General features: G+C 41.3%; 4 protein-coding genes across 6 annotated transcripts; 2 read left to right on the top strand and 2 right to left on the bottom strand.

Annotated features, from left to right (window-relative positions):
* Window positions 1-30,664: 30,664 nt before the first annotated feature.
* On the top strand, window positions 30,665-72,166 carry LOC139462142 (importin-11-like). Its single transcript, XM_071246966.1, has 27 exons — window positions 30,665-30,746; window positions 32,356-32,546; window positions 33,143-33,243; window positions 34,615-34,687; window positions 34,943-35,146; window positions 35,861-35,990; window positions 40,055-40,162; window positions 41,398-41,468; window positions 43,125-43,218; window positions 44,069-44,167; window positions 44,808-44,963; window positions 47,132-47,172; window positions 48,293-48,431; window positions 49,385-49,490; window positions 51,070-51,233; window positions 52,442-52,482; window positions 53,683-53,748; window positions 54,452-54,616; window positions 55,458-55,650; window positions 64,002-64,081; window positions 64,300-64,380; window positions 64,673-64,768; window positions 64,919-65,032; window positions 66,025-66,146; window positions 66,655-66,750; window positions 67,657-67,747; window positions 71,162-72,166. Exons 2-27 carry the CDS (start codon window positions 32,409-32,411, stop codon window positions 71,318-71,320), a joined length of 2,928 nt encoding a protein of 975 aa, XP_071103067.1. The 5' UTR covers window positions 30,665-30,746; window positions 32,356-32,408; the 3' UTR covers window positions 71,321-72,166.
* Window positions 72,167-73,894: 1,728 nt separating this feature from the next.
* LOC139466341 (N6-Methyl-AMP deaminase-like) lies at window positions 73,895-83,007 on the bottom strand. Its single transcript, XM_071248164.1, has 8 exons — window positions 82,881-83,007; window positions 81,035-81,171; window positions 80,279-80,339; window positions 79,189-79,485; window positions 77,474-77,554; window positions 77,110-77,248; window positions 75,807-75,907; window positions 73,895-74,756 (listed from the first exon to the last, which is right to left on the bottom strand). The coding sequence occupies exons 1-8, from the start codon at window positions 82,926-82,928 to the stop codon at window positions 74,556-74,558; spliced, it is 1,065 nt and encodes a 354-aa protein (XP_071104265.1). The 5' UTR covers window positions 82,929-83,007; the 3' UTR covers window positions 73,895-74,555.
* Window positions 83,008-83,293: 286 nt separating this feature from the next.
* Window positions 83,294-102,414, top strand: LOC139441159 (mitochondrial outer membrane protein SLC25A46-like). Its single transcript, XM_071237160.1, has 11 exons — window positions 83,294-83,462; window positions 85,746-85,788; window positions 87,275-87,332; window positions 91,617-91,694; window positions 93,347-93,447; window positions 93,742-93,798; window positions 95,074-95,131; window positions 96,281-96,496; window positions 97,453-97,852; window positions 99,256-99,306; window positions 102,392-102,414. Exons 1-11 carry the CDS (start codon window positions 83,330-83,332, stop codon window positions 102,412-102,414), a joined length of 1,218 nt encoding a protein of 405 aa, XP_071093261.1. The 5' UTR covers window positions 83,294-83,329.
* Window positions 102,415-111,462: 9,048 nt separating this feature from the next.
* On the bottom strand, window positions 111,463-128,721 carry LOC139466304 (uncharacterized). 3 transcript variants are annotated; one of them, XM_071248163.1, is made up of 14 exons: window positions 128,458-128,721; window positions 125,446-125,622; window positions 123,915-123,964; window positions 122,152-122,251; window positions 120,210-120,298; window positions 119,575-119,689; window positions 119,044-119,175; window positions 116,838-117,059; window positions 116,422-116,577; window positions 116,011-116,099; window positions 114,955-115,013; window positions 114,141-114,232; window positions 113,680-113,734; window positions 111,463-112,588 (listed from the first exon to the last, which is right to left on the bottom strand). In XM_071248163.1, exons 2-14 carry the CDS (start codon window positions 125,569-125,571, stop codon window positions 111,870-111,872), a joined length of 2,004 nt encoding a protein of 667 aa, XP_071104264.1. In that variant the 5' UTR covers window positions 125,572-125,622; window positions 128,458-128,721; the 3' UTR covers window positions 111,463-111,869. The 3 variants fall into 3 exon arrangements, with proteins under 3 accessions (XP_071104264.1, XP_071104262.1, XP_071104263.1); XM_071248161.1 differs by having other exon boundaries at window positions 128,526-128,721; XM_071248162.1 differs by lacking the exon at window positions 128,458-128,721 and adding an exon at window positions 128,177-128,375.
* Window positions 128,722-144,179: the final 15,458 nt, after the last annotated feature.

Here is a 144,179-nt window from a genome sequence, read left to right as displayed (position 1 = left end):
AGTCAAAGTCGATATAATAAATCCCAAAGCGGTTAAAATACTAGCAATTGTTATTCCCTGTTCTCTGAACAATGTTTTAATTTTATCGGCCAGTGTAGTATCATCGTTTAGGACTTGATCGATAGTTTCTCGAATACGACTGATTTGCGAACGAAGTGCCTTTCTATTACTGGAAGCCGCTTCGAGGCGGGCCAATCTTTCCTCTTCTAGGTTACGCAATCTTTCAGCAACGCGGCGTCTACTGAATTCATCGCCCGCCTGTTCGAGTTTTGTTTTCTCTTGAGCTATGTGTTTGTCGATTTCGGATAGCTTGGCTATATTATTGATGAGTTCTCCCCGCATAGTTTGCATTGCCTTGTCAAGACCTCGTAATTACCTAATACTGAACTCCGAATGCGTTGAATTATCGTAATAGGTATCTAAGATTTCTCCGAGTCCGTCCGAGGCCACCATCGAGGCTGCTTCCAAATCATCTGTATTAACGAGTTCTTTCCTCATAGTCTGAAGAGCCTTAGTAGTCTTCGCGGAAAGTCGTCGGTAGTCTACAAAACCTAATTCATCACGAACAAAGCCGATGCCTTTTTTAGCGGCTATCGTAGACAAGGCTAGGGGCTTACGAGTACGAGAATGCATAAGATCAATATCCGGAGCGCCACGCAGTCGCAATATTCCTTTACTATCTATCTCAAACTTTGAATATTCACGACCTATTGGAGTAACATAATTTTTATCATCTTTTAATGCATCGTAATAATCATCAACGGCTGGTTTTAAAAGTTCATCATTTACGGTTGGGATCATAAAGCTGGTTTCATCAGTACCCTCTTCGATTGTACTAGTATCAGTTATGTTATCTAGATCAAAGTCATTATGTTCAAAATCAGTCATTTTTATATTAAACATAGGGTACATGTTTTCAATATAACAATGTCTTCGCAATACGGACGCAAGTTAAACCCACAACGCAGACTTCGAGATCCATTAGGGGTCAAAGCAATTCGTCAGTCTGTTACTATAACTAATAATCCTAGTACCATCGATCAGAATCAAACGCTTCTGGTTCGCTTTCCTAATCTCGGCGCACACGATGTGTTAGTTCCGGGAACTGTCCGACTAGCATTTACGATTGTTTTGAATTCTACCGACGTTAACAGGGAGCCGGTTCAGAACTTAGGTCGTGCTATCGTTAAGAAAATCGCTATTAAAATTAGCGGTAATGAGGTTTTGAGTATCGACGATAGCGATGTATACTATTGTTACATGGATCTCTGGAGAACGGATAAAGAGCGGGAAAACTTACAGTACCAAGGTATTTGTAATAAGAACACATTGAGACTGCGCGTAGATGCTTCTAGTGGTGATGGTACCATCGTAAAAGATCAGGCCGTTGCCGACGCATTAGGTAACAGATTCTATATTCCCCTAGACTTTGAATTACTAGATTCCCACATGCCCTTTTATCAAGCATCCCTAGGCGATAGGTTAGAATACGAACTCACTTTTAACGACTACGGTAGAGTAATCAGATCCGCTAATGTAGATGCTAGCTATTCCATTGACAATATCTCGCTCGAGTACGATATGATAACGGATCCCGAATTAGCCAGACAAATTCGTAACCAGTATTCGGGAAGTTTAGCCATTTTGTACGATCGCGTGCTGCGACACCGAAAGATCACGATGGACAAAAAAGATACGTTGTGGAATATCAATCTAAACGTCCCCACGAGGTCGTTGAAGGGTATTTTAATGTTGTTCGAGGACCCCTCCGATGCGTTTAAAAGAAATACAGAGAAGTTCTACAATCCCAAGATTACAAAAGTAGAATTGACTATCGAGGGCGTTCCTAATCAACTATATAGCCAAGGAATGCTATCGCATCAACAATGGGATGAGATTAAAAAACTTCCTTCTATAAAACGCTCTCCGGAAGTTAACGCGGTCGTGAAAGATCTGTCTCTAGGGAGTGTATCGATGGGTGAATACCTCACCTCGAAGTACGCGCTATGGCTCGACATGCGAACAACGGACGATGACCAATTACACGGCAGTGGGAGGAGAATGGAAAATGCTAGCGAGGGTGCCACCATACAGATAACGAAGCTCCTCGAAGCGGCTGGTAAATTAAACATATATTTGTACGTGATTATGGATGCGCAACTTAATATACAAAATGGGAGATTCGTGCAAGCAATCTATTAATAATCTTTTACCTAAAGATCCGCACTGCGCTATCATATGCGGGCAAACGGACTGCGGAAAAACAGCCTTTATTCTAGATATTTTAGAAAGTCATTATCGGGACGTTTTCGATCATATTATTATTCTGTGCCCGACTATAAGCGTTAATAAAACATACTTATCGAGAGATTGGGTAATGAATGACGACGGAATACACAGAGTCGATCCGGGCGATCGTTTACAAGACTGTCTCCGAGTATGTCACGAAAAATACAAAGGAGAATCAACCCTTTTCGTAATAGATGACTGCAGCGCGAGTAAAGAACTCACAAAAAAGAAAGATATGCTTTCGTATTTAGCATTCTCCGGTCGGCATACTCAACATAGCGTTTGGGTACTTACTCAAAAATACAACTCTGTCCTGAAAGATCTCAGAGAGCAGACCAAATGGGTAGCGCTGTTTCATTGCAAAGATCGAGATTCATTCGAGGAATGTTTACGCGAAAATGATGTTATTTATACCAAGAATGAACGTGACAAAGTCAGAAAAGTGTTAGCAGCAACGAAGCACTGTAAACTCGTATTAAAAACCGATCAACCAGCTGCTTATGCAATTGCTTAGCAAAATGTAGCAACTGCTTAGCAAATTATAGCAAAATTATAGCAAAATGTAGCAAAATTGTAGCAAAATTATAGCAAATTGAACATTAGCGGTTAATATTACATAAAATGTGGTTCGAAATCATCATTCTTTCGCAACAGTTCATTATTACCGGATGTATTGGATACGTCATATTATATTATGTTAGACTTAAATATCTCCTTAGGTATTACATTATGGAATGCGACGAACTCATCGAACAAATTCTCAAAGAATCTGATCCTGATCAACATGCAGATAAACATAGAGAAAGACTCGCGGCTTTGGTAGCCGGTGGAAAATGTTCCCAATATTTGGGAGAAAATTATACAATCGAAAAAATTGATAACATGACCGACGAAGAGATTAAAAAACTGTACGCGCGTTACGAGTCTAGACTGGGAGCTACCATGACTAAAACTATAGGGTCGTCTATATTACAACTATACACAGTCGTAGCTAGTACGTTTCTCCCTATCCCGGCAGAACATCGCATGTATTTATGCGAATCTCTAGAGAAAGACCCATTCATCGAACACGCTATAAGCTCAGTGAGCTGTGAGTTTTATCATAGATTCGGAATGTTCTGAGCTCCGCTCACCACAGCTTTAATAACGGCTAGGTATTGTCAATTTAAACATACGTGCCCACTTAATAATATAAATGGAGACTCAACAGATTGCGGAAACACAACAGGTGACACCACAACAGATTGCGCAACCACAACAGATTGCGGAAACGGAACCACAAGTGAATGAGGAACCACCACAAGTGAATGAGGAACCACCAGTGAATGAGAAAACACAAAAACAAGCTAGAGTTACTAAGAACCCCAAAAAAATAGCCGCAGGAAGGAAGGGAGGGCTGGCGCGCAAAGCAAAATTAATAAATAATTCAAATCCGATTAAAACATGGGCACTAGTAGGAGTTGCTGGTATAGCGGCTGTATGGTTCTTTTATAAGACCGGAGAAGAGAAAACGTCACCCCCGCCGCAACAACAAGTTCAATTAGAGGTTAGTCCTCATATAATGCTATAAGAAGCATGACTACTCCAGTTACAGACGGTAAAATGTTGGTAAACGCGACGTATCATTCAGCGGTGGTCACCGGCTTGGCCATTGGCTATGCCCGTATGGCTAAAATGCTTACTAAAGCCACACCTCCCAAGCTAGATTTTAATGGATATGATATAGGTATGATGATTCTGGATATTGGATTAGCAATGGCAACGAAGGATATGCTCATCAAACAAGGACTTATCCCGGAAGACATAATGAAGTAATTAAACATTTGAATATTTATATTCATATAAACATTTGAATATTTTATATGGCATCAATTGCGATGATGGTCGGTGGAGCTGTTGTTAATGCTCTAGCTTTTTCGGGGAGTAATTATTTATTTTCCAGTATGAGGGAATCAAACGCTAAAGAAGTTGAAGAGGAGCGTAAACGACATAATAAAGCATTAGAACAATACCAAGCAGCTCAGTTACAATATACGCAGCAGAGAATGAAGAGATTAGACTTTATTCATGAAAAACTGATTAAGGAAGGACATTCAATTCAAACGTTTAAGGATGTCGAATCTGCCATGCACGAATACTACCTCGTTTATGGGAAAAAACTCGACCCAATACCTAGACCAACAATGAGTCAGTTTTATACACCGTCAGAGTCTCAGAAAGACCGAGAGGTCGCATTTGTTATTATTGGGTTATCCGCAGTATTGATTTTCAGCTATTCCCTAGTGTAGATGTGATTTGCATTTAGACAAATGATGTGATAGATGTATATACCATGAATAACTGCAAGTTTACACTCATGGGGAAGACGACTCTATGTAACCGCCGCTGTGTTGATGTTTACTGCGGTATACACAATTATTACATCAAGCGTGGACACATAAACTATAAGTGTTCTGAATGCGGGATAGGGGTCAAAGGTCATTATTGTTTATGTAAGAAACACGGTGCTGATAGGGTCAGGAATCAGATTATTTATGCTAGGAAGAGAGATTACATCAATGAGAGGAATAGGTTGGGGAGGATACGTATTTAGATATATGAAAACAACCAATTAGACAAATGAATCATTTTGCATATACCATTCAACCACAATGGTTTTTGTCAGAGAGTTAAAAGCTATGGCAAAGCAACGTGGTCTACGTGGATATTCTCGAATGAGAAAAGCTGAATTGATTACCTTACTCGGTTTGGAACCACCACAGACTGTTAGAGAACTCAGAGTTCGAGCGAGAAACAGTGGGCTGAGAGGTTATTCTCGAATGAGAAGAGCTGAATTGATTGCTTTACTAGATGATAATGATAATGTGGATGATATTCAACATAATAATGATGATAATGATAATGTTAATCAACAACAAGAATTAATATTTGTACCCACATCCGCCGGCGTTGGTAAATATCTAAGAGGTTGGAAGATGGATATTAATTCCAACATGGATGTTAACGATATTAAGCCCATCATATCGAGTAAAATTAACGAGGAATTAGATGATTTACAAAGTATAAAATACCAGCTGACGATTAAAATGACATTGAGTAAAAGTAACGCAGACGATAGCGTCGAATATACCGAACCATATTTCCGTAGCAATCAAGAAGTTATAACTGAATCCGATACTATAAACGCATCATTAGATACATCAATTCAGAGGATACAGGAATCTTTAGAACGCTGGACTAATAGAGGTTCGGGTTGGGGTGTGGATAGAATCGATAGTTTATATTTAGATATAGCGAATTATATGCCCTTCAAAGGTGGATCTTATATAGATTTACCCCCGTATTATAAGAAGAAAAAAGCCATAATTAACGTAAAAAATAAATCCGATGATTGTTTAAGAATGATGATAAGATCTGCATTGTTCCCGTAGACAAAAATGCAGACAGACCTTCTAGCTATCCCCAAAACGATGGACTCAACTTCGATGGTATAGACGAACCTACACCAATATCACAAATTGATAAGGTGGAAAAGCAAAATAATTTAGCTATAAATGTTTTCGGACATTCTAAAGGAATTGTTGTACACAGGATAAGCTCCGCTCCGGAACATATTCCCAGAATCAATTTATTTTTGATCGAAAAAGATGGTAAATATCATTATACGTGGATAAAGAGTTTAAACAGGGTGCTATACGATCAAACTAAATATAAGGGAAAGAAATGCGAAAGATGCCTGCATGGGTACAGCAGACAAGATCTATTAGAATCGCATAAAGAAGACTGTAGAGGTGTTGGACAGACAGCTATCAGGATCGATATGCCTAAAGAGGGAAAAAATATATTAAAATTTGAACATTATTGTAATCAAATGCCAGTACCGTACGTAATTTATGCCGACTTCGAAGCGCTTATCAAGCCCATAGAAAATACCAACCATAATAATCAAGAGAGTAGTTTTACCTACAAAACTCAAGAACATATTCCTTGTGGGTTTGGATATATAGTTGTAAGGTATGATGGGAAAACAAACACTCCCGTGATTTACAGAGGTCCCGATGCAGCTGGAAAGTTCCTAGAATATCTACAAAATGAAGAGAGAATAATCAGGGAAGAATTATCGTGTAAGAAACCCATCCGTTTGACGATAGATGATTGGAGGGCCCACAAGAAGTCAACGAGTTGTCACGTTTGTAATAAACCCCTGGATGTGGATTCCGTAAGAGATCATTGTCACGTCACTGGTAATTATCGGGGAGCCGCTCATAACGAGTGTAACTTGAAACTAAAAATGAATGCTCAAACAATACCCATCCCCGTTGTGTTTCATAACCTTAGAGGATACGATTCACATCTCATTATGCAAGCTATCTCAAAGACCGACGGCGGTTTAACGTGCATTCCTAACAATATGGAAAAATACATATCGTTCTCGTTGACTAAACCTATACATTATAGGGACAATGATGGGAAATCTAGAATAAAGCAAAGTAATGGGCTTAGATTCATAGACTCCGTACAGTTTCTGTTATCTTCCCTGGACAATTTAGCTAAAGCGAACAATCCTGATGACTTCGCTATAACAAATCAATATACAGATAAGATAACTCGTCATTTGCTGCTGAGAAAAGGTGTATATCCTTACGAATATATGGATGATTGGTCTAGATTCGAAGAAACTGAATTACCACCCCTCGAATCATTCTATAGTAACTTAACGGAATCTAGAATAACAGATGCCGATTATGAACACGCTCTGACGGTCTGGGATAAATTAGGTTGTAAGAATTTAGGTGATTATCACGATCTGTACTTAAAAACCGATGTACTGTTACTCGCCGATATATTCGAGATATTTAGAAAGACGTGTTTAAAACAATACGGCTTGGACCCGGCATGGTACTATTCCAGTCCCGGACTATCGTGGGATGCATTGTTGAAGAAGACCGGCGTAGAACTAAAACTACTCACAGATTACGATATGCACTTGTTTATTGAGAAAGGATTAAGAGGGGGTATATCGATGGCGGCCAAAAGGTATTCCAAGGCTAATAATAAATTAGTGGAAGGATATGATCCGAGTAAACCCGACACGCACATATTATATCTCGACGCTAACAATTTGTACGGATGGGCTATGAGTCAACCTTTACCCACGGGTGGTTTTGAGTGGGTCAATGTGAATGATATCAATGTGAATGATGAGAATAAAGGGTACATACTAGAAGTTGACTTGGAATATCCGAGTTCCTTACATAAAGACCATAACAGTTATCCGCTAGCTCCCGAAAGATTAATGGTTAATAAAGACTGGATGTCGGAATATCAACGTTCATTGATGGGTAATAATAGGTTAGCTAACGTAGAAAAACTCGTACCAAATTTGATGGTTAAGACAAAATATATAGTTCACTACAGAAATCTCCAGTTGTATCTATCGTTAGGTATGAAACTAAAGAAAATACACAGAGTTCTTAAGTTCGATCAAAGCCCTTGGATGGAGCCCTATATAAGGTTGAACACAGATTTAAGAAAGATAGCCACCAGCAATTTCGAAAAGAAACTGTATAAGCTCATGAATAACTCGGTATTCGGTAAAACTATGGAGAATCTAAGGAAGCGTGTTGATGTTAAATTAGTCAGATCTAATGAGGAAGAAAGACTCAGGAAACTTATAGCCAGTCCGGCTTTTAACAGAAGCAAGATATTCGATAACGACTTAGCCGTGTTGCATATGCAGAAGAGTAATATAAAATTCAACAGACCGGTGTACGTCGGTATGAGTATTCTCGACTTGTCAAAACACTTAATGTATGACTTTTATTACAACGAACTTAAGAAGCAATACGGCGATAGATGCGAGGTTTTATATACCGACACAGATTCTTTGTTGATGGAAATACAAACCGAGGATGTGTATAAAGATATGGCAGAAAAAATAGATATGTACGACACGAGCGATTACCCAAAAGATAATCCACTGCACAGCGTAGTAAATAAAAAGGTGTTAGGTAAGATGAAGGATGAATGTGCTGGGATCCCTATAGCGGAGTATGTAGGATTAAGACCTAAGATGTATTCTATAAAAAAGTCTGATAATGGAGAGATAAGAAAAGCCAAGGGTGTTAAGAAGTATGTTGTAAAAAAGCATATCAAACACGAACAGTATAAAGAATCATTATTCAATGGTAGAACGTTCAAACACGAGATGAACTCTTTAAGAAGTTACGATCATAGGATATATGGATTAAGAATGAACAAGACATCATTATCCCCCTTAGATACAAAGAGATGGATTGATAATGATGGTGTAACTACCTATGCTTATGGTTATGGTGGTAATACCGTACCGTCGGGAACTATGAACAACTCTTCTCGTACAAATGCCCTGCCCGGTCCATCTTGAAGATAATAAAGAATAGGCTCTCCTTCTTTCGTAACTAATCGACTAATGTTATACGTCTTAAGGGACCATATGGGATCGGTTGCGCGACGTAGGCCTCCTTCGAGTTCACCGGGCTGGTATAAATATCTTACCCTTACTCTATCCGGAAGTTTTTGTTCTTTGCCTCTCCTCGGTGCTGAAGATTCGGAAGTCACGGATTTCATTTTAATCGCATCGGATGGTTTCTTCCCTATTAATCTCGTTACTTCATTATTCAGCGCTGATACAACGGCTGATAATCGTGTCACCCATTCGGTTGATCTCAATCGCTCGGATTTCATTTCGATCCCATACTGATAGCCAAACAAACGTTCCGCTAGAGTCCGGTTAAATCTTTCAACAATGGCTTGACTGCGGTGGGCCTCTCTTTCACCACGGACGATTTTGACGTTGTGCTTTGTTAAAAGTTTAGTTACCGATCCCATAAACTCTCGACCGGGATCTACTTGAAATAGCTTAGGCCATTTTAGCGGTCCGCGTTTATATATGCGACTCAGTGCATTAGCTACTTCTGTTGAATCTTTCGAGGTTAATGGCTCAGCCTCTTTGTATCGACTAGCCACATCCACTACTGTTAAAGCGTATTTATACGTTTTGCGTTTTACCTTATCGTGAGGAAGAAACAAGAGGTCAGCCTGATGAACTTCATTCGTCGTAGAAATATCAAACTTCTTCCTCGGTATATAACGCGGTGCCGGTAAATATATTTGCCACATCGCTTGTTTCTTTAACCAATCCTTGGCCACATCTTTAGATACCTTAGCAGCGGTGGCTAATTTTTTTATTGCTCCTACACCTTTCCAATATCCTCGTGGGCTATAGTAAATTTTATTCATTATTAATTAATATGGATGTTTCGTTTAATACAAATCATGACTATCGTTGAATCGCATAATCATTTTGGCATAAAAAATGCCACCTGTAGTTGCAGTATAGGTATATAAATCCGGTTCCAGTGGAAGTGAGCCAGAACCCCTATTACCTATACTACTCCGTGTGGTGATCGGGGTTTTCAATTGTAATTTGTTGTCAAAAGAGCCTGCGTTGCACACATAAATTCAGCCTAAATAGTACTTCATTCACTGTATCATTTCTCCACGAATTTTAAAAATTGTATGATATACTGCATGTCGAATGCAGAGCGGGCACTGTGTTTGTATTTCTTGCAAGCTCGGATCAGAAGCGCTGATGTAACAATTGTATTGTTATTGTTGCTTATGCTAGCCGGGGACGTGCATCCAAATCCTGGACCACCGAACCGTGACAACGCTGACCAGTCACTGTCTATATTTCACCTAAATGCTAGAAGTATATGTAACAAGCTCTCTTTTTTGAGTGAATACCTTTCAGATTACAGTGTCGTTTGTTTTACCGAGACACATCTAGATGACAGTATTAAAAATGAAGACAGAAAGTGCACGACATCCCGCTAGGTAGTGACCACTTCCCCATAAACATAACCATAGGAAATACAAACGTACCAATCCAAACAGAAAACCAAGAACCAAAATTCCATTACAATAAAGCTAACTGGGACCAATTCCAAGATATCTGCAACGAAGCTAACTTAAACGAAATAGAAAATAATGATCCAGAAACCTATTGTAAAAACCTAACAGACTATATAATAAACGCAGCCAAAACCTCCATCCCCTTCAAAACATATAAGACAGGCAAACCGACGGTACCGTGGTGGAATGAGGAAATAGAACAGACTAGACGAAAACGTAAATCAGCCTTCAATAAAGCAAAACGCGACTACAAATATTTAAACATAGCCCACGAACTAAACCACCAGGTTCAAAAACTAGTCCAAATAGCCAAAAGTAGAGACTGGAAAAAATTCTGCAAAGGTATGAATAACCGTACAGATGCCAGAATGGTCTGGCGCAAAATCCACGCCATCAGAGGCTTAAAACGACATAAAAAAAACCCCTAACATTGACAACTCAACCAACCCCGCCCAAAAAGCAAATAATCTCGCCAACCACTTTTCAGCCGTTAGCAGTAACACCAACTTCAGTAAAAAAATCCAAGATAAACTTAAAACAGAAAACAAACCCACAAAAGAACCAAACAATAACAATCTAGAAATATATCAACCCTAAACAATGGAGGAGCTCCTCTACGTAATCCAAAACGGGAAAAAGGGCACAGCCCCAGGATTAGACCTAACTCCTTACCAAATAATTAAAAAACTCCCCCTAAAACTACTCCAGGCACTACTCAAACTATACAATCTCATCTACCTGAACGGACAGGTTCCTACTTCCTGGAAACAGACCCTAGTCATACCAATCCCTAAACCTAATAAACCAGCTAATCAAGCTAACTCATTTAGACCAATATCCCTCACTTCAAACTTATGTAAAGTAATGGAATCAATGGCTAAAAATAGATTACAACATTACTTAACCCAAAATAAACCCAGATCAAAGCGGTTTCACTCCTGGTCGCTCAACCCTAGATAACCTCGCCCGACTAGAACAAGATATTAAGACAAGACAACTAAATAAACAATATACCACAGGCATCTTCTTAGACTTCTTTAAAGCTTTCGACATGGTATGGCACGATGGGCTTATACAAAAACTTAAAAAAATAGGACTCAAAGGCCAGATAATAAACTACATCCAGGACTTCCTAAACAATCGTAAAATAACCGTGGGTATAGACCAAACTCTATCGGACCAATGTCCCCTAGAAAATGGCACTCCACAGGGCAGTATCCTCAGCCCCACCCTCTTCAATATAATGATAAACGATCTATTCGAGGGCCTATCCCCTAAAGTAAACACATCCAAATTCGCGGATGATGGAGCCATCTGGATCTTCACTAAAAGCATGAAAATGGTCCAAAATTTACTCCAAAAATCTCTTAATAAAATACAACAATGGGCTGACAAATGGGGCTTCTCCCTTAACTCAGAAAAAACAACAGGAATAGTATTCAAACATAAAAACATGAAACCCGCCTCCCCAATCCTCCAGCTAAACAATCAAACAATCAAATTTCAAAAACAAACCAAATTCTTAGGACTTATTTTCGATGAACGTCTCACCTGGGATGCTCACATCCAAAACCTAACAACTAAATGCAGTAAAGACCTAAACACCCTAAGATGCCTAACTGGCTCTAACTGGGGAGCCTCCAAAGATACCCTCCTCTCTCTCTACATATCACTAATAAGATCAAAACTAGACTACGGCTGGGCCATATACAACACCCTAAACAACACTATCTAAAAAAACTTGACTCAGTACAATATCAGGCTCTCAAACTAATTACACGCACCCAACATGGCACCTCCTACACCTCACTTCAGGCCTTAACAGGAGAAATGCCACTAAGTCTACGCAGGGAACAGCTAAGCTTAAACTTCTGGGTCGCGTCCCAATCAAACCCTCTCATCCAAAACTTAATAAACCAAAACATCAGCCCCCAAAACCAAGCTCTAGCTCGTAAACACCCCTTACTTACCACAATATCCCACAGAATAACAAACTACCTAAATGAACACCAAATTAAAATTTAAAAAAAAACTGCAAACAATCAAATATCTTCACCCCTAAACTTAAAATACCCAAAATAGACACAACACTAGCTAACCAAATAAATAAACAAACCGACCCAAACATAGCTAAAACCACCACACTAGCATACATACACGAAAATTGGCCAAATTGGTGTCACATTTACACGGACGGATCCTCAGATCCGACCTCCAAACACACAGGTTTCGGAGTCCATATCACACAACCAACTAAAACCACACAATCCTTCCGACTCCCAAACAACCAATCAATATTCACGGCAGAACTAATGGGCATGGCCTCATCCCTCCATAATCAAGAATCCAAAAACCACAAAAAAAAATCCTAATACTTACCGACTCCCTAAGTGGACTGCAAGCCCTCCAAAACAAAAATACCAAAAACCGACCTAAATTAATAAATCAAATACTTAAAAGCTCCAACGACCTAACTAAGGCAGGCAAACAAATAACCTTCTTGTGGATACCCGCCCACGTAGGAATATACGGTAATAAAAACGCCGATAAAGCAGCTAAACTATCCCTCAAAATCCCAGAAATAAGCTTAAACTTACCCACCTCAAAATCAGAAATTAAAAGTGTAAACAAGCAAAAAATCACAAAAATGGCATAACCTATATCTAAACTCAAATATCCAAATTAAAAAAGTGCTCAGCAAACCATTAACCAAACCAAAAATTCTCCATCCATAAAAAAAAATCGACAGAGTAATCACTAAACTCCAAACAGGACACACCAACCTAAATAACCACCTAAAAAAATTTTAAAAACACACTACAGGTAGCTGCCCACACTGCAAACAACCAGAAACCCCAGAACACGCACTCATCCACTGCACACACTACCTAACACATCGAACCGCATTACAAACGACCTTCAATCTAAATAAGGCTCTCACTCTAGAAGCAATACTAAACCCACAAAATAAACTAGAAAACTTCAAGGCCTTAGGCGTTTTCTTAATAAAAACGGAACTAATAAAACGCATCTAAAAACACAATAACCTACCAAATCAAAATCACATAAACAAACAAACATCCACCATACCCAGCTCCCTTAGTTCTCCTCCACAACCCCATCAGCATCTATTCCAAATCTCAAAATTCGCAAATTCTATATAAGCAACCCCTAAAGCCCCCTCTTGGGTTGCACAGACCACTTTCGCCCCTTTTGGAAACACATTAAATGGCCTGGCCGGGTCCGTGTGCGAAAGCTATCACTGAATTATGTTCGGGTCTGAAGACAGTGTACAATAAAATTGAGCTTTGAGGTAAGCATATTTGAATCCATATCGATTCGTCATGTATGTTTTCTAATTCATGTCTTCTTTTAAAAGATAACAGCTCATTTACATATATCATAACACCACCTCCGAACAAGGATAACACCTTGGCTGAGAAAAATCCTCCAAACGGCAGGACCATTCAGCTACAGTCTCATTGTCACCTTGCATTCTTGTCCACGTGCATAGCCACTCTGGCCGCCTTGCCGCAAAGTGAGCGCCTGACTGCTTCCAGGACAATGTCCGTGGAGTAATGGGAACACATGTATACTCGTGTATCCACTGATCAAAGTCAGCATCTCCCTTCCTGTCACCTGAGAAGTATGGTAGCTGTGGACTCATAGCTAAGGTGACGGTAGTGGGTAGAGAAAGAAGAAACCAACTGATCCATCTCCTCCTGCGACATATTTTGTGTTGCCATACTGAAGTATGAGAAGCAAAATTTCCGAGTGAATAGAGAATTTCTACCAGTGAATACACCGGGTTAATGTGGAAAAATGAAGCGCCAAAGACAAAATGGTACCTTGTTAAAAAAAACAAGGGAAAATAAATTCTCACATGGAGAACTGTAGTGTGGGAGGCTTAATAACTGAGACTGTACTGTTGATTAATATACTATACAGTATACAAATGATATACGAGCTGGACGTACCTAGCCCAAGAGAGGTATAATGCACACATTCATGTGCACTAGGCACGTGGACAAGAATGCTCCACTGGATGTCCTCATCAACAGGCTGGATAGTGTATTTGGCAATATACACACAGAGCTCAACATCATGGCGCAGTTCTCCACGGCTATGCAAGGTGACAATGAGACTGTAGCTGAATGGTCCTGCCGTTTGGAGGATTTTTCTCAGCCAAGGAGTTATCCTTGGTAAGGTTCAACCTAGCGACACGGAACAGATTCTTCGGGATACCTTGTGGACTGGCCTTCGTGTCGATTTGAAGGATCTAACTAGCCATAAAGCAGACCAGGATGAGCCGTATGAGAACTTCCTCGGGTACCTCCGACAAGTTGAAGATGACCTGCTGCAGAGGAAATCAACACTCAAGAAGACTTGCACCATCAACAAGACCGCTGTCACTCCAGACAACTCGGAACTCAAGGAGATCAAAGGCCTGCTGATATCTGCCTGCAGAGATAGCGACCCCCAGTGCACAAGTAGGTAGGACTGACAGGCCAGGGTGACCCAAATTCAGTAACTATCAGATTGTATATATATATTAGATTCTATGTTGTATTTGCTTGTGTTGTTATTTCATTGTTTCAGGCTGTCGTACGTGCGTAAGTCCATGCGTCAATACAAACATAAATACACGTCATCATCCCCCCCCCCCCCCCCCCCCCACACACACACACACAACTGTGATTATTTGGCTAGTAGATCACCTACTCTACCATGTCTACTATCCGCCAACTTATTTTGTTTGTTTGTTGTTTAACGCCGCACTCAGCAATATTCCAGATTTATTGAGGAAAGTGGGCTATGTTGGAAGAATGATAAAGACGCAACGGGGGATTTAATGGCCGAAGGTGTGGAGCTTCTAAAGGGCTATCCCAATTTAGAAATGGGATAATACTATCATAGGCCTATATCGCATGAGGTGGCACGGGTGGCCCAGTCGTCTAAGGCGCCGTGATTCGCTGTGCAGAGTTGCGTCCCTTCGGCACGCCAGAAACCTATGAGTTTGGGTTCGAATTCCGGGTTTGTCATCACCATACCCGTGCTCGTAGGATTCACCGAAGAGGTAAACGTCTGAGACCTGCATCACTTCGGGCTTACCTCCCACATTAAGCTGACACGCTGTGATATAACTGGAATAATGTAAAAAAGCGGCGTTAAACCCAACTCACTCACTCACTAAATGGCATGACCACGCTAAGCCAAATAGAGCTGTGTGCCGACTCGTGTCGCCAAACATAATTGTTAATAGATAATTAATGCTAAGCCCCAAATGACGGAAACGTCGCTACCAGACCAACGCTGTGGGTCTAAATGGGAACGAACGCCACCAGGCCCATTTATGTGGCAAATTGCGTGGCCAAATATAATTGTTATTAGATTCCCGAGTGAAAACCCGGGAAAGACTGGGTTCCACGTGGTAAGAAGGTAACCCCATCTGTAACCCCATTTGTGTGGCATAGGGTCGTAGTCAATGGCACACCATAACTGTTCTCTGTTCATGTTATTTAGTTTACAAATACATTATGTGTCTGGTCGACTTCTAGAAGAGCAGGCTCCTGAGAGAGTACTCTTGCGTTGAGTGTACTGGTGAGGGCCGTCTTAAATTATACTTTATACCAGATGGCCTTGAAAGTACACTAATACTTGAGACCATGGCTCTTTATCGGTTAAAACACTTCCATCTTCATGAGTGACTCTCAGTTGGACATGCAAGCAAGCACGTTTCAGATCTGTATAATCACTTCCACCGTTAGAGATAAGAAATTCCACAGGACTGGAGTCGGTGATAGCGGACAGGGGTCATACGTTCACTTAGAACTGTTGCGAGATACTTGTTTGATAAGGGGGCATTTCGAAAAGGTCTAAACTCGATGGTAACGCTTCGGTAAAATCCTTCTCTGTCAAAACGGACATGGTTAGTCAATAGATATATCCTTCTTTACAGTGGTGGGTAGTGTTCTTGAACTGGATAGTCTTCTTACCCTCAAGCCGAACTGTCTTATTTGTGAAAATTTTGTCACCAGCTTTTCGTTTTATAGTTTTGTCTCGCTTCTGAGAGGCATCAGCCCTTTCATCCATCATCCTGGTTTTGTGACGTCCTTTCTATTTTAGGAGATCCTCGAATGGTTGTTGCTGCCGCGCGTTCTAGAGTAGATAAGATGGGAATCTTGGTGGATCGAGGACGACCTGTCTGTCACTACAGGTTTGATAGGAGCTTTAGATCTGCGTTCAAAGAACTGTATCCACCGTTGTGTACCAGGAATATACAGACGGCTCTCCATAATGTCGGAGGAGAAGTGACACGTTAACGTCTTCGTTCAGAACTAAATGTGAACCATGTGAACAGTCAGAGCCATCTTTCCGTATTACTGGCATAAACCACATGTGTTCAAATTGGTAATTGGGTACATCTCTTAATTCGACACCACCAGGCCCATTTATGTGGCTTAAACTCTTCCATGCATGTAGATACACACATTGCACAACACGTCTATATAAAGGTTATTGATATTTGTCAGATCCAGTTTATCAAACCTTAATTCAGCCAGGGCAACCATCCACACAACTTCGAAACGTAGACGATGTTACAATTTGACATGGAAGCGGTTATCTTTAAAAATAGACTTTGGAATCAAACCTGTTAAAGACCACATACCTGTGCATAATGACAACCAATGCTTTGCAGTTGACTTTTTTCTACCCACGAATCAAAACTGGACCGCCATTCTTTCCAACACACCAAGTAAAGCTCTTTCGCCTTTTTTATCGCTTTTGTTTCAACACCTTTTCATATTCCATACCTGTCTTTGCTTACGTTTTGAAGCTCTTGCTCATAAAAACGACCTTTTAAGATCTCGTCATGGAAATCATTCAATGTGTTTGAATAATTCTTCAGTCCAGCGTAAGTTGTGTTCCTCACTGAAAGCTTTCCTCAAATGATTGATACATACAATATATCCCACTATATACTCTAATTTATGGAATGGCTTCTTGCTTTTAACATGTATCAGCATTGGTCTAATGTGCAAGTGCTTCCAAAGTTTGAGTTCATTTTTCTTTCTCACATCAGCAGGAGCCCAATGTCCAAGGCTTCTATGTACACTATGATTGTAGTTCTACCTTAAATCTGTTAACACATCAACACATTTTTCAGTGTTGTTGTGTGTCAGATATCTAGATATGAGTGTTTTCTAATTACTCTCTCGGCCTAATGAGCCTTTATGTCTTCGTTTTGAGTTCACTTATCATATTCTTATTTTCTTGACTTTATACTTGTTTTTTCTCTGTTTCTGTAATGCTCGTTGAAATTTTACTGGACCATAGAAGGCGATTGTACAACACATATTTCCATGTGCAGAAAATGTCTCTTTCATCTGTCACCCATCCATAGATAAAACAACGTATTTAGTTATGAGAACACCTCTGACTTCCATAAATATTTTCCCCAGTAAAATCTCTCCTCGGAGGAAATACAATGTTCAGGTCATGTAGTGATAGTCCAACACCCTAACGTTTATCATAAGGTCTAGCCTCTAAGGGAATTCTAGTATAATAGTTGATCAGAATATCTTTTAAGTAAGCAGACTGGCGATATTTTACAAGGGTGGTTTTCGCACCAGATCACAGCTTACACTGTCCCACTTCCATTTGTTAAACTGTCTAACACGTTTACCCTGTCGTTTCTACTCTGCAGGTGATGAACATTTTAAAATCTTTTCGGCTGTGTCCCAATCTCCAAATCTTTAACATCGATATGAATGACAGAAGCCTAGTGTTGACTGAATGGAGAGGACTTGGAATAAAACAGTACGAACCTTTCTGCTATCATTGTTGCCGTCATGAGACGTTCACACACACGCGCACGCACTCACGCCTGCACACACACACAAACACACACACGCACACACGTTTCCACAACCTCGACTCAGCAGTTGCAAATGGAAAGACAAACGAATGTGCGCATGCATTTTATCTAGAAATAAGTTTTAAATTCAATGGCTGTTCAAAGGGAAAAGTAAGCTGATTGGTTAGATAACCTATTGGCATCGTGTCTATATTTAAGTAGAGGGGAATGTCCGAGTTAATCTCTGGCCCCGCACGGGGCGAGGCCCATTATTTGTAAGGAATCGAGAGTTTCGAGGATATTCCCCTACTTAAAACTCATCCCTACTTTAACACTTTGACAAAATATTCTGTTGTTGGAAAATATTTGAAAAATAAAACAGAACTCTTTGTTGTCTGTATTTATACTGTGTGAGTGATGCACGAAGAGTGCGTTCTCTGCCGCTGTTGCACGTGCGCCAAGATTCGTCGCGAGCTGACATTTACAATGCATGGTACACCGCTTTTCATAATTTTGTTGGGTCCTAAACTAGTATTTATCAGTTGCTTGCATATTGTCAATACATGCTGATGGGAATAATAGGAAATATTGAGGGATGTGGCCACACATGTTTTCGGAAAGAAATAGGTATTTACTTGTCAATAAATGTAAAAAATAGTTCCGTCTGTTCTAAGTGGAAATTAATTTGAATGTTGATCCAAGATAATGTATAGTTGACAAAAAACTCTCCATTCCTGAAAAGTTATGGAGCGTTCAAACAATAGAATGACGTCACAGATGTGTTTTAACATTTAAAATGACCGGTTCTGTTTGATTATAGGCAGACAGACAGACAGATAATTTATAATTTAAGGTTAAGAGAGATAGGCTAGCCTTAACAGAGAAGGACATTAACACTGAAGATTCCAAAAGAATTCCTCGGCTGAGGCATTTTAACAAAGGTCGGATTCTTCACATTCTTAAAATTAAGATTCTTTATACATATGAATAGGAATTTCTGTTCGGATTGGCAAAGTCCAAACAAGGGAATTTGGCCAAGAAGTCTAACTTAAGCTTCAAGTATATCGATGATTTGATATAGTTCAATAACAATAAGATAGACAATTCCCTCCCACTTGTTTACCCACCCCAACTTGAAAAAAGTTGTTTGATAAAGGTTACAACATTCAAGGCCTCAGTAAAAATCTGATGGTAGACATCTGGGGGACATTTCCAAATTTGACGCATCACTGACAAAATGATGTTCGATGCAATTCCCTATTTTGATTTGTAAGATATGTCCCCGTGTTTTTTTCCAGGTGAACAATTGAGTTGACTTTGCGTGTATTCGGGACGGGTTCCCCCTGTGGGCCAGGATACACTCACGATGACCTGGTATCATAACGATCTGATAGTCATTCTTAAACACATACTCATGATATATCCGGAATTGAACAATCGAATCTGCTTTATGGAGATATTTCTATTGGATATGGAAAGGATTTTGTTGCTTAATATGACTTATACCATATGTTCCTGTGCCTTTTTCACGTAAATGACCTGAAATGTGGCAAGGTGCCACTGTGGGACATGATGCTCCCGATCACCTGCTATAGTCGTATTTTGTTTGTAACACATGAACATATGCTTGTTAAAACTAGGTTCTGTCAAATTTAAATATAGTTCCAAGGGGGTATCTAAATGTAACGCATTGAATGTAAGGTGGTGTTTCAATACATATATCTACGGAGAAAGGTGTTATAAACATGATGACATCAATGAATGAAATGGTATAAAAGCCGAATAGATCAGCAGAAAGTCAGGTACTCTACAAGGGAAAAGACATCTTTAAACGTTCGTTATACCAGCAACTTGAAATAGACGAATCAAATATCGTAATTTTGGGTGCAGAGAAAGTGGGGAAGTCTGCCATCGCTCAACAGTTTCCAGAACCTTCCCCGGTATACATCGCAAGACAAAGGAGGACTAGTACACAACCACAGCCAATCTGCCTGGTGAGACATGTTATAGAATGAGTGAGTGAGTGAGTGAGTGAGTTGGGTTTAACCCTGCTGTTTTAAACATTATTCCAGTTATATCACAGCGTGTCAGCTTAATGTGGTTGGAAAGCCCGAAGTGATGCAGGTCTCAGACGTTTACCACTTCGGTGAAGCCAACGAGCACGGGTATGGTGCTGACAAACCTAGAAACATAATCGGGGCGAACCGGGATTCGAACCCACAATCAAAGGTTTCTGGCGTGCCGAAGGGACACAACTCTGCACAGCGAATCGCGGCGGCTTAGACGACTGTATTCTGCTTATCTATCCATGTATTATATATCGGTTTTGGACATGACTGTTTCGAGAATATTGAAGATTATTGAAATTATTGAGATTATTGAAATAAATTAGTCAATGGCAATGACGTTAAACATTATAAACCTTTGATTGTCAGGTAGCGTCATTCTAATACCACACAACCATACCAATCCTGTTATTGATTGTAAATCAGTTATTTAAAATGTTTCCTCGCTTTGATCAGGATCTGGGACGGAGAAACGACAGCGTATGCGAGAGTATCGCACCCGACACGCGGATGGCTATGTCGTAGTGTATGCTGTTGATGATGCAAAATCCTTCGCAAGAGCCCTCAAAATATGCCTTCGGATAGAAATGATTCGTGGTGAGTTTTCATAGGAATGTTAGGTGATGAGATTGGATGTGAACAGGTTTTTTTTATTGAGTTTTCGATAATCTGCCCTTTTTGCCAAAACGTATTTGATGTTACGATGTTATATCTCAAACTTCATTCCATGATAATACTTCCTTATAATGGCATTTACTATTACGTTACGTTTGTTGAATTCATCTCGTTATATCTTAAACGTTCTTCTTTCACATTTCAGGTTCTGGCAGACCTCCAATAGTTCTGGTCGGGAACAAGTCTGACAGTAACAGAGTGGTCCCCACTCACACAGCATGCAAGGTGGCCACAGACACTCTCCATTGTAGCCACGTGGAGTGGAGTGCCATGAACATTGAAGACGTTGATCATATTTTGGGACTTTATTGATGGCCATGAACAATCGGAGGAAACAGCGTTTAGACAGCACCGGTTCTGAGTGTTAGATCATGATTACATTCTTCTTATTTTGTTTCAATAAACTTGTTATAGTTAGTTTCATTGTCTTATTGGTATGTTCATACACGAAAGAAGAAAAGTAATTCATCAATAAGAAAGTGCTTATGTTTCTTTAAAATGTTTGCAAAATGGTATGTCAACTTGAATTGAGGATGGAAACCTAAAATGACACATAACATGGACGTTCGTTTGACAATGGTATATAATCATAAAATATTTTTGGGTAAAATCCATTGTACAATTCCAATTACATCATAAGCATGTTATATTAATCACAAATCCATGTAAAAAAACAAGCACGGTAACATATGGTAGGTCTGTTCAGGGAATTGGACATTTTGGAAATGCCCTAAACATGACAGAACTGAACTGAATTGTGTGAAAGTGAATTAGAAATGTGCCAGTTTCTTCAATGGATTGAATACCTAATCAACTCCCTCCAACTGTAAAACCTCAACCTCACTCAACCTCACTCAACACCTAACACAATCAAACACAATCACAATTCATGACAATCTACATACATCTTCAATGCATCTAAACAATCAATAGGTATACGTGTAGAATCGCAAATAAAATACTTTTGTGAACAGCAGCAATTAATCATTGCAACAATATAATATCAAACGTCAACGCCAGGTATATTCAGTATCAAGTATCTGCCAAGACAAATTCCAATAGGCGTAAAAGGCAACATAGTTGTGAGAGTTATCTGAATGGATCACTGAAGATCAACTATACAGAGAGTGCAAAACAAAAAGTACCATGTAAGATCATGATTTTGTATGGAATCCTGGGAGGAACATTTCCACGTTGCCGCATTGTCGCCCTTACAAAAACAACCAAAACGTATCAAAATTAAGTGAAGCCCAAAACTGTAACATTGCGACACTTTGACCTTTATAATGCGTGACAACATGAAAATGTCCCTTCTAGGATTCCATAAATGTGTCCTCCTGTAGTGTGTTCTTGTCTCCATGTCCAGTTTGCGTCATCTTCCTGACCATGGATAATCTTCGAGGGACGCTTAAACTAAACTCTCATTTGAAGGACAGTCATGAAATGATTGGCATCATTTCCCATCAGTTTCAGTATTCGTTCATGCCCTTCCTGTGTTAAAGACTTTATGACTGCCTTTCAATCAGCTTTCTGAAATCCATTATGGAGACAAGCCTGTATTATATGGTAATCTATGTTGTATGTATTATTTGAAGTATTTCCTTAGCATATAATCAACATATGCCCGACTACCAAATACCCTAAACTCTTCTACGACCACTGTGGAAGTTGCAGGACTTTATTAGAACCACACCTGGCTTGTCTTATGTCAGAACTGTGTCATCGGAACATTTGGGAAAAGGAAAATATTCTTAAAGAATTTTGTCAAAGTTTAATTTTCAGATATAAGGAAAACAGTGAAATACACCAGACATTCCCAAACCTAAGAAATAGTATCATGTAGAAAATGTTTGCTACCAATGCCAAGAACAAATTACACAATAAAACAATATAGAAAAATCATGTCGTTTCATGAAATATTTTCTCTATCGTTCTCTATTACAAAATGTTTTGATGAAAATATTCTGCCTGTTGCTTATTTTCGATAAATAAATATCCTGCTTCATTCGTATCATACCATAACCAACTTGACTTCAATATATAGGAAACGGATTAAAGGTTCTCCTTCGCGATCTAATTAAACAAAGAAAACGCAATTGTGAATAGAATGCAACGAATCAAAGGACCGGAGATGGGGAAGAAAAAAACACTTGAATGGTTATATGATATAACCGGAAGGTCAGTAATTATTCAGTCGCCGATGTAGAATCGGCTTTTCTCGTCTCTTTTTTAAAAATACATCATAGGTCAGATCTGACAGACATTGAAATATACTATTTTTAAAATTAAGTCATTCGAATCTGGTTTTCTGGTTTGGCGAAGAAGCAATATTCGTTGTCTCTCGTTTTGAGCATTTTTGGTAACTAGACGAAAATTGTGCAATATGTCACCTCCAGAAGGAATTAGTGGGGAAGATTTACGAGAACGATCCGAGGTTAATCGACAGTTTTCTTATGAACGTGGACGATGTTGTCGTCTCAAACGATGATAGCAATCATCATTTTTGACTATCGTTAATGCAGTTACTTTTCCTAACCCGGAACTAGATAATGAAATCAGCCATACTGATCAACCAACCCTCAGTCTGCTGTCTATCAAGGCTTCACAGTGCTCGAACACACAATTTGTCTTGTCCTTTCTACGTGAGCTGTTGTTTGCCTTTGTGAACATCACACTGTACCTGACATGAGACAGTTTAAATGCGAAACCAACAATAAAAGGCAAAACACTTTTTCAAGACGAATTGAAAATGATACTTCGACTGAAACCTTTCATCCATGCACAAATCAGGACAATGAATGAACGAATAATGAATGACCCAAGCGAAACTTCATCAATCAGAACCAATCAGTTTAAATGTTAATATTAAAAGATTAAAAGTCCCGTTTGCTGCTCCTGGCAAGTCAGTTCCCACTCGAAACGTGATTTAAATATGTAGGTTATGCAATGAATTTAATGAGGGTGTCCAACACATTGTCAGTGGATGTCCCAGCTTTGGCATAAACACAGTATCTTGAGCGACATGATGGCGTGTCTCTATCGTTTTGTTACCGTCTTTGCTATGCTTGTGGTTTTAACACAGAGGTCCATCCATGGTACGACCCAGAATATATAGATGGCTTCATGGAGAATGGTAAAAGGAAAAATCTTTTGAATAGGCCCATATACAATCTGAGGCCTATCCAGGCAGACAAACCTGATCTTTTTGATAAATCAAATGAAATCATTTATATTATGGAATTTTCTGTCCCTTTTGAAACAAATGTGATTGGCAATATTCTGGAACAAAAAACATGGCAAATATGCAGACCTAGCTTTCGAAATGTCATGCTTGCATCCCAAGTGACAAACGGTTCGATACCACATAGTTTTCGGTTCCTCCCATTCAGTCTGACATTAGGAGAACACCGGGAATACAGAAGGCTGTTGTGTTGGGGAGTCTTCACGTTCCCCTAAACATATTAATAAAAGTAAACTGTACATAATACACTGAGATTAACTATACCTACTGTTGAAAATAATATCAGGATGCAAATATACACATACAAATACCGGTACCTTACCAAACCGGTGCATCCATGCACATATGCATACATGTATATATGTATTACCTACTAGGCCACGAGACAACAGTGTATTGTTTCCATCATTCGTGTCGTAAACATAGTATGTCATGAATAATCATATAATATCCTGTGTATACGCCTGTACACATATACCTCTACATACCAGGATATCAAACATGCAAACAACTATTAGATTGATGGACCGCCTCTAGTGGTAGAGCGTGCGCCCGGAGAGGGGAAGGTCCGGGGTTCGATCCCCGACCGCGTCATACCAAAAGACGTTAAAAGCTGGTACTTGTTGTTACCCTGTCTGGCGCTCGGCCTTAAGGGGCTAAAACAAGGACTGGTTGGCTCGGAGTCAGTATACTGTGTCTGTGGGGTATTCATGTTAAACTGCGGCATGGTATCTCAGTGAGCTAGCATTATAAATCGGCATCAGTCCGGACTAGTACAAGCAGCCACACAAACACACACACGTACATGCACGTCGCTGAAATGAAGGCTGCATCACAGGCTCGAGTGAGCACAGCAAACCTTACTGTCTCGACGGGGGTCTTCACGAGCAGCACACGACCATCACGGGCCACCCAGGTGGAAGTCACACTCACACGCGGCCAGGCCCTCACAGGGAAGTCCACACACGTTCCCTCTCCATGGACGTTGACATGATACCATCAGTGGTCGGATAGAAAATGTTTGGTAAAATCAGCTTGCTGGAGACGCACCTCGCCATCAGAATGGTACACAGACCTAAACACGCCCAAAGGACACGGTACAGAAAACTTCCCGGGTTTTCAGGCGTGCCTGGAATCCTCTCTCTACATCTCGAAAAAATGCAGAAATAAGCTGTGGACAGGCATCTGGTTGGTGGAAAGACTGAATCAACTGACTTGGCAGATGATGTTTAGGCTTCCAGGTGCAGTCCTCTATTGAGTACCCCTGCCATTGCACAAGATAGAGTACACCCTGAAAAAAATATATAGACTATTGAACATGTCAATGACTTACATTGATGCCTACCCGTAGTACCTTTTAAGAGGTATTTTAATATTACGTTTGCTAACTAATAACTTGAGAGTCCGAGAGCTGTAGACATAAAAAGCACAAATTCACTTTAAGTTGACCTACCTTTTGAGTTTTCCTAATTGGTATTAGCCGCTCCACGCAGAACACTCCTGGAAGGGTAAGAGTATTGGTAAATCTGGAAGGTTCCCTCCCATAACGTAGACCTCCAAAATGCAGACCTCCCAAAAAGCAGTTAAAATTAGCTCACTAATTAATTGGGCCGGTCACACCTACTTAATTAATGAATGGACCGGTCAACGCCATAAGGAAGAGGGCCAGGGAAGAGATAACACCTATGCAGCAAATCTACAACGACCTCATCAGCCAACAGGAGGACGACTTGGTGCCGCATCAGCCGTCCTTCCCGAGTGTGAGTAGTGCCATGTGTCGCCACAGACGACAGAACATCCCTCCATTGCCGAGGTCAAGAGCTGAGGTGGACCTTCCAGATCAGTGGACAGCGACATAAGATGGAAGAAGATTCCTGTTGTTTGCTGACGGAGAGGACGACAAGATCTCCTCCGACAAGGCTCTTGAAGCACTGCGGTCCGCAGATAAAATCTTCATGGATGGAACATTCTCTACCTGCCCTCCTCTGTGGAACCAAGTATACATTATTCACGCGATGTCAGGTTCCACCATGTACCCTCTGGTCTACACACTCCTTCCAGATCGCCAGAGAGCTACATACACCAAGACCAAGGTTCAGCAGACCCTCGGCCGACCCCTAGCTCCATCTGTCATCCAAACAGACTTCGAACTTGCTGCTATTCAAGCTGCCGAGACTGTATTTCCCCAGTCTGATGTAAAAGGCTGTCTATTCCATTTCTGTCAGGCAATATGGCGCAAAACACAAGAACTAGGACTTGCAGTTGCATACAAAGAAGATGTGGAGGTTCGCAAGTGGATACGACGAGCTGCGGGCCTGCCATTGCTGCCCCTTCTCGAGGTCCAAGATGCCTGGCTTGAAGCCATGAACCCCTTCAGTACCCAGTAATCATAAATGACAATGAAATAACATTTGAATACAAAATTGTGAAATCTACCCAGCTTTCTTTCTTGTTACATGGGTGATACCATTTTACTTAATCAAGGGTACAGGGTACTAATTACTGATGCAACCAGCCATAACGAGTGTTGTTTTAACGGGTCTGCGTTTTGGCAGGTCTACGTTTTGGGAAGATACCATCTGGAAGATCGGTCGCAGCTCAGTGGTTCTCCTTCATGTAGTTTCTTCCAGTCTGTGTGAGTGCGTGCCCTCAGCCTGACTGATATAGAAGATTTAACGTGCGCTTTCCGACTGTAGCGTATTTCGCACACGGGTCTGGCCGGACCATTTAGTGTATTCCGAAAAGGGTGAAAGTGGTGTTTGCAAGCCAAGAGTGGGCTTTTAGGGGTTGCTTATATCGAATTTTTGCCCTCAAATCCATTCTCACTTATATATCGTATCGGCAGTAATTGCTAAGATAACAAGACGATTACCAAAGTGGTCGATTGCGTACGCTCCAGGCACATGCATGTTTTTTTATGCATCGCTCTTGCTTTTATACATACCTTTGACACTCTGAGGTGAAAGTTCATATTGACAGCAATCTCTCAAATACGTACAACAAACCATGCCTTGAAATTTAAATCTTAACGTCATGTGACGAGTGTAGCATTCTTTATTTTCTGTTTAAAAGGAAGTCAACTGTAAACATGTTTATCATAACTACCTAATCAATCAGTGTACTTCAACCTTATATGTTATATAAACATCTATCTGTTACGTACGAGGTGTGTTCATTAAAGATTTCCCCTGACCCACTTCCGATGGACCCAGTGGAATGAATCTTGTCATAGGTATTAGTCTTTCTCCACATGGAAACCACCAAGAGTTACACACTTCTCCCATCGTTTTATACAACTATGGAGACATCGCTTGTAAAAGCCCTCATTTTGCGTCTCAAACCAGGACTTGACTTCAGAAATCAGTTTTTCATCATCTGTGAAACGTTTTCCCTTCAAAAATGACTTCATGGTTGGAAAGAGGTGGAAGTCAGATGGTGCAAGGTCAGGAGAGTAAGGAGGATGTGGAAGGATTTCATAGCCACAGGATCGCGCTTCTGTCTGGGCAACATGAGAGTAGTGTACTGGAGCATTGTCTTGCAGGAGACGGACACCCTTGGTCAGCATGCCATGCCTCTTAAGCTTGATAGTGTCCCGCAATTTCCGCAGCAGTGAAGCATAATAAGCTCCTGTAATTGTGGTACCCTTTGCCAAGAAATCCATCATCACTACTCCGTGCTGGTCCCAAAACACAGTGAGCATGACCTTGCCTGCAGAGGGTTGGACACGTGCCTTCTTTGGGGGTGGTGACTCCACATGCTTCCATTGCATCGACTGAACTTTAGTCTCAGGATCATAGTGATGGACCCATGTTTCATCCTGTCTGATAAGTCTGTCAAAAAAGTTTGCCTGTTTTTTTTGGCACATGTCCAAAAGATCCTTTGAGCAATTGACTCGTTCCTGCTTTTGGAAAGGTGAGAGCAACCTGGGAATCCATCGTACAGACACCTTATGCATGTTCAAATTGTCATCGATGATTTTTTCCACAGACTCTACACTGATCTTGACATCTTGTGCTAACTGGCGAACAGATATACGTCGTTCTGCCAAAATGGCGGTCTCCACTTGATGGATAGTGTCCTCAACAATGGCTGAATGGGGGCGACCAGGAATGGCAGCTGTTTCCACAGATGTCCGACCACACTTGAACTGGCGATGCCAGTGTTTAAGAACGTCATATGATGGGGCATCTTCCCCATAAGTTGCTTTCATTTCATCGAAAGTTTCTTTTGGCGTGCGACCTTTCAAATATAAAAACCTAATCACTGCTCGGTATTCTACTGGCTCCATTGTCACACCCTACTCGATCATAACACCTGTAAAAGTGGTAAGATTAATTGTTCGGTGCTGCAAATTCAGACATAACCCATGGATACATGTATCATTACACATGTGAAATTTCAACCAAATATGATAACCCTAAGTGGTTTAGGGGAAATCTTTAATGAACACCCCTCGTATATATATCATGCTCATACCTAGTTTGTACATCATTCGCTTGATAACGGTGTTAGAATCTCCACCGAAACTTCGCCCAATTGTAATAAAGAAGTTGCTCATCCATAACAATTTTGTCTTAGTAGTCACACTGTGTTCCTTTCTATGTATTACACACGAGGGACAGGACGACGCCTCCTGCCAAATATAGGAAGTGTTGTTAACAATAAGAAAATGTTAAGAAAGGCAAACAAAAATAATTACAAATTTTGCCAGTTAAATAACATAGATTGACTTAAATTCCAAGGCAGCTACGGAAAACACTTTCGATATTTCCTCAACCCGATCTAATGTTATCTAACACAAATCCCTTCATTGATGTCCGGTCTTTGACATTGAGCTTAACGGTGTAACGCCTGTTACATTGGGGAAACAAAAGATAAGGCATGTAAATGAAAGAGTCACACTACACGTGTGATTACAGGACGTTTCTCCCTCTCTTATCTGCTCAAATCGCTTAATTAAATTGCATTAGTTTATCAAAACAATGTAATTAAAGAAAATCCGATAGTTTTTAAGTCAAAATATAATTTGTTTCGTAATAGAAACTAATTTAGATGGCGGTTTCTGGCAGATTAAGAATTTTATATAATCCAAAAGATTCTTTGAAATATAAACCAGAACAATTGCTCCTTCTTTGTCAATGCATTCAATTCTTGATGAAGCCAATGTAACATGGTATATTGATAATATCATTACAACATGTTGTTATTCAATAAGTAAACTAGGGAATTTTCAATAGAATTGCGCCATAACGACAAATAATTAAACACAGAGAGTACACTCATGATACGAAGCACCAAAGGACAGACATATAGATATATATGACCCTTATTGACGGCTGGTGCCCAGGTCTAAGGGAGCTAATCAGCCGGTACAATAACTAACTGGAAAATATAGCAATCTCGATAAATGTGTGTCATCTTTAGCTTTTGTGGAAGAAAGTAAGCATCGATATTTTTTGCTACGTTTTGGAATAGTATCTGAGAAAGATTTGATGAATAAGTAGATATGCGCGGAGTATATCTATGTATTATACTTAACAAGTTATACAGTGTCAAACTTGGTGATAAATCTGACAATTCTTCTTTCATTATGGTAACCGCAAAGCATAACAACCCTCTGCATTCGTGTCAAGATGGATGCCCTTTACGTCCAAGTTAAAAATATATAGAAAATTCCTTCAGAAAGCTTACGGTAAGTAGAATACATATATAGGCGGGGAGATACTGTAACTTCTGTCTATTCTATTTTAAAAATTAAAAAAGAACCTCGTCCTTCTTTGCTATCATATAATGCAAGCTCCAGGAGGCACAGCAGGCGACAGGCTTCCAATTCATGCACATGTCACCATTTAAAAAAATTAGGGCTGTATGTAATTTTTTTTCCAGCTATATGTTATTTTGTATAATTAATACAAGAACACAATTTTATAGAATACACTTTATTATTTAGTTTCATTCTCCCGGGCGCTCTCACCAGATGCTCCCCGACGCTGCCCGGACGCTATAGTACCGGACGTTTTACACTCAAGCATGGGGCCACTCATGAAATTTTGAAAACGTCTGTCTTTCAGTATTACTTATGGAATAGTATACAGAATATGACACTATAAAAGAAAATTATTTTTGTTCCATAACAAAATTTACATTGTATCCTTCAAAGCCTACGTTACGAATACCTCGTCAGTTCGAACAAAATAAAATCGTATTTGCTTCGCAGATTCACCATTTAAAAAGAATAGGGGTGTATGTAATTTTTTTCCAGCTATATGTTATTTTGTATAATCAATACAAGAACACAATTATATAGACTACACTTTATTATTTAGTATCATTCTCCCGGGCGCCCCCGGGCGTTATTTAGTATAACAGACATGTTGTAAAATTTCTGTTCAACGAAGAAAAACAGTGAAATCTAGCACACTCTTATTTGCCATTAATAGACTCAATATAGGTATCATCGCCCAATGGTGAAATGTAAATTAACAAACAAATGCCACGTTTGAGTTCATTCTAACAGTGACTCCGAGTAAATTCTAATCCGTTTTCATCTGCTCTGTTTTATAAACAACCAACATGGCCGCGCCCAGTGTTTAGAGCATGGAATGAAGGCATGAATTCAGTAGATTTCACGTAAAGGTTTAACAGTAAATCTGTGATTAATGTATGTATACCACATAGAAACAGTAATGTATGTTGTTATTTTTTTGTTTGGCGTATATGTCACCCAATATACAATGTGAAAAATAACTAATTTGAAGTTAAAAGAACAGATGAAATGTTCGCAAAGAACACGACTCGCACATTGCTCATGCTCATGTAGGCCCTTTTATGTAGTCTTTCAACGGCTTTTGCTTTTACAAGACTTTGACTACTTGCTCGTGTGTATTACTGTATGAAAATATCACATTTAATTCCCAAATACGAATGTAGCCCGGTTTTGTTCATTCGTTATATGCAAGCCAGGAAATCACTAACTGACGAAATATAGGCCTAACCCTAATTACGCTGAAGGGGTCGTTGTCGGCACAGGTACTACAGAAACGAACCCTATCCAAAATCAGAATACAGAAAGGTACCCAGTATCTGCTACGCTAAGCGACGGACGATTTCATACTCCTCAACCCGAAACCGGTTCATGTTGTTCTGGGTCGCCTGATGACGAGTGCATGCTGGATAATACTGTGCATCATGGAATATTTGAGTAGTGTACATATGTCACTGTCTTTGATCGTTTTTTTATATAGAAGACTGGAATGCATCTCATACAACAGTATGACAGTTCCGATCCATTTATGAAAAGGAAATACCGAGAGAAAAATATACATTTTGAATTTAACCATGGTTTTGGCATCTTACATAAGTAAACGTTCAAGGAACCATTTAAGTGCATTGGCAATACAGCCTGCAGTGTAATAGACTCATCCTAGGGTACATTTCTGCATTCTGATTTTTCCTAGGGTACTTTTAGGTATACAGAAACTTACCTGGGGTACTTATCTGTAGTACCTGTGTCAACAACGATCCCTTCAGCCCTGATAACATTAACAGTGTTGTAGGCTGTCATTACATGTTTAATTGTTTACATTTTTGCCGGACAGTGAAGATTTAGAAAACTTCTAAATCATGTAATCTCAAAGTGAAAGTGATATGTTTATTTTACACTTGTTCATTTCAACTATTTATTTATCAATGTTCATCAAGTTTCCTTCAAGTTTTGCTTCTGGGTTATTTCACACTGACTGTACAAGCTACACTCACAAGATAAAAACTGAACTCAAGAAAATAAGTAAACTATTTGTTGTAGCTGTGACATTTCAACGCAGATCAAATAATAATAATAATCATAATAAAAGCGATTTTATCTAGGCATTACTCAGATGCCGATATTCATTGGCCCAGATCTACAGTATACAATGGTATAATTTCACAAATTGGACAAAGGTTGGAATTAAAATGTTTGTGATGTTTGAGCTTTGCAAAGGTATCTTGCATTTCATTTAAGACAGGGCCAATAAATAGAAAGGATTTTCATACTTAATTTAATAATATGGGTTTGGATACAAGGTAAGTATACTTTTAAATTCAAGAAAAAAAGTATCACAAATCTGATCAGTGCTGATTATGACGTTATATAATTCAGTAATAAGTATTATTGTGGACATGATAGGTATCAGTTCTTGCAACAGGCAAACACAATGTTGAAATTATTTTAGGATGACAGCATCAATTCAGCAACAGTCCTGTGCTGTAGGATTAGTGACTGCTTTCAGATTCGACTACCTGATTACCATGTGAGAAGAGTAGAGTGGTCCGGTGCGGTACTATGGACATGGAAACAGCAGGGCCGGTGGTGCTGGACACATTGTCCAGGGCGTGCAGCCAGGACGCCAGTGTACTGAAGCCTGCAGAGCATCAACTACAGCAGTGGGAGACACAGCCAGGATTCTACTCCATCGTTGCTGTACGCTGTGTTACATTCCTCTATGCTGCTGTGGGGTGTCTGGGTTAGAATTGATATCCCCAGCAACCTATGCTGGTCATAAGAGGTGACCAAGTGGATGGGTTGGTCATGATGGCATGGATCATTGTTCATTGTATCAATCAATGGATTGTCTGGCCCAGACTCGATTAGTTATAAGCTGACATATAGCTGGAATACAGCTGAGCGCAGCGTCAAGCAACAAACACTCACTCACATTCATTTACTTTTCTCAGATCTATGATATAAAAATAATTATGCTGGTTGGTGATTGTCTGAGACTGCTAATTAATATTATCACAGTGTTTTGCTGACACCCCCAACCCCACCCCCCTCTCACCGTATATGTACCATTCACCCACTGCAACCCCCTCTCTCCCAACACATGGAACAGTAACTTAGAGGATGTAATATGCTTGTAATGCTTCTGATCTGTCACTGTTCTTAAGTTTTCGATAGTTTTCGTTTTCGAGCTACTATGATCTTAACCATGTTTACACATCTTCTTAACCACGTCTAAGGTTGTTTTGTGGAACAGAGCCTTTTTCTGAAATATGATTATGTTTTGTGTGTTTCAGAGTATATTTAGCAACCATGATATCGACACCAACGTGCGGTGGTTGGCGGTGCTGTACTGTAAGAATGGCATTGACAGGTACTGGAGGAAGACGGCTCCACAGTGAGTACCTGTCTGTCTCTCAGTGCCGACTAACATGGGTACTGAATAGCTACAATGGCGTAGAGATGGTTGACAAGTGAACACTGTCTCTACTCCCCATGGGGACCCAGACAGGGTTTGCTCTAGGCTCTTAAAACTGGGAGTCATTATGACAGCCTAGCTTTGCTACAGGGAGTCATAGGTCTTTTGTACATTAATGATGTAAGAGGTCATTTTTACAAAATATCAAAATTGCAAATTTTCCAATATTTATTTTATTTGTTGATAACAGAGTAATATAAACTAAGTAAGCATCAGTTGAACCTTGTGTTGAACTCGGATGTGTCAAACTCACATTCTGGTCCCTGTGGATTCCTTCTATGTTTATCACTGTTGATGATCAGATCTGTCCAACTGGGTCTGTTGAATACCCAGTAGTCTCGAGCTCATTTTGGAGTCTCAAGTATCCAAATTAAGCATGCACATTCTCCTGATGACATGAACACTTCACAATATGAACCAATGTCTACACATCAACTTTCACCAAAATTTGAAGTGTCAACTCACGTCGCACATTTGGCTGACTTCACTGCACTTGCAGCAATTGCATCAAAGGAAGGATACCTTCTAACAACATGCTGGTATCCAATTAACCCTAATTAACAAGCGCACGTTACATGAATGGTGCAAGCCGATTAATGTGTCCACATCGGCAGCAAGTTTCTGAAGTGTTCTCATGGCACTGCCATTGACACTTGAAAATTGAGAAATCAGTAAAACAGATTATGATTATGTTAATGAATCGATTCAAGCTATGCCTTATACAACAATGCCAATCCAGACAGCGACTATCAGATCAATGACACACATGGGGTCTGCTCCCACGTTTTGAGTGTTGCTTGCCATGCCCAATGCAAAACAGACTGTTAAGCCTAATATTTTTCCCAGTGGAAAGTCCCCAGCACTTCATTGTGAAGAAATCCGTATTTGGAGTGGATATTACCATTCCATCTTTTGAAGCCTCTCTATGTCTCTCTATGTAGACCTCTGATAGAACAGTCCCCAGCACTCCATTGCTTGTCTCTCCTTGCAGACCCCGGATATAACAGTCCCCAGCACTCCATCGCTTGTCTCTCTATGTAGACCTCTGATAGAACAGTCCCCAGCACTCCATTGCTTGTCTCTCTACGTAGAATAGCTTTTTATGATTGGAACACCTTTGACCTCAGGGCTATAAGAATCACCGTGGTAGAACAGTGCCAGATAGTTTCCAGTGACTGTGGGTTGGAGGATAACATGTACGCAGCTAGTGCAGAGTGGGAGGTGCTGTCTCAGTCATCGTGTGTCTGTTGTGTTGAGTTAATGTTTTGACTCTCCCCTTCAATACTTCAGTGCGCTGGCAGAAACAGAGAAGGATCTCATCCGTAAACAACTCATCTCCAACTTCAATGAACCAGTTCCACAGGTAGGGAATTGACTGAGTAATGCTTTCACATTTCAATGTATTCCAGCATCAAGAACATTGTTTATTAAAACTCCATTTTACCTGTCTGACTGTGTGCTAGTTCAGGCGTCATGATGGTATTCTGGCAGCATTTTTACTATTTCCTCAAAGTTGTAAAGTTCTTTTGTCCATCTATTGACTCAATTTATGCCGAGTAAAGTCGGGTACTTCACTTGGATCAATTATCACAAGTTACCTCCCCTATTTTTGTTCCAGGTAGCGACTCAAGTATCAGTGTTGACGGCAAAGGTCGCTCGTCTCGACTGCCCCCGGGGATGGCCGGAGCTTATTCCTACAGTTCTACAAGCTGTGCGATGTAACGACCAGTTGGTCCAGGAGAGGGCGCTGCTTACGCTGCATCATGTGACCAAAATGCTGGCATCTAAACGACTAGCAGCAGATAGGAAAATGTTTGAAGATGTAAGTTTGTAGCTGTGTAAACGTTTTATTGATTAAGAAAAATGGTGTTTGGCACACTTAAACTTAACACTGTTTAAAGTCAAGGACTGGTTTGAAGCTGTAGGTGCATGCTTAGTAATGTCTCTCCAAGATTCAGCAGGTTTTATATTTCTCCTGAAACTGGAATGTTCCAAAGATGGCCACTGAACCATGTGATCATGTGTGTGACATTGGTCTCAATACATTTAAGCATGTTAAGCCGGTCTAGAACTTGTTCCTATGTTGTTTTGATGCCACTGTCTGCATTATTCCATCTGTGTCATGGCAGCCTGTAAATAAGCGAGTCTGGGCCAGACATACCAGCAGTGGATCTTTTGTAAAAGGTTGATAGTTTTGTGAGGTGACTTGTACAGTGATTCCTCGATATACCGCTGTCATCGGGGTCCAACATCTGATCAGTTTATTTGTCACTTTATTTGCATTAACACGCATTTAAGAGAAATTCTTCATGCATCTTGGGGAGTCAAGGTTTACCCCACGCTGCATCCGGAGTAGCGGTGCATCGAGGAATGTTATGTTGATAAATCACTGTATTTTTTTGACATGTAACAGATCAAATTAAGGCTTTCTTCCTCATGACAAGCCCCACTTGTCTCAATGAATATGTGTGAAGTATTTTGTTTTTGGTTTGAGCAAATTTCTAAGTTCTTTAACTATACTGTCCATTTGTGTCAGGTGACAAAGGAAATCTTCGGCTATGTGCTGAGTCTGTGGAACGGCCACCTGTCCCACTTCCTGCAGCTGGCAGGCAGCCATGATGAGGGCATGATGGTGGCGGTAGACCGCTGCATACTCACGCTCAAAAGTAAGTAAGATCCTGTTGTCCGGAAACCTTCAACACAATACCCCTAGTGTTAAATGCTGTGGCAACTGTTGAGTGCTGTGGCTATTGTTGAGTGTAACAAATGTTATATTTGGGATAACACTTTCTTAGTAAAGTACAGATTCTTGTATTTTTTGGGGTAGAGTCCCATCTGGGATTCAAACCCACACTCCCAGACTGAGGTATTGCCAGCCCACAAAATCAGTGATCTAACCCACTCAGCCACCGAGGCTTCCACAAAAATGAATGTCCAACAACTGGCAGTCCAGATCACATACTTTGTGTATCCCTGACATGTGTGGCATGGCTCCCACAGCTGAAAGCTATGAAACACAATGCCATTTAGAAAGTGGTCAAATGAAACAAATGTTATATTTGGGATCATATGTTTCATTTTTGTTGAAGCCTCGGTGGCAGAGTGGGTTAGATCGATTACGTGCCTCACTCTGGGAGTTGGGGTTTGAATCCTTGATGGAATTGAACCCCAAAAAGTAATAGAATCTGTACTTTAATAAGAGAGTGTTATCCCAAATATGGCTTTTGTTTCACAGTGTTGAGTGCTGTGGCTAGTGTTGAGTGCTCAATCTACTTGTGAGTGCTGTGGCTAGTGTTGAGTACTCCATCTAGTGGTGAGTGCTGTGGCTAGTGTTGAGTGCTCCATCTAGTGGTGAGTGCTGTGGCTAGTGTTGAGTGCTCCCATCTAGTGGTGAGTGCTGTGGCTAGTGTTGAGTGCTCCATCTAGTGGTGAGTGCTGTGGCTAGTGTTGTGTGCTCCATCTAGTGGTGAGTGCTGTGGCTAGTGTTGAGTGCTCCATCTAGTGTTGAGTGCTGTGGCTAGTGTTGAGTACTCCATCTAGTGGTGAGTGCTGTGGCTAGTGTTGAGTACTCCATCTAGTGGTGAGTGCTGTGGCTAGTGTTGAGTGCTCCATCTAGTGGTGAGTGCTGTGACTAGTGTTGAGTGCTCCATCTAGTGGTGAGTGCTGTGACTAGTGTTGAGTACTCCATCTAGTGGTGAGTGCTGTGGCTAGTGTTGAGTGCTCCATCTAGTGGTGAGTGCTGTGACTAGTGTTGAGTGCTCCATCTAGTGGTGAGTGCTGTGGCTAGTGTTGAGTGCTCCATCTAGTGGTGAGTGTTGTGGCTAGTGTTGAGTACTCCATCTAGTGGTGAGTGCTGTGGCTAGTGTTGAGTACTCCATCTAGTGGTGAGTGATGTGACTAGTGTTGAGTGCTCCATCTAGTGGTGAGTGCTGTGGCTAGTGTTGAGTGCTCCATCTAGTGGTGAGTGCTGTGGCTAGTGTTGTGTGCTCCATCTAGTGGTGAGTGCTGTGACTAGTGTTGAGTGCTCCATCTAGTGGTGAGTGCTGTGGCTAGTGTTGAGTACTCCATCTAGTGGTGAGTGCTGTGGCTAGTGTTGAGTACTCCATCTAGTGGTGAGTGCTGTGGCTAGTGTTGAGTGCTCCATCTAGTGGTGAGTGCTGTGGCTAGTGTTGAGTGCTCCATCTAGTGGTGAGTGCTGTGGCTAGTGTTGAGTGCTGTGGCTAGTGGTGAGTGCTGTGGCTAGTGTTGAGTACTCCATCTAGTGGTGAGTGCTGTGACTAGTGTTGAGTGCTCCATCTAGTGGTGAGTGCTGTGGCTAGTGTTGAGTACTCCATCTAGTGGTGAGTGCTGTGACTAATGTTGAGTGCTCCATCTAGTGGTGAGTGCTGTGGCTAGTGTTGAGTACTCCATCTAGTGGTGAGTGCTGTGGCTAGTGTTGAGTGCTCCATCTAGTGGTGAGTGCTGTGGCTAGTGTTGAGTACTGTGGCTAGTGTTGAGTGCTGTGGCTAGTGTTGAGTACTCTATCTAGTGTTGAGTGCTGTGGCTAGTGTTGAGTGCTCCATCTAGTGGTGAGTGCTGTGGCTAGTGTTGAGTGCTCCATCTAGTGGTGAGTGCTGTGGCTAGTGTTGAGTACTCCATCTAGTGGTGAGTGCTGTGGCTAGTGTTGAGTGCTCCATCTAGTGGTGAGTGCTGTGGCTAGTGTTGAGTGCTCCATCTAGTGGTGAGTGCTGTGGCTAGTGTTGAGTGCTCCATCTAGTGGTGAGTGCTGTGGCTAGTGTTGAGTACTCCATCTAGTGGTGAGTGCTGTGGCTAGTGTTGAGTGCTCCATCTAGTGGTGAGTGCTGTGGCTAGTGTTGAGTGCTCCATCTAGTGGTGAGTGCTGTGGCTAGTGTTGAGTGCTCCATCTAGTCTTGAGTGCTGTAGCTAGTGGTGAGTAGTGCGGCTTGTGTTGAGTACTGTGGCCAGTGTTGAGTACTATAGCTAGTGTTGAGTGCTCCATCTAGTGTTGAGTACTATAGCTAGTGTTGAGTGCTCCATCTAGTGGTGAGTGCTGTGGCTAGTGTTGAGTGCTCCATCTAGTGGTGAGTGCTGTGGCTAGTGTTGAGTGCTCCATCTAGTGGTGAGTGCTGTGGCTAGTGTTGAGTGCTCCATCTAGTGGTGAGTGCTGTGGCTAGCATTGAGTACTCCATCTAGTGGTGAGTGCTGTGGCTAGTGTTGAGTGCTCCATCTAGTGGTGAGTGCTGTGGCTAGCATTGAGTACTCCATCTAGTGGTGAGTGCTGTGGCTAGCATTGAGTACTCCATCTAGTGGTGAGTGCTGTGGCTAGTGTTGAGAGCTGAGAGTGTTAATACCTGACACTACATAGTTACCTGCTGTAGGTCTGAAGAGTTAGGTACAAAATGTCCGATTGGGACTTGTTTTACTGGAGCTCTGTCAAAAACTATTTAGATGCACATATAGGACAACCTAATCGTTCATACACTGAAGTTGATTGAAGCTTTAAACATGTAAAAGTCAGAAGGAATGCATGCAAAGTCAGAAAGAAATGCAAACATTAGCGTCTGGTCATGTAACTGTGGAGTATAGTTTTTGTTATCCAACATTATATCATGTGACTAACCTCAGGTCGAGGTTCTCCTCAGGTACCCAGATCCTACTTAGGACCCACCTAACCTGAGGACCTGAGTTACCCGTTCCAGCCCTACTAGTCACCCTAAAGTATGCACTAGGGCTGATACAATTCACTCGCGTATTCGGTGAATCGAACTGTATCCATTCATGAATTGAATTCGTTATTCGTGGTCACTAGAATCGAATATTTACGAATATGCAGTCATGTGAATCTACATACCCTGTACCTAAAAATATCCATAAGAACATATTATATGCCAGTGTTCCCGTTTACCGGTAATTACTAGTTTTTTACCGGTAAAATTAGGCTTGGACCGGTAATTCATGTTACTGCCAGTCCCTGTGGACAGGCAAATATAGCATCTTATAAATCTTTGTTGTTGAACGAAACATTGACAATATTCATATAAGTATATATTTCAATCAAAGTCAACGTGTCAGTTGACTTCTTGATTCCCCTTGTCTGTTTTTAGTGGTATTAAATAACATTTCGCTTTGCTTCACGGTTAAATATATATATGCAGTGATTTAGTCTTGAAATATTATAAAAAGAGAGAGTTGAAAGAATTAAAACCAGGTAATTTTCATACGTTTTTTCATTTGTTGAAAGTTGGGACTGGCAAAAATTAGGGGGGATTAGAGTTGCCAGTCATGGTGGACTGGCAGTTTCAAAAGCCAGCGGGGACACTGTATGCAGAGATTTCTTTAAAGACAACGCTCATATATATAATTTGACAGTATTGTGGTCACTGGTCATTGTCGTATTTGAGCAGATACTAAGACTAAGAACCTGGATAAATGCAGTATGTAAATGTATAATATATTAATAATTATCCAACCATGTCAAATAATTTATGTTGTTATTTTTCACTGAATAAAATAAATTATACATCAACTGCTGACATGTTATTGTATTCGTGACTAAATATTCCTATTCGTTACCCTATATTCGTGATATGAATCATATTCGCCTCATAGTGTATTCGTTGCAGCCCTAGTATGTACACTGAAACCTTGTTTGGCTGGACCCTGTTAATGTGGAAGCCTTGTGTGTGATCCACCTCACCACAAAACCTGACACATGTGTTTCACTCTCTAGTTTTAAGGAAGCAGACAGCATTTGGATTCCGTGAACTTCACACAAACCCAGAATCAGTTAACTTCCTTGGCTCCATCTTCCCCCACCTGGAGGCCATGTTGGACTGTCGTAAGTACCTGTACGACCGGATGATTAATGCCATGTTGGACTGTCGTAAGTACCTGTACGACCGGATCATTAATGCCATGATGGACTGTCGTAAGTACCTGTACGACCGGATGATTAATGCCATGATGGACTGTCATAAGTACCTGTACGACCGGATCATTGATGCCATGCTGGACTGGTGTAAGTACCTGTATGACCAGATCATTAATGCCATGTTGGACTGTCATAAGTACCTGTACGACCGGATCATTAATGCCATGTTGGACTGTCGTAAGTAGCTGTACGACCAGATCATTAATGCCATGTTGGACTGTCTTAAGTACCTGTACGACCAGATCATTAATGCTATGTTGGACTGTCGTAAGTACCTGTACGACCAGATCATTAATGCCATGTTGGACTGTCTTAAGTACCTGTACGACCAGATCATTAATGCTATGTTGGACTGTCATAAGTACCTGTACGACCGGATCATTAATGCCATGTTGGACTGTCGTAAGTACCTGTACGACCAGATCATTAATGCCATGTTGGACTGTCTTAAGTACCTGTACGACCAGATCATTAATGCTATGTTGGACTGTCATAAGTACCTGTACGACCGGATCATTAATGCCATTTTGGACAGTCGTAAGTACCTGTATGACTGGATCATTAATGCCATTCTTGACAGTCATAAGTACCTGTACGACCGGATCATTAATGCCATGCTGGACTGTCGTAAGTACCTGTACGACCGGATCATTAATGCCATGCTAGACTGTCATAAGTACCTGTACGACCAGATCATTAATGCCATGTTGGACTGTCGTAAGTACCTGTACAACCAGATCATTAATGTCATAATGGACTGGTGTAAGTACCTTCATTAGCGGGTCATTGATATCTCACGATTCGTGAAGGTCAGGGTTAGAATAGGCCTTCAGCAACCCACAGGATCGGGTGGTCAGGCTCGCTGACTTGCTTGATGCATGTCAGGGTATCCCAGTTGTGTTTATCGATGGTCATATTATCAATCACTGTATTGTCTGGTCCAGATTGATTATTTACAGACTGCCATCATATAGGAATGCTGCTGAGTGTGGCGTTAATCAACAAACAAACAAACATTAATATCACGCTAAACTAATATCCTGTGTAACTGTTGTTGTTTGTTGTTTAACATCTTAGCACCTGACATACCTTGAACTGCACTGTCATGATGTTATCTACAGTTTTCATCATCTTGGTTTCAGGGCGGAGTCTGTGGGGTCACCATAATGTTGTGGAGAAGTGTGAGCGGGTCATTGTCACCTTGACCAAGATAGTAAGTCTATCACCTGTAACCATGGCAACAGTATATTTAAGTTTAGATCACAATATCTCTAAATTGAATAGGTATTTTCCCCTGAAACTGTGAACACACAAAGACCAGCTTGTCAGCTGGTGCCTATATCTATTTAGGGATTTTTACAATTTGTATTCTTTTCATTTCAGTGGTAATAAATTTGACTTTGACTCTTTATATTGGTGTGTACTTGACATGGAAAAACAAAGTTCCGAATCCAAGTTCCATAGTGTTATTTTGATAATTTAGTAATTACTCTTGTATATAGACAGACAGATTAGACAGATATTCTCCTATCAAGATGGACTATCAAGTCAGATGATTAGTTATTTCAAATTTGTAGGTGCCGGGGGAATTTGTCACCTTCTGATGACTGTTGGTTTGAGGGCCCTTGCAGGCAATATTAGAGTCCTGTAAAGTAATGAAATGGTTTTGTGAGTCACACTCTCCCTGTGCGAGTCATGTCCTCCCTCAATCATGTCCTCCCTGTCTGAGTCATGTCCTCCCTGTCTGAGTCATGTCCTCCCTCTCTGTCCTCCCTGTCTGAGTCATGTTCTCCCTGTCTGAGTCATGTCCTCCCTCTCTGTCCTCCCAATCAGAGTCATGTCCTCTCAGTCTGACTCATGTTCATGTTCTACCTGTCTGAGTCATGTCCCCCTCTCTGTCCTCCCAGTCTGAGTCATGTCCTCCCTCTCTGTCCTCCCAATCCGAGTCATGTCCTCCCTGTCTGAGTCATGGCCTCCCAATCCGAGTCATGTTCTCCCAGTCTGAGTCATGTCCTCCCAATCTGAGTCATGTCCTCCCTCTCTGTCCTCCCTGTCTGAGTCATGTCCTCCCAATCTGTGTCATGTCCCCCCTCTCTGTCTCCACTGTCTGAGTCATGTTCCCCCTCTCTGTCCTCCCTGTCTGAGTCATGTCCTCCCAGTCTGAGTCATGTCCTCCTAATCCGAGTCATGTCCTCCCTCTCTGTCCTCCCTGTCTGAGTCATGTCCCCCCTCTCTGTCCTCCCTGTCTGAGTCATGTCCTCCCAGTCTGAGTCATGTCCTCCCAATCCGAGTCATGTCCTCCCTGTCTGAGTCATGTCCTCCCAGTCCGAGTCATGTCCTCCCAATCTGAGTCATGTCCTCCCTCTCTGTCCTCTTTGTCTGAGTCATGTCCTCCCTGTCTGAGTCATGTCCTCCCTGTCTGTCCTCTTTGTCTGAGTCAGGTCCCCCTCTCTGTCCACCCAATCCGAGTCATGTTCTCCCAATCTGAGTCATGTCCTCCCTCTCTGTCCTCTCTGTCTGAGTCATGTCCTCCCTGTCTGTCCTCCTTGTCTGAGTCAGGTCCCCCTCTCTGTCCACCCAATCCGAGTCATGTTCTCCCAATCTGAGTCATGTCCTCCCTCTCTGTCCTCTCTGTCTGAGTCATGTCCTCCCAGTCTGAGTCATGTCCTCCCTGTCTGTCCTTGTCTGAGTCATGTCCTCCCTCTCTGTCCTCCCTGTCTGAGTGATGTCCTCCCAATCCGAGTCATTTCCTCCCTGTCTGAGTGATGTCCTCCCAGTCCGAGTCATGTCCTCCCTGTCTGAGTCATGTCCTCCCTGTCTGAGTCATGTCCTCCCTGTCTGAGTCATGTTCTTCCTCTCTGTATTGCAGCTTCTAGATGTCCTCACCATGCATCCCAACTCGTTCCTCGGCTACATCAAAACTACGCTGCAGTTTGTGGTCAAATACAACTTCACAGAGAAAGGTATGATTGCACAGATACAACCTCACAGAAAGGTATGCTTGTACAGATACAACCTCACAGGAGAAGGTATGCTTGTACAGATACAACCGCACAGAAAGGTATGCTTGTACAGATACAACCACACAGAAAGGTATGCTTGTACAGATACAAGCTCACAGAAGAAGGTATGCTTGTACAGATACAAGCTCACAGAGGAAGGTATGCTTGTACAGATACAATATCACAGAAAGGTATGCTTGTACAGATACAACCGCACAGAAAGGTATGCTTGTACAGATACAACCGCACAGAAAGGTATGCTTGTACAGATACAACCGCACAGAAAGGTATGCTTGTACAGATACAACCACACAGAAAGGTATGCTTGTACAGATACAACCACACAGAAAGGTATGCTTGTACAGATACAACCGCACAGAAAGGTATGCTTGTACAGATACATCCTCACAGATGAAGGTATGCTTGTACAGATACAACCTCACAGAGGAAGGTATGCTTGTACAGATACAACCTCACAGATGAAGGTATGCTTGTACAGATACAACCTCACAGAGAAAGGTATGCTTGTACTGTATGTTCTTCAGTGACAAAGATACTCACTCCTGGTGCCTCTGTGTCATGCACATGTCTTGTGGCTGAAGGGCAGTGGCTATGAAAACCTGTTGTTGATTGACCTGTTTTCATTTAAGATAGAACTCTGTGTATGTGCTGGGTGTAGCAGGAATACACCAAGTTGTGCTGTAGTGCCAGTGTCTCAAAACAAAGAAACCTTTACTTTCTTATGTTTAAAGCCGTGATGAATACTGAATCATAATTATGCTTTTGCACTTTTCCGTCTTTCTTCAATAAGGTCTTCTGTTTGAACGATTTGCCGTCAACTGCTTCAATCTGATGAAAGGGATCCTGTTCAGTGAAACCTACAAGCCCCGTAAATCTGTTCAAGAACAGGGTAACAATCACGCTCTAAATAAATTTTTAAAAATATTGTAAAAGTTTATCTTTTGCCTCAGGTTCAATCTCATTAAAATGAGATGTTAGTTCTTGCTATAATTAAACAAATCTCTGAGAACCTCACATTACAAGTCACGCCAGAATGCTGATAGATCATCCTTTAGGTCCAGTTAGGACTTCGTTAGTAAGAGCAATGTGCTCTTAGTTTATAGAATTAGTATATAGAAGAAACATAATACCGTTTTCGATGTAATAAGCCCCAGGGCGCTCTCAAAATTAGAAATAGGGGGCTCTTATTAGAGTATAAGTTTGGTGAGAAAAAAAAGAGAGTTGAAAGATCGTAAATTTCGTGGTTTATGTTGACAGCCTGAAATGATACAGAAGAAAAGTCTGTGCGTATTATACACGACAGATTATATTTTCCAGAATTTAATTGCCCATAATTAAGGGTGCACATAACACACGAGTGTGTTTTATACACGAATAAATAAGTCTTGTGTACAGTGATCAATATTAGCAAATATCGCCGTGGCTATTGGGACGGGGCGCTTATTACGTCGAATACGGTACTCTGATTCTGTTATTTTTTCATTGGTACTGCCCTTGGAATAACAGTGATTCTAATTGTTTTCCTGCAGAAACAGTGAGTCAGATTAGTATGGAAGCTCATCTGATGGTGAAGGAGTTCTTTACGTTCCACATGTTGGCGGAGATATGTCGTCGCCTGGTGCTCCAGTACTTCCTGTTGACTACAGATGACCTGACCACCTGGGACGCAGATGCCGAGGAGTTCTGTGAGTTCTACCGAGTCAGTGTATTGTGTAGAGAGAATTATTGCTGATTCAGTGTATCGTTTAATGAGCATTATTACTAAGTCAGTGTATTGTGTAGAAAGCATTAATGTTAATTCAGGATATTGTTTATTGAGCATTATTGCTGAGTCAGTGAATTGTGTAGAGAGAATCTTTACGTATTCAGCATATTTGTCTGTGAGCATTAATGCTGAGTCAGTGTGTTATGTAGTGGGCATACAATGAGTTTGGATACTTGATTCTTAATCACAATGACAACCTCAAATCATGATGACTGACACCATTTATTTCATGTTTGACCGCAGTACCCTTGGAGAATCTGTTATCAGGGATGTGAAATCTCCACGGAAACACGGAAAATCTCGTTTTTTAAAACAGTAGTTCTAGGAAAAAATCATCTTCCGCGTAAAAATGTAATCAAAGATGTATAAAAAAACACTCTGGAAAATATAATCGAAAACCAGACAACCGTTGCGGATCGTCCTGTTTTCAAACAGAGCTTTCAGCAGCATAGGTTTTTGGACAGCATACGTTTTCTATCACAAATACTTGCAGTATAACGTGGGGTGTGGCATCACACAGAAATTGTAAATACTCAGAGTCAGATGATGGCTTGTTTTTAAGATAAATTTGTCTTTTAGCCTATAAGTGAATGAGATGTTTTACAGTTGTTCATGTGATTAGCGAGAAAACTATGAATGTTTCTTCAGCGTCTGAAAACCCATAACATGGGGATATATGTTGTATTAATGTCTTATGTTTGCAATGAAGTTGTTGTTTTTTCAACAAAAGGTAAGTAAGTACAAGGTAAGTTTTTTTCAATATGCTTCAACATGGTGAAAGGGTCAGACATTGCTCGCTTGTGACAGTTGTCCTTGTGTCTGGGGGATGGGGGTTGAAGTTTATGGCAGCATTGCTGCGAGTAGCTGGGTGCACGGAAGCTATGCCCGATTTTTTAAAAGTACTGATTTAACTTCGAAATTTTACTGCATCTGCCATCTTTGTTTATTTGACTTATTGACTTTTGATTTATTACATTTCTTGGTGTGAATGTTGTCCAAACTGTGTGAAATTGCTTAAAATGTAATCAAATGTTTGAAAAATAGACCCCCCTAGACTTTTCCTCTTTTTGGGGGGGAAAACCTGCTCACATCCCTGTGTTATTCAAAATTCTACAGTTGCAATAACATTTTCAAAGGTTATAGAATATGGGGTTACAGTCACTATTCAAAGTATATGTGTCAATACCATTTGTGCAGGAAACAATACACATTAGACTGTAACAAAGATTTGTGAGAACTTTCAATTTGGTACTTCTCTGACATAATGATAGTTATGAGGTTTACACAACAAACTTTGCAAGGTTCACCTCATGTCATTGAGGGTTGATCACTTTATTGTTGCTGATGTAGTAGCTGTGCATCACACTTCCATTCACAAACCGTGATGATACTGATACTGATACTGTTTGCAGCAATTGGAATGCCAGCAGATGTGTTGACGAAATTGCCAGTCCAAGATTAAATTATCCTTATGGCAGCCTTCTAAAGGCAGACCCTGTTTGGGTCTGGAAGTGCTGTCCATTCATAGTTTTAGTGGAAATAATAATTAAGTATTTACAATAAATCTGCTTTCCGAACTGAAGTGTCTAATGATCATGTGATATCAGTATGACATTCAAAAATATTCTGGAAAGAAATATCAACCAACCAGCAGGATATAAGCAAAATAGGTAAAGAAGTAGGTCAAGTTGTGGTCCATTTCATCACAGCATGACTGGGGGGGCAAGTGTGGTTCATTTGTTTAAGGCGCTTTGATTCACTGTGCAGAGTTGCGTCCCTTGGGCACGCCAGAAACCGATGATTGTTGGTTCGAATCCTGGTTCGCCCTATTATGTTTCTAGGTTTGTCAGCTCGTGGGTTTCACCGGAGTGGTAAACGTCTGAGACCTGCATCACTTCAGACTTTCCTCCCAAATTAAGCTGACACACCATGAAATAACTCAAATACTGCTAACCCTCAAAAGTAAATACGTACAAATACAAACTGGCCATTCCTTCAAGAGGATGTATTACCTGGTCTAAGATATAGACTGTAGCACCTCTCGGACCCACTGACAAGGTGTGAACAGCCTGTGTGTTTTTCTTTCAGGTCAGGAAGAAGGAGGGGACTCATTCAAATATTCTCTACGGGTGAGTCTTTTAATTACAGAATAACCTATGAGCTATGAGGAATTTTAGGTGATCTTTCCATTTCTTAATTTTAATTAATTTTTAGTTTTAATATTCCTTCATGAGGGACAGATATGCTGAAATGCTTAGTTGCGAGTATGTTACATGTTTAATTTTGATCCATTCCCTGTTGAATTGTTGTATGATGGGGCCTGGTGAGTTGTATGATGGGGTGTGGTGAGTTGTATGATGGGGCCTTGTGAGGTGCCTGGTGAGTTGTATGATGGGGTGTGGTGAGTTGTATGATGAGGCCTGGTGAGTTGTATGATGTGGCCTGGTGAGTTGTATGATGGGGCCTGGTGAGTTGTGTGATGTGGCCTGGTGAGTTGTATGATGGGGTGTGGTGAGTTGTATGATGGGGTGTGGTGAGTTGTATGATGGGGCCTGGTGAGTTGTATGATGTGGCCTGGTGAGTTGTATGATGGGGCCTGGTGAGTTGTATGATGTGGCCTGGTGAGTTGTGTGATGTGGCCTGGTGAGTTGTATGATGTTGCCTGGTGAGTTGTATGATGGGGCCTGGTGAGTTGTGTGATGTGGCCTGGTGAGTTGTATGATGGGGCCTGGTGAGTTGTATGATGGGGCCTGGTGAGTTGTATGATGGGGCCTGGTGAGTTGTGTCATGGGACCTGGTGAGTCGTGTCATGGGACCTGGTGAGTTGTATGATGGGGCCTGGTGAGTTGTATGATGTGGCCTGGTGAGTTGTGTCATGGGACCTGGTGAGTTATGTCATGGGACCAGGTGAGTTGTATGATGGGGCCTGGTGAGTTGTATGATGGGGCCTGGTGAGTTGTGTCATGGGGCCTGGTGAGTTGTATGATGGGGCCTGGTGAGTTGTGTCATGGGGCCTGGTGAGTTGTATGATGGGGCCTGGTGAGTTGTATGATAGGGCCTGGTGAGTTCTATGAATGGGCCTGGTGAGTTGTATGATGTGGCCTGATGAGTTGTATGATGTGGCCTGGTGAGTTGTATGATGGGGCCTGATAAGTTGTATGATGGAGCCTGATAAGTTGTATGATGGGGCCTGGTGTGTTGTATTAAGAGACGTGGGTGTATGTTTGATTGGGGTCTGGTGTCTTGCAGCCATGCACAGAGGTGCTGTTCCTGACAATCTTCAAGGAGTTCCGACTCTCACTTACCCCCATACTCATGGAAATGGTACAGTCCATTCACGGACCATGTGACCCTGATAGTCTGGAGGCCATTTTGAAAAAAGACGCAAGTAAGTAGTTTATTGCTTATTTTCTCAGTGAAGAGGTTGGTATGTAACATAACACCCGGGCATACGTGCAGCAAACCCAGTGGGGATTCCTGAGTAGAGGACTTGTGATGATTCCGGCTAGAATAGGTCTTCAGCAACCCATGCTTGTCGTAAGAGGCGACTATGCTTGTCCTAAGAGGCGACTGCCGGGATGGGATGGTCAGGCTCGCTGACTTGGTTGATGCAGGTCATCAAATCTCAATTGCGTGGATCGATGCTCATGATGTCAATCACTGGATTGTCTGGTCCAGGCTTGATTATTCACAGAATATTGCTGAGTGTGGCGTTAAACAACAAGCAAACAAACAAACATATCCTGACTAGAGTAGGTTCCCAGGCCTTGCTTATCATAAGAGACTACTTTCATATCTCAGGGGCAGAGTCTGGGCAAGGAGTTTTAAACCTTTTTCGATGAGAGTTGATGTAATTGATATCAAAAGGCTCAAGCTTGAGATTTTATTGATCATCTGTTTACCAACTTTTTCAGTTTGTAAACAGTAACAAGTGTCCTTAGTGTAAAAAGTATTGCTAGCCAGCTTCAGTAGCTGAGAGATTATTGATGTCATTTGATTGTGTCTTCATGGATACCGATGATGTCACAATGATCTGCAAGGCCTCGGAGATTGATTGATCTCACCCAAGCGATATGTGGGAGCCAGTTTTAGATGATACATTGCTGATTGTGGCATAAAACAGCATTCACTCACTCACATGTACATCATTTAAACATATTGTGTCAAATCCTCAAGTATTGCTAAAACTATTACATTTGTTCTAATTTCAAGGATGCTTTACCGTTTCTCATTTATATCAAGGTGGTATCTGACTTCCAGTGATATATATGACTGTCCTTGGGTCTGAAGTGTAGAATGTGCTCACTTCTCACTGATGTAATGTGTATACCTGTTTTTCAGTTTACAATGCTGTTGGTCTGGCGTCCTATGATCTCTATGACGACATAGACTTTGACAACTGGTTTTCATCTACCCTCTTGGCAGAACTGCGAGTTAAGAATGACAGGTGAGAATTATTCAAACTGTCTACAAAGTTATTTTAGGGATACTCTAAGACGTAAAAAAACTGTGATTGCATGTAATGTTTTTCACACTATGAATGTCTAGGAACACGTTTCTCTTTGTCAAGTGCACTGTTGTGGAATTGTGTCGACCATTGACTCATTTTTTAAGTGGCGTTTTAAGTTTTATTGTTTTATTAAGAGTAACATTTTGTTAAAATTCCGGGGGTACAGGTGGACCAGTCATTTAAGGGCCGCAATTCGTTGTGCGGAGTTGCGTACCTTAGGCACACCAGAAACCTATGATTGTGGGTTTGAATCCCGGTTCACCCTTATTATGTTTCTAGGTTTGTCAGCACCATACCCATGCTCTTGGGTTTCACCGAAGTGGTAAACGTCTAAGATCTGCATCACTTTGAGCTTTCCTCACATATTAAGCTGATACGCTGTGATATAACTGGAATACTGAAAAGTGGCGTTAAATATAACTCACTCATTGTTCAAATTCCAAATTCAAGTTCAGCATAGGAAGGTATGGTGATGTGTGCTTATTCCCACTCCTTACCAGGGATAGAGACTAACATAGTCCTTATAATGATAATGTATAGCCATACCCTTATAAATGGCCAGTTTCTACTAGTCATTTTACCCTAACTATTTGGCAGTTTGGCAAGGACTACAGGACTAGTGCCAATTTCTAACGCTGCTTACTAGAGATGTGCAACAGTTTAAGAAGGAGGGAACATTGTTTGTGAAGTTGTCATGTCTTATAGATCTTATCGATCTATCAATCAATTTTCATTCAAGCACTAAAGAGGCCACAGGCCTGAAGCACATAACACACAGTTATTGACCACAATTTTAACAATTCTTTTACAAATTTCAGTGCATTGCATATATACAGGGAATCTTTTTTCTATTGTTATTTATCTAGACTGTTTTTTGTAATTGAAGTAGTATACAGGAATATGTTTTTTCCTCCCAGGGGAGTAGAATGGACAAACAAACTAAAAGTGATATTCATCCTCGATATCTTGGACTTTTCACATTTTGTGATTATTCTGACCTCGGAGTTTTGGTATATTGCCCACTCCCAATTCATAGATCTTGGGATTAACATCAAAATCTTAGCAATGAATGACAATATTTTTCATAAATATATCAAACAGACACTTATCAGTATATCTATGAGTTTTCAACTAAGATAAAAGTGTGTTGGATAATGTCAACAAAAGACCACAATTGCAGGTGTATATCTTTAAGTCTTTGTTGAAAAGAATTGAAAAGAATGGATGTTATCATCATGCAGAGAGCAGAAGGTTGGTGGCTTAATTCCCTGGCTGCGTGATACCAAAGACATGAAAAGATCGCACTTGCTGTTGGTATCTCAGTGAGCTAGTGCAATGAATCAGGCCTATGTCCAGCCTCGTACAAGGAGCCACACACACACACACACACAAACATGCACGTTGCAACATCAGTAAAGGAATCTTCAACACGATGATGGAGCCCATGTCACCTCACCTTCGGAGTGTACTGCTAATGTTGCTATGTGGCGCCCCTAAAATCTGGCCGTCCTTTCAGCTACCGGATCGTGAGGAAGCGTGTCATCTGGTTGATTGGTCAGTGGGTGAGTGTGAAGCTGTCGGTGAAGCTGCGGCCGACGCTGTATGAAGCCATCCTGTCAGTGTTGCGGACAGAGGAGGATCTGGCTGTCAGACTGGAGGCCGCCGCAACACTGAGGAGTGATATCCTTGGCTGTGTCTTACATTCCCTGTAGCCCAGTGAATACAGTAATAATATGTTATGTTATAAAAGGTCCCCCCCCTCAGTAACTTGTCAGAGGTGACCTTAAATATGTCATTTGTGATACAGTATATGACCTTGTTCAACGTATCAACCATATGAACTATTTACAGGCCACTCTTCAGCCACTCTTCAGCTTGAATGTTGCTATGTGGTGTTAGGCATCAAATAAACAATAACTTTCTCATGAACTGGCTCATCTGTGCAGTGTGACAGTTCAGGCTGTACGATGTAACTGGTGTTCTATACAGGTAGTACGATGTAACTGGTGTTCTATACAGGTAGTACGATGTATCTTGTGTTCTTTTCAAGTAGTACAATGTAACTTGTGTCCTATACAGGTAGTACGATGTAACTGGTGTTCGATACAGGTAGTACAAGGTATCTTGTCTTCTTTTCAAGTAGTACAATGTAACTTGTGTCTTATACAGGTATTAAGATGTATCTTGTGTTCTATACAAGTAGTACGATGTAACTGGTGTTCTATACAAGTAGTACGATGTAACTGGTGTTCTATACAGGTAGTACGATGTATCTTGTGTTCTTTTCAAGTAGTACAGTGTAACTAGTGTTCTATACAGGTAGTACGATGTAACTGGTGTTCTATACAGGTAGTACGATGTAACTTGTGTCCTATACAGGTAGTACAATGTAACTTGTGTTCTATACACGTAGTACAATGTAACTGGCATTCTATACAAGTAGTACAATGTAGCTTGTGTTCTATACAAGTAGTACGATCTATCCTGTGTCCTATACAGGTAGTACAATGTAACTGGCATTCTATACAAGTAGTACAATGTAACTAGTGTTCTATACAGGTAGGACAATATAGCTTGTGTTCTATACAAGTAGTACCATGTAACTTGTGTTCTATACAGGTAGTATAATGTAACTTGTGTCCTACACAGGTAGTATAATGTAACTAGTGTTCTATACAGGTAGGACAATATAGCTTGTGTTCTATACAGGTAGTACATTGTAACTTGTGTTCTATACAGGTAGTATAATGTAACTTGTGTCCTACACAGGTAGTATAATGTAACTAGTGTTCTATACAGGTAGGACAATATAGCTTGTGTTCTACACAGGCAGTACAGTGTATCTTGTTGAAGTCTCTGCATTGTGAAAAACTCCTTAACGCTTCTACCCGTTGATGACTTTGAATTCAACCCGGAACAGCTACTACCGGTAAGTATCTTTCTATGATATCATATTATAAAATGATTAAAGGAAGTGATTCTCATATGTGCCAGAATAAGATTAAATCAGTTGCATGACTGGCATACCCCCTTATCTTAGGGGCAGTCACATCCCCTTGTCTTACCGGCAGTATTTGGAGACAACACTGGCCTAGTTGACACTGTCATACGGTGACATATCAGACTCCTATGTTTCACTATGTTGCAGTACAGTCACTGTCTCCCTTGTTTCACTATGTTGCAGTACAGTCAGTGACTCCCTTGTTTCACTATGTTGCAGTACAGTCACTGGCTCCCTTGTTTCACTATGTTTCAGTACAGTCACTGTCTCCCTTGTTTCACTATGTTTCAGTACAGTCACTGTCTCCCTTGTTTCACTATGTTGCAGTACAGTCACTGTCTCCCTTGTTTCACTATGTTTCAGTACAGTCACTGTCTCCCTTGTTTCACTATGTTTCAGTACAGTCACTGTCTCCCTTGTTTCACTATGTTGCAGGAGTCACTCACTCCCTTGTTTCACTATGTTTCAGTACAGTCACTGTCTCCCTTGTTTCACTATGTTGCAGTACAGTCACTGTCTCCCTTGTTTCACTATGTTTCAGTACAGTCACTGTCTCCCTTGTTTCACTATGTTGCAGGAGTCACTCACTCCCTTGTTTCACTATGTTGCAGTACAGTCACTGTCTCCCTTGTTTCACTATGTTGCAGTACAGTCACTGTCTCCCTTGTTTCACTATGTTTCAGTACAGTCACTGTCTCCCTTGTTTCACTATGTTTCAGTACAGTCACTGTCTCCCTTGTTTCACTATGTTTCAGTACAGTCACTGTCTCCCTTGTTTCACTATGTTTCAGTACAGTCACTGTCTCCCTTGTTTCACTATGTTTCAGTACAGTCACTGTCTCCCTTGTTTCACTATGTTTCAGTACAGTCACTGTCTCCCTTGTTTCACTATGTTGCAGGAGTCACTCACTCCCTTGTTTCACTATGTTGCAGTACAGTCACTGTCTCCCTTGTTTCACTATGTTGCAGTACAGTCAGTGACTCCCTTGTTTCACTATGTTTCAGTACAGTCACTGTCTCCCTTGTTTCACTATGTTTCAGTACAGTAACTGTCTCCCTTGTTTCACTATGTTGCAGTACAGTCACTGACTCCCATGTTTCCCTAACTCATGTTTCACTATTTTGCAGTATGTGGAGCCTCTGTTCTCACACCTCTTCCAACTGCTCACACATGTCAGGGAATGTGACACAAAGGTAACCTTTGATTACAAGACACTTTCTTACTCTGTCCATTTTGTATTGAGTTAATGCTTTTTTTTATTGCATGTGAAGATTATGTTCCAGTTTGCTATGATAACTCCCCTACGTGGACCAGGTTAGAAAAACATCCCAAGCATCATTCTTGCGAGGCACAAGAAGCCACTAGATTTGAATGAGTGGTCAGACTTGGTGATTGGGCACTCACTTACTCCAATAATGATGTAGGAAATAATAGTGTTTGTGACCACTAGGGAAGGCCTGATCTCAGCCGTGGCGTGGTTGAAGATGTAATGATGGTTGTGGTTTAACCCTGCACTCAGCAATAATCCAGCTATATGACAGCGGTCTATGAAAAATCGAATCTGGACCAGACAATCCAGTAGTTGTCATCATGATCATCGATCCGATCAATTGGGATACGATGACATGAATTAACCAAGTCAGCAATTCTGACCACACAATCTTACGACAAGCATAGTCACCTTTTACGGCAAGCATGGGTTGCTGAAGACCTATCCTACCCCGGATATTGGTTGAAGATGTGACTGATACCTGGCAACCTACTGGTGTTCTGTTATACAGAAGTGGTGTGGCAGTGTGACAACCTCATCTTGGAGATAGTTTCTGCCTTTTGGAGACAACTTTTGATACCACCATAGCAACATTGTTATCTCCTGATGTACTTTACTCTTTGCAGATGCATGTGCTCCATGTCTTCTCGTTTGTGATAGAGAGGATGGGGGCCATGATCCGTCCCTACACAGCGGCACTGCTGCAGTATCTGCCCGGCCTCTGGCAGGAGTCCGCAGACCACAACATGCTCCGTTGTGCCATCTTGTCTACACTCATACACCTCGTACAGGTGAGTACAGGACGTGACATCTTGTCTACACTCATACACCTCCTACAGGTGAGTACAGGATGTGACATCTTGTCTACACTCATACACCTTGTACAGGTGAGTACAGGACATGACATCTTGCCTACACTCATACACCTTGTACAGGTGAGCACAGAACGTGAGATCTTGTCTACACTCATACACCTCCTACAGGTGAGTACAGGATGTGACATCTTGTCTACACTCATACACCTTGTACAGGTGAGCACAGAACGTGAGATCTTGTCTACACTCATACACCTCGTACAGGTGAGTACAGGATGTGACATCTTGTCTACACTCGTACACCTTGTACAGGTGAGTACAGGACATGACATCTTGTCTACACTCATACACCTTGTACAGGTGAGCACAGAACGTGAGATCTTGTCTACACTCATACACCTCGTACAGGTGAGCACAGGACGTGAGATCTTGTCTACACTCATACACCTCGTACAGGTGAGCACAGGACGTGAGATCTTGCCTACACTCATACACCTCGTACAGGTGAGTACAGGACATGACATCTTGCCTACACTCATACACCTCCTACAGGTGAGTACAGGACGTGACATCTTGCCTACACTCATACACCTCGTACAGGTGAGTACAGGACGTGACATCTTGCCTACACTCATACACCTCATACAGGACGTGACATCTTGCCTACACTCATACACCTCCTACAGGTGAGTACAGGACGTGACATCTTGCCTACACTCATACACCTCATATTATTGTTAATATTGTCTTTGCTTACATGTTTCATTTGAGAAGGTCAGTCGAGATCTCTTGTCCCATTTCTCTGCTCCATTTTCAGGGTTTTGGGTCCATGTGCACCAACTTCCATGACTTCCTGCTGCCTGTGATACACCTGAGTACCGATGTCACCCAGGACCCCCACGTGTACCTGCTGGAAGATGGCCTTGACCTTTGGCTTATGACCTTGCATCACTCTCCGCTCCTCACTGAAGGCCTCCTGAAACTCTTCAACAACATGCCTTCATTGCTAGGTTGGTTGTGTGTTTCTATCCTTCAGTAATACATGCCTTCATTGCTAGGTTGGTTGTGTGTCTCTATCCTTCAGTAATACATGCCTTCATTGCCAGGTTGGTTGTGTGTATCTATCCTTCAGTAATACATGCCCTCATTGCTAGGTTGGTTGTGTGTCTCTATCCTTCAGTAATACATGCCCTCATTGCTAGGTTGGTTGTGTGTCTCCATCCTTCAGTAATACATGCCTTCATTGCTAGGTTGGTTGTGTGTCTCTATCCTTCAGTAATACATGCCTTCATTGCTAGGTTGGTTGTGTGTCTCTATCCTTCAGTAATACATGCCTTCATTGCCAGGTTGGTTGTGTGTCTCTATCCTTCAGTAATACATGTCTTCATTGCTAGGTTGGTTGTGTGTCTCTATCCTTCAGTAATACATGCCTTCATTGCCAGGTTGGTTGTGTGTCTCTATTCTTCAGTAATACATGCCTTCATTGCTAGGTTGGTTGTGTGTCTCTATCCTTCAGTAATACATGCCCTCATTGCTAGGTTGGTTGTGTGTCTCCATCCTTCAGTAATACATGCCTTCATTGCCAGGTTGGTTGTGTGTCTCTATCCTTCAGTAATACATGCCTTCATTGCTAGGTTGGTTGTGTGTCTCTATCCTTCAGTAATACATGCCTTCATTGCTAGGTTGGTTGTGTGTCTCTATCCTTCAGTAATACATGCCTTCATTGCCAGGTTGGTTGTGTGTCTCTATCCTTCAGTAATACATGTCTTCATTGCTAGGTTGGTTGTGTGTCTCTATCCTTCAGTAATACATGCCTTCATTGCCAGGTTGGTTGTGTGTCTCTATTCTTCAGTAATACATGCCTTCATTGCTAGGTTGGTTGTGTGTCTCTATCCTTCAGTAATACATGTCTTCATTGCTAGGTTGGTTGTGTGTCTCTATCCTTCAGTAATACATGCCTTCATTGCCAGGTTGGTTGTGTGTCTCTATCCTTCAGTAATACATGCCTTCATTGCTAGGTTGGTTGTGTGTCTCTATCCTTCAGTAATACATGCCTTCATTGCCAGGTTGGTTGTGTGTCCAACACCCTCAGTAATACATGCCTTCATTGCTAGGTTGGTTGTGTGTCTCTATCCTTCAGTAATACATGCCTTCATTGCCAGGTTGGTTGTGTGTCTCTATCCTTCAGTAATACATGCCTTCATTGCCAGGTTGGTTGTGTGTCTCTATCTTTCAGTAATACTGCCTTCATTGCCAGGTTGGTTGTGTGTCCAACACCCTCAGTAATACATGCCTTCATTGCCAGGTTGGTTGTGTGTCTCTATCCTTCAGTAATACATGCCTTCATTGCCAGGTTGGTTGTGTGTCTCTATCCTTCAGTAATACATGCCTTCATTGCCAGGTTGGTTGTGTGTCTCTATCCTTCAGTAATACATGCCTCCATTGCCAGGTTGGTTGTGTGTCTCTATCCTTCAGTAATACATGCCTTCATTGCCAGGTTGGTTGTGTGTCTCTATCTTTCAGTAATACTGCCTTCATTGCCAGGTTGGTTGTGTGTCCAACACCCTCAGTAATACATGCCTCCATTGCTAGGTTGGTTGTGTGTCTCTATCTTTCAGTAATACTGCTTTCATTGCCAGGTTGGTTGTGTGTCTCTATCCTTCAGTAATACATGCCTTCATTGCTAGGTTGGTTGTGTGTCTCTATCCTTCAGTAATACATGCCTTCATTGCCAGGTTGGTTGTGTGTCCAACACCCTCAGTAATACATGCCTTCATTGCTAGGTTGGTTGTGTGTCTCTATCCTTCAGTAATACATGCCTTCATTGCCAGGTTGGTTGTGTGTCTCTATCCTTCAGTAATACATGCCTTCATTGCTAGGTTGGTTGTGTGTCTCTATCCTTCAGTAATACATGCCTTCATTGCTAGGTTGGTTGTGTGTCTCTATCCTTCAGTAATACATGCCTTCATTGCTAGGTTGGTTGTGTGTCTCTATCTTTCAGTAATACTGCCTTCATTGCCAGGTTGGTTGTGTGTCTCTATCCTTCAGTAATACATGCCTTCATTGCCAGGTTGGTTGTGTGTCTCTATCCTTCAGTAATACATGCCTTCATTGCTAGGTTGGTTGTGTGTCTCTATCCTTCAGTAATACATGCCTTCATTGCTAGGTTGGTTGTGTGTCTCTATCCTTCAGTAATACATGCCTTCATTGCTAGGTTGGTTGTGTGTCTCTATCTTTCAGTAATACTGCCTTCATTGCCAGGTTGGTTGTGTGTCTCTATCCTTCAGTAATACATGCCTTCATTGCCAGGTTGGTTGTGTGTCTCTATCCTTCAGTAATACATGTCTTCATTGCTAGGTTGGTTGTGTGTCTCTATCCTTCAGTAATACATGCCTTCATTGCCAGGTTGGTTGTGTGTCTCTATCCTTCAGTAATACATGCCTTCATTGCTAGGTTGGTTGTGTGTCTCTATCCTTCAGTAATACATGCCTTCATTGCTAGGTTGGTTGTGTGTCTCTATCCTTCAGTAATACATGCCTTCATTGCTAGGTTGGTTGTGTGTCTCTATCTTTCAGTAATACTGCCTTCATTGCCAGGTTGGTTGTGTGTCTCTATCCTTCAGTAATACATGCCTTCATTGCCAGGTTGGTTGTGTGTCTCTATCCTTCAGTAATACATGTCTTCATTGCTAGGTTGGTTGTGTGTCTCTATCCTTCAGTAATACATGCCTTCATTGCTAGGTTGGTTGTGTGTCTCTATCCTTCAGTAATACATGCCTTCACTGCCAGGTTGGTTGTGTGTCTCTATCCTTCAGTAATACATGCCTTCATTGCTAGGTTGGTTGTGTGTCTCTATCCTTCAGTAATACATGCCTTCATTGCCAGGTTGGTTGTGTGTCTCTATCCTTCAGTAATACATGCCTTCATTGCCAGGTTGGTTGTGTGTCTCTATCCTTCAGTAATACTGCCTTCACTGCCAGGTTGGTTGTGTGTCTCTATCCTTCAGTAATACATGCCTTCATTGCTAGGTTGGTTGTGTGTCTCTATCCTTCAGTAATACATGCCTTCATTGCCAGGTTGGTTGTGTGTCTCTATCTTTCAGTAATACTGCCTTCATTGCCAGGTTGGTTGTGTGTCTCTATCCTTCAGTAATACATGCCTTCATTGCTAGGTTGGTTGTGTGTCTCTATCCTTCAGTAATACATGCCTTCATTGCCAGGTTGGTTGTGTGTCCAACACCCTCAGTAATACATGCCTTCATTGCTAGGTTGGTTGTGTGTCTCTATCCTTCAGTAATACATGCCTTCATTGCCAGGTTGGTTGTGTGTCCAACACCCTCAGTAATACTGCCTTCATTGCTTGGTTGGTTGTGTGTCTCAATCCTTCAGTAATACATGCCTCCATTGCTAGGTTGGTTTTGTGTCTCCATCCTTCAGTAATACATGCCTCCATTGCTAGGTTGGTTGTGTGTCTCTATCCTTCAGTAATACTGCCTTCATTGCTAGGTTGGTTGTGTGTCTCAATCCTTCAGTAATACATGCCTTCATTGCCAGGTTGGTTGTGTGTCTCAATCCTTCAGTAATACATGCCTCCATTGCCAGGTTGGTTGTGTGTCCAACACCCTCAGTAATACTGCCTTCATTGCTAGGTTGGTTGTGAGTCTCTATCCTTCAGTAATACATGCCTTCATTGCTAGGTTGGTTGTGTGTCTCTATCCTTCAGTAATACATGCCTTCATTGCCAGGTTGGTTGTGTGTCCAACACCCTCAGTAATACATGCCTCCATTGCTAGGTTGGTTGTGTGTCTCTATCCTTCAGTAATACATGCCTTCATTGCTAGGTTGGTTGTGTGTCTCTATCCTTCAGTAATACATGCCTTCATTGCTAGGTTGGTTGTGTGTCCAACACCCTCAGTAATACATGCCTCCATTGCTAGGTTGGTTGTGTGTCTCTATCCTTCAGTAATACATGCCTTCATTGCTAGGTTGGTTGTGTGTCTCTATCCTTCAGTAATACATGCCTTCATTGCCAGGTTGGTTGTGTGTCCAACACCCTCAGTAATACTGCCTTCATTGCTAGGTTGGTTGTGTGTCTCTATCTTTCAGTAATACATGCCTTCATTGCCAGGTTGGTTGTGTGTCTCTATCCTTCAGTAATACTGCCTTCACTGCCAGGTTGGTTGTGTGTCTCTATCCTTCAGTAATACATGCCTTCATTGCTAGGTTGGTTGTGTGTCTCTATCCTTCAGTAATACATGCCTTCATTGCCAGGTTGGTTGTGTGTCTCTATCTTTCAGTAATACTGCCTTCATTGCCAGGTTGGTTGTGTGTCTCTATCCTTCAGTAATACATGCCTTCATTGCTAGGTTGGTTGTGTGTCTCTATCCTTCAGTAATACATGCCTTCATTGCCAGGTTGGTTGTGTGTCCAACACCCTCAGTAATACATGCCTTCATTGCTAGGTTGGTTGTGTGTCTCTATCCTTCAGTAATACATGCCTTCATTGCCAGGTTGGTTGTGTGTCCAACACCCTCAGTAATACTGCCTTCATTGCTTGGTTGGTTGTGTGTCTCAATCCTTCAGTAATACATGCCTCCATTGCTAGGTTGGTTTTGTGTCTCCATCCTTCAGTAATACATGCCTCCATTGCTAGGTTGGTTGTGTGTCTCTATCCTTCAGTAATACTGCCTTCATTGCTAGGTTGGTTGTGTGTCTCAATCCTTCAGTAATACATGCCTTCATTGCCAGGTTGGTTGTGTGTCTCAATCCTTCAGTAATACATGCCTCCATTGCCAGGTTGGTTGTGTGTCCAACACCCTCAGTAATACTGCCTTCATTGCTAGGTTGGTTGTGAGTCTCTATCCTTCAGTAATACATGCCTTCATTGCTAGGTTGGTTGTGTGTCTCTATCCTTCAGTAATACATGCCTTCATTGCCAGGTTGGTTGTGTGTCCAACACCCTCAGTAATACATGCCTCCATTGCTAGGTTGGTTGTGTGTCTCTATCCTTCAGTAATACATGCCTTCATTGCTAGGTTGGTTGTGTGTCTCTATCCTTCAGTAATACATGCCTTCATTGCTAGGTTGGTTGTGTGTCCAACACCCTCAGTAATACATGCCTCCATTGCTAGGTTGGTTGTGTGTCTCTATCCTTCAGTAATACATGCCTTCATTGCTAGGTTGGTTGTGTGTCTCTATCCTTCAGTAATACATGCCTTCATTGCCAGGTTGGTTGTGTGTCCAACACCCTCAGTAATACTGCCTTCATTGCTAGGTTGGTTGTGTGTCTCTATCTTTCAGTAATACATGCCTTCATTGCCAGGTTGGTTGTGTGTCTCAATCCTTCAGTAATACATGCCTCCATTGCTAGGTTGGTTGTGTGTCTCTATCCTTCAGTAATACTGCCTTCATTGCTAGGTTGGTTGTGTGTCTCTATCCTTCAGTAATACTGCCTTCATTGCTAGGTTGGTTGTGTGTCTCTATCCTTCAGTAATACATGCCTTCATTGCGAGGTTGGTTGTGTGTCTCTATCTTTCAGTAATACATGCCTTCATTGCCAGGTTGGTTGTGTGTCTCTATCCTTCAGTAATACATACCTTCATTGCTAGGTTGGTTGTGTGTCTCTATCCTTCAGTAATACATGCCTTCATTGCCAGGTTGGTTGTGTGTCCAACACCCTCAGTAATACTGCCTTCATTGCTTGGTTGGTTGTGTGTCTCAATCCTTCAGTAATACATGCCTCCATTGCTAGGTTGGTTGTGTGTCTCTATCCTTCAGTAATACATGCCTTCATTGCCAGGTTGGTTGTGTGTCTCTATCCTTCAGTAATACATGCCTCCATTGCTAGGTTGGTTGTGTGTCTCTATCCTTCAGTAATACTGCCTTCATTGCTAGGTTGGTTGTGTGTCTCTATCTTTCAGTAATACTGCCTTCATTGCCAGGTTGGTTGTGTGTCTCAATCCTTCAGTAATACATGCCTCCATTGCTAGGTTGGTTGTGTGTCTCTATCCTTCAGTAATACATGCCTTCATTGCCAGGTTGGTTGTGTGTCTCAATCCTTCAGTAATACATGCCTCCATTGCTAGGTTGGTTGTGTGTCTCTATCCTTCAGTAATACATGCCTTCATTGCTAGGTTGGTTGTGTGTCCAACACCCTCAGTAATACATGCCTCCATTGCCAGGTTGGTTGTGTGTCTCTATCTTTCAGTAATACATGCCTTCATTGCCAGGTTGGTTGTGTGTCTCAATCCTTCAGTAATACATGCCTCCATTGCTAGGTTGGTTGTGTGTCTCTATCCTTCAGTAATACTGCCTTCATTGCTAGGTTGGTTGTGTGTCTCTATCTTTCAGTAATACTGCCTTCATTGCCAGGTTGGTTGTGTGTCTCTATCCTTCAGTAATACATGCCTTCATTGCCAGGTTGGTTGTGTGTCTCAATCCTTCAGTAATACATGCCTCCATTGCTAGGTTGGTTGTGTGTCTCTATCCTTCAGTAATACATGCCTCCATTGCTAGGTTGGTTGTGTGTCTCTATCCTTCAGTAATACATGCCTTCATTGCCAGGTTGGTTGTGTGTCTCAATCCTTCAGTAATACATGCCTCCATTGCTAGGTTGGTTGTGTGTCTCTATCCTTCAGTAATACATGCCTCCATTGCTAGGTTGGTTGTGTGTCTCTATCTTTCAGTAATACATGCCTTCATTGCCAGGTTGGTTGTGTGTCTCAATCCTTCAGTAATACATGCCTCCATTGCTAGGTTGGTTGTGTGTCTCTATCCTTCAGTAATACATGCCTTCATTGCCAGGTTGGTTGTGTGTCTCAATCCTTCAGTAATACATGCCTTCATTGCCAGGTTGGTTGTGTGTCTCAATCCTTCAGTAATACATGCCTCCATTGCTAGGTTGGTTGTGTGTCTCTATCCTTCAGTAATACATGCCTCCATTGCTAGGTTGGTTGTGTGTCTCTATCCTTCAGTAATACATGCCTTCATTGCCAGGTTGGTTGTGTGTCTCTATCCTTCAGTAATACATGCCTCCATTGCTAGGTTGGTTGTGTGTCTCTATCCTTCAGTAATACATGCCTTCATTGCTAGGTTGGTTGTGTGTCTCAATCCTTCAGTAATACATGCCTTCATTGCCAGGTTGGTTGTGTGTCTCAATCCTTCAGTAATACATGCCTCCATTGCTAGGTTGGTTGTGTGTCTCTATCCTTCAGTAATACATGCCTTCATTGCTAGGTTGGTTGTGTGTCTCTATCCTTCAGTAATACATGCCTTCATTGCTAGGTTGGTTGTGTGTCTCAATCCTTCAGTAATACATGCCTCCATTGCTAGGTTGGTTGTGTGTCTCTATCCTTCAGTAATACATGCCTTCATTGCCAGGTTGGTTGTGTGTCTCAATCCTTCAGTAATACATGCCTCCATTGCTAGGTTGGTTGTGTGTCTCTATCCTTCAGTAATACATGCCTTCATTGCTAGGTTGGTTGTGTGTCTCTATCCTTCAGTAATACATGCCTTCATTGCTAGGTTGGTTGTGTGTCCAACACCCTCAGTAATACATGCCTCCATTGCCATGTTGGTTGTGTGTCTCTATCTTTCAGTAATACATGCCTTCATTGCCAGGTTGGTTGTGTGTCTCAATCCTTCAGTAATACATGCCTCCATTGCTAGGTTGGTTGTGTGTCTCTATCCTTCAGTAATACTGCCTTCATTGCTAGGTTGGTTGTGTGTCTCTATCTTTCAGTAATACTGCCTTCATTGCCAGGTTGGTTGTGTGTCTCAATCCTTCAGTAATACATGCCTCCATTGCTAGGTTGGTTGTGTGTCTCTATCCTTCAGTAATACTGCCTTCATTGCTAGGTTGGTTGTGTGTCTCTATCCTTCAGTAATACATGCCTCCATTGCTAGGTTGGTTGTGTGTCTCTATCCTTCAGTAATACATGCCTTCATTGCTAGGTTGGTTGTGTGTCTCTATCCTTCAGTAATACATGCCTTCATTGCTAGGTTGGTTGTGTGTCCAACACCCTCAGTAATACATACCTTCATTGCCAGGTTGGTTGTGTGTCCAACACCCTCAGTAATACATACCTTCATTGCTTGGTTGGTTGTGTCTCCATCCTTCAGTAATACTGCCTTCATTGCCAGGTTGGTTGTGTGTCAAACACCCTCAGTAATACATACCTTCATTGCTTGGTTGGTTGTGTGTCCAATACCTTCTGTTCTACAGAAGTGTAGATCCCCTTGGTATACAAAGATGTCTTTTTCAAATTCTCAAAATTGTATGTTATTTGGCGGATCCACTTCTGTTAAAGATTTTGAATTCGGAAAAATCATTTTTCATAATAGTTTAAATATTGTGCCTAACAGAGCTGGGAACAGAGAATCTTCGGGTGTGCCTGAAGATCATCGAGGCGTACATCTTGCTAGGCCCCAGGGACTTCATGCAGGTAGGCCACATCTTCCTCTCTCTACAGATGTAACCGGTATCATAGTCTACTCGAATGAACCATTGTGCACAGAGCTAGAAATCACTGATCTTTGTGAAAGAAATCCTCCTTTACACTGTGTAAGAGTATTAATTTTTTTAGCCTTACATATTATGATAAACTGAATAAATCATCATAAAACACATGTGACTTACTCCCCTTGCCTCTGGTACTTGCAGCACTTCCACACAGTGCTGGTGTCGAGCCTCTCCAGTCTGATGACCGACATCCGGGCCGAGGGCCTCATCCTGATTCTCCGTGTAAGTCACACAGATTTCTCACATTGGTGAAGTAGCACCATCGTAAAAGAATTCTTTCAAATAGACTTGGTTTGAATTCCAACTATTGTTAGTTTTAGCCAGATGGAATATTGCTTCATCAGCTTAAAATATTATTCCCTTTAATATGTTTGTGACATTACAGACCACAGACCATTCTCTAGGTCACGTATACTGCCAGCTAATGCCATACAACTTATATCAGTCTCATGAAATAGGTCAAGTCTCGTTACGTATTGTTATTCACTAAATCATCTCTTCTTTCATCTGACAGTTGATCGAACTTGTCTTTCGAGCATTCCCTGCGGATGGACCACGTCTCTTCTCACCTATGCTGCCAGGACTGCTGAAGGATATTCTGGCTCCTGAAGTAAGCGGTCTTTCACCAGTTGGTGTGGTTTGTCGAAGCTGATAGAAAATACAGAAAATTCATCTATTGTTTTTGAATATTTTGGATCCAAAAGCAATATTTTATTTTTTCTAAGCCAATGAGTGAAAGACATGAATTGCTCTGTTCCAGGAGAATCCCATGCTGATGTCGATGTACCTGTCTCTGTTCAGTCGAGTGCTGCTCCAGAACCAGGAACTGATGTGGTCCGTGTTGGAGCAGACGGCACCTCACCTGGGACAGGACGTGAGTCATGATGGAGGGATGGAGTTAGGGAGAAATGAAAATGGTGGTGTTAGTGTTGGAGCAGACGGCACCTCACCTGGGACAGGACGTGAGTCATGATGGAGGGATGGAGTTAGGGAGAAATGAAAATGGTGGTGTTAGTGTTGGAGCAGACGGCACCTCACCTGGGACAGGACGTGAGTCATGATGGAGGGATGGAGTTAGGGAGAAATGAAAATGGTGGTGTTAGTGTTGGAGCAGACGGCACCTCACCTGGGACAGGACGTGAGTCGTGATGGAGGGATGGAGTTAGGGAGAAATGAAAATGGTGGTGTTAGTGTTGGAGCAGACGGCACCTCACCTGGGACAGGACGTGAGTCATGATGGAGGGATGGAGTTAGGGAGAAATGAAAATGGTGGTGTTAGTGTTGGAGCAGACGGCACCTCATCTGGGACAGGACGTGAGTCATGATGGAGGGATGGAGTTAGGGAGAAATGAAAATGGTGGTGTTAGTGTTGGGGCAGACAGCATCTCACCTAGGACAGGATGCTAGGTCATGATGGAGGGATGGAGTTGGGGAGAAATGAAAATGGTGGTGCTAGTGTTGGAGCAGATGGCATCTCACCTAGGACAGGACGTGAGTCATGATGGAGGGATGGAGTTAGGGAGAAATGAAAATGGTGGTGCTAGTGTTGGAGCAGACGGCACCTCACCTAGGACAGGATGTGAGTCATGATTGAGGGATGGAGTTAGGAAGAAATGAAAATGGTGGTGCTAGTGTTGGAGCAGACGGCACCTCACCTGGTACAGGACGTGAGTCGTGATGGAGGGATGGAGTTAGGGAGAGATGAAAAGGGTGGTGCTAGTGTTGGAGCAGGTGACACCTCACCTGGAAGGAGGATGGTGTTGATTGAGAAGGGATAGGGTGGTAATATTCTTAGAGGGGGAAAGATGCTTGGAAGACATTCAAGTAGTATTTGTCTTATTAAGATATTGTGAATGTTTATTTCAGAGCCAGCAGGCACTGGGGAAGCTCCTTGATCTGTGGTGTGACAAGATGGACTGGGTCTCCCAGCCCGAGCGTAAGAAAATCTGTGCTCTTGCCCTGTCATCACTCCTTACAGTCAACCTCAGGTAAGGCTTGCACATTATAGAGACAGGCACCATTCTGTCACTACATGGCAAGAAGTGAGACACAAATTTATCAATCACAAGGCAGTCATTGATGAATTAGAGTTGGTGCTATTGTGAACAGTGTTTCAGTATCATTGCCTTGGTGGTAGAAAAGCCCCCAAATGTTCACCACTTTAGTGTTTTGTGTTCAGTGCGAAACTCAGCAATAATACAGCTGTGTGATGGCTGCCTGTACATTATCCAGTCTGGACCAGATCCTAGCAAGCTCCTCACAGCAATAGTCTGTTCACAGAGCTCTCCATACTATCGCTGCCACCAGTGAAAGCTCCCCACTGTGATGGGTGTCCTCTACCATGCTTGGAGTTGATCTGGCAACCGACTGACCGTTATGTCAGTTAGCAACATAGCATTGGGGACATATTGAATATAGGCATTAAGCCTCTGGCTGTTGTATCACAGATTTACAAGATTGTGCGATGACCATAATTTGTCCCATGTCGTGTTTCAGCACGGTGGTGGAGAAGTTCTCTAGCATCATCAACATGTGTGTCGAGGTCCTCCATGACGTGTGCCGCCAGGACGAGGTGACAGGTGTGCAGATCGAGTAAGTGTCACCATGGCATTTGCATTTGCATTTGTTATAAACTTTGTCATTTGCTGCTATGGTGAGTCAAATATGCTGCATCGTTCAGTGGCTATAAGGGGAAAATCAAGATAGTGTTCCTTGTTTTTATATAATTGAGGCATTTATGTCTTGTGGCTATCAGTAAAAGTATTTGTGCGTGACTAGATCATGAGGCTGTGTAGACATGGCTGCCACAGGACAAGGCTGAAATCAGATTTGATTTTTAAGTAGGATGGTTTGCTGAGAACGATGTGTTGCAGAGTTTTGTCCAACAAGCTTGCCAGAATCCTTGGTTCAAATGTTTAAATTCCAGATTCACACTGATTATGATTTTTGGTTTAGACCACACATTTCTTTTCTTGCTTTACAGACCCACCCTCTGTCAGTTTTGTTGAAATGAATTTTTTTCTTCAGAATTTGCTTCTTTTTTCTTTCTCCACCTTCCAATTTTCCTGTAAAAAATCTGTAAAACAGAGCGTCCGCCCGGAGAGTGAAAGGTCCGGGGTTCAATCCAAGGCTGCGTCATACCAAAAGACGTTAAAAGATGGTACTTGTTGTTACCCTGTCTGGCACTCGACATTTAGGGGCTAAAACAAGGACTGGTTGGCTTGGAGTCAGTATACTGTGTCTGAATGGGGTATTTATGTTAAACTGGGGCATGTTATCTCAGTGGGCTAGCACTAGAAATCGGCATCAGTCCGGTCTAGTACAAGCAGCCACATACACGTGCATGCACATCGTTATAAAGTGCAATAATCCTGGACGCGACGTTAAACCCCATTTCACCTCACCTCACTACACGGTTTCTTCCCACTTTAATCCGACATGCAGTGATACACCTGAAATACAGTTAAGCCAACTGACTGACTGCCATGTTGGTTGCAGCTTCCTGGTGATGGGCGACCAGGATGGACCCCCGGAGTCAGGGATGGAGGGCGACCAAGAAGATAACGAGCATGAGAGGAGGAAGAAGATGGTAGGTGGCGCCGTTTCATGGAATACTAGATGGTAAAGTCATGTGGTTCAGTTGTTCACTAGTCACACTGATGAAGAACTGGGTTTTAGGTTTGAATTCCATTCTGTCTGTGGTTTTGATTGAATATCGTTTGAAAACAGCATTATACCAGATCACTCACTCATACTAACATCTCCATTCTGTATTAACATTAGCATCACAGTTTGGGTTCCACAAGTTTCTAAATGTAAACCATTTAGTCCAGGTTCAGCCCTTGCCAGAGTTTCTGGCTATTATGAGTTATGTCCCTTTAATGCCCCTCCTATTGACAATCAGATTCCACCTCTCATATCATTTACATTTGTTTTAAACAAAATGTGAAAAATGTGAAAATGTGAAGACGGTCTGATTGATAATGAAGATCTGTATAGTTGTAAAACAGGTCTTACTTCACAAAGTGCATCAAATCTTGATTGAAAACATGAAAGGATTTGGAAAATACCTGATGACACTAAGTTGACAGTACATATGCTTTTTCAAAAACTGCAATTGACCAAAATCTGCACGTCAGTTTATGAACAAATTACACAATTTTTATTTAATATATATATATACTTGTTAGTCAAGCCAAAATGTAACTCCATTATTCCAGCCTTGTTCGGCAAGGGTAGTAACAGGACTGTAATCGTCAGTTAACTCCCTTGCCTCAGGAAGATGTATGTAAACATGGTAAATACAACTATGTTTACAAAACTTGTTTGGAATTCAGTCTGTTGATATTGTTGGTTGAAGTGAGTGTTGTAGTGTCTGTTGAAGTGAGTGTTATAGTGTTGGTTGAAGTGAGTGTTGTAGTGTTGGTTGAAGTGAGTGTTGTAGTGTGGGTTGAAGTGAGTGTTGTAGTGTGGGTTGAAGTGAGTGTTGTAGTGTGGGTTGAAGTGAGTGTTGTATAGTGGGTTGAAGTGAGTGTTGTAGTGTCTGTTGAAGTGAGTGTTGTAGTGTCTGTTGAAGTGAGTGTTGTAGTGTCGGTTGAAGTGAGTGTTGTAGTGTTGGTTGAAGTGAGTGTTGTAGTGTGGGGTTGAAGTGAGTGTTGTAGTGTCGGTTGAAGTGAGTGTTGTAGTGTGGGGTTGAAGTGAGTGTTGTAGTGTCGGTTGAAGTGAGTGTTGTAGTGTTGGTTGAAGTGAGTGTTGTAGTGTGGGTTGAAGTGAGTGTTGTAGTGTTGGTTGAAGTGAGTGTTGTAGTGTGGGGTTGAAGTGAGTGTTGTAGTGTGGGTTGAAGTGAGTGTTGTAGTGTGGGTTGAAGTGAGTGTTGTAGTGTGGGTTGAAGTGAGTGTTGTAGTGTGGGTTGAAGTGAGTGTTGTAGTGTTGGTTGAAGTGAGTGTTGTAGTGTTGGTTGAAGTGAGTGTTGTAGTGTGGGTTGAAGTGAGTGTTGTAGTGTGGGTTGAAGTGAGTGTTATAGTGTGGGTTGAAGTGAGTGTTGTAGTGTGGGTTGAAGTGAGTGTTGTAGTGTTGGTTGAAGTTAGTGTTGTAGTGTGGGTTGAAGTGAGTGTTGTAGTGTGGGTTGAAGTGAGTGTTATAGTGTGGGTTGAAGTGAGTGTTATAGTGTGGGTTGAAGTGAGTGTTGTAGTGTGGGTTGAAGTCAGTGTTGTAGTGTGGGGTTGAAGTGAGTGTTGTAGTGTGGGTTGAAGTGAGTGTTGTAGTGTGGGGTTGAAGTGAGTGTTGTAGTGTGGGGTTGAAGTGAGTGTTGTAATGTGGGTTGAAGTGAGTGTTGTAGTGTGGGTTGAAGTGAGTGTTGTAGTGTTGGTTGAAGTGAGTGTTGTAGTGTTGGTTGAAGTGAGTGTTGGAGCGTCTGTTGAAGTGAGTGTTGTAGTTTGGGTTGAAGTGAGTGTTATAGTGTGGGTTGAAGTGAGTGTTGTAGTGTGGGTTGAAGTGAGTGTTGTTGTGTGGGTTGAAGTGAGTGTTGTAGTGTGGGTTGAAGTGAGTGTTGTAGTGTTGGTTGAAGTGAGTGTTGTAGTGTTGGTTGAAGTGAGTGTTGGAGTGTCTGTTGAAGTGAGTGTTGTAGTTTGGGTTGAAGTGAGTGTTATAGTGTGGGTTGAAGTGAGTGTTGTAGTGTGGGTTGAAGTGAGTGTTGTTGTGTGGGTTGAAGTGAGTGTTGTAGTGTGGGTTGAAGTGAGTGTTGTAGTGTGGGTTGAAGTGAGTGTTGTAGTGTGGGGTTGAAGTGAGTGTTGTAGTGTGGGGTTGAAGTGAGTGTTATAGTGTGGGTTGAAGTGAGTGTTGTAGTGTGGGTTGAAGTGAGTGTTGTAGTGTGGGGTTGAAGTGAGTGTTGTAGTGTTGGTTGAAGTGAGTGTTGTAGTGTGGGTTGAAGTGAGTGTTGTAGTGTCGGTTGAAGTGAGTGTTGTAGTGTGGGGTTGAAGTGAGTGTTGTAATGTGGGTTGAAGTGAGTGTTGTAGTGTGGGTTGAAGTGAGTGTTGTAGTGTGGGTTGAAGTGAGTGTTGTAGTGTGGGTTGAAGTGAGTGTTGTAGTGTTGGTTGAAGTGAGTGTTGGAGTGTCTGTTGAAGTGAGTGTTGTAGTGTGGGTTGAAGTGAGTGTTGTAGTGTGGGTTGAAGTGAGTGTTGTAGTGTGGGTTGAAGTGAGTGTTGTAGTGTGGGTTGAAGTGAGTGTTATAGTGTGGGTTGAAGTGAGTGTTGTAGTGTGGGGTTGAAGTGAGTGTTATAGTGTGGGTTGAAATGAGTGTTGTAGTGTGGGTTGAAGCAAGTGTTGAAGCGTTGGTTGAAGCAAGTGTAAATTCTCTGTATGTGTCTACACAGCTGTTTGTGTTCTCTACAGCTTTAAACAGCTGTTAATTTGTGCATATCCACAGCTGTTAGTGCTCTGTACATCTCCACAGCTGTTAGTGCTCTGTACATCTCCACTGCTGTTAATGCTCTGTATATCTCTTCACAGCTGTTAATGCTCTGTGCATATCTCCATGGCTGTTAATGCTCTGTACATATGTCCACTGCTGTTAATGCTCTGTACATATCTCCACAGCTGTTAATGCTCTGTGCATATCTCCATGGCTGTTAATGCTCTGTACATATGTCCACTGCTGTTAATGCTCTGTTACATCTCTCCACAGCTGTTAATGCTCTGTTACATCTCTTCACAGCTGTAAATGCTCTGTACATCTCTCCACAGCTGTTAATGCTCTGTGCATCTCTCCACAGCTGTTAATGCTATGTATGTCTTTCCACAGCTGTTAATGCTCTGTTACATCTCTCCATGGCTTTTAGTGCTCTGTACATCTCTCCACAGCTGTTAATGCTCTGTACATCTCTCCACAGCTGTTAATGCTCTGTGCATCTCTCCACAGCTGTTAATGCTCTGCATGTCTTTCCACAACTGTTAATGCTCTGTACATCTCTCCACAGCTGTTAATGCTCTGTATGTCTTTCCGCAGCTTTCTCGTCAGGATCCTGTTCACTCTGTGTCTCTGAAGGACTACATGGTGTCACAGCTCACACAATGTCAGCAGAGTCACGGACAAGTCAACTTTGACCGGCTCATGGAGTCTGTGGACCCGGACATCAACTCACAGCTAAGAATGTTCTGTGCCTGAGCTGTTCTGGGACAAGAGGCAGTGGAATGTTCTGTGCACATGTGGCCACACCAACTCGCATCAGAAGAGGTCCATGCCTGACTACTCTGTTGTATCCATGTCAGCTTGTACCGGAGTATGTTCTGCTCTGGAGTGATCCGACTTGCACCGGAGTATGTTCTGCTCTCGAGTGATCCAACTTGCACCGGAGTATGTTCTGCTCCCGAGTGATCCGACTTGCACCTGAGTATGTTCTGCTCCCGAGTGATCCGACTTGCACCTCAATATTCAGTGACTTGTGTGGCTAATTAATTGGCTAAGGCCAGCAACCAATAAGTTATTCGTTTTATCCAAACTGTAACAAGATGAATGACCTTGTACACAACAAGACAAACGGTAACAAAGTTATCGTTACCAGTGCACACAACTTGTTTTGAGTTAAATATTTCTAATTGAAACCTTGATCCATCTTTCACACCAGCCGCCTGTCAGTATGGTAAAGTGAGAAGAGAGGCAATTGTGACATGACTTTCAAGACTGTAAAACAACCAAAACATGACATCTGTACAGGCAAGCTTGGTTCTTCAGGAAAGTGACTAGCCAGTCAGATAGCTGGATATTTAACAAGTCATGACAACACAATTTACTGTTCATGTAATAGTTATGCTCATAATGAATATGGAGGCAGTTATTGGTGATTTGAATACTCTTCTGTTAAGGTAGAATTTTATGTCAAAATATGGAGGTCATGAATATACGGGACAAGCACCCTGTCGTGTGTACCCATTTCAGCATGGTTCTGCTTCCATGTGATTGACAACCAGGACCCTTTTCTACTAATATTTCAGCATGGCTTTGCTGCAGCGACACGGACTACTGGAGGCCGACTGAAGAGGTACAGTGAAACCTGGTTAATCTGGAACCCTGGCAATTGGCTGTTCACTGTTTGGAATGTTTGAGGACCAACCGATTCTTTCATATTACTATAGTTATATGTGTCATACCAGGACAGATTAACAATAGTAATGTTAACCAATCGGGTGATCCTTAATTTCTTTTAAGTAGTATAAAATAAAAGGGTCTTTGTTATATGGGAGTGGTTCTGTCCAGATTATCAGTGTTAACACTGTACATAGTATTAATATCCCAGGGATCTGCTGTTCTCATGGAGCTTATGTTGGGATACCCAATTGTCATACTTGTAATGGACAGCTCAGTTGATGGTGAATTATTTCCAGGAGTTATGTGTGGTGCGTAACATGAGGAAGTTATTGGAGTTGTATGTTTCTACATACATGATATTGTTGCATGGGCCTGTGAACCTGAAGTATGTGATGATATTGTTGATGATGTTGTTATGGGTATACGTTGAAGTATATACAGAGGCCTTGTTTCCACGTGTACAATATGGTGTATTTCTTGTACATACTTTATTTCTGTCATGTATAAATTCTGAATGTAACTCATGTACAGGGATATGTTTCATGTTGTGAGAATAAAGAAACAAACATTCAGACTCCTCTTTCTGTGAGTGAAGTTGAAGCCGACTTTATTCAACTGACAGGTGTATCTTTACCCACATGCACTCGAGATGTCGTCAGTTATGTCCGCTTAACCGAAGCAAACTGAGTGTGTGCTCATAAGACTTACCGAACAGGATCTGACAAAGCTGATTTCAACAAAACGTCCCCATTGTGGGCCATTGTCATCACAAATAGTGACTTCCTAGGGGCAGTCGGGAAGCCTCGTGGGTAAGCAGTTGCTCGTCATGCCGAAGACCCGGGTTCGATTCCCAACCTGGGTTTAATGTGTGAAGCCCATTTCTGGTGTTCCCCGCCGTGATATTGTTGGGATATTGCTAAAAGCGGCGTAAAGCCATACTCAATCACTCAACTTAACCACATCCGCCATCTCTGTACCGCTGTCTGCCTCCACAGCATGCATGGTAGGTGGCTTGTTATTTGGAGATATCTGGATGTGCTGGTTGGTGCATTGGCACACCTTGGCTTATTGATCGTATAGCTGAATTGTCATCACAGTCGATGAGGGAGTGAAAGTTGGGTTTGGGAGAGGCAAACCAGTGGTTGAGAGCACGAACCACCAATGATCCATATTTTGTTTCTACCATGAACACCTCATCAGGGCATTCATGTGAAGATTTGTCTCCAACACTCTATTTGGTTGATGCTTTACACAACAGGACACAATATTCCAACCATACCACGTCAACCTGTACATAATCTGGACTGGACAAATCAGTGATTGATAGTGTGACTACTGTCCCTTGCAATATCAGTGAGTGAGTGAGAATGGTTTTACATCGTTTTTATCAATATCATGGCGGGGAACGCCAGAAATGGGCCTCACACGTTGTGCCTATGTGGGGAATCAAACCCGGGTCTTCATCGTGACGAGCGAATGCTTTAACCACTAGACTGCCCCTTATATAATATCAATACAATGTGGGAGAAATTGAATGTTTGCTCGAAAATCATATTTTTCCAAGGCAAATCCTGCATTTTTAAGTAATTACTTGCTTTATTTTATATACACTTGTGTTTTACTCCTGAACATCAAATTCCAGTGAAACATCACATTATCAATGTGGACAAAAAAGGACAAAACTTTAAACCCAGCACAGAGGGGTGAGGGAAAGTTAGACTAAAGTAAAAGTTGATTACAAGACATGATACTACAGACATAGTGTTGAAAGTAGTATTTGTTTAGCTCACTCGATTCAACACTGCAATAGTACAGTAATGAAACACTTGTCCTTAAGTTTATTTCCAAATAACATTTCTGAGTAACATGATCACATAAATATTTATTTGGTTATCATCATGATCATGTTGAAGATCATATAATTCATCGGTATCAGGGAAGTATGGTTTATGATGGGGATTCGCAACTACTAAAATTTGTCGTTTGATTTTGCAGTTGATTGAGGCCATCAATGATTGGCCCCTTTAACTGTTCAATGATTGGCTCCTTTAACTGTTCAATGATTGGCCCCTTTAACTGTTCAATGATTGGCCCCTTTAACTGTTCAATGATTGGCTCCTTTAACTGTTCAATGATTGGGTCCTTTAACTGTTCAATGATTGGGTCCTTTAACTGTTCAATGATTGGCCGCTTTAACTGTTCAATGATTGGCTCCAGCATGGCCAGGACTGACCAGTTTAATATACATATATAATGGCTGACATTTCGTAGTGAAATGCAGTGGTATGAAGGCTTTACTGTCTCTCCTCTCCCATCACTGATCCTGTAAGTCCAAGGATGGTTTGATAGATTCCCACTTTCGTCTGAGTGTTTGTTTTGTTGCTTCGTCTGCGAATATATGGTCTATTGACTGTAGGGAGAGCTGCCACAACTTGAGGCGTGTCAGTCCAAAGGCTTGTGCTGCGTGTACATACTCCTCCGTGACTGTGGTCTGGTACACACCCTTCCCGTCAGTCTATAATGAACAAAGACGTAAGAGGGGGAGAAGTTTCAGCATTTAACTCTCCACTGTTATACAGTTGTTACCACTTGTTATACCAACCAAGTTTTCCAATCATAAAGCCACTGAATGTGTAAGATTTAAATACATATGCAGGAGAGTATTTTTCAGAGAAAATGGGAAATATACCTTATAAATGACCTTCATCTTACGCATAGGCTTCGAATGGGCAACCCTGCCATTAAAGTGTTGTATGACAACTTTATCGACCAACAGTGACTTCTTCTTGAGTTCCAAAACAAAATTCGGGTTATGACCTTGAGGATGACCTTGACCTTGATGTCCAAGTATTGCATGGTTACAAATACAAAGTCTGGTGGCAGTAATAGTGTGAGAAAACCTTAAAGCATGCCCATTTAAATTACTCTACTTAATAAGTTATAGCACTACAGGAAAATGGGAGAGACTTCCCTTTCTCAGGGATTACATTTCTTACTTAGGCCAAGCAGGAATATGTCATTACAGAGCTACTGATAAGGGTTGTCCAATGAAATTAAATCATACAGCTTCCTTGGTTGTATCTAAAGTGAAGGAGGTAACTTACACAGATAATGACAGGGTATTTGTTGTGCCAGCACTCCAGCCCAGATAGTAATACAGGTAACTTACACACATAATGACAGGGTATTTGTTGTGTCAGTACTCCAGGTGACCCAGCCCAGATAGTAATACAGGTAACTTACACAGATAATGACAGGGTGTTTGTTGTGCAAGTACTCCAGGTGACCCAGCCCTGGTAGTAATACAGGTAACTTACACAGATAATGACAGGGTGTTTGTTGTGCAAGTACTCCAGGTGACCCAGCCCTGGTAGTAATACAGGTAACTTACACAGATAATGACAGGGTGTTTGTTGTGCCAGTATTCCAGGTGACACTGCCCCGGTAGTAATACAGGTAACCCAGCCCTGGTAGTAATACAGGTAACTTACACAGATAATGACAGGGTATTTGTTGTGTCAGTACTCCAGGTGACCCAGCCCAGATAGTAATACAGGTAACTTACACAGATAATGACAGGGTGTTGCCTGTTGTGCCAGTACTCCAGGTGATGTGAGCTGTAGTCTGACACAGTCTGGGACTTCAAGTTGGAGGTCATACAAGTTTCTGGAACACGCAGTCATTGAAAAATAGAGAAGTATGTAAGTGAATGAATGTTGTTTTGTGCTGTAGTCAGCTATATTCCAGCTATATCACAGTGGTCTGTAAACAATCGAGCCTGGGCCAGACAAACCAGTGACTGCAAGCATAAGCAATGGGGGACACAAAATATTGGGGACGAATTCTCTGAGCTCCAGGACCCTGTTCCACAAAGTGATCTTTGTGCTACGACTGTCGTAAGTCTATATTAAGGTATGGGTCTCATGATCATCTTAGCAATAAGATCACTTTGTTGATCGACGCCTGAATTAGCTGCATGTTTGAGTAAAATACAGGGCAACACACGAATAGATACAAATTAGAAGTTGCCTGAAACAAATTCTAAGCAGAATTATTTTTGTAAATGTCTACTCATTAGTGTGAAAATACCCAACAGACTGGCCCCAAGGCAGTAAAAGCATTGAATACCGAAAGAAAACAATCAATACTCAAAGTGAGTGATAACATGTGAGTAAAAACTCAATGCCTCAAAACGTTATCTGGAGTCCATAATTCTACCCTGTAATCCCCCTGATTCGGAGGAGGAAGCAGATCAAGGGAGTTACTCAGAAGTTACTCAGGCATTTCACAATGGTATATAACAATTCATATCATCATTGCTGTGTTGTGAAACTAGGAATAGAATTTTTTCTGCAATGACTTGTTGTCACTCACCTTCCACTGGACTGAAAGCATTTGTCTATGTGAGGAATAATCAAACTTATGTCGACTCCTTGTTCAGAACTGTCACCTCAACATGCTCAAGTTAGTGAGTTTGATTTAGGGCTGTTTTTTAACAGTTTCTTAGCTGCATAAAGGTATAACAGTTAAATGTGAGAGGAAAACCCATGTTGTGAACACATACAGCTTTTCTAAAACGCACAAGGACAGGCATAGTGCAGACAAACCAAGAATCATAATCAGTTGAATCTGGGATTCAAACCCATGATCATATGATCCTGGCATACCCAAGGGACACAACTCTGCACAGTGAATTGCTTCACCTTAGATGAAGGGGCCACCCTTTCCTTTAATGTTGGCAAGAAGCCGTTGTACAAAGCAATCTTAGCAATAAGGTGATTATAACTCCCATACCTTAACAAAGACTTACCAGTTGTAGCGCTAAGGTGTTTTGTACAACGGCACCCTGGACTATATTTACCACTCACCAATGGGAATGCGTTGTTGAAGAACACATTGTGTTATGTCCTTGTAGTCTTCAGGACACTGATGCAGGAATGTCCCATGACCTATTCTTCCTACTGTTGTGCCATGGAGGACTTTGTGGGTCTCCTCGAAGCTGGCAATCTACCGCAAAACAGAATAAAGTCTAGAAACTGTGCAAGGTTCAAGTTGAGATACGCAAATCAGGACTGTGTTGACAAAACAAACTTTTTAGGTCAGACAACACTTTGTTGGAACTAACACGTCCTACAACTGGTAGCTGGCAGCTTGTGTTCATGCCTGACAGATGCAATAGATTTAAAACAAGTCTGTTGATGCAGGGGCATGTTACATAATCTGTTACCTCACCTCAGCTAAATGTAGAGCCAGCTTCAGCCCCTTGCTGTGGGCATACTGGAACACAGGGATATAGTCTGCAGCATCTCCAACCTGTGGCAAGAAACACCCACATAACTAACATGGCAGCTGATACAGGAAATACCCACATAACTAACATGGCAGCTGCTATAGGAAACACCCACATAACTGACATGGCACCTGCTATAGGAAACACCCACATAACTGACATGGCACCTGCTATAGGAAACACCCACATAACTGACATGGCACCTGCTATAGGAAACGCCCACATAACTGACATGTCAGCTGATACAGGAAATACCCACATAACTGACATGGTGTCTGTCAGACTTGATTGTTTACAGAGTACCTCAGTGGTCTGGTAGAGCGTCTCGGAGAGGGGAAGGTCGAGGGTTTAATTCCCGGCCAAAAGATGGTAAAAGATTATACTTGTTGACACCCTGTCTGCCGCTTGCCATCAAGGGTCTAAAACAAGGACTGGTCAACTCAGGCAGTATACTGAGTCTGAGTGGGATATTCATGTTAAACTTCGGCATGGTACCTCAGTGGGCTAGCACAATAAAATCGGCATTAGTCTGGACTAGTACAATCACACATGAATGCACATCAGTACATAACTGCAATAAACTTCATTTCATCTCATTTGATTGTTTACAGTCCGTCATCGTATGGCAGGAGTATTGCTGGGTGCAGCGTTAGGCAACTAATTTTCATGAAAAAGGTGTGAGTGGCTCTGGTACCTGTAGGGTAGGTCATGCTTACCCTTTTAGTGAATACCTGCTGTCATCACAGATTTTCAGTGATTTATTCAGCCATTCAGATTACAGTGTCCCCCAAGTACTGTATTAAAGGTGACACCCATGCTGGTGTAACAGATCATGAACTTTCTCAAAAAAAATTTCAAGAGTTTTGCACGGCACATAAAAATGCATCCATTGCGCACAAATGCATGGTTTCGACACACAGTGAATACACTGCACATTTTACATGAAATAAAAAAATTGTTCTGTGATTTGAAAGGTCACAGCCTCTAATATACACATTTATTTTTATTGCATAAGTAATACCACACCATATCTAAGTTTGACATGTCATTGTGTAAGCCAGTGGTTTATAGAATATAAGCCACAATGACACACAATCAATTCAGGTCAAAGACTTTTAGAACTAGATCTTAAAAAATTGCACATTTTGATGGTACCATGGCTGAGACAGATCCCATTAACAATAACTGGCTCTTTTGACAAGCATGAGATACATAGGGCCTATTCTGCCCTCACAGGTGGCCCATATCATTGCACTAAACACAAGGCTAAAAAAAATAAAAGAACTGGTTCTCAGGCATTGACTTTTGAAAACATAATGCGAACTGGTGGGCAGTGTTTTTTTTGTGTGTGACTTGTTCAGACTAGTATGTTACCAAATAAACAGTTGTGTACCATCAACCTGGGAAAGGGCCTCCCTACATAAACAAGCATACAAATTCCTATTGCAGCGATGACCATAACACAATATGTGCGATAAAGCAGCGTGCATGTAAAGGGAAGTAACTGTGTGTCATATTGGATTGCACTGTTTTTAAGTATTAGGATTTCTATATATTTTTTTAAATGAAAATGAAAACGAAACGTGCTGTGGACCTTATGTTAATGCGGCAATTGCCTGAGAACCAAGACAATTATTTTTTTTATACAAAGACTTACTAATGGGTCTCCACTGAAGTCGATCCCACACACAACACCATTGGACGACTGGGCATACTTGTAGGCCAAGTCAACTGTCTTGTAGGCCACGTCCACCCCGTTCCTGCGGTCAATGGAGGGGAGGATCCTCACCACAGTGTCCACCCCTCCCTCCTCACAGTCCCGCACTGCCCTCAACATGCACTCCACATACACCTCGGGGGTCAGGCCAGTCTCTGGGATTGTCTTCGGGGTGGAGCGGAGCTCAAGGTACTTCACGTTGTCAGCAGCAAACTCACGTATGATGTCATGGGTCAGCTGTAGATATAACAGATCATTGTTATTTGCACACAGAGGGACAGAGATGTTATAAGGACTGTCATTAAATAGTAATATTCCCTGTATCCCATGATACTGTATAAAAGGACAAAAGAGAGTTGCAACAGAAATATTATCTTTAAACTTAATATAATTTTCAAAACATGTCAAATTATGTTTGAAGTTTTTAAACAATGGTATTGATGAATACAGCAATAGTTTATTAACTTGCTAATTTATGATCCAAAACAATTCAAGTGCTATCAACAGCTGTGATCTAGAGGATACAGAGTGTCTGCCTGGAGAGTGGAAGATCAGTGATTCGATCACTAGTCATGTCATACCAAGAGACAGAATGAAGAGAAGAAACCAGAACTGGTTGGTTCAGTATACTGTATCTGAGAGAGGAATCCATGTAAAACAGCAGCAAGGTTTGTGTGTGGGCTAACATCATAAAAGTACACACACTCAAACACACACTCAGCTATGTAAGCACAATAATCTTGACGGCGACATAGTAGGTTCAACACTGTTCCATCAATGTTGTTAGCCAGAGACCAGCCAAATCATGCAGGTAAAGAAGCTCTTGGTGATGTCAGAAAGTCATTTTAACAAAGAATACAAATTCTCCCCTTTTTATACTTTTTGGTCATGACCTTGAAATATCAATGCTCAATTTCAACACCAAATGTTGTTGAGATTCATGATCACAGGTGAACATGCATCTTGTTATAAATTTTGGAAACATTTAATGTGAGATAGGTAAATAACATGGTTATTTGCCACTACTTACAGTGTAGATAGCATGAGCATCATTGCATACCATGTGGATTTGTCTGAATTTGCTGAAAGATCTGGAAAGTAGAAAAGAGATTACTATGTTCTGCCCCGAACACATGTGACTTGTTCATTAATGGTGAACGTCAACTCCAGAGAATGGTTAGTCTCGGATAGTTGACGAAACATATTCCACAGGGTGTGATGGGATTAGTGATGGAAATGGGGTTGTGTGTTGTTCATACCTGTATGTAACCAAATAAACAATGTGTACAATCAACCTGGGAAAGGGCCTCCCTACATAAATGTATTCCTTGATGAGTAAAATACTGGAATACAGTATTTGACTACCGTTGGACATGGAATATTTACGTATTTTTGTGTGTTTTATTTCAAAATGAAAATAAAAACAAAATGTGCTGCACACTGCGGGCGGTGCCTGCAGAGTTGGTAACCAAAACTGTTATTTTTTTAGCCTAAGATTTAAAACTCCATGAAAAGGTCAAGTACGAGGTCAGCATTGTGCATCTTACTGAAAAGTGATGTTTCTTATTTAATAAATTCCACCAAAGGTCTGACATAAATATCTGAAGTGACTTTACCAGGCCTTTGTTCATGAAACCTTGGTTGTAAGCAATACCTTATGCTAACACAGATATTGTTTCATCATCTATTAAAATGGCTTCACATCCCTTTGTGGTTTCAGTATCTCAGCATGCATGAGAGGTTTCATTGTGTTTAACGTGACTAATCGTGAAAATCTGTTTCCTACTCTTCTATTCCAGCAGTCTCATTCCCATCGAACGTCATCTTCTGGGAGGTGAAGGTTGGGTCAAGTTGGATCTTCCTGTCCACCAGAGCTTGCAGTGTTACCTTGCTGAAACTGGTGTTGAGGTGTGCATGAAGCTCCTGCAGAACAAAACACACTCTTTCAGTTTAGTAGTGAGTGAGTGTACATGGTAGGGATGGGTATTGAATGTTTAAAGTGTATCACAATATTTTACAATGCACAAGGTGGTATTGCGATACATATCACAATATACTGAATAATTCAACATTTTGAATTCAGAAGCAATTTGAAACATCAATGATGCAATTGAAGTTCACAGATGGAACAAAACAAGATGCTGGAACAGCATAATGTTTACTCTTTCAATAAATACACAAGGATGTAATACTTGGTGTTACACCACTGCCACAGAAGAATGCGAACTTCCATTTTGGAATTACGGAAACATTTCGAAGGTACATGTATTTTTGCAAGTCTATAACATTAAACACATGATAAAAATCATACATACCGCGCTCTAAAACATGATATTGTGATATGTATCATGGTAAGAATTAACCTCAATTTACCGATATACCGGTAATACTGTGCTCCCTTAGAGTATACTATGCAGTGATTCAAACTAATGGGGAACCTTGTCCTTAAAGGGACAGTAAGTAGTCTGTTATGTGTGTTTTTAAATCATGTATCATCCGAATCATTTCTGAATGTGACGTCACATGCCCGATTCAATTCTTACAACAAAACAATAGAGCTCTGCACAGTAAGCCAACAATACAAGCTTGTTCAGAGTAAACTGGTTCAGTCTTGTTGTTTTATTAGAGGCAAATGGAAGTGAAAGCTTGTGTGTTTTTCTTACAGCTGAGTGACAAAATGGTTATCACTCTCCTACCCATGGCATCATCACATCTTACACATTCCATTCATGTGTATTTCAGCTAGGGACCAGCGAGGGACCAGCTAAATGTGTTACTTTAAATATTAGGGTTTGACACGGTTCCCTTGACTTTCATGTTTAATTTCGAACACTGCTTTAGTTTTAGCTGCATGCTTTCAGCAATATGCAAGATCAACTATCAAGTGTCAGCACATTATCACACGAATCATGAAATGGAGCTGCACAATATGCAAATAAACACTTAGACCAAGCTATACTTTCTCATACTTGCTGAACCAATCAATGATGGACAGGCAAAGGTGACATAAACTCATGTTGACAGTTGAGTATCAACATTTGAAAAAATATGCAGGTGCACATAATCTGATAATCATGATAATATCCATTTTGAATTTCCAACTACCTCCAAGAAATATATTTTATCTGAGGGCTTGATTAGTATATTTGTTGTTTATGCTGCACTCAGCAATATTCCAGCTTCATTGAGATATGACGGTGGTCTGTAAATATTTGAGTCTGGACAATCCAGTGATGGATATCATGAGCATCTATCCTCACAATTGGGACACGATGACATGTATCAACCAAGTCAGCAAGGGTGACCACCCAATCCCATTAGTCGCCTCTTACGACAAGCATAGTCACCTTTTACGGCAAACATGGGTTGCTGAAGACCTATTCTCACCTAGATCTTCATGGGTCCTAAGCCTAAGGGTTTGAAAACAGGTTGACATATGTAAATTCTCAGCACATTGGAAAGTAACAACTTTGTTAAGGTTGAAAATAATAACAACTCTTTCACGAAAATTATTTCTGCTTGTTAACTATTGGGACTTATTTTGGGGGATCGACAGCCATGAATAAAAGGACAGTGTTATTATTATTAGCCCATGCAAAGTAGGTGTAAAAACAAAAGGTACGTCTACATACAATTTTTGGCAGAGCTGCACAAAATGTTCTCAAGCCTCCATCTGACATTATTCATTCAAAGTAGTTTTCTTTCCTTAATAAGTTTCTTTCACGGTGTTACTTGCAGATCCAGAGTCAGCTTGGTCGGTCGACTTGTGTAGACTGGGCAACTGTCTTGAACGCTTCGGACACCGCGTACCAGTTTCAATATTTTTAGTGAAGTGCATTCTTTTCATTTGAAGTTTAATAGCTACATTTGGTGTAACAGGTACGATTGTGTGAACTCCATTAGTTTTAGATGGACAAAGCAATTAGTTTGTAGCAATGTTGTACCGTTATAAATAAATTTATATATTTTGATGGATCGCTCCGACTATAAACATTCACATAATTTCCGTATTTTAATCTAAGGGAAATAACTCTAAACCGTTTGAGGAAAAGATGAACATTTTGGAATTGTGTAAATTTCGATGGGTACACATATAATGAACGACAGGCCATTTTCGAGCCCTTCGAATGCCGCTAGTGGGGCCAGACGACGAGGATATGAAGATGAGGATACAGACGAAAGAGATGCTGGCGACAGCGTTAAAACCCAGATAGGTAATGCCTAATCATGTTCATGACAAACGGGATATTGTGACATTGAAATTTCGTCAAGATCAACATCTTATGATTTACATCTGAACACGTTTTTTTATGTTACTAATGTTAGTTTTTTTATATCTACGTTTGGTTGACGGAAGCCCTGGCGCAAAGTAAACGCAAACTAAAGAGAGATAACGAGGATGTATGTCAGGGTGCAGAGCCGTTCATTTTCCAGGACACAGATAGCCGACAATCTAGAAGGGGCCCAACAGTCAAAACAAGACCTTGTCTTACGGATTTTTATTAAAAGAACAAACATGATATTTAGCTTATGTACAATTTGATCATTTCTAGATTAGCATCAGAATGATATCGTCGGATCATATTTTTTTCGGACGGCCATGTTTATCTACTCGCGCTATAACGGGACGTGTATCATCACACAGACATTGTATTTACCATGGACACTTAATACGAGTGATATATTTAGGGTCCATGTATTTACTCAGATGATGGCTTGTTTTTAAGAGAAAGTTATCACTTAAAAGTGAATGAGATGTTTTTCAGTTCTTCATGCGATTAGAGAGAAAATTACGAATTTTCTTAAGCGTCGGAAAAACCCATAACACAGGGATACATAGGCCCTAAAAAGTCTAGTAGCTGATAGCTTCTCAGTGGCAAGTGATCAGCGTTCAACTTCACTTATGTATCCTGATGTACCCTATTTTCAAGCAGTTAAAATGGTATTGCTGATATTTTGAGGGATGAGTGAATCAAAACTCAAATTCTGCTTCATACCAGTAGGTGATGTCTTCAACAATAGAATTTCAGCTACATTTCAAAATAAAATAAAAATCCTCGACAAAGGCATGACCTTTATTACCTCATCTGTAAACTAAACTTCCGCTGCACTCAAGTGATGTCTCCTATTTTTGAACAACTGATTGGTTTCATACTTTATCGGGGTTTTCATGAATGAACAGACATGTTTTGGTGCACAGTTCTCCACATAATTCTTGCAGGTCGGCTTTAAAACTCAAAAAGTAATTGAAAGTGCGAAACCTTTTCACAAAATTTGGATATTTGTCAAATTATAGTCCTCACACTATTTTACTCATATGAGACAATGATGATGAGATGATTACAATTGGTTAAGACCCGTTGTGAGGCTTGCAGTTAAAGGCGACTTTGCTTGTCGTAAGTGGCGACTAATGGGATCGGGTGGTCAGGCTCGCTGACTTGGTTGATGCATGTCATCGTATCCTAATTTGCAAAGATCAATGCTCATGATATCAATCACTGGATTGTCTGGTCCAGACTCAATTATTCACAGACTGCTGCCATATAGATGGAATATTGCTGAGTGTGGTGTTAAACAACAAACAAACAAACAAACAATGGGTGACTTGTGTTATTGTGTGTCAATGTGCCCTTACACTTAGAATTGTTGTTCACACTGTCAACCACTGTGCCTGTTTATGTTGAAGGAACTGTATAACTTATGATTAAACAGGACAGGAGAGAACTCTTCATTATAGGATTTATTGGCACACACATGTAGAACAGAACATGCAGACAAACAAGAAACAAGAGCCAGGGTTGGGCAAGGGAGATTACTCCTTTTTCTTATAAACTTGCCAAGCAAACATGCGTTGGCACTGGTTTGCCTGGCCCAGATTTGATTGTCTTTAAGTCACTGTCATATAGCTTCTGTATTGCTGATTGCTGCAATTAAGAATATTGAAAAATACAAATTGGGGGCTAATTGATTACAAGAAAATCTTGTGTAGCTAAAACTGACTTTACAGTTATTCTAAATCGTCTATTTACACATCACGCTCAAGAGAAAATCGTGTTTGTGAAGTGACAATTCCAATGTTTCCTTTGAAGTACTTGTATAACATGCAACTTGTATTCTGAAGTTTAATAGTACACGACTGTCACTGCAAAACCCTATCATGATTATCAATATGAATGCAGAAAAATACTTGTTTATGCTAAGGCGGTAAGAACACAAATACTCCAACTCTGATAATATGCAATTATGTTAAAAATTCCTTTTGTTAAAAAAAGCTAAGAAAAAAAATAATGTGTTATATTTTTATACTGTTTTCACCTAAATCGTATTTGTTGTACAAAAAGGTCCGTGGCCTACAAGTACTGAAAAAAGTGAAGAAGAGAAAAAAATTATGTGGTTGCACACCATTATGTTTTATGTTATCTAACACATCTGATAAGCATGATAAATTGAGCTTCCCAACCTATGTACTGTTGTAGAGAGAAACTGTTGTTTTTCAGATCAGATCCAGAAGTTTGCTGGTTTCAGTATTGGACTGTCCAGGTAGGTATTCCTATACACACGATGAGTGGTCGGTTAGCCTAGTGGTTAAAGCGTTCGCTCGTCACGCCGAGCACCCGGGTTCGATTCCCAACATGGGTACAATGTGTGAAGCCCATTTCTGGTGTACCCCGCAGTGATATTGCTGGAATATTGCTAAAAGCGGCGTAAAACCATACTCACTCACTCACTCACTCACTATACACACGACAGGCAGGTTCTGGAGCTTGTTATGTATGGCTGTGTTTTGTGTGAGAGGACTCCACAACATGTTAATCCCTTCTTCATAACTTAAGACATTACCAGGTGATTACAAGCATGGTGGTTTGAAGAGTGAAGACATGGATGTGTTTAACATTCTGGAATGAACCATGCAAGTAATATTAGTTCCCATGTCACACACATAGTCAAGCATGACTACATGACTACTGTCTTTGGAGCAGCAGTTGCATGGACACAGAGTCATCAATCTACAACAAATATGACTTTATGATATATGTTTCCATTCTCTGTCAACTAAAGTTCGTTTCAGTAGCATTTAATGAAATAGGTTACAAACATAAGTCTAGATATACAATAAACACTTTTTATAAACAGACAGTGTAATTACATGATTAACTTGCATACTTCAGTACAGATTTGTTGACATGGTATTTCCGGTGTTACATGCTCACGTTAATGTCTTTGTGTTGGGGGAAAAAACATCAAAACTCATTATGGCATGTATAATGAGCACCCCCTTCTACAACAGCTGTATTTTTTGGAAAGAAAGTGTGGACTATACTCAAGAAAATAGAGTACTGAAACAATCTCAATAAAAGAAGATCTTTTACAGTGATGGATGCCTCTCTGTGTCGAAGTCTGATGACACCTCCATGGAGGGTCGTATCAGGTGACCCTGAGCAAACTTTAATTGCCCAATCAAAATGGATGAATGGGTCTTTGAGCCAATGAGAGGTCAGCTTTCTAAAATGATTAAGCTTCATTTCTTTTCGGCCTTGATACTGAAATTCAATCTTAGCTAAAGCTGCTCATGAAAGTGGCCACAGAACACAACTATACCTTGATAGTACACCCTTTTGGTGTAGGTACATGTACTATGATCATCATGATGCTCATAATCAGAGGGATGTATCAAATATCCCCAAAATGTTTTTGGCAATCGCAATTCCGTGATTATATTTGTTTTTGAGAAACAGAAATCAGATATGCTTGTCTGAATGCTTTGCCCTCTTCTGCCAAGAATTCAGAAACCTAAACACTGATTGGCTGATGTAAAAGTTCAACTGGTGGGATCTCCTATGAAGGTGACCTCAGATCTTCATGCGGAGAGGTGTCATATCAGAGTAAAAGATCTGATTTGAATGAGATTGATCTATTGGATTAAACATGGAATACTAATTCACTGAATAGTAATATGGCCTTAGAGTCTTGTATCCATCATATATAGTTTTCATATTTGAACACATGTATGATTTGTTTGTTACAGTATATTTGCAGAGCAGGTCCTGGCACATCCATGTATTGTGTTGAGAAGACAGTGTCAGGTGAGGTGCTCAGTACTGTCCCTGGGGAACACATAAAGGAAGATTAGTATGAATGAAATGTGAAGCACAGAGACAGGTTGCTGACTGATTAGTATGAGTGAAATGTGAAGCACAGACACAAGTTGCAGACTGATTAGCATGATTGAAATGTGAAGCACAGACACCAGTTGCAGACTGATTAGTATGAGTGAAATGTGAAACAGACACAAGTTGCAGACTGATTAGTATGAGTGAAATGTGAAGCATGGACACAGGTTGCAGACTGATTAATATGAGTGAAATGTGAAGCACAGACACAAGTTGCAGACTGATTAGTATGATTGAATGTGAAGCACAGACACAAGTTGCAGACTGATTAGTATGATTGAAATGTGAAACACAGACACCAGTTGCAGACTGATTAGTATGATTGAAATGTGAAACAGACACAAGTTGCAGACTGATTAGTATGAGTGAAATGTGAAGCGTGGACACAGGTTGCAGACTGATTAATATGAGTGAAATGTGAAGCACAGACACAAGTTGCAGACTGATTAGTATTATTGAAATGTGAAGCACGGACACCAGTTGCTGACTGATTAGTATGATTGAAATGTGAAGCACAGACACAAGTTGCAGACTGATTAGTATGATTGAAATGTGAAGCACAGACACCAGTTGCAGACAGATTAGTATGAGTGAAATGTGAAACAGACACAAGTTGCAGACTGATTAGTATGATTGAAATGTGAAGCATGGACACAAGTTGCAGACTGATTAATATGAGTGAAATGTGAAGCACAGACAGAAGTTGCAGACTGATTAGTATGATTGAATGTGAAGCACGGACACAAGTTGCAGACTGATTAGTATGATTGAAATGTGAAGCACAGACACCAGTTGCAGACTGATTAGTATGAGTGAAATGTGAAACAGACACAAGTTGCAGACTGATTAGTATGAGTGAAATGTGAAGCACAGACACAAGTTGCAGACTGATTAGTATGATTGAAATGTGAAGCACAGACACCAGTTGCAGACAGATTAGTATGAGTGAAATGTGAAACAGACACAAGTTGCAGACTGATTAGTATGAGTGAAATGTGAAGCATGGACACAAGTTGCAGACTGATTAATATGAGTGAAAAGTGAAGCACAGACACAAGTTGCAGACTGATTAGTATTATTGAAATGTGAAGCATGGACACAAGTTGCAGACTGATTAATATGAGTGAAAAGTGAAGCACAGACACAAGTTGCAGACTGATTAGTATTATTGAAATGTGAAGCACGGACACCAGTTGCTGACAGATTAGTATGATTGAAATGTGAAGCACGGACACAAGTTGCAGACAGATTAGTATGATTGAAATTTGAAGCATGTACACAAGTTGCAGAATGATTAGTATTATTGAAATGTGAAGCGCGGACACAAGTTGCAGACAGATTAGTATTATTGAAATGTGAAGCGCGGACACCAGTTGCTGACTGATTAGTATGAGTGAAATGTGAAGCATGTACACAAGTTGCAGACAGATTAGTATGATTGAAATGTGAAGCACGGACACAAGTTGCAGACAGATTAGTATGAGTGAAATGTGAAGCACGGACACCAGTTGCTGACAGATTAGTATGATTGAAATGTGAAGCACAGACACAAGTTGCAGACAGATTAGTATAATTGAAATGTGAAGCACGGACACCAGTTGCAGACAGATTAGTATGATTGAAATGTGAAGCATGGACACAAGTTGCAGACTGATTAATATGAGTGAAATGTGAAACACAGACACAAGTTGCAGAATGATTAGTATGATTGAAATGTAAAGCATGGACCAAATTGCAGACAGATTAGTATGAGTGAAATGTGAAGCACGGACACCAGTTGCTGACAGATTAGTATGATTGAAATGTGAAGCACAGACACAAGTTGCAGACAGATTAGTATAATTGAAATGTGAAGCACGGACACCAGTTGCAGACAGATTAGTATGATTGAAATGTGAAGCACAGACACAAGTTGCAGACTGATTAGTATGATTGAAATGTGAAGCACAGACACCAGTTGCAGACAGATTAGTATGAGTGAAATGTGAAACAGACACAAGTTGCAGACTGATTAGTATGATTGAAATGTGAAGCATGGACACAAGTTGCAGACTGATTAATATGAGTGAAATGTGAAGCACAGACAGAAGTTGCAGACTGATTAGTATGATTGAATGTGAAGCACGGACACAAGTTGCAGACTGATTAGTATGATTGAAATGTGAAGCACAGACACCAGTTGCAGACTGATTAGTATGAGTGAAATGTGAAACAGACACAAGTTGCAGACTGATTAGTATGAGTGAAATGTGAAGCACAGACACAAGTTGCAGACTGATTAGTATGATTGAAATGTGAAGCACAGACACCAGTTGCAGACAGATTAGTATGAGTGAAATGTGAAACAGACACAAGTTGCAGACTGATTAGTATGAGTGAAATGTGAAGCATGGACACAAGTTGCAGACTGATTAATATGAGTGAAAAGTGAAGCACAGACACAAGTTGCAGACTGATTAGTATTATTGAAATGTGAAGCATGGACACAAGTTGCAGACTGATTAATATGAGTGAAAAGTGAAGCACAGACACAAGTTGCAGACTGATTAGTATTATTGAAATGTGAAGCACGGACACCAGTTGCTGACAGATTAGTATGATTGAAATGTGAAGCACGGACACAAGTTGCAGACAGATTAGTATGATTGAAATTTGAAGCATGTACACAAGTTGCAGAATGATTAGTATTATTGAAATGTGAAGCGCGGACACAAGTTGCAGACAGATTAGTATTATTGAAATGTGAAGCGCGGACACCAGTTGCTGACTGATTAGTATGAGTGAAATGTGAAGCATGTACACAAGTTGCAGACAGATTAGTATGATTGAAATGTGAAGCACGGACACAAGTTGCAGACAGATTAGTATGAGTGAAATGTGAAGCACGGACACCAGTTGCTGACAGATTAGTATGATTGAAATGTGAAGCACAGACACAAGTTGCAGACAGATTAGTATAATTGAAATGTGAAGCACGGACACCAGTTGCAGACAGATTAGTATGATTGAAATGTGAAGCATGGACACAAGTTGCAGACTGATTAATATGAGTGAAATGTGAAACACAGACACAAGTTGCAGAATGATTAGTATGATTGAAATGTAAAGCATGGACCAAATTGCAGACAGATTAGTATGATTGAAATGTGAAGCATGGACACAAGTTGCAGACTGATTAATATGAGTGAAATGTGAAGCACAGACACAAGTTGCAGAATGATTAGTATTATTGAAATGTGAAGCGCGGACACCAGTTGCTGACTGATTAGTATGATTGAAATGTGAAGCACGGACACAAGTTGCAGACAGATTAGTATGATTGAAATGTGAAGCATGTACACAAGTTGCAGACTGATTAATATGAGTGAAATGTGAAGCACAGACACAAGTTGCAGACAGATTAGTATGAGTGAAATGTGAAGCACGGACACCAGTTGCTGACAGATTAGTATGATTGAAATGTGAAGCATGGACACCAGTTGCTGACAGATTAGTATGATTGAAATGTGAAGCACGGACACCAGTTGCTGACTGATTAGTATGATTGAAATGTGAAGCACGGACACCAGTTGCTGACTGATTAGTATGATTGAAATGTGAAGCACGGACACAAGTTGCAGACAGATTAGTATGATTGAAATGTGAAGCACGGACACCAGTTGCTGACAGATTAGTATGATTGAAATGTGAAGCACAGACACAAGTTGCAGACAGATTAGTATAATTGAAATGTGAAGCACGGACACCAGTTGCAGACAGATTAGTATGATTGAAATGTGAAGCATGAACACAAGTTGCAGACTGATTAATATGAGTGAAAAGTGAAACACAGACACAAGTTGCAGAGTGATTAGTATGATTGAAATGTAAAGCATGGACCAAATTGCAGACTGAATAGGTACTGGCATTTTTTTAAAGAAATAATTTGTCTGAAAAAATACTATGTTGTGGAAAATGTTTTGTCTCTAAACAAATCCCAGCCCTCACTAGAATAGTAAATGGTCAGTCCTCTACCATTTGATATGTGTGGATTACTAGGACACAGTCACTAGTTGCAGGCAGATTACATGGTTGAGTATGTGTGAAATAATGGCAGTCAATAGGAGCTTGCAGTACTGGTATGCTTTTTAAAACATTTTTTTTTAATTTGATGTCCAGTTGTCTTTGAGACTTGAGTTGTCCCATTGGTTGTTGCAGGTGCACCACAATGGAGAGTGGTACCATGTGACCCCGTTCACGCTCTTCCAGGTTCTCATCAACCTCCAGAGGCATCAGGTAACTATGGTAACACACAGCTCTGAAAGGTTCCTCAGGTTCTACCTCTGACATAAGGGGTCCTCACAATATTTCATATCATTCCAAGTTCGTACAACTCCCAGGGCTCAATTTAAGTAACTTGATTTAACTAGCACCAGGTGCATGTTGACATCAAAACTTAGTTGCACCAGACAAAACCAGGTTGCACCCGACAAAACCAGGTTGCACCCTGGTCACATTAATTTATCAAAATTAAAATGTGAGATGCACAAACTTGTCTAAATAGATAAAATTTAAGATCTCTGATGATTGTGTCATGACTTTTATACAGTTATACTGCTTGCTGTTCCAGTAATTATGTGGCAATGTCATCATTGGCAACTGTCATATAAGGCCTAATTATCAGCATTAGTTGGATAATGTAAATATCATAATGTGACACAGTGGTCAACTTCAGTGATAGATGAAGCTACAGTATAGAACATAATCGTGAAGAACCAACTGGGTGATGATGTCAAGCTCAGGAAAGCATGTCAATTTACACACAACTTAGGGATTAGGATGTAGTATTGTAAATAAATCTTATAGGTATTATTATGTTGTGTTCAAAAGGTTAGTCAAGACACAAATTTGAATTTTATTTACATGCGGCTTGGTGCATGTGCACATAAATATTAGGTTGTGTTTTGCAATAATTTGTTGCACTGGTGCATGTTTTATATAGCTTAATTGAGTCCAGGGTCCTGTTACACAAAGTGATTGTAGCGCTAAGATGATTGTAACTCCCATACTTTAACTTAGACTTACGACAGTCGTAGCGCTACGATCGCTTTGTGGAACGGGGCCCTGGTTCTTAGGCTAAAACAAATATTAGTCTTGGTTCTGAGGCACCACCCGCATAATCATTAAGTCTGCCACACGTTTTGTTTTTATTTCCATTTTAAAAATTTAAAAAAAATCCTAATACTTTAACACAATGCACAAAACAAATTGAAAATGGAAAAAAAAAATGTGCACTGAAGTTTATGATGATGTGGGCAGTACCTGGACCAAGATTTTTTTTAGCCTTAGGCATTAGTATTGGGTACATTGGATTTTTTAGATGATCCTGGAATCTTCAGGGCAACATGTGAGTGCATTATTTCTGAAGGTAGTTACAGCACCTCATGGTTGATGTTAGTAAGTGAGTTTGATTTTACGCCGCTTTTAGCATTACTCCAGCAATATCACGGCTGGGGACACCAGAAATGGTCTTCATACATTGTACCCATGTCAGGAATCAAACCCGGGTCTTCAGCGTGACAAGTGAACGCTTTTACCACTAGGCTACCCGACCACCCCTGGTTGATGTTAGAGTTAATATGGAGCCTTGACATTGATGTCCATGGTGTGAAGTCCCTATGTGGTTGAATTATTGCTGATGTGATGTTAAATGTGAACCCACCTACTCATACTCACAGACATTGCTGAGCATGGAATCACACCTAGTCGGCACCTTGGTCTAGTGGCTAGAGTGTTCGCCCAGGGAGCAGAAGTTTGGTAGTTCCAAGCCAAGCTGTTTCATACCAAAAGATGCGAAAAGATGGTACATAACAAATAAAGAAGGTAGCTTTTTGGTGTCCAAAGTTAATTTCCTGCTTTGACATTGATGGCCGATGATTGTGTTGCAGGGCATGACAACAATGTGGAAGGGGATTGGGAGTGTGTTTGTGGTGCGGGGAATCTTCATGGTCAGCGAGACGGTCATCAGTGAACTCACGCCTTTCCCAAAGTAAGATTCTGCATATGTGCATTTCTCAAGCTGTTGCTAGTATAGGATAAAGTACAACTGATTTGAAGAGCGTTTATCATGGTTATCATTTTATGTTTTTTTATGAAGGTGTTTATTGAAGACAGTTTGTGTTTATTGAACGTGCAGACTGCCACAGCAGAGAATATACCAATTACTTATTTAATTACAGGCGCCATCATATAGCTGGAATTTTGTGGTGTTAAACCCCAACCAAACACAATAGTCATAAGGTTGCAGTAGACTGCTCTTATAGAATTTTCTTTCTTTCTTCAGGGAAATTTCTCGACACAGTTCCTTGAAGAAATATGGTGAACATCTCCTTCTAAAAGCGTGAGTTGCTACAGTGTATTGTGTGGCTTGTGTGTAGATCAGGTCTCTTATCTATCTGACAAATGGCTTCATTGTGTTACTCCTAGGGGACGGAATGTCATCTCTTTGGGTACAGTATTAGAGACAGAACATGGCTTGCACAATGTTAGGTAGGACCCACTGACAGATGACTGTGTCCTTGGATCAATGAATCTCTCTGCAACCTTTTGTGGACTGTATTATGAAGGATTCAGGTACAGTTCCTGAACATAATGATGGCTTATTTGAGTGTTGTTACAGGGTGATTTCCTAATTGAAAAAACCTGTGATATCAGTAAAGATCTACACAAGATCAATGAATAAATGACAAATATTGAAACACACAGGTCTAGGTTACAATGACAAAAGTCAGTACAATCTCAACCTTAGCTGCCAAGGGGATGCAACTAACAGAAAAACCTTACCACAACAACTAATGACAATTTATGAGCGTTTCTTTTTGCTGCCACTAACAATCATGTGTAAAAAACTTATAACATCTACAGCCAGATAACAGTATTTATTACCCACAGGGTTAGAAGTAACCAAGTTAATGAAAATCGTTTGTGCACCAGTGCAGATATCACTTCCTGTGCATAAGTGTAAAGGGTTACAAACACCAGGGTATTGTGTACGTCAACCGGATGACGTGGAATGTTATTGTGACGTAAAGAGAGAATGACATCACTCTAGAAACAACGTCATAGCTGAAGATTGTTGACGTCATTTGACATCTAAGACAGCGGTCATAATCAGTTCATTTTCAAAGAATGAAGAGATAATGGGTAATAAAGAAATATTATAAGAGCATGTGTGTCACACTAATTTTATGAAACGAGTGTCAGAATTCTTGTATTTACCAAGCGAGAGTGATAATACCGTATAATTAGGTGTTGGCCACAATATACACGTCATATCAGGGCGCAGCTGAAGCATCACACACGTCAGCGATGTTTCCAATCCAAGCTACCCCGCCAAAGCCTGCTTGTTTAATCTAATCATTGAAGACAATAAACTGCCAATGCATGCAATGCTATTGCCTGGTAACAGCAGAAGTAGCTGCAGAGGTACACAGGTGAAATAATGTGCCTGTTTAACATTTGTATTTTGGGGATAAACCAGATATGAAGTATGACAAAATCTTTATTGTGTTTGGAACACCTATGATAACTGTAGTTCATGCATTAAATTGTGGCAAAGGTTATTGTTTATGATGGTATTTCTGGTGTTGTAATGGAATGTCCATCTCTCCTTCAGCCTGTCCACTGTGGTGACCACACCCTTCTTTGCTGCCAGCCTCATAGAGACAATTCAGGTAGTGTCTTGTGTATCTCTAGTTTCCCATCACACACACACACATCTAATTGAGATCTCATACAGCCTCATAGAGACAATTCAGATAGTGTCTTGTGTATCTCTAGTTTCCCATCACACACACACATCTAATTGAGATCTCATAGAGACAATTCAGGTAGTGTCTTGTGTATCTCTAGTTTCCCATCACACACACATCTAATTGAGATCTCATACAGCCTCATAGAGACAATTCAGGTAGTGTCTTGTGTATCTCTAGTTTCCCATCACACACACACATCTAATTGAGATCTCATACAGCCTCATAGAGACAATTCAGGTAGTGTCTTTTGTATCTCTAGTTTCCCATCACACACACATCTAATTGAGATCTCATACAGCCTCATAGAGACAATTCAGGTAGTGTCTTGTGTATCTCTAGTTTCCCATCACACACACATCTAATTGAGATCTAATACGGCCTCATAGAGACAATTCAGGTAGTGTCTTGTGTATCTCTAGTTTCCCATCACACACACATCTAATTGAGATCTCATACAGCCTCATAGAGACAATTCAGGTAGTGTCTTGTGTATCTCTAGTTTCCCATCACACACACATCTAATTGAGATCTCATACAGCCTCATAGAGACAATTCAGGTATTGTCTTGTGTATCTCTAGTTTCCCATCACACACACATCTAATTGAGATCTCATACAGCCTCATAGAGACAATTCAGGTAGTGTCTTTTGTATCTCTAGTTTCCCATCACACACACATCTAACTGAGATCTCATACAGCCTCATAGAGACAATTCAGGTATTGTCTTGTGTATCTCTAGTTTCCCCATCACACACACATCTAATTGAGATCTCATACAGCCTCATAGAGACAATTCAGGTAGTGTCTTGTGTATCCCATCTTATATCTTCTCCCAAACTAAAGGATTAGCTTTCTCCAACTCACTTTGCTTTGTTATTGAATTGTTGACAGCTACAATCAGTGTCCATATTCTAGTGGCTGAAATGGTAGGACACTTCGAGCTGGCATTTGTTCTTGATTTATCTTAAACTCTTCCCATGTCCGTCAGTCAAGCCTCATTTGAGTAATAATTTGACTACCACCTATACCACACTTTGTTTTGATGTGTCAATGACGTGTTGTATGCAGAGTGACATAGCCAGCGAGAAGCCAGGGATCCTGGACTCTGTGAAGGAAGGCCTGACAAGGGTGTTTGGGTGGGGCATGCCCCAGACTACACGCCTGCTGCCGGTGTGGCGCCTCATCTTGCCCACAGTTGCCTACCAGTTGTCCCACTACGTCATCACGTCTTTAGCGCAGTTCACAGTGACATCCACCATCCGGTCAGAGCAGCAGGAGCTCCGGGTCAGTACTTGCACCACATCAACATCAGCACCAGATTGACGTCTACTTCAGTTTTTTAGGCCGCGAGTACTCTATAGCTTGTGTAAGAGGCAGCTTAACTGGATTTGATTTGCCAGGCTTGGTGACTTGGTTGTCAGGCTTGATGACTTACTTGTCAGGCTTGGTGACTTACTTGTCAGGCTAGATGACTTGGTTGTCAGGCTTGATGACTTGGTTATCAGGCTTGATGACTTGGTTGTCAGGCTTGGTGACTTACTTGTCAGGCTAGATGACTTGGTTGTCAGGCTTTGTGACTTACTTGTCAGACTTGGTGACTTACTTGTCAGGCTAGATGACTTGGTTGTCAGGCTTGATGACTTGGTTATCAGGCTTGGTGACTTGGTTGTCAAATTGGTGACTTGGTTGTCAGGCTTGGTGACTTTGTTGTCAGACTTGATGACTTGGTTGTCAAACTGGTGACTTGGTTGTCAGGCTTGGTGACTTGGTGCCTTGGTTGTCAGGCTTGGTGACTTGGTTGTCAGGCTTGATGACTTGGTTGTCCGGCTTGGTGACTTGGTTGTCAGGCTTAGTGACTTGGTTATCAGGCTTGGTGACATGGTTTTCAGGCTTGATGACTTGGTTGTCAGGCTTGGTGACTTGGTTGTCAGACTTGGTGCTTTAATTGGTTGTCAGGTTTGATGCCTTGGTTGTCAGGTGTGATGACGTAGCTGTCAGGCTTGATGACTTGGTTGTCAGGCTAAGTGACTTGCTTGTCAGGCTTGATGACTTGGTTGTAGGGCTTGGTGACTTGGTTGTCAGGCTTGGTGACTTGGTTATCAGGCTTGGTGCCTTGGTTGTCAGGCTTGGTGACTAGGTTGTCAAGCTTGGTGCCTTGTTTGTCAGGCTTGATGACTTGGTTGTCAGATTGGGTGGCTTGGTTATAACAGGGAATACATAGTCTGTATGTTTGTTGACAGGACCACAGTGTTGATGTTGGGGACACAGGGAGATCAGTTTATGAGATCTACTTCCCCGACCTCCTGGCAACATTCACAGGCAGCCTATTGGCTGACCTGATGCTCTACCCACTAGAGACGGTGTTGCATCGCATGTATGTACAGGGAACACGCACCATCATTGACAACACAGACATCGGCACTGGTGTACTACCAATCAGCACGGGATATGAGGGCTTTGTAGACTGTTTCAAGTGCATATTATTAGAAGAAGGACCTTTTGGATTTTACAAAGGTTTTGGTGCACTTGTTCTGCAATATGCTCTCCATGCTGCCATTTTAAAAATGGCTAAGTATTTATTTGAAAAACTGTCCCATGAGCTCTCTCCAAGAAGACGCCACCAGACACCACAAAGAATGTGTAAGTATTGTTTCAGATCCACCTGTTTCCACTGGAAAATGAATGTGGTTTTCTAAATATTTCTTGAAATGATAGTGATACCCATTTCTCTGACTTGGTTTTCATGTAGAATTCATTGTGTAAAGTTCGGGAACGATACCCTTTTAAAAAATCTCATTTTTCGGATGCAGGCTGATAAGCAGGCTGATTGCAATGTGGTATACTGTCATCATGATTATAGCAATGTGCCCAACTGTTGTTATAATTTGTCTGACTATTATAACAATTTGGTAGACTGTTATTACACCATGGTAGACTTTTATCACAATGTGATAGACTGTTGTGACAATTTAATAGACTGTTAAAACACGTTGCCCAAGGCAAGTGTGTCCACTAGCCTACATCAAAGTCTAGTTTTCACCCTTGCCCTTTCCAGCCTACCTTTTTGTCTAAAACAGACTCACTCCGGAGAAGACTATTGCACATATTGATAGTCCAATCAGAGAATATTTTACAAAATCAACATCCAGGTTCCGAAAACATTGTCCTTGTTATGGCCATAGCCATTGCATGTCGAATTTGCACTGAAAGTGTTATAAAAATTAAACAAAGACGAATATTTCCAAAGTGCTTCAAAGTTTTCAGTCAACCCGCCCAAGTACTTTTATATTATATATCTGAGTGAAGACTTCGTTGTTTTTTATAACTCCAATGCTTATCGCAGTGACTGAGATGCAGTGCATTTTTCAGACGACCCCTGCTGAGCATTTCATGTTATCCCGATATGCAGTGTTACTAGATACTGTGTAGTCTGTATGCCTCCATGCCTCAAGAGAGGAAGTAATAAGTATTTTCACTGTGGTAATCTGTCATGTTGTTTTTCTGGGATCAAATCTCAAATCTGAATGACCAGCTTGTCTGCTATGGTTGTGTCATATTTTTGAAGCCATTTGAAATAAGAACAGCAATCTGATTGACATATCTCATTTTCATCACAAGGGTTATTACCACACAGGATTGCGCCACGATCGACCCAGGAAAAGTAGGCTTGAATTAGCAAGGGTGGAAATGAGGTGCTAGGATAGGCTGGTGGACACTTTTGCCTCAGGAAGATTGTTATAACAAAGTGGTAGATTGTTATAACATAATAACAATGTGGTAGATTGTTATAGCAATGTTGCCTACTGTTATAACAATGTGGTACACTGTTATAACAATGTGGCACCTCTGTAACAATGTGGTAGACAAACTGTGTGTTAAATAGGTTGAGTTGGGGTATGAGGCAGGTATAAACTGACATTACCTGTAGCATACCTCACCATTGTTTCCCCATCTGTGCTGCAGGTAACCATGGTAACATGTTGGTCAAGGACAAGAGTTGATGTTGATTGTCATGTGTATTGCTAAACATCTTCTGCTTGCAGCCTCCTATGAAGCGCCATATACTCTATATGGCCAGAGACGCTACACTCGGGGTATGACAGTGTCCATAGCTAGTCCCACCATTTGTACTTGATAGTAGACCTGAAACAATACACCAGGTCACGATGTGTAACGAGATACTTTGTTAGCAATATGATATATATCACAAACTCCCAAATATCATTAAATTGTATTCATAATTTGATATGAAAAAAATTAGAGAAAAACCTGATTTTTAGCCCACCTTGACATTGTTCATGTGAGTTATCTGTCCATCACTTAGCACTGAAATTTGAAATATCTTCCTCAGATCTACTGAACGTAGCTACAACGATGTAAACATCTTTTTAAAAAATCAAAATAAGTGCCACAACAGCTCATGTTAGTGAACTATGACTAGCCTTTCGCAACCTCTTCTCAGCAACCACTGAACATGTTTTTTTCAGATTAACAGAGTATGTACATGAGATCTTCCTTTACCATGTTTAATACCTTTCTTTTGATAAACCTTGAAATTTACGATGTTTTTTTTTTCACCAAAATTAGATTCTAATAAGAGCTCCCTATTTCTAATTTTGAGAGCGCCCAGGGCGCTTATTACGTCGAATATGGTACCTCCCTTTTATAATGGATATGGATATGAATCTGTTGTAATTGGTCATAGTTTGTTGTGTTTTGAAGGTTAAGATCAATTTATGATAGCTTTTAAACATAATACATGTATTTTAAATGATTTAGCAAAAGGAAATGAGGTTTTTCAAACATTTTACTTAGTGGAATGGAAAAAACATCACTTTTCATTTTTTTATTTTTCATATTTCAGGGTTTTTTTAATCAACATTCATAAAACAAGTTGAAACAAATTCTGGCCCAAAGCCCAAATGTAAAACATTATCAGTTTGTAAATGACTTGATAAAGACACAAATCTTTGACATGACACATAGAGAGACAGTGTGGAGTTTATAATGTATCATATCGTTAACACTGTGTTCCCATGGTACTGGTGCATTGGTGCATAGTTTCACATGTGATGTCCTAAGAAAGTTGCAGTGCTACCAGTTTCACTTTGTATTGAGTTTTGAGATCAACTAACTTGCAGTGTCAAGTGTAGTAGCAGTCGTAGAGATGTTTCACTTGTCATTACTTATGACATGGTGCTACTGATTCGGCTGTTGTCGCTAATGATGACATATTATTTGATGTGTTGTAAATTGCCACATCACAAAAGATGTTGTTTGAGAGTTGAAAAACAGATCAAAAAGGACCAAAAGCTAGATCTTAGGTCCATGCCATAATGTACTAAGAAATATTTGTAACTTACATGTAGAGATGAATTTGTCTCATGTGTCACTAGTGGACACCAGATTTTGCCAAGTGAACCTTTACTCAGAGCAATCCCTGCGGTATTCCGAGGTCGCTGAATATTTTGCTGAAATTCCAAGTGTACCAATCTTGCAGAAAATCACATTTTGTGCAGAACTCGTTTCGAATATTATTTTTGCATGTGATTCGAAAGCTGGTTTTCAACATGTGAACGGATATTTCTTGTGAAGTTGACCTTTGTATTATTGTTTACCAAAAGTGCATGTAATTTTTTTTTGTATGCATGTTTACACTAGTGACCTCCAGATTCACTTCAATAAGCTGTTCTGGCCATGGAAAAGATTATCATTAAAATGCCTGTCACAAGTCAAACAGGTGCAATACTACAAAGTTCACAGAAATAAAGCTTAAAAAATTGCAGAATTGTTTGCAGAATTATCAAAGTTTGGGTGCAGAATTTAAATTTTTTTTACGGCAGAATTATATATATTTTTTTGGCCACAGAATACACCAGGCTGTGAGAGCATTCCAGCTTATGTGCCCTCTACTGACACGTTGGAGGTGTATTTTTACTTTTTTTTCGGACACCAGTTTGGCATCAGATGAAAGTAAATTTCTTCATTGACTTGAAATTGCAACATTTTTGTGACAAGAGAATACCAACTGAAGCTGGTAGATGTAGTGGTGACTTAGAAAGTAACATTGCTTTAATGTATTCAGTCATGTTGCGACTGGTGGATGTAGACTAACTGATGCATGTAACCATGGAAACGGGATAATGCAGCTATAGTAACCATGGTAACAACAGTGTAAACACTGTTACCATGGTTACATGACATGCCATAATCATGGTAGGAGAAATATTAAAATAAAATAATTTATTCTTTGTCTTTCTTGAGGATTTGTTGAATATGGTTTCTAGACTTTGAACAGAGTGATGACCCCATATTAACAGAATGAAGGAATGTTTTAGACATTATGTTTGTCCTTGTTTAATTGTGTGCGGTGGGTGTTATATTACTAACATGCAGGGCATTATGCAAAATTTTGCCTGACAGACCAGCACTGAGTCGAGTAGGAGTTGGTACAGAAGTGACTCACGGCTTAAAAGGGTGAGAGGGGTTGCCTGCAATCCTAGGGTGGGGTGGGTGCCTGCGTGCTAGGGTGGGGTGGGTGCCTGCATGCTAGGGTGGGGTGGGTGCCTGTGTGCTAGGGTGGGGTGGGTGCCTGTGTGCTAGGGTGGGGTGGGTGCCTGCGTGCTAGGGTGGGGTGGGTGCCTGCATGATAGGTGGGGTTTGGTGCCTGCGTGCTAGGTGGGGTGGGTGCCTGCGTGCTAGGCGGGGTGGGTGCCTGCATGCTAGGTGGGGTGGGTGCCTGCGTGCTAGGTGGGGTGGGTGCCTGCGTGCTAGGTGGGGTGGGTGCCTGCGTGCTAGGTGGGGTGGGTGCCTTCGTGCTAGGGTGGGGTGGGTGCCTGCATGCTAGGGTGGGGTGGGTGCCTTCGTGCTAGGGTGGGGATTGGTGCCTGCGTGCTAGGTGGGGTGGGTGCCTGCGTGCTATGTGGGGTGGGTGCCTGCGTGCTAGGTGGGGTGGGTGCCTGCGTGCTAGGTGGGGTGGGTGCCTGCATGTTAGGTGGGGTGGGTGCCTGAGTGCTAGGTGAGGAGATGTGACCGGAATGCTGGAGGGGGCCTTGAGCTGACTTACCAAGGTTTGTGTTGAACTTTTGTGTGAGGTGGTGTTGAATTGATTAAACTGGGACTGCTGCAATGATCGGGTCTAAGATTGACAAATTAGGATGTCATCCTATTGTCCTTCAGCTACCTCCAAGTACCAGCCTTAGTATGTTTCCCCAGTCTAATGGTGTCATCGTATTGTCCTTCAGCTACCTTCAAGTACCAGCCTTAGTATGTTTCCCCAGTCTAATGATGTCATCCTATTGTCCTTCAGCTACTTTCAAGTACCATTCTTAGTATGTTTCCCCAGTCTAATGATGTCATCCTATTGTCCTTCAGCTACCTCCAAGTACCAGCCTTAGTATGTTTCCCCAGTGTAATGATGTCATCCTATTGTCTTTCAGCTGCCCCCAAGTACCAATCCTTAGTATGTTTCCCCAGTCTAATGATGTCATCCTATTGTCCTTCAGCTACCTCCAAGTACCATCCTTAGTAAGTTTCCCCAGTCTAATGATGTCATCCTATTGTCCTTCAGCTACTTCCAAGTACCATCCTTAGTATGTTTCCCCAGTCTAATGATGTCATCCTATTGTCCTTCAGCTACCTCCAAGTACCAATCCTTAGTCTGTTTCCCCAGTCTAATGATGTCATCCTTTTTTCCTTCAGCCACCTCCAAGTACCAGCCTTAGTATGTTTCCCCAGTCTAATGATGTCATCCTATTGTCCTTCAGCTACTTCCAAGTACAATCCTTAGTATGTTTCCCCTGTCTAATGATGTCATCCTATTGTCCTTCAGCTACCTCCAAGTACCAGCCTTAGTATGTTTCCCCAGTCTAATGATGTCATCCTATTGTCCTTCAGCTACTTTCAAGTACCATTCTTAGTATGTTTCCCCAGTCTAATGATGTCATCCGATTGTCCTTTAGCTACCTCCAAGTACCATCCTTAGTATGTTTCCCCAGTCTAATGATGTCATCCTATTGTCCTTCAGCTACTTCCAAGTACAATCCTTAGTATGTTTCCCCTGTCTAATGATGTCATCCTATTGTCCTTCAGCTACCTCCAAGTACCAGCCTTAGTATGTTTCCCCAGTCTAATGATGTCATCCTATTGTCCTTCAGCTACTTTCAAGTACCATTCTTAGTATGTTTCCCCAGTCTAATGGTGTCATCCTATTGTCCTTCAGCTGCCTCCAAGTACCATTCTTAGTATGTTTCCCCAGTGTAATGATATCATCCTATTGTCCTTCAGCTACCTCCAAGCAATAGCCGTAGTATGTTTCCCCAGTCTAATGGTGTCATCCTATTGTCCTTCAGCTACCTCCAAGTACCAGCCTTAGTATGTTTACCCAGTCTAATGGTGTCATCCTATTTTCCTTCAGCTGCCCACAAGTACCATTCTTAGTATGTTTTCCCAGTCTAATGATGTCATCCTATTGTCCTTCAGCTACCTTCAAGTACCAGCCTTAGTATGTTTCCCCAGTCTAATGATGTCATCCTATTGTCCTTCAGCTAACTTCAAGTGCCAGCCTTAGTTTGTTTCCCAGTCTAATGATGTCATGCTATTGTCCTTCAGCTACCTCCAAGTACAATCCTTGGTATGTTTCCCCAGTCTAATGATGTCATCCTATTGTCCTTCAGCTACCTCCAAGTACTAGCCTTAGTATGTTTCCCCAGTCTAATGGTGTCATCCTATTGTCCTTCAGCTACCTCCAAGTACCATCCTTAGTATGTTTACCCATTCTAATGATGTCATCCTATTGTCCTTCAGCTACCTCCAAGCAATAGCCTTAGTATGTTTCCCCAGTCTAATGATGTCATCATATTGTCCTTTAGATACCTCCAAGTACCAGCCTTAGTATGTTTCCCCAGTCTAATGATGTCATCCTATTGTCCTTCAGCTACCTCCAAGTACCAGCCTTAGTATGTTTCCCAGTGTAATGATGTCATCCTATTGTCCTTCAGCTACCTCCAAGTACCAGCCTTAGTATGTTTCCCCAGTCTAATGATGTCATCCTATTGTCCTTCAGCTACCTCCAAGTACAGTGATCCCTCGTTATTGTGCTCTTCAATAAAGCGCTACCTCGGTTACTACGCGCGGTAACGCATGGCTCCCAAAATTTATGTACACTTTTAATACCGAGAGTTTTACACAGACATAATTGTATTGTTGTTCGTTGTTCATTTGCACATAACGCTTCTAATTGCATAATCAACCCATTATCGCTGAATGGAGTTCTAATAATCTGTTTGAAAACATTCGCGGCAAGTCCCGGAAATACGATTGTTCAACTAGTTAACTTTTCACACTATACATCCTTTGATCTTAGAAGCGCATGCATGCAATAAAAGAGAACCACAAGCGAAGTTTATATTCTTAATTAGTGGGCAATCCAATTTGAGGCGACACTGTCACACAAATGTAGTTGCTGTCACAACACGGCGGTCATTCATTTCGTAATCGCGCTTTCGTAACATCGCCTGTTTTTTTTCCGTAGTTATAACAAGCGATTTCATTGGATTAAAATTTGTTTCTAATGACGCTTTCTTGCCGAAATCTGCTACAAGCTTCGTGATTGGTCAATTTTGAGCACGTGATCTCAGGCAGCCAATCAAATTATAGCTGTGATACCAAGCTCGTGTTTGATAAATTTCAGAAGTTGGCGAAAGATTTTTTTTGTTAAATCGTGTTATTCTGAACGTTTTAAGAAGGAAATCACGATATATATTTAAAAAATGGAACTTCGTGAATGTATCGTGCTAGGTTACGAGCTGTGACAAAGATTTTTCATGCATATATTTTTGCATTAAACGTTGTGTCCGTGCCGAGAATTCAAGGCGACGAAAGCCGAGATGTCATTTGACTTACATTACACACGATCGCACAAAACGATGGAAATAATAACTTAGATGTAAGTTTGATTACTTTTAGATATATTTTTGTTGATTTTATTTATCAGTTTGTATTATATATTTAAAGATTTGCTTAAAACGTCTTTATTTTGCTCTTTGACATGTTCGATGCGGACCCGTTGTCGAAATGTGTGTCCGAGAATTTTAATTTCAATAACATCGCGGGAAATAGTGAATCATTTTTTAATTTATAAATAAAAAATGATAAATTGAAATGGAATACGTATTTCAGACATTGTGAAGTGTGACAGATTTAATAAATGAATGATATTACAGGTAGATCTAGGTCCATAAAAATATATACTATTTTGACGTGACGTGAGATAAACACATATTGATGATTTGAGATTTGCCGAGCGCGCTCCCCCGCCTCGGCCTCGGTTAAACGGCTCATCGTCTATAACGCCCAGCAATTATTTGGACCCCATTGGTAGCGTTGTAGCGAGGGACCACTGTACCAGCCTTAGTATGTTTCCCCAGTCTAATGGTGTCATCCTATTGTCCTTCAGCTACCTCCAAGTACCAGCCTTAGATGCCTCTGTCACAGTATCATCTCACCCATAGACCTGAATGGAAAAAGCTGTCAACAGATGTCAAAGTCAAAAGATTTCCTGTTGGAAGATGTGACATCGTTCCTCAGGGAGAAAGTTCAAATCAAGTCATGGTCAGGATATGGAACTGAAAATGAAATTGTAACTTTAGATTGATTTTTATAACCCTGCTGTTGTTATGAGTAAAATGAGGAATACATGTTTGTGCACTTAACTGAATGTGCTATGATGAAGTTCTACCTATCAAAAGGGAGTTTACTGTGACCTCTTCGACCAACTGTGCACATCTAGGTGGAAGGACTATTCACAAGGCACTCAGCTCTCATTATTAGTCTGGTTGGATCTTGGTTTCCTCCCTACTGATCATTCTTGGACAACCAGATACCTGGCATAACCTGCCTCATCTCTGACGTAAGCTGTCACATTGCATAACCTAGGCTTTGCCTGGAGGGTCATGCTGCAGTACACAAACCTAGTCTGCACTCCAGGTATATATATATATATATATATATATATATATATATATATATATATATATAGTGAACCATTAACACATGAAAAATCACCACCTGGATTTCTTACAGTACTGAGTAAATATTCATGTTCAGCGTGTTTCAGATTTGTTGCCGATAGCTTGTACAATTGCTAGGTATGAGCCGAGGATTTGTTTTCTGTGATACTGATTCTTGTGGTATATGTCTGCTCAGTGTTCTTGCTGCCTGCTGATCCTGAATATTGGATGAACACACACTTGCAGGACTGAACACACTTGCAGGACTGAACACACTTGTACTTGCAGGACTGAACACACTTGCAGGACTAAACACACACTTGCAGGACTGAACACACTTGCAGGACTGAACACACTTGCAGGACTGAACACACTTGTACTTGCAGGACTGAACACACTTGCAGGACTAAACACACACTTGCAGGACTGAACACACTTGCAGGACTAAACACACACTTGCAGGACTGAACACACTTGCAGGACTAAACACACTTGCAGGACTGAACACACTTGCAGGACTGAACACACTTGCAGGACTAAACACACTTGCAGGACTAAACACATTTGCAGGACTGAACACACTTGCAGGACTGAACACACTTGCAGGACTGAACACACTTGCAGGACTGAACACACTTGCAGGACTGAACACACTTGTACTTGCAGGACTAAACACACTTGCAGGACTGAACACACTTGCAGGACTGAACACACTTGCAGGACTAATCACACTTGCAGGACTGAACACACTTGCAGGACTGAACACACTTGCAGGACTGAACACACTTGCAGGACTAAACACACTTGCAGGACTGAACACACTTGTACTTGCAGGACTAAACACACTTGCAGGACTAAACACACTTGCAGGACTGAACACACTTGCAGGACTAAACACACTTGCAGGACTAAACACACTTGCAGGACTGAACACACTTGCAGGACTAAACACACTTGCAGGACTGAACACACTTGCAGGACTAAACACACTTGCAGGACTGAACACACACTTGTGCAGGACTGAACGTCCCTTGCAGGACTGGAGACCTTCCATCAGAACTTAACTGCAGGTTAGATGGAAATCCACCTACAATTTGCAATGAAGTATTCTGTGGTGAGCTGTATAAGTGAACAAGAAGTAACTGTACCACCACAGACTTTGTTCATGTTGTCCACCTGGCAGTTGTAGGTATAACTATGTATGATTGTTGAGTATACAGCCTGTATATAATGATTTGAGAAGTAATATATTATTACCTTGTACATAAATCTGATTATGTTCCTGTAATGTCTTAATGTTTCCTAAAGATTAAACCTGGATCAATAATCAATACCTAGAGTACCCATTTGCTGCCATAATTCACAAATGGTTTCAGTATAGTGAGTGAGTGAGTATGGTTTTACGCCGCTTTTAGCAATATTCCAGCAATATCACGGCAGGGGACACCAGAAATGGGCTTCACACAATGTACCCATGTCGGGAATCGAACCGGGGTCTTCGGCGTGACGAGAGAACGCTTTAACCACTAGGCTACCCGACCGCCCCTGTTTCAGGATAGAATGGACATATGAAATAGTGTTGTAATAGAATGGAGATACAGTACCCTGTTAATGGAGGATGTAGCCAGAAGGGGCATAGTGCACAGTAGAGTGTGCCTGTGTAGGCGTCATGAGTGTGCATGTGTAGGCATCATGAGTGTGCATGTGTAGGCATCATGAGTGTGCATGTGTAGGCATCATGAGTGTGCATGTGTAGGCGTCATGAGTGTGCATGTGTAGGCATCATGAGTGTGCATGTGTAGGCGTCATGAGTGTGCATGTGTAGGCGTCATGAGTGTGCATGTGTAGGCATCATGCTTACCAAGCTTCCGGTAATGTCAGATTTCCCAAATATATAAACACCATATAGTCAGGGCACAGGTTTTGCAATCTGTGACAATATGGCAATGTTTTGGTGATCTGTGATTTGCTTCAATCTCATTACAATCAGATCTGAGTTATCGCTACTGCTAAATAAAGATCTGAGGACATCCCATTACAGGTCACGTCAGAACGACCTTTCGTGAACTTTGACCTACCGCTGAAATGACTAAAAAGAAGTTGACATCAGCCAAATAGAAAGCAGCTTTCCCTAGCTTTACGGCACTCATTTCAACCTGGCGACTTCCATTTCAGACTACACTTGAAAAATATGTTGACACAGTTCTCGATTAAAATTTTGAAAAATGAACAAACGAACATTCTGGAATGTCTAATATATGGTTGAGATTGTATGGCAGTGCTTCCCACGTACTGTGCAATGCCTCCTCCGTTCAAATGTTTATCCCACGGAAGCGAGAGATAGAGGATAATTTTGATGGAATCATTCCTACTGGCCGTAGCTGTCGTTCGGAATACCCTGTGTTAACGTTTCCAAGGTTGCATGATTAGACCACACATTCCGACCATCGCTTTCATGATCTGATATGCGACGCTTTGATTGGTCGGATGAAAGGTCGTTCTGACGTGACCCGTAATGGGATGTCCTCAGATCTTTGTTGAGCGATAACGAGAACTAAGATCTGATTTTAATGAAATGTGGCTATTTGTGCAATATGGCTATACCAAGATCTGTAGATCAGCTTGCTTACATACTGAGATCCGTAGATCAGCGTGCTTACATACCAAGATCTATAGATCAGCTTGGTTTCATACCGTGATATGTAGATCAGCTTGCTTACATACCAAGGTGTGTAGATCAGCGTGCTTACATACCGAGATCTACAGATCAGCTTGCTTTCATACCGTGATCTGTAGATCAGCTTTCTTACATACCAAGGTGTGTAGATCAGCGTGCTTACATACCTAGATCTATAGATCAGCTTGCTTTCATATCGTGATCTGTAGATCAGCTTGCTTACATACCAAGGTATGTAGATCAGCTTGCTTACATACCGAGATCTTTAGATCAGCTTGTTTACATACCAAGATCAGTGGATCAGCCTGCTGAGATAGGAAGATCTGTAGATCAGCTTGCTTACATACCAAGATCAGTGGATCAGCCTGCTGAGATAGGAAGATCTGTAGATCAGCTTGCTTACATACCAAGATCAGTGGATCAGCCTGCTGAGATAGGAAGATCTGTAGATCAGCTTGCTTACATACCAAGATCAGTGGATCAGCCTGCTGAGATAGGAAGATCTGTAGATCAGCTTGCTTACATACCAAGATCAGTGGATCAGCCTGCTGAGATAGGAAGATCTGTAGATCAGCTTGCTTACATACCAAGATCAGTGGATCAGCCTGCTGAGATAGGAAGATCTGTAGATCAGCTTGCTTATATACCGAGATTTGTTGTTGGCTTGTGGTAATCTTTGTTTATTTATGCCGTGATAGAACATGACAGCACCAGATCTGGTCACGATGTCACTTGATGTTGGCTTGTGGTAATCTTTGTTTATTTATGCCGTGATAGAACATGACAGCACCAGATCTGGTCACGATGTCAACTGATGTAAAGCCTTTGAGATGTCACCAGGTTACAAATGTAGCCATTTTGACAAATCAAAACTATGTTGATTTACTTTGTTCTTCTACCAAACATGCTTGAAAGTTGTCTTGGTTCAAATGAATTTTGTCCTGGCTGTTTCTCAGAAGAAGTTTGTTCTATGCTGTGTTGTCCAGAATGAGTTTGTTTCTTGATATTTGTGTGGCTCACACAATAACTGTGAGGTGAGATACACTGAAATGTAAGTCACATCATTTGCATGAAATGGAACGTCTTTTACCATCCGAGTATAATCGTTGTTGTTTTAATCGAAAAGGTCTGTGAAAGCAATGCTATTCCTGGTCCTAAAGTACCACATTTGCAAGGACAACATGAATAGTCCAATAGTTTATGGGCAATGAAATTCTTTCCTGGAGTTGGCAGGATAAGGGATGAACTGAATTCAAACCAAGATGAAGTGTTGTCATGAAAACAATGATGCATGAAATCAAAAACTTTGACATTCATATGATAACTTATGTGAGAATTTTTTTTTCAAAGTATCAGATTTTTTTAATAAAGATTTGGCTGACACCCATGCATGCTTTACATCCAGCTTCCTATGTAGGTTGACAGACATACATAAGCTGAAGGTTAGGGACCAACCATTTGTTCTATTGAGGTGGAGTAAGGGGTGGTTTGGTGGCAGAGATGGGATATTTATTTAATTTACTGACAAGGTGGGATTTGAATAATTTATTTTTACACTGACTAGCAGATATATTCTTTCTTCTACATATTTGAAAGTTTATTGTCCTAACTTGGAGCAAAGTTTTTCAGGTCAGTAGACCAGCCTTTAACCGTCCATCTTATAAAGATAAATGGTTGGTCCCATGTGTTGGTGGATATGTAAATGTTGTTATGGTAGAGAGGAGCAGAAGAGAAGAATAAAGGAATAATTCAAATCAGCTTTTGTTCTATATTACGAAAAACTGCCTCTGTAGTATGGTGGTAGAGCATCTGCCTGAAGAGCGGAAGGTCAGGGCTTCTATCCCCGGCCGCTTCAAACATAAAGATGTTAAAAGGTGGTACCCTGCCTGGCTCCTCGGAGTCTCTGTCTGAGAGGGGTATTTATGTTAAACTGTCATGGTATCTTAGTGGACAAGCACTATAAAATCAGCATTAGTCTGGACTAGTACAAGCAGATGCACACAATGTGACACACACATCGTTATATAAGTGCAATAATCTCACCTAACCTATATTACAAAGAAACTATCTGTAGAGCAGCCAGTGAAAGAACAATCGTGCAGATGAGGCCAAGATGGCTGACCAAATGGTGGGGACATTTACAGTCTTCGGCGTGACAATCCAATGACTTAACCACTAAGATACAATCCTTGGAGGGATCTGTGGGGTAAGTATAGCACACAAAAGCCAGACATCATATTGCTGAATGGATCTAGAGAGTGATCTTCATAAGGCCAGTTATAGATTATTAGTTGGGTTTTTTAAAATGACTTTCACATTTAGGTGTCATCCCCGGAACAAAGTCCTATGATGGTGTATGACTTAACTTTAGGTTCATCCCTACACACAGTTTGAGTTAACCCGCAGATGATGGATGCAGACAAGGGATGGATGGATGACTAACTGCAAAAGTTACTCTGACGTATGGTACTAGTTGTCTGTGAAATGACAGTCTATCTCCTTAACATTGCTGAAATCACATAAACCTACAACACTTGAATTCGTTGTATTTTATTGGTGTTGGCAGTAAAATAAACATTTGAGCAATCAAATTAACACTTGCACATAAACTGTGTATCAGTATTGCCATCTGTTGTTGCATTTACACAAGAAAATATTCTATCACCTTCAAAAATACTGGAATGCGTAAAAGAATTCATCCACTCTTACTGACAAGTAGTTGACTTATGCCCTCTTAATACAATGTGGCCAATGGCCAGTTATAAAAGGATCATGGACATCTTGAGTTCTCTGCCTTGATTCCTGTAGGAGAGGCACATCGAGCTACACCTGCAATCCCTGATGATAAAAAGTCATCTCCATTTAATTGTTCATGTAGCTGTCTTACTGGTAAAAGGCAAGTGTTTAGGGAGCCTCCTCTTATACCACAACCATAAAACATGCAGCTCTCGTGGCACCACAGAACATGCGGTCACTTGAATGGAGCTTTCCGCTGTGGTAAGCGTGAGAGTTTTGGGAGATCCGAGTGGCGCCTGTCCTGACCCTCGTCCCTACAGACACGAGTGTCCTCCCTTTCTTGCTCCCCCCTCCCTGCAACCTCTGTAGGCCTGGCATGAGGACTGGATGTATCGTTAGAAATTCGAGTTAAGCTGCCTGACCTGCGGAGTTTGAGAGTTCTATTTGGCACATACAGTTGAGGTTTGTAGGAGGGTCTGTGGGGTGATGGTGTGGAATCAGTGTTGTGCTTGAGGGGAGGTTTCCTGGCCCCCCTGCCCAGCCTACTCTGGGGGGTTCTGCTTGACATTCCCTCCCTCTCGTCCACAGCTTCCGTCTTCTCATTTTCAAAAGAGTCGTCTTTCTCTGGAGAAGAGTCATGTTTCTCAATATTCAAGTCTGATTTACTTTTTTGTAATCCAATATTTGAGCTAGGTTTTGGTGAAGCTCTAACACTTTCATCACCTGTCCTTGTTTGGCAATTGGAGTTGTTTGTATGACTGATATCTTTCACATTTTCTTTCTCATATTCAATGTCCTTGAGCAGTGTGCGGAGTTCCTCATCTAGCTTCTCCTGTTCTACCTTCAAGTCCTGCCTCTCCCGAACACCTCTCTCTCGCTTCCTCTGTTGAGTCAGGACATGCTGGTCCAACATAGTCATGAAATCTTCCCCAAAGGCTGTAAGGGAAGCATTTTCTGAAAAGAAAAAAAATAATCGTATGCACTTTTTCTTTTAATATTTCAGAATGAAAACATTACTAAAAATAGTCTATGCCAAGGTCACCTTTTTAAAAAGTTTTAGACTTTTTTATTGCTCCAAAAATACAAAGTCCAAATATAAAGGAAAAAAAATAATAACCATCACAGGGATAACTGGAAATGTATACGCAAGTTCAAGTCCCACCTTGAACCCCTTCAGAGCTACAACCCTAATCAAATTAAAGTGCCTTGTCTAGCATAAAGATACCTAACTACGTTTCTAGTCTAATGACAATAGGGCTCATACAAGATCTGAAATCCTGTATCGGCCATTCCTAACACTAGTTAAATAAGAGAACTATATGAAATTCTGCTCCTATGACACCATTTCCAGCCTAATGACACATTTAAACAAGAAACATGTTACTATCACAAAACAATGATATGCATGTCCTCTCCCATCCACAGGTCCCCCTTAGGATAACATGTGCCAAGTTTCGTGGACCCACAGTGAATGCTTCTCGAGCAAACATTTTTCCTGGCTATGACCTTGAACACAACCTTGACCCTTGACATTGTTTCTTTCACACAAAATTATCCAATGACAAAAAAGGAGATATACTTGTACCAGACACATTGTGACAAAACCTCAAAACATCCTATTTACATGTGGCTGTTCAAATAACCTCAACCAGCAAAACTGATAACGATCCCATTTGGTGACTAGGGAGTCATTGAACTATTGAAGTATTGCACAGGCATATCTATGTGTCATTATAGCTTTTCAGCACTGCAGAAAGACTAAGAAAGTGTGTGTGGTTGTTTAACGCCACACTCAGCAATATTCATTTTATGATTGTTATGATGGCAACCTGTAAACAATCAAGTCGTGACCAGACAATCCAGTGTTTGATATTAAGAGCATCTACCACGCCGTTAAGGTACGATGACATGCTATGAACCAAGACTACAAGTCTGACAACCTGATTCATTATGTGGCCTCTACCGACCAGTCTCTGGGAACTTGTTTAAAGGTGGGATCCACATGGGAGTTATAACTATGAGTGACGTTTAATAAGGTGACCTACTTTCATCTCTGCTGCTCTTGGTGTCCAAAGACAGTTTCCCTACTGCATCTGAAAACTGGAGAGATGAATATGCTTTATAACCATGAACAACAAACAATCTAGTCAACACAGATACCTACCAGTTCCTCATTGTCAACACAGATACAGAGATGTTACAATGTGTCCAGTCTACCTACCAGTTCCTCATTGTCAACACAGATACAAACATGTTACAATGTGTCCAGTCTACCTACCAGTTCCTCATTGTCAACACAGATACAAACATGTTACAATGTGTCCAGTCTACCTACCAGATCCTCATTGTCAACACAGATACAAACATGTTACAATGTGTCCAGTCTACCTACCAGTTCCTCATTGTCAACACAGATACAAACATGTTACAATGTGTCCAGTCTACCTACCAGTTCCTCATTGTCAACACAGATACAAACATGTTACAATGTGTCCAGTCTACCTACCAGTTCCTCATTCTCCTTGAAAAGAGACAGGAAGGTTCTCAGAGCATCTTCATCTGTTGTGGTCTTCAGCAAGGCATACCCTTCCAGCACAGCTGAAAATGTCATATGAGGTATACCGGGGTATATTAATAACCCTGTTCACAGGAATCACAAATTCTGAATGCTGCAGCACTTGTTGCTAAACATGTCAGTAGTAGCCTTTATACTAGTATACTTCATATAGTAGGCATATGGCAGTAAGACTGCTGTAGAGGCAATATATAGTACAAAGGTTGGTATACAGCAGTAGGTATGTCATAGAGGCTGCAGCACTTGTTGCTATATAATTATGTCAGTAGTAGCCTTTATACTAGTATACTTCATATGGTAGGCATACAGCAGTAGGACTACTGTAGAGGCAATATATAGTACATAGGTAGGTATAGAGCAGTAGGTAGGTTATAGAGGTTATATATAGTGTAAGGTTCTATATAGTATATAGGTAGGTTTACGGCAGTAGGTAGGTTATAGAGGTTATATATAGTGTAAGGTTTTATATAGTATATAGGTAGGTTTACGGCAGTAGGTAGGTTATAGAGGTTATATATAGTGTAAGGTTTTATATAGTACATAGGTAGGTTTACGGCAGTAGGTAGGTTATAGAGGTTATATATAGTGTAAGGTTTTATATAGTACATAGGGAGGTATACAGCAGTAGGGCAATCATATTTTATTAAATTGAAACAAAATGTTAAAGCATGGGGTTGCTCAATGAAACATCCTGCCTCCCTAAATTAAACTCACCTGAAGAGAATGAACTGTTGTTATTATTTACCTGTGAGTGGTTTCACTATAACTTCACTTGCAGATGTCTCAAACTCTCGATATCCTTCTCTGAAAAGAATCAACACAAATTGTGAAACCTGATTGCACAAACCTAGTAAAATCTAGACATTTTTTTATATTTGTATACTTATCCTGCATTAGTAAACACAATCTGAAAGAGGATGATGTAAACTGGCTATATCTGACTGACACAATCCAGGGCAAGTCTTACCTCACCTCACACCCACATTGATGTGATACTGCAACATAAACCAGCTGCACCAATGTGACTGATACAAGACCACGTACAGTCAGTAGCAGGAGAGAGGGGTGTACTCCAAAGGTATGTCTATATTGTTCGTCTGCACACAGCAATGTTCCAGCTATGTGACTACGACCTGTAAATAATCAAGTCTGGAACAGACAAACCACTGATTGAGTAACGTCCCATGCTGTTGCATCTTCCCAAGACAAGGGCGGTAACCGACAATAAAAGTCCAGTTTCCACCCTTGCAAAACTAGGCCGGAATTCCGGAGATACAGTTAGGCTGGACTAATGAGTCTATACATAGTCCAATCAAAATCGTGCAAGGAACTAGACATCAGATTTGTAAACAGCATGGATTTCAATGTGCAGATTTCAGTCGAATCCAGGATTTGCAAAACATGTGTACTGTCCGCTGGACATTTCCCAAATGTTTTCATGTTTCAAGGTGCTCAAGTGATTTGATGCACTTCGCGAGGAAAGACCCGTTTCATTAAAATATAGATCTTGATTATCGATCAGATCCTCTTGACTGTGTGCTACCATTTTGTTTGAAACAAATGCAAGTGATGTGAGAGGTGGAATCAGGAGGAAACATAGAAGGGACATAACTCTAAATAGCCACTGGTGGCACTCAATCGAGCCAGAACTCTCCAGCCTAGTTTGGCAAGAATGGAAACTGGACTTTTATAGTCAGTTAACAACATTTCCTCAGGTAGATAACACTGTTTGGGTGCAATGCCATCCAATCAACTTAGTCACCAGAGTGATAACCCAATCCATTACATTTAGTCTACATACCTAACAGCATCCAGGAGAGAATGGGTGTACTCTAACTGAAGATCATACACAGATTGATGGAACTTCACTTCCTCTCTCAAAGCTTTCACCTGGAACAAATACATGGATCAGCAGAAGGAAACAGCACAAACGAAGGATAGCCCAGGAACATGTCCACATGACAAATAGGTTAACCCCATCAGCACGTTCACAAGGTAAGGATTTCATCTGTGAGATTGCTCTACACCCTGCTAGGACTTGATGAAGCAACTGTCTATCAGATTACAGAGGTTTCCTTACAAAACCAGTGACCCTTTAAAGAAAGAATTCAGTAAGAAAAGATAGACTGAAGTAGAAAAGCTCTTCAAGGAATGGCATTTTGTCAATCCTAGAAGTATGTTGCAGTGATGCACTGTAGAAATGTGTTCTGACCTCTCTGTCCTGGATGTGGTGCCGGTAGTTGCACACTCTGAGCAGCGTGTTGACAAGACGATGTACAGCCTGTGCCTTGCCACGAGGCAGAGATGGGAGACAGGACAGGAACTCGTCAGCACTGACCTCCTTCAAGACCGGTCGCTTCAGAACTGGCTGAAAGTGTCAGACATGCTACAGTGGTCAAGCAGCTCTGAGGAACTAAAGCTTCGTGTGAATCAGGTTATGAAGAACTGAACTAACTTAAGTAACTAGGAAGCTAAAGATAGTTTTACTAGCGGATTATGCTGTCATTTTAAGATCCTTACAACATGGAGCAATTGCTCTGTAATTAGAAATCCCACAATAGAGGTTCATTGTGAAGGATTAATTTGATCATGTTAATGAACATGTTTTGATCCTTCTTACATTCTTACCCAGGGTGCACTGGGGACAAGCAGCGACAGGGTCAAGAGGTCATCAGCACAATCTTTCATCATTGCACAAGATCGGAGCACTTGCGTATTGAGTCGTTCCTTTACTGCAGAGGTCATGTGACTTGAACACAGCCTCTCACTCGTCCATTTGTCATCCGAGATTAGATGATGCATCCGGACCAGTTCCTTGTACAGGCTGCTCAACTTGGCCTCCAGCTGAGACTGCAACAAAACCAGACCCAGTAAACACATGAAATACAACAAGTAAACACATGACATACAATCAGTGAACACATGACATACAACCAGTAAACACATGACATACAATCAGTGAACACATGACATACAACCAGTAAACACATGACATACAACCAGTGAACACATGACATAAAACCAGTAAACACATGACATACAATCAGTGAACACATGACATACAATCAGTGAACACATGACATACAACCAGTAAACACATGACATACAACCAGTGAACACATGACATAAAACCAGTAAACACATGACATACAATCAGTGAACACATGACATACAACCAGTAAACACATGACATACAACCAGTAAACACATGACATACAACCGGTAAACACATGACATACAATCAGTGAACACATGACATACAACCAGTAAACACATGACATTCAATCAGTGAAAACATGACATACAATCAGTAAAAACATGACATACAACCAGTGAAAACATGACATACAACCAGTAAACACATGACATACAATCAGTGAACACATGACATACAACCAGTAAACACATGACATACAACCAGTGAACACATGACATACAACCAGTAAACACATGACATAAAACCAGTGAACACATGACATACAACCAGTAAACACATGACATACAACCAGTAAACACATGACATACAACCGGTAAACACATGACATACAATCAGTGGACACATGACATACCAGTAAACACATGACATACAACCAGTAAACACATGACATACAACCAGTGAACACATGACATACAACCAGTAAACACATGACATACAACCGGTAAACACATGACATACAATCAGTGAACACATGACATACCAGTAAACACATGACATACAATCAGTGAACACATGACATACAACCAGTGAACACATGACATACAACCAGTGAAAACATGACATACAACCAGTAAACACATGACATACAATCAGTGAACACATGACATACAACCAGTAAACACATGACATACAACCAGTAAACACATGACATACAACCGGTAAACACATGACATACAATCAGTGGACACATGACATACCAGTAAACACATGACATACAACCAGTAAACACATGACATACAACCAGTGAACACATGTTATACAACCAGTAAACACATGACATACAATCAGTGAACACATGACATACAACCAGTAAACACATGACATACAATCAGTAAACACATGACATACAATCAGTGAACACATGACATACAACCAGTAAACACATGACATACAATCGGTAAACACATGACATACAATCAGTGAACACATGAAATAAAACCAGTAAACACATGACATACAATCAGTGAACACATGACATACAATCAGTAAACACATGACATACAACCAGTGAAAACATGACATACAACCAGTAAACACATGACATACAATCAGTGAACACATGACATACAACCAGTGAACACACAACACAGCCAGATCCGTTAAAACATGACACACTAACACAGCCAGTGAACACACAAAACACAGTCACATCCAGTAAACACACAATCACATCCATTTAAACTTGACACACAACTGCATCGGGTAAACACAGTGAAGTACTGTCACATCCAGTAAAACATGACAGAACCGCACCCAGTGAACACAAAACACATCCAGTAAACACAGCCACATCTCGGATACCAGAACACTTAACCACATCCAGAAAACACACGATACGCAAACTGACACTGTAAACACAACACACAACCAGACAGTAAACATACAACCCCACCAAGTATACACATCCACATCAAGTAAACACACGATACACAAACTGACACAGTAAATACACAACAAAGCCCAAGACACAACCGGACATCCCAAGGTTCTAGTCATGCTTTCAGAGACCCACCTCTCGTGTGAGATTGAGGTGCTCCTCAGAAACAGTAAATACACAACAAAGCCCAAGACACAACCGGACATCCCAAGGTTCTAGTCATGCTTTCAGAGACCCACCACTCGTTTGAGATTGAGGTGCTCCAATTTGCCTGACACAACATCCAGCAGTGTGTGGTCCTCCTGTAGCCCTGGATGGAGGAAGTCGTTCATCAGCAGAAGCGGCTTTGACAAGTGTTCCTGGGAAGAATTCTGAAACAAAAAACGGTTATTATGCATGCATCATATCGTTTTTGTTAACAGTTCCCAGGAGATATGCAGCCACTCACAGAGCTGGATGCTGAGGCAAATGCTGCTTAGTCGCCACCTTCAGAATGACACTAGTAATACCTCACTGACCACTAAACACTTATTTCTCACATCTAGCTGAACTGACCAGGTAAGGACTGACCATTTGATATTCCAATGAAGGGGAGGTAAGGTGTTGGATTTTGTGTGGAGATTAGATATTAAATTCTCTTGTTCCATGCTGAAAATTAATTGCAGTTTATTAATTTACAGTTTGAATCAGGGCACACCTAATTTCTACTTCATTTATATGTTAAAATGTCCAAAATCAGACATCCAATTGTCTCAAAGCCATATGGATACCTGGATATTTTTGAACAGTTTGATTCTGGCGGACTCTGCTGTTTCGACCATCTTGACAAGGTCAGATCGTGGCACTGGAACATTGGTGCCCCTCACTTCTGCTGCTATGTGAGACCTGAACAGACCAATTACATAGTCAGAAAAAAGAGAAAAGTGTAAAGATAATGATTATCTTACGACTCCTGAGGGAATAGAGGTTCTAGACATTCTCTACCTCCATCAGTACATTGCCTGAAGCTATCAGCCAGCCAGGACAGTGTAATATTCTCACCCTTTAGGAATGATTTGTAGCACTTGAACTAGCACTAGGCTGTTGCTGCCTCCGACAAATAAATAATGGAGAACGACATTCTGTATTCAGTCTTGTATTTATTGTCATACATACACGGGTGTTACATCCGGTAAAACAGGGGGTCCCGACGGCTAGGTCGCCAAGGGAGATTACTCTAATACGTTATACACCATCACAGCCGCTATTGGCATAATGCAGTATGATAACAGTACAGACAGGGCACTCTCTACCTCCTTCGATATCAGCCAACAAGGACAGGACATTCTCTACCACCATCAGTACATTGCCTGAAGCAATCAGCCAGCCATGACAGGACATTCTCTACCTCCATCAGCAGGTTTACCTGAAGCTATCAGCCAGCCAGGACAGGGCATTCTCGACCTCCATCAGTGTTGCTGCTCGGCTGCCAACTGCTTCATTGAGGAGTAAGATCTGGACAAAATCAACAAGTGTTACATTGTCTCCTATTTCACCTCACCATAAATCCAAATTGTACATTATCTTGGACGAATCTGTTGTACCCGTCTGTTGTACCCATCTGTTGTGCCCGTCTGTTGTACCTGTCTGTTGAACTCACCTGTTGAACCCGCCTGTTGAACCCGCCTGTTGTACCCGTCTGTTTTACCCGTCTGATGTACCTGTCTGCTGTACCCGTCAGTTGTACCCGTCTGTTATACCCCTCTGTTGTACCTGTCTGTTGTACCCATCTGTTGTGCCCGTCTGTTGTACCTGTCTGTTGAACCCATCTGATGTACCCGTCTGTTATACCTGTTTGTTGTATCTGTCCGTTGTCCCCGTCTGTTGTCCCCCTCTGTTGTACCCGTCTGATGTACCCGTCTGTTGTACCCCTCTGTTGTACCCCTGTTGTACCCGTCTGATGTACCCGTCTGTTGTACCCGTCTGTTGTACCCATTTGTTGTATCTGTCCATTGTCCCCGTCTGTTGTTACTGTCTGTTGTACCCGTTTGTTGTATCTGTCCGTTGTGCCCATCCGTTGTGCCCATCCGTTGTACCCGTCTGTTAAACCCCTCTGTTGTACCCGTCTGTTTTACCCGTCAGTTGTACCCCTCTGTTGTACCCATCTGATGTACCCGTCTGATGTACCCCTCTGTTGTACTCCTCTGTTGTACCCGTCTGATGTACCCGTCAGTTGTACCCGTCTGTTGTACCCCTCTGTTGTACCCGTCTGATGTACCCGTCTGTTGTACCCCTCTGTTGTACCCGTCTGTTGTACCCATTTGTTGTATCTGTCCATTGTCCCCGTCTGTTGTTACTGTCTGTTGTACCCGTTTGTTGTATCTGTCCGTTGTGCCCATCCGTTGTGCCCATCCGTTGTACCCGTCTGTTGTACCCGTCTGTTTTACCCGTCAATGCACGTCAGTTGTACCTGTCTGTTGTACCCGTCTGTTGTACCCCTCTGTTGTACCCGTCTGTTGTAACCGTCTGTTGTACCCGTCTGATGTACCCGTCTGTTGTACCCGTTTGTTGTACCTGTTTGTTGTATCTGTCCGTTGTGCCCATCTGTTGTCCCCGTCTGTTTTCCCCGTCTGTTGTACCTGTCTGTTGTACCTGTCTGTTGTACCCGTCTGATGTACCCGTCTGTTGTACCCGTTTGTTGTATCTGTCCTTTGTGCCAATCCGTTGTGCCCATCCGTTGTACCCGTCTGTTATACCCCTCTGTTGTACCCGTCAATGTACCCATCAGTTGTACCTGTCTGTTGTACCCGTCTGTTGTATCCCTCTGTTGTACCCGTCTGTTGTAACCGTCTGTTGTACCCGTCTGATGTACCCGTCTGTTGTACCCGTTTGTTGTACCTGTTTGTTGTATCTGTCCGTTGTGCCCATCCGTTGTCCCTGACTGTTTTCCCCCGTCTGTTGTACCCGTCTGCTGCACCCATCCGTTGTACCCGCCTGATCGTCTGTTGTACCCCTCTGTTGTACCCGTCTGTTGTACCCGTCTGATGTACCCGTCTGTTGTACCCGTCTTTATACCCCTCTGTTGTACCCGTCTGTTGTACCCGTTTGTTGTACCTGTTTGTTGTATCTGTCCGTTGTCCCCATCTGTTGTAACTGTCTGTTGTACCCGTTTGTTGTACCTGTTTGTTGTATTTGTCTGTTGTGCCCATCTGTTGTACCCATCTGTTGTACCCGTTTGTTGTACCTATCTGTTGTAGCCATCTGTTGTACCTATGTGTTACATCCATCTATTGTATCTGTCTGTTGTCTGTTGTATCTGTCTGTTGTACCTGTCTGTAGTACTTGTCTGTTGTACCTGTCTGTAGTACCTGTCTCTCCTGCTGTATAAGCTGACACTTGAGGAGGTTGACTCGTCTCTCATCAAAGCTTTCATGGGAACTCTGCTTCACCAACATGTCCAGAGCAGATCTGCCAACAACGATCACAGTCGGTCTCAGAGTTCACTCTAAACTGTGTCTATTTCAATTATGACACAAATATATATCCTACATCATGTACATGTGGCAGTGAGGCTCATAGTTTCCAATCCAAAGGAATCTCGTATCATAAACATAACATTCATTTGTAGAACATGTATAACATGTCTACGAGGGCTGTGACTGAGTGTGTGAGTATGATTTTATGCCACTTTTAGCAATATTCCAGCAATATCACTGCAGGGGACACCAGAAATGGGCGTCACACATTGTACCCATGTCGGGAATCGAACCTGGGTCTTTGGCGTGACGAGCAAACACTTTAACCACTAGGCCCCGACAGCCCCACCAGGGCTGTGTATTGGTAAAACATATGTGTTGCATGAAACCCAACCTACCCTTGTTTAAGGTTATGTCCAGATACATTTCCTTTGATAAATACTGGAAGGTTTAGAAGTTTGGCACTGGACACAAACCCTACCTTCAATTGACATTTCTGCCTGAAATCTTCCATATATTCCTAGCCTGAAGTCCATTATTTTGCCATGGAACCAAAAACTATAAAAACTATAAATATCAGGAAAAGCAAAAGGCACCAGTTCAGCACTTTTCTGATTTTAATGCAAAGTTTAACATGTTTTATTTAACAGCTAATGGGCTATGACATTAACCCCTCCTGCCTGTTACTTTAAAAAATGATTTAATGAACAGGGATTTACTCTGTCAATCTATTTTTGAATCCAAGGGATCCTCAGTAATACATTTTGGGGGTCCAAGGCAAGAACATGGGGGTCCCAGCCTTGTGACAAGTGGCATGTGTCATTTGATTTCCAACAATTTTACTTTTTATATTTTTTTTTTTGTTTGCGTTTTTTTGTTTGCTGTTTTCAGCTGTATGACAGCTGTCTGTAAATAATCAGTGATTGACATCATGAGCATCGATCCACGCAATTGGGATAGAGTGACATGCATCATTCAAGTCAACAAGCCTGACCACCCGATTTCGTTAGTCGCCTCTTACGACAAACAGTTGCTTTTTACAGCAAGCATGGGTGGCTGAAGACCTATTCTACCCTGGATCTTCATGGGTCCAAACAATTTTACTGATTGCATTTACATTGCACATGCTCAGAAACATAGGCCTATAATAGATCAGATATCTTACCACAATAGTCACATACATGTAACATGCATTCTACAATTTTCATCAATGTGATGATTCAAACAGCCATACTTTTTGCGTCAATCAGGACTCACAATGTAAGTTATTTGCATCCATTATATTGTTTGTTTGTTGTTTAATGCTGCACTCAGCAATATCCCAGCTTTTTTACGGCGGTATGTAAATAATGGAGTCTGGACCAGACAATTCAGGGATTGATATCATGAGCATCGATCCACGCATTTGGGATAGAGTGACATGCATCAATTGGGACACGATGACATGCATCAACCAAGTTAGCGAGCGTGACCACCTGATCCTGTTAGTCGCCTCTTACGACAAGCATAGTCGCCTTTTACGGCAAGCTTGGGTTGCTGAAGACCTTTTCTACCCAAGATCTTCACGGTTCGCATCCATTATAATACCTATATGATTCGATAAATGTGCATCCAGTAAAACCTTGATGAAAGATTGTGAATGATGCACCACTCACCTGGCCTCTTCAAGTTGTGCTCGGAGAAGTACATTGTCATCTTTGGCTTCCTGACAAAAGAACACTGACTGCTTGAAATTGTCAATAGAAGTGAGGCAAAATTCCATATTGTCAAATCATTTTTCAGAACATTGCAACTGTGAAAAACTTGTGATGGAATGGAATTAATGATACATATGATACATAACAACACAAACATCATATAGATTTAATGAATATGACAATCTCATTAAAATCATATCTCTAAGTTCTCGCTGCCGCTAAACAAAGATCTGAGGTCAGAACGACCTATCACGAACTTTGACCCACCACTGCAATGACTAACAGGAAGTCGACATCTGCCAATTACAAAGCAGCTTTCTCGAGCTTTACAGCACTCCTTTCAACCTGGCGACTTCCATTTCAGACTACACTTGAAAAATATGTTGACACAGTTCTCAATTAAAATTTTGAAAACTGAACAAAGGAACATTCCGGATTGTGTAATATATGGTTGAGATTGTATGGCAGTGCTTCCCATGTACTGTGCAATGCCTCCTCCATTCAAATGTTTATACCACGGAAGCGAGATATAGACGATAATTTTGACGGAATCAGTCGTAGGGGTCATAACTTTCGTTTGGAATATCCCATGTTAACATTTTTCGAGGTTGCATGATTAGAAAACACATTCCGACTGTCACTTTCATGATCTGGTAAGCGACGCTTTGATTGGCCGGATGAAAGGTCGTTCTGACATGACCCATAATGGGATGTCCTCTGATCTTTGTTTAGCGAGAACTGAGATCTGATTTTAATGAGATTGATGGACTGATGGAGCATTTTCTCCAACAAGGAAATGAGTGAGTATGGTTTTACGCCGCTTTTAGCAATATTCAAGAAATTTCACGGCAGGGGACACCAGAAATGAGCTTCACACATTGTACCCATGTGGGGAATCGAACCCGGGTCTTTGGCGTGAGTGAGTGAGTGAGTGAGTGAGTGAGTGAGTAAGGTTTTACGCCGCTTTTAGCAATATTCCAGCAATATCACGGCGGGGAACACCAGAAATGGGCTTCACACATTGTACCCATGTCGGGAATCGAACCCGGGTCTTCGGCGTGACAAGCGAACGCTTTAACCACTAGGCTACCCGACCGCCCCGGTCTTTGGCTTGACGAGCAAAGCTTTAACCGCTAGGCTACCCCACCGCCCCTTTCTCCACCAACATAAACTTAGATCAGTTATCTTGTTTGTTTGTTGTTTAGCGCTGCACTCAGCAATATTCCAGCTATGACGGCAGGCTGTATATACTCAAGTCTGAACCAGACAGTCCAGTGATCGATATTGTGAGCAACAATCCATGACACTGGGGTAGGACAAGCTATCAACCAAGTCACTGAATCTGACCACCTGGTCCATTTGGTTGCCTCTCGTTACCAGCATAGGTTGCTGGGGACCTATTCTAACCCAGAATCCCTAGAGGGATCAATTATCCTAACCACCTGACAACATAACCAGCTGAAGAAGACAATATTGTATTAGTGGCCACCTTTAGGTCCCTTTCAAGTCTGGCTTGACTGGCACTGGCTGTGTCAGACCCGGTGGGCCTATCATCAAACATGGACTGTCGATGGAGAGCGCCTATCAGGCCCAGACGACCACTGCCCCTCGACATGTTCCACTGGGATTCCTACTGCTCTCAATCCTTTATTTTCCAGACATCTTTCTGCAAAGTAACAGGACATATTTATATTTATCAATCAAGAGTTGGTGCTACAGCAACTTCATAACCATTCTTGCTTCTGAGTTGCCATCAGTTTCAGTCCTCCTTGCAAGGCATCCTTTCTAGAATCTAACTCAAATAGCAAACATCAAAATTAATAATGTGAGCATGAAACTTCATTGTATAAAAACATATCCCTACAACATGATCTCATTGAGCCTGTTGAAGGCTTTTAGTGTTGCCTTGATTTAACATTTTTAAGTACCATCTTCTGTCATTATATATAGGAATTAGGGCTGGGACGAGTCCAAATTTACTCCCCGGGTACCCACCCCCCTATTACCTGACCCTATCTGGATACCTGCTGTAGGTCTCAAGAGATGGGTGCAAAATGTCCGATTGGGAATAGTGTGACCGTAACCCTGGACAAAATGTATTTAGCTACACTTATAAACCTCCGGTGACGTCATCCTATTGTTCTCCAGTCGAGTTAAATCTCATAAACAGGGACGTTGTAATGTCCCTGGAATTTTATATAATACCCCTGGGATTTTATAGGATATTCAAGTCATATTTGCTATATAATGTGTTATAATATCCCAGGGATTTTATATAATGTCCTGGGTATTTCATTAATATAAATTCCGTTAATTTATTTGACATGGTTTGGCCATGTTAATAGTGTTAATTATTATTATTACTATATTATACTTTTTATACTGCACTTAGCCAGTTACCAATATACATTCAATTTTGCATAATTTGCTTTGATAAATAACAGATAATTTCAAGTAAAACACAATCTTTTTCATTTCTTTCGGCATATATTCGATTCTAGTGACTATGAATAATGAATTCAATTCCATCTTCCCGAGGCAAGAGCGTTAACTGACTTACAAGTCCAGTTTCCACCCTTGCCGAACTAGGCTAGAATTCCTGGGCTCGATCGTAGCGCCACCAGTGGCTATTCCTCTCCCAGATGGACCAATCAGATTCCACCTCTCGTATCACATGCATTTGCTTCAAACAAAATGGTGGCGCTCAGTCAAGACGATCTGATCGACCATCAAGATCAATTTTGTGATAAAACGGTTCTTACTTCGCAAAGTACATCAAATCACATGAACACCTTGATTAAAAACATGAAAAGATTGGAAAAAAATATGTTGACAACAAGTTGGCGATGCACATGCTTTGCAAATCCTGCAATCGACCGAACTCTGCTGACAGTTTACGAACCGGATTTCAATTTCAGTGCGCAATTTTGATTGGACTATGCATAAACTCGTTAGCCCAGCCAAAATGTAACTCCATAATCCCAGCCTAGTTTCGGCAAGGGTGGAAACTGGACTTTTATAGTCAGTTAACTGTCTTGCCTCGGGAAGATGATTCAATTCATGAAGGGATACGGTTCGATTTACGGAATACGCTAGTTAATCGTAACAGCCCTAGTGTCAAGATTGATGTGTCACATTGTTTTCCAACTAATGTAACCATGGTAACACAGGTTTTTGTCTGGAGGATGTAAACTTTCTGGTGCTGAATTCTGAAGCATTACATCTTTACTTTACAGTTAAAATACCTACTTCAAAATGAGTGTGTGTGAGGGCGTCTGTCTCAAATTATTTGAGTCGGGACCAGACAAACCAAAGACCGATACTTTAAGCAACAATGTAACTTCAAAGCTGTTGAGATATGCTGACACGCCAGCAACCAAGTCACCCAGTCTGATCAATCAATCCTTTAAGTTGCCTGTTACAACCAAAATAAGTTGTTTTGGTGTCTTAAGACTAGCAACAGGGTGCTGAGGACACCCCGATCTCCACATGGTACTTCAAAAAGAATATCACATTAATTTACTGAGCCGAAGACACAAAGAGCGCAAATATATGCACTTGTGAGGATCTTCTTGTTTATTTTATTGTTTCCACACTTTCAGTTGCATTTATGTTTCTAACAAAAACATAAAGTGAGCAGGATGAAGTTTCATGTCAGTGGTTGGGCTACAGGAAACCCTCATGGAATTTCCACCCAAGCCACTTTCACTCACTACACTTCATCAGTAATGATTCAAAAGCTGACTCACCCTCATGGTGTCAGTAGCAATGCCTATGCCTTACCAATTCCTTATTATGATCCTCGTTATCCTGACAGATCTAGAGTCCCACCCCCCACCCCCACACTATTCTGTGACAAAATCATGTGTACTCATGACTTTAACGTCTGACGCCTGGAGCCGTTAATTTGCGCCATATCGCCTCATCCCTCACAACTGGCATCATGACGAAAAATGGTTGCATTTGAAAATGCATTAGAAAGGTGGAGAACCCCCTTTGACGCTTTCACAGCTCAAAAAACCTTGTAGGCCTATCCATCCTTGTCAATACAAATCTCACTGATTTTTGGCAAATGAAGTCCCACATAGGATAGATTGTGTTGGGACCAGTGATGTTTTGATGAGTGCTTCATCAATAAATATACACCTAATAAACAGCATTCCTGTGCATCATAATGAAAACTACTGAAGCGAAAAAATAAAATAGGCATATTACTTAACTATTAGTTTCCATTTACAATCCATTCATCACATGAGATCAGTTGAAACCGGAATAAATATATAATGAAAATGATTACATAAACTGCCACGTGCTACAAAAGGCGCCGCTGGAGGATTTAATTCGTTTACAAATAATATTGAAAATTCTCAACATCGCAGCGAGATCAGAGAAGCGAGAGCAACAGCCCGCATCCTGATTAACTTCTACATTAGTGCCAATTAGTGCTACATGTATAACTATAAGCTGTGCCCGTTAAACTGGCCAAATTTACATGACATACACAGATGTGAGTACGCAGGTCACACCCTCAAAACGACACAGGTGATCGCTCATTTGTCAGTGACTCACGGTAGATCTATATCATGGCAATCCTGGACTGAATTAAATACAACCTTGTGGGTCAGCCAAAGCGAAGTGTTCTTTGTTTATGAAAGGGTGATGTTAAGGAATGTTAATGCAATGAATGGATTCATATCTGTCATAGCTTGACACATGAATACAGAGTTTTTTAAAGTGTCTCATCACAGACCAAAGTCCACAGATTTGTTTTGAGCGCCATTTGTAAACATTCTTTGGCAAGCTCCTCACAGCGATAGTCCGTTCGCGGAGCTCTCTTTGAGGATAACTCATTATTAATTTCATGATGTGTTGACATTTTGAAAATACATGTCAAGGTCAAATATGTTTTATGACTGTAAGTCATGGGTAATTGCGTTTTACAACATGCATTGCATAAGAATATTCTAGCAACTAAATCATTACCGTTCTTAATTTTATAATCGACAATTTTCAATAAAGTCTCCCTGATACTATTTTTAGAGTCAGGCTCTCCCTTGAGGAAGACAAAACTGATCCGCCTCAACATTATAAAGACAATTTGGTCAAAACGTCCTGGTTATTAAAGTATAATAAACGAACAAAAAAACGTTCTTAAACTCGTATTTAATCGCACATACGCGATGTTTTGGTATGAATATTCACTATACCCACCCTGTGGGGATTCTGGGTTAGAATCGTTGACAGCATGCACTCTCTAGATTGTAACACTAAATTTCTGAAAATATAATTATCATTTTGATAGTGACAACTACATTTATATTGAAAAGGAGCCCCAGTGAGATGGGAAATTCGATCAGCCAGTCATGGCAATTTGATGTGTTTACTCTGTAACTCGACCCCTGAAGTGAGTTAATAGTTTGCCTGCACATGATAACAGCTAGACCCTGAACCCGGGGAAAATCTAGACTTGCTTTATAGGACCACAGAATTACGGTAAGGGCTGGGCGAAAGGGGAAAAGATGGGAAAAGGGACTGCGAGACAGACTACCCACTCTCCTACCCAGTTCCATGCGGCCAGCCCATAGTGTATTGTAAAGTCATCACTGCGCCCGAGAATTAGGGTGGTATTTTATTTATTACCCATGTCAAAATATGTATTAAAGTATAAATACATAAAAAAAACTTTCTTTCGTTGACAGATAAAACTGAAACCGGTTGTAAATCTGGTTGCGCATGAATATTGATATATGCCCAAATATGGTCATTATTAACATTTCTATGCATACGCATTAACAACATGTTCCTGCTGTTGTGTGTGCAAACATGACAGCTTCAACGCTCAAGATCTTATTTTAAGAATTTATTCAACTTACGGTAATTCAAACGCATTGTTGTTAGTACGCACGACACCTGTAAGAAACTCTAAAAAGTCAATTAGCGCCGCGCTTTGTATACCGGAGTTCCGGCTGTGCAATCAAAATTTTGCGGTTTCCTTGATCTATCAGCTGAATGTATATCCCGTCCGTACCATTTTGGATGGGGGAAATCAGAGTGCTCACCAAAGACATTCATGTTAACTGTACGACCCGACATTGAAAACGTTAAATTCAACAAACTCAAGTCTGCTTGCATGTCAGCTTCGAACGAAGGGCAAGGTCACCATCAGAATAAGAAAAGACAACCGTGATCTAGTCACAGCGTTTTACGCCAGGGAATGTATCTGGGAATGGGGAAACAACAAATACAGTAGCCTGCTCGACGACACTAGCGGCCCCCGACTGTACAACGACATCGCCTCCCACGCCAGGAACTACCATAACTTTGGGTGGGATGTAAAGGACCCGGATAATTATCCGGCCTACGCCAACATGACGACAAGGAAGGGACCAATGGCGACATCTAAAGGGGGATTTCCACCTTCAGTGTGGGTGGGGGGGGGGGGGGGGGGGACGCCTTCCACGATGGGTTCAATTATGGTAAGGAGTTCGCGTCTCATTTCGGACCGAGGATGGGTAACGGATTGATTCACGCAATGGAGGTAGGCAACGAGCCGTGGGATTACCCGGCGGACTTTTATGCTAAAATTTTGGATGGAATGTCAAGAGAAGTCAAAAGCGTTGACAAAAATCCTCTGGTCTTACCGTGTGCTTTTCGGGCTCATGGCAAATTTGTGGTATCAAATTATATAGGCACACGAGTTCTTCAACCCCATGCTTCAAATATAGATATAGTTCATGGTCAGTTATACAGCTTCATGGTCAGACAAGACGGGGTCCGAGTAATGAGGTACCCAGAGATTAATCTCCTCCGATGGCGTGACGTCAACATGTCTGGAAAGCCTGTCTGGATGTGTCATGTGATCAAGATGGCGTCGTGCAGACGTGCTTGTTTCGTCTCCTCATATTTACCAATATACCAGAAAAAGTAAACACTGGTGGTGTCGGCTCTGATGAAACGTGGGCGGATACTGAGTGTAAAGAACACATCTCACGAATACAGCCTTCATGTTCTCTGTCGTTCTTTGCACGTGCTTTGTTGATTTTGGGAGATATTGGTGTTTATCAGCAATTTAAAAAAAAATCTTTCCCAAATTTCCGGGTATAAATTACGCACGGATCTGTTCCCTATCATTGGTTGCGATGATTAACACCAACGAACATGCCAAGACTGACCGCTGTCCAGAGGGAGAGAGCCATAGGTATGCTGCAGATGGGAGCGACACAGAGAGCGGTTGCCATTAACATGAACTGCTCCAAGATGACCATCACCAGACTGGTCGCACGTCTCCGACAGACTGGCAGAACCGCAGACAGACCACGAAGTAGCAGACCAAAGGTCACGACCCCGCAGGATGACCGCTTTTTATGGGTACTTCATCTGAGAAACATATTTCTTACTGTGACGTCATCAGCTGCCAACTGCATAGGACATCCGGTCAGCAGACAAACAGTGACCAGACGGCTACGATATTATGGTCTCCGGGCTTATCGCCCTTTCAAGGGCATGACCTTGACCCGTCAACATCGACGTGCCAGACTGACGTGTTGCAGGCAAACTCAGCGATGGCAACAAAGAGAATGGTGGCGAGGGCTGTTTAGTGACGAGAGCAGGTTCCAACTCTTCAAACCTGATTGGCGGACGCGAGTTCATCGACGACGACGACCTTACGGGGGCGGAAGTGTGATGGTCTGGGCCGGCATTTGCAGGGACGAGAAGACGGAACCTGTCATCATCGAAGGCAATCTGACAGCACAACGCTACATTGACAATATCTTACGGCCAGTGGTTCTTCCTTTCATCCAGCGTCAACAACGGACGGTGTTCCAACAAGATAACGCAACACCCCATAAAGCCCGTATTACTAGAGACTTCCTCAACGCCAACAACGTGACTGTCCTGTCGTGGCGAGCTCGATCACCAGATTTGTCACCCATAGAACATCTCTGGGACCAGCTGGGGCGTCGTCTTCGGAAACGTCAACATCCTCCCTTCACGAGACAAGCGTTGATCGTTGCCCTCCGTAAGGAATGGAATCGGATACCTGCAGTCGATGTGACGACGCTTGTCTACTCAGTTCGACGCCGCATTCGAAGATGCATTGCCGCTCATGGAGGTCATATCCCGTATTGAACGGTCTGGGACGTCGTCACCTTAAAGTTGTAACCAATGTTGTTTATCGTATACTGGACGAATGACCCCTTGTCAAGAAATGTCCCTGTTGGAGGTCAAGGACATTGTTGTTGAATTAGTAAATTCGCATTTTACTGTTCTGAATGATGAATTTCTACAATACAATTGTTATTGCTGCTTCAAATTGTGTTGGTCATATTTTATCCTAGAAATATCGTTTGTTACGTTTCTTTTGGCCGTCAGTTTAGAACAATTTCCGGAGGAAATCAGACAATACCGAAATGATACTCTAATGCCCCTAGTCAGAGATGCGAGGAACAAAGGACAGAGAGCTTCAATGTCAGTTGATAAATTGTATATAAATAATGTATTGCATACTGGCCATTCACTTCCACCATACAGGGTGGCCCAGAGCAGACGACCGGAAGACACCAGACTGAGGCTTTCGTAGGAATACGCGGGTGGTCTGAGAAGCGAAGTCTGCCACACACTACGCCAGGACTGGAATGATGGAGAGAATTCCCTATGTTATAGGACCAGACTTAACAGAACAACGACTGACAGACAGTCACAACCTTCAAGTACTGTGAGTACATGCCCATACAAAGTTGACTCCGAGATAACGACAGTAACCAAGAACGTGCTCAGTACTGTGTGTCCCCCGCATGTAGCAGGAGGTAGAGTTGCTATCAATTCTACTCTTACACAAACTAAAGACAACTCTGTTACAAATCGTAATGTATGTGTATCGCCACAGGGTAGTGTACCGCGTGGATCACGTATAACTGACAATTTTAAGTCTGTGCTTCAAACATATGGCTATAATGAGATTAACACACCCACACATAGCAAAGTAGCTTGGAGCAGCACATTTGTTGGTGAGAACCACATCTCGACATTAGTGTCACTGAATGATTCACTGACCACTTGTTACTCTAGTCAGGTTCATATAAATCCCTCAAACTTTGTTGACGTCTGTCAAGAGGATTGTATTGCCAATACCTAGAATATCGTAAACAATTATCATAGGCAGTTTGGCAGAGTATAGGTTTTATCAGGGAATATATATATGTCTTATATATTCCCTGAGTTAAATAAGTTAAATATATATATATATAGATAAATATTCACATCGTTGCCCAAATCAAATTATAACACCAGCTGGGCTGTTATTACTATGGCCAACAGCACAGAGTCATGTGCAGGTCAGTGGCTCCTAATTAATGCCAGAGAATGGCCGGTTGGCCACTGAAGCTTAACTTTGTGGATGAGGTGCGGGATACTGCAGGCTGACCATGTATGTAACGTAACACGATACATTGCAGTCTGACAGTGAGGGTTAAAGATAGTACGCTTTCTGTTAGTGGGGACTTGACCCTCGGACAGCGGCTAGGCAGGTTGGCTCTCTGACGCCTCTGATATGCTGCCTGGCCATGTCTGTCCCATCACCACAATCGTGATTATGCACATGCAGTAACTGTTATATCACAAATAAAGTGTTGTGGACCCACTGATGGACTCCTGTGTTTGAAGGACAGATATCCCAAACTAACAGCCCGGGATACATGGTGGAATCCAAGATCTCGGAACCTCTCTGCAACAACGTTCGTGAGCGAAATCTCCCCACAAGTCAGGCGATATCCATCCATCCTGGGTCCACATCACAACTCACGTCAAAACAGCAACTATCATCGTGAATTCGGAGAACAGTTGACCACACTGCCTTTCAACTGTGCCACGGAATCCACAATTGGGACGCTTTGCAGCTTTGTGAAAAGGTTTCCGTCACATCTAACAATAGTGACGTCTTTTTACGGCAAGTGGGAACAACAGCAAGAATTCTGTGAGTTCCTCACCATCCACAACTGCAAGCAACGAATGCACGTACAATGGCCCCTATACGTGAATCCTTTGTGCGGAAACAAATAAAAAACAAGGACTCCATCAAGGCAAAGAATTTCAACTAACTCTGTTTCACATTGTGTCAGTGACTTTGTGATTTTTCAGTGGCTATAGTGATTGTTCTGTAAGTTTTAGTTAATCTTTCCACTGGGTAAGTGTTTATACAATTTGGTCATTCTTGTTAATTCTTTAAAGTTGCGATGCCTTTCTTTTCATTTAAAACTCAAAACTCTGATGACGGGTCCTCCAGTAAATCCTGCTTTCCTTGGAGGATCCGACGAAATACTAAACATACAACTGCTGAGACTTCCCCACCTCGCTCAATTTCCCCATGTACTCCTCTCCAGCCTGCAACCTCAACTCCTCTTGATCATCACTGCCGCATTACTAACCCCCATTGTGATGGCCGTTGTTGTTCTCCCCCTCCATGCCCCTCCCCACCCGCTGGCCGACACACTGTCCAGCCCCCATCTCGCGTCAGCTTCACGACCCTCCCCATGCCTTTGTTTGACGGACATGATCCCCGCTCTGCACCTTCATGGCTAGGTAGATTTCAGAAATTTACCTCAATTCAAAATTACACCAGTGACGAAATTATTAACGTTTTCCCCCTATATTTATCCAAAACTGCTTTAATTTGGTATGAAGGACTTCCATGTAAAGACAACATGACATGGCCTGAACTCAAACAATCGTTTTTAAAATGGTATGGCCCAACGTCAATTCAAGTCATAAACCGCAAAAATGACCTGATTGATAGAAACCAAAAAGAGCACGAAGGCTTTTGTGAATTTCTTCAATCTATTCGCTATGAGGCATCTCTTTTGAAATGTAACAATGATCAATTTATACAAGACCTCATTTTCAGAAATGCCCTCCCTCACATCATTCAGTTTATTCTCACCCGGCGCCATGCCACGTTGTCAGATATGGTAGAGAGTGCCCAGATAGCAGAGGACATACACAAAGAATCTGGTATGGAGGGAATCATGTCTGTCGTTACATCCCTCAAAGTAAAGTTGAACAGAATACAGGAGGAGCGACACAACTCAACAACTGATTTCCAACCCTCCCCAAACAAGGCTTTCCCCCATCAAACCCTTCCCTCCCACTGGCCTCCCCTTCCCCTTTCCATTCCACCACCTCCCATCTTCCCACCCCCACTGTACCATGCGCACACACACCCATACAAGTGCGTCCACTGTGGGTTATACCATCTGAGTCCCCAGGAGTGTCGCCTCAATCCACCCACCCCTGTCAATTACTTTCTGTCACCACTTAACGCTTTTTTTGTACATGTATACAATTATCTGTCCCTTTTCCTTTTTCTCTCAGCTGTAGCAGGCACCTGGCTGTATATGTCCCGTCAACTTAGTAGCCTGTGCCCCTTCCCGACGTTTATTAATATGCACTAAAATATCTCAATTTGATTAGGGCGTTGTTTCACTGCTATTTGATGTATGAATGTATGTTTTAAGTACGTCTGATATCCGCTCGTAATGCTTTGTTTGTCATGAGCAGTAGTGTAAGAGAAATATTATGCGCCTGAAAATAAAAATGATGTTTATGATGAATCTTTATGATGTGTATGAGGATGCTTGTGAACCTGATATGATGTATTAATAAGTTGTATAGTTGACTTGAATGGAGTGATGTGATGAGAGTAGATGAGAGACAGGTAGAAAGGGAGAGAGATAAAAGTATGTGAGAGAGAGAGAGAATTTATATGTGTGACTGATCATTTACCGTAAGAATGATAAGCTATCTGTGAGCAACTGTGTGAGACTTGAGCGTCGTGTATATTATTAGTGACGGTGAATTGGTACATGGCACCTTACCATGATTCCTGTAAAGCTCTATTTAAAAAAAAATATTTTCTACCTCACTGCTCAGTGGAAACGTATTTGTGTAACAATGTTATTTATACATGGTGTACTTTATTTTATTGTGTTGATCCATGTACTTGACGTAATCTGGTGTTAATTAACACATTGTAATGTGCCGTCTGTTGTAGCAAAAAGAAAATCGGGTTCCACAGAATATATCTCAGTCTGCTTTCCTATTTTGAAACTATTAATATTATTATACTTAGTTATGGATAATTAATATGCAGCTTACGATGGACGTTGTTAAATTTAAAATGAATTCTTCATTTAAGGTTTGTGAATCAACCATGGTTGATACTATTCCTTGTATAATTTGTCACATCAGTACAATCTGAATGGTATGGCTATACCGTCTCTACCCTATTGTATTAATTTCATAACATGTTTCATGCTTTAATATTTAACTTGTATCATGTATATTGTAATTTAATACCTACCTCATTCACAATGCTTTATAAGGACGTGGGACACGTCCTTCTTTACAGAAAGGGCGTATATCATAGGCAGTTTGGCAGAGTATAGGTTTTATCAGGGAATATATATATGTCTTATATATTCCCTGAGTTAAATAAGTTAAATATATATATATAGATAAATATTCACATCGTTGCCCAAATCAAATTATAACACCAGCTGGGCTGTTATTACTATGGCCAACAGCACAGAGTCATGTGCAGGTCAGTGGCTCCTAATTAATGCCAGAGAATGGCCGGTTGACCACTGAAGCTTAACTTTGTGGATGAGGTGCGGGATACTGCAGGCTGACCATGTATGTAACGTAACACGATACATGGCAGTCTGACAGTGAGGGTTAAAGATAGTACGCTTTCTGTTAGTCGGGACTTGACCCTCGGACAGCGGCTAGGCAGGTTGGCTCTCTGACGCCTCTGATATGCTGCCTGGCCATGTCTGTCCCATCACCACAATCGTGATTTTGCACATGCAGTAACTGTTATATCACAAATAAAGTGTTGTGGACCCACTGATGGACTCCTGTGTTTGAAGGACAGATATCCCAAACTAACAGCCCGGGATGTTGTTGCTCTACCGGATATTTCTCTTATATCAACACACAAGTCCGTCTGTGGGTCCACAACGTTTATTCGTGATCTTAATATGTCTATATAACTACATAGTAGTATGGCCAAGCAGGATCTCTGAGGCGTAAGAGTGCCAACCTGCCTAGCCGCTGTCCGAGGGTCAAGTCCCGACTAACAGAAAGCGTACTATCTTTTACCCTCACTGTCAGACTGCCATGTATCGTGTTACGTTACATACATGGTCAGCCTGCAGTATCCCGCACCTCATCCACAAAGTTAAGCTTCAGTGGCCAACCGGCCATTCTCTGGCATTAATTAGGAGCCACTGACCTGCACATGACTCTGTGCTGTTGGCCATAGTAATAACAGCCCAGCTGGTGTTATAATTTGATTTGGGCAACGATGTGAATATTTATCTATATATATATATTTAACTTATTTAACTCAGGGAATATATAAGACATATATATATTCCCTGATAAAACCTATACTCTGCCAAACTGCCTATGATACAATACTGACAATGTGAACTATGTACATGTAAATAATGACCAAAATTTGTACAACAATGTCCACGTCGTTACAGAATCCACAGGGCCACGTATAGCCATACTATACTGACTGTACTGATTACATTTTTTTTAATGTAATCAGTACAGTCAGTATAGTATGGCTATACGTGGCCCTGTGACAGAATCTGTTGATGACAAGCCAAAATACGATGGTGCAAATCCTAATCAGTGCAATACCTTCCGACGCCCCCAATTCAGAAGCAACTTTCGGTACACGTTTATTTTCAAAATAGTCACCGTAGTATCAGTGATGATATTACCAACGTAGTTACTAAAAGTATAACTGACAGTGATAAAGGACTGAATGTTGTTCGTCTCGCAAGTCTTAATGTATGTTGACTCAGAAGACGACTTGAATTCCCCGAATTTCGAAATTTTATTCACGCTAATGATATAATAGCCGTTCAAGAAACGAAAACGGATGTATTTGATGATCTGCAAATTGACATCTTCCCGAGGCAAGAGAGTTAACTGACTTTAAAAGTCCACTTTCCACCCTTGCCGAACTGGGTTGGAATTCCTGGGCTCGATCGTAGCGCCACCAGTGGCTCTTACGAGTTATGTCCTTTCTATGCCTCTCCTATTGACCAATCAGATTCAACCTCTCGTATCACTTGCATTTGCTTCAAACCAAACGGTGGCGCCCAGTCAAGACGATCTGATTGATAATCAAGATCTATATTGTGATAAAACGAGTCTTACATCGCGACGTGCATCAAATCACGTGAGCACCTTTATTAAAATCTTGAAAAGATTTAGAAAATATCTGTTGACAACGGGTTAGCGGTGCACATGTTTTGCAAATCCTGCAGTCGACCGAAATCTGCATGGCACTTTACGAACCGGATTTCGATTTTAGTGCGCGATTTTGATTGGACTATGCACAGACTAGTTAGTCCAGCCAAAATGTAACTCCACAATACCAGCCTAGTGGGAACTGGACTTTTATAGTCAGTGAACTCACTTGCCTCGGGAAGATGGCAAGTTGAAGGTTATAAGCTGTATTTGCAACATAGAACAGGGTCAAGGAGAAGAACAGTAGGTATTGGCCTTGCCGTAAAGGATCATTATTGTAAATACGTCCCTCAAGTTGAAGAGGTATATGATTTCTGTATATGGTTTAAATTATCAAGATCAATGTTTGGAATTGACAGTGATGCGTATTTAGGAGTGGTGTGTCTGCTCCCAGAAGGGTCAAAATTCTGTTATGACTATATGTTTTATCAACTACAACGTCAATGTCCTCTGCTTCTGAATATGTTACACTATTGGGTGATTTTAATGGTAGAACAAGAAACCTAAGCGATTATACTATGTTTGATAAACACATGCTTGAAGAAGTAGAAATGGATATAGATGACCTGACAAATGTCTACGACCCTGAATCATTGTTAGACGACTTAAACATCCCCCGTGTTAGAACTACAAGTGACTACTGCACTGTTAATAATCATGGTAAAAAGCTGATTGACATTTGTAAAACTTTAAATCTATTTATATGCAACGGCCGCCTCGGTAAAGACAGGTCTACCGGAGCCGTTACGTGTAAGGATAAAAGTGTTGTTGACGATGTACTTGCATCCTCTTCATGTTTATCTTTGTTTAATAGCTTTGAGGTGGGTGAGTACTGACCATTGTATTCTGATGTTCATTGCCCAATCCTTTTTACATTAGCAACTGCAGGAAACGATAATTAAAATGAAGATTTATATACTTATGATAATGAAAACTATAATCAACCCAATTCACGTACAAAACCAAAGAAGTATGATGAAGATAAAGCTGAGGTAATCTGTAGACACATAGATGCAGATCAAATAGACGCTATAACTAAACTATCAGCAATCGCCGGTCATGACGACCCCGTAACTGTCATAAATAGGTCAACCGATGGGCTAGCGCACGTGCTCGCCAATGCTGCACGAGAAACTTTTGGTATGCGCACTTATCCTTCTCGGAAACAGAATTGTAACAGTAATAAGGTAAATAAACCCTGGTTTAATAAAGAATGCAGGTTAATGCGTAGAAACTACTCTAAAACCAGAAAACTCTTCAGGAAATTTGGAACCGAAAGGAATAGATTACATTATCGCCAAGTCGCAAAGAATTAAAAAAGTGCCCCACAAGACACATTAATAAAGACAAACACGAAACTCGCACCCAACTAAGGTGAAAAGCTAAAGCTTCCCCAAAAGAGTTGAGGAAAATATTAAACGGAACAGACAACACTAATGATGGACCTATCCCGGATGTAGACAGATTTTACGAATTTTTTAAGGACATCAATTCTACAAGATATAATGATGATGAGTACTGAGTAGACGTTACTTAACTAGATAACTATGGCATTACTGTACTGAATAAAGTTATATCATCAGAAGAAATAAAAGAGGGAATTAGATCTTTGAAACGAAATAAAGCCTGTGGGTTAGATTTGATAGATAATAGTTATTTGATTGACGCATTTGAGTTGTTACTACCCCTACTCACATCACTATTCAATCTTGTATTCACCAGGGGTATACTCCCCAATGAATGGTCAACTGGTATTATTAAGCCTATATACAAGAGAAAGGGTGACCCGTTAGACCCTGCTTCTTATCGATTTATCACAATACTGAGTTGTCTTGGTAAGCTATTTACTGGTATTTTAAACACTAGATTAACTAACTATTTAAATGTGAATAACATGTTATCGCCAGCACAAGCTGGATTTCTTAAGGGATTTTCTACAATTGATAATATTTTTGTTTTGAATATGCTAATAAATATACTAAAAAGTAATAAAGAAAAATTATATTGTGTATTCATTGACTTTTCAAAGGCTTTTGATAATGTCTGGAGGGTGGGTCTCTGGTCAAAATTGTTAAATTCCGGAATTACGGGTACATTTTTAACATTAGTTAAAAACATGTATAGTAACATTAAGTCATGTGTTCAAATAGGCAAACACACCTCTAACTTCTTCCCAAGTTACACTGGAGTTCGCCAGGGAGAAAATTTATCTCCACTACTATTTTCAATATTCCTTAACGACCTCGAACCGTGGTTGACAGAGAACTGTTGTCAAGGTGTCAAGTTAACACAGTCAGAGGAAACATTTGCTCTCTGTGTACACTAGGGCTGTTACGATTCACTCGCGTATTCTCTGAATCGAACCGTAACCATTCATGAATTGAATTCGTTATTCATGGCCACTAGAATCGAATATTTATGAATATGCTATCAAGTATATTTACATACCCTGTACCTAAAAATATCCATAACAACATATTATATGCATAGATTTCTTTCAATGACCACACTCTAATAATATTTAATTTGATAGTATTGTTTTCACTGGTCATTGTCGCATCTGTGCAGATACTAGTACCTGGATAAGTGCAGTATGTAAATGTATAATTTATTAATAATAAACAAACCATGTCAAATAAATTACGATGTTATTGTTTCACTGAATATAATAGATAATACATAAACTGCTGACTTGTTTTTGTAATTATGAATTAATACTCGTATTCGTTTCCCTATATTCGTGATATGAATCGTATTCGCCTCATAGTGTATTCGTTGCAGCCCTCGTGTACAGCTCCTGTTACTGCTGTACGCTGATGACATAGTTCTATTTGGTACCGATCCTGGGTCTCTGCAAACTTTTTTAAACTCACTCTTATTATACTGTCGAAAATGGAAACTAACGGTTAACATATCTAAAACTAAAGTTGTTGTGTTTGGCAGTGGTACTACAAAGAGAAAAAATCGCCCCCTTCATTTTCGACAATAAAGAATTAGAAACGGTAGACTTCTATGATTATTTAGGAATAAAATTCAATAAAAATAGGAAATTTGGACTTGCCATGAAAACTGTAACCGAGAATACCACACAATGTATGTACTGTCTCCTGAAAAAATCCCGAAATATCAATCTCCCACTCGATTGTATTATTAAAGCATTTGATGTTATGGTGATACCAAATTCTACTGTACGGCGCCGAAGTGTGTGGATTTGAATGTTTGAATATGTTTGAAAAAATTCATTTAAAATTCCTTAAATTAGCGGCTGGTTTGAAATTATCAACTCCTTCTTTTATGGTTTGTGGAGAATTAGGCAGGACCCCCCTTAATATTAGAGTAGCTAAGAGAATTATAGGTTTTTGGCATAGACATATTTTACGATCTCAACCAAATAAGTTTTCGACTCTAATATATCAATTCATAAGGATGGATGCTAACATTAACCCCAATATTCACACTTGGTTATGTAATTAAGAATGTCTAATAAGCTCCCGTGGCCTGACCCAAGTATATGATATGCCATGTAATTTCAACAACAAGTGGCTTGTCTCTTCTGTGGAAAGACTATTGACCGATTATTTTCTACAATCCTGGAGAAGTTCAATATTATCGAGTTCAAAAGGTTTCTATTATAAATATCTTAAAGAAATGCCATTATTTGAAAACTATCTCTACCTACCTAAATCTGTTTATTACCCGCTCTTAAAATTTCGCACTAATAACCACAATTTACCAGTCGAGAGTGGCCGCTGGAATAATGTACCTAGAGAACAACGTCTATGTTCACTCTGTAACTCACCAGCAATAGCAGATGAATTCCATTATATATTTCCATGTCCAACAAAAGACTTGCACTTATTCCTAGAAGACATTTAACTTGGTCAAATGTATTTTCATTAAAAAGCCTATTTTCAGCTACCAAACTAAACGAGCTTAAACGTCTATCAAAATATGTATTATTTGAATTTACTACTTTGGATGCTAAATCTAAAAGCACACAGCCGTCTTGATGTACATATTATATTCATCTCTGTACTTTATGTATGCTCTTGTACCACCGTCGGTGGTCTATGGAGAATAAAGAATCTGAATCTGACAACCGAGTGGGGCTGGGACAGCGCTACAACGGGGGAGAGGTGTAGATACTCCGAGTGTGTCAGTGAGAACGCCCAGGCGTTATATGGCCTGCGTGGTCTGCTAGTTTTGGCCCGTATGGGGATTCAGAGAGCCACGTGGTTGTTCTACGCTGGCAACAAGATATGTGACAATCATATCTTTTGCAGGAGTGGTCTAACAGCCTCAGAACTCCATAGTTTCACAAAGAAGAAAGTATTTAATTCTTTCAAAGCTCTTCTCACAACACTTGGGGACAAGCATTTTCTGAAGGCACTTCATGAGGACAGCAACCTCTACGTCTATGTATTCGGAGACGTGAAGGGCTATGGGCAACTGACGTTGTTGTATGGCGACCTGTCACAGTTAGGACATTAGGTGAAGCGCCCGTAAATACCGGTCTTCCTTTGGGGTCGTGACCTTGGGTCTTCCACTCCTCGGCCTGTCTGCAGTACTGCCAGTTTGCCTGTGACGAGTCACAAGTCTGGGGATGGCACTTGAAGCAGCCGATGGTCCTGGCAACGTGCTCCTGCGTCGCTCCCAACATATATACCGATGGCTCTCTCCCTCTGCTCTGCGGTTAGTCGAGGCATGTTCGTTGTTTTAAACGGTTTCGTGTTATGAGAGAGTACAATCCTGCTCATGTTTTATACCAGGATTTCATACGGGTATCTTTGTGTACATTTTGCATTTTTCAGTGATTAAATTCACTTTTCTCTCAAATCACTTGAAGGATGTGCACATGTTCACAGGGAATAGGTATGTTGTAGTGGTGTGTGGGGATGTGAGGGAGGGTGTGTGTGTGGGCGTGGGTGGGGATGTTATATCAAACATTTGAAACGTTGGGTGAGTTTGAAGAATATTCAATAGAGCTTTCAAGTAAGGATCGTTTTTGGTATTAATTCTTGATATATAAATGAGATGAGATGGGCTTACAGGCATACAACATAAATACATTCATTCATTCATCGATGAATAATATATCATGTGAACTAGATATAATTTAAGAAGGAAGTGTATAGATTCAGGGTTTAAATAGAAAACTTAAGGTAAGATATGATCGAAGCAGGTTTTTCAGAGTTGGAAAATAAGATTGAAAATAGGTGAGGTGGAATGGTGTTTTACGCCGCATCCAAGATTATTGCACTTATATAGCGACGTGCATGCACGTGTGTGTATGTGGCTGCTTGTACTAGTCCGAAATAATGGCAATTTTATAGCACGATAAGCTGAATGGAACTTGTGATGAAGGCGTGTCCTTTGTGAGTTTCAGCAATGCGAATCTTAACTGCTTTTCTCAATAGTTTTAACAGAAAAGATAAATTCGATACCTTTAGACCCAGAACTAAAATAGACATCAAGAACTTTGAGGATTTATCCAATCAGCTTGCTTTACCATTTCAAGCTTTTCCAATTAATTAAACTGATATGTATAGACATGGTGAATGCATATCCATCTGCTTTTCTACTCAACCGACTTTCCTCTGATAGACCGGGTGTGAATTCGTTTGAGCATATGAATCTTAGTAGTTGATGGCCCCACTACAGGACCGCTCCTGGCTTCTGATTGGTCGGTTTGGTCACGTGACCTCTGATGACGTCACTTCCGGTTTCGGTTTGGTCACGTTACATTGGGCATTGTGGGTCATGCGTGCGCATCCAAGATGGCGACACGTCCTTTTCCGAGGGGCTGTCTCCCCAACCAAGATGGCGGCTCGGCGCCTCCAAGAGGGTTGGAGGAGAGAGGGCGGGAAGGGAGGAGGAGGAGGGAGGGAGGAAGGAGGA

This window comes from Haliotis cracherodii, unplaced genomic scaffold, assembly GCF_022045235.1.
Source record: "Haliotis cracherodii isolate W230 unplaced genomic scaffold, xgHalCrac1.p SCAF_1, whole genome shotgun sequence".
Lineage (NCBI taxonomy): Eukaryota > Metazoa > Mollusca > Gastropoda > Lepetellida > Haliotidae > Haliotis > Haliotis cracherodii.
This window is presented reverse-complemented; position numbering and strand designations above follow the sequence as displayed.

Coding starts and splice junctions, on each gene's coding strand:
- LOC139462142 (XM_071246966.1), top strand. CDS start 32,409: ATGGACATGGAAACAGCAGGGCCGGTGGTGCTGGACACATTGTCCAGG. Junction 33,244..34,614: donor TGGAGGAAGACGGCTCCACA/GTGAGTACCTGT, acceptor TCAATACTTCAG/TGCGCTGGCAGAAACAGAGA. Junction 51,234..52,441: donor CGCCGCAACACTGAGGAGTG/ATATCCTTGGCT, acceptor TAACGCTTCTAC/CCGTTGATGACTTTGAATTC.
- LOC139466341 (XM_071248164.1), bottom strand. CDS start 82,928: ATGTCAGATGGAGGCTTGAGAACATTTTGTGCAGCTCTGCCAAAAATT. Junction 81,172..82,880: donor GTGCAGCTCTGCCAAAAATT/GTATGTAGACGT, acceptor TTTGTTCTGCAG/GAGCTTCATGCACACCTCAA. Junction 79,486..80,278: donor ATGCTCATGCTATCTACACT/GTAAGTAGTGGC, acceptor TTATATCTACAG/CTGACCCATGACATCATACG.
- LOC139441159 (XM_071237160.1), top strand. CDS start 83,330: ATGGGTACACATATAATGAACGACAGGCCATTTTCGAGCCCTTCGAAT. Junction 87,333..91,616: donor TGTTGAGAAGACAGTGTCAG/GTGAGGTGCTCA, acceptor TGGTTGTTGCAG/GTGCACCACAATGGAGAGTG. Junction 93,448..93,741: donor GAACTCACGCCTTTCCCAAA/GTAAGATTCTGC, acceptor TTCTTTCTTCAG/GGAAATTTCTCGACACAGTT.
- LOC139466304 (XM_071248163.1), bottom strand. CDS start 125,571: ATGTCGAGGGGCAGTGGTCGTCTGGGCCTGATAGGCGCTCTCCATCGA. Junction 123,965..125,445: donor GACTTGAAAGGGACCTAAAG/GTGGCCACTAAT, acceptor TTCTTTTGTCAG/GAAGCCAAAGATGACAATGT. Junction 113,735..114,140: donor TCAAGGAGAATGAGGAACTG/GTAGGTAGACTG, acceptor TCATCTCTCCAG/TTTTCAGATGCAGTAGGGAA.